General features: G+C 25.2%; 11 protein-coding genes across 20 annotated transcripts; 6 read left to right on the top strand and 5 right to left on the bottom strand.

Moving 5' to 3' along the window:
- Window positions 1-59,550: 59,550 nt before the first annotated feature.
- Window positions 59,551-63,482, bottom strand: LOC112596959 (asparagine--tRNA ligase, cytoplasmic). Its single transcript, XM_025342850.1, has 12 exons — window positions 63,208-63,482; window positions 62,517-62,665; window positions 62,146-62,407; window positions 61,846-62,003; window positions 61,636-61,779; window positions 61,422-61,570; window positions 61,225-61,353; window positions 61,020-61,155; window positions 60,286-60,399; window positions 60,078-60,209; window positions 59,887-60,018; window positions 59,551-59,762 (listed from the first exon to the last, which is right to left on the bottom strand). The coding sequence occupies exons 1-12, from the start codon at window positions 63,248-63,250 to the stop codon at window positions 59,631-59,633; spliced, it is 1,680 nt and encodes a 559-aa protein (XP_025198635.1). The 5' UTR covers window positions 63,251-63,482; the 3' UTR covers window positions 59,551-59,630.
- Window positions 63,483-63,771: 289 nt separating this feature from the next.
- LOC112596960 (zinc finger CCCH-type with G patch domain-containing protein) lies at window positions 63,772-67,148 on the top strand. The gene is made up of 11 exons (XM_025342851.1): window positions 63,772-64,018; window positions 64,102-64,269; window positions 64,325-64,420; window positions 65,117-65,221; window positions 65,276-65,416; window positions 65,484-65,626; window positions 65,698-65,900; window positions 65,957-66,093; window positions 66,265-66,385; window positions 66,447-66,599; window positions 66,665-67,148. The coding sequence occupies exons 1-11, from the start codon at window positions 63,995-63,997 to the stop codon at window positions 66,964-66,966; spliced, it is 1,593 nt and encodes a 530-aa protein (XP_025198636.1). The 5' UTR covers window positions 63,772-63,994; the 3' UTR covers window positions 66,967-67,148.
- Window positions 67,149-67,680: 532 nt separating this feature from the next.
- LOC112597016 (TELO2-interacting protein 2-like) lies at window positions 67,681-72,071 on the bottom strand. Of its 2 annotated transcripts, none has more exons than XM_025342921.1 (7): window positions 71,963-72,071; window positions 70,589-70,685; window positions 69,178-69,679; window positions 68,573-68,695; window positions 68,281-68,448; window positions 68,010-68,213; window positions 67,681-67,944 (listed from the first exon to the last, which is right to left on the bottom strand). In XM_025342921.1, the coding sequence occupies exons 3-7, from the start codon at window positions 69,664-69,666 to the stop codon at window positions 67,681-67,683; spliced, it is 1,248 nt and encodes a 415-aa protein (XP_025198706.1). In that variant the 5' UTR covers window positions 69,667-69,679; window positions 70,589-70,685; window positions 71,963-72,071. The 2 variants fall into 2 exon arrangements, with proteins under 2 accessions (XP_025198706.1, XP_025198705.1); XM_025342920.1 differs by lacking the exon at window positions 71,963-72,071 and adding an exon at window positions 71,880-71,936.
- LOC112597030 (DNA repair protein XRCC2-like) lies at window positions 69,842-71,909 on the bottom strand. Its single transcript, XM_025342938.1, has 3 exons — window positions 71,880-71,909; window positions 71,199-71,349; window positions 69,842-70,611 (listed from the first exon to the last, which is right to left on the bottom strand). The coding sequence occupies exons 1-3, from the start codon at window positions 71,907-71,909 to the stop codon at window positions 69,842-69,844; spliced, it is 951 nt and encodes a 316-aa protein (XP_025198723.1).
- A 1,055-nt stretch (window positions 72,072-73,126) lies between the features above and the next one.
- On the top strand, window positions 73,127-82,530 carry LOC112597063 (putative leucine-rich repeat-containing protein DDB_G0290503). 4 transcript variants are annotated; one of them, XM_025342977.1, is made up of 14 exons: window positions 73,127-73,926; window positions 74,346-74,519; window positions 74,967-75,168; window positions 75,234-76,650; window positions 76,883-76,923; window positions 79,861-79,979; window positions 80,063-80,347; window positions 80,569-80,634; window positions 80,694-80,759; window positions 80,936-81,220; window positions 81,301-81,424; window positions 81,488-81,608; window positions 82,162-82,319; window positions 82,419-82,530. In XM_025342977.1, the coding sequence occupies exons 1-14, from the start codon at window positions 73,567-73,569 to the stop codon at window positions 82,457-82,459; spliced, it is 3,459 nt and encodes a 1,152-aa protein (XP_025198762.1). In that variant the 5' UTR covers window positions 73,127-73,566; the 3' UTR covers window positions 82,460-82,530. The 4 variants fall into 4 exon arrangements, with proteins under 4 accessions (XP_025198762.1, XP_025198763.1, XP_025198764.1 ...); XM_025342978.1 differs by lacking the exon at window positions 74,346-74,519; XM_025342980.1 differs by lacking the exon at window positions 74,346-74,519 and having other exon boundaries at window positions 73,753-73,840.
- A 4,181-nt stretch (window positions 82,531-86,711) lies between these two features.
- LOC112597064 (peroxisomal leader peptide-processing protease-like) lies at window positions 86,712-88,325 on the top strand. 3 transcript variants are annotated; one of them, XM_025342982.1, is made up of 6 exons: window positions 86,713-87,254; window positions 87,323-87,468; window positions 87,536-87,581; window positions 87,654-87,695; window positions 87,757-88,014; window positions 88,093-88,325. In XM_025342982.1, exons 1-6 carry the CDS (start codon window positions 87,176-87,178, stop codon window positions 88,146-88,148), a joined length of 627 nt encoding a protein of 208 aa, XP_025198767.1. In that variant the 5' UTR covers window positions 86,713-87,175; the 3' UTR covers window positions 88,149-88,325. The 3 variants fall into 3 exon arrangements, with proteins under 3 accessions (XP_025198768.1, XP_025198767.1, XP_025198766.1); XM_025342983.1 differs by lacking the exon at window positions 87,654-87,695 and having other exon boundaries at window positions 86,712-87,254; window positions 87,745-88,014; XM_025342981.1 differs by having other exon boundaries at window positions 87,536-87,695.
- Window positions 88,326-90,413: 2,088 nt separating this feature from the next.
- LOC112596930 (ubiquitin-conjugating enzyme E2 J2) lies at window positions 90,414-92,195 on the bottom strand. 3 transcript variants are annotated; one of them, XM_025342809.1, is made up of 5 exons: window positions 91,717-92,195; window positions 91,492-91,628; window positions 91,194-91,428; window positions 90,880-91,008; window positions 90,414-90,671 (listed from the first exon to the last, which is right to left on the bottom strand). In XM_025342809.1, exons 2-5 carry the CDS (start codon window positions 91,605-91,607, stop codon window positions 90,483-90,485), a joined length of 669 nt encoding a protein of 222 aa, XP_025198594.1. In that variant the 5' UTR covers window positions 91,608-91,628; window positions 91,717-92,195; the 3' UTR covers window positions 90,414-90,482. The 3 variants fall into 3 exon arrangements, with proteins under 3 accessions (XP_025198594.1, XP_025198593.1, XP_025198592.1); XM_025342808.1 differs by having other exon boundaries at window positions 91,492-91,659; window positions 91,717-92,194; XM_025342807.1 differs by having other exon boundaries at window positions 91,492-92,194.
- A 1,707-nt stretch (window positions 92,196-93,902) lies between these two features.
- On the top strand, window positions 93,903-97,266 carry LOC112597004 (60S acidic ribosomal protein P0). The gene is made up of 7 exons (XM_025342904.1): window positions 93,903-94,013; window positions 94,431-94,518; window positions 94,587-94,762; window positions 95,206-95,440; window positions 95,504-95,689; window positions 96,866-97,024; window positions 97,086-97,266. The coding sequence occupies exons 2-7, from the start codon at window positions 94,465-94,467 to the stop codon at window positions 97,215-97,217; spliced, it is 942 nt and encodes a 313-aa protein (XP_025198689.1). The 5' UTR covers window positions 93,903-94,013; window positions 94,431-94,464; the 3' UTR covers window positions 97,218-97,266.
- A 2,716-nt stretch (window positions 97,267-99,982) lies between these two features.
- Window positions 99,983-132,323, bottom strand: LOC112596982 (protein inscuteable homolog). 2 transcript variants are annotated; one of them, XM_025342875.1, is made up of 11 exons: window positions 132,060-132,323; window positions 119,191-119,234; window positions 111,913-112,042; window positions 104,926-105,772; window positions 104,451-104,660; window positions 104,127-104,391; window positions 103,793-104,032; window positions 103,383-103,554; window positions 102,931-103,288; window positions 102,093-102,216; window positions 99,983-100,647 (listed from the first exon to the last, which is right to left on the bottom strand). In XM_025342875.1, the coding sequence occupies exons 4-11, from the start codon at window positions 105,750-105,752 to the stop codon at window positions 100,516-100,518; spliced, it is 2,328 nt and encodes a 775-aa protein (XP_025198660.1). In that variant the 5' UTR covers window positions 105,753-105,772; window positions 111,913-112,042; window positions 119,191-119,234; window positions 132,060-132,323; the 3' UTR covers window positions 99,983-100,515. The 2 variants fall into 2 exon arrangements, with proteins under 2 accessions (XP_025198660.1, XP_025198661.1); XM_025342876.1 differs by lacking the exon at window positions 111,913-112,042.
- A 217-nt stretch (window positions 132,324-132,540) lies between these two features.
- On the top strand, window positions 132,541-137,223 carry LOC112596920 (ubiquitin carboxyl-terminal hydrolase 46). Its single transcript, XM_025342790.1, has 10 exons — window positions 132,541-132,821; window positions 133,453-133,533; window positions 134,302-134,518; window positions 134,786-134,866; window positions 134,941-135,122; window positions 135,177-135,332; window positions 135,395-135,532; window positions 135,618-135,761; window positions 135,833-135,953; window positions 137,077-137,223. The coding sequence occupies exons 1-10, from the start codon at window positions 132,819-132,821 to the stop codon at window positions 137,154-137,156; spliced, it is 1,203 nt and encodes a 400-aa protein (XP_025198575.1). The 5' UTR covers window positions 132,541-132,818; the 3' UTR covers window positions 137,157-137,223.
- Window positions 137,224-140,122: 2,899 nt separating this feature from the next.
- LOC112596949 (40S ribosomal protein S16) lies at window positions 140,123-142,655 on the top strand. The gene is made up of 5 exons (XM_025342840.1): window positions 140,123-140,292; window positions 140,475-140,519; window positions 142,061-142,192; window positions 142,269-142,383; window positions 142,451-142,655. The coding sequence occupies exons 1-5, from the start codon at window positions 140,254-140,256 to the stop codon at window positions 142,594-142,596; spliced, it is 477 nt and encodes a 158-aa protein (XP_025198625.1). The 5' UTR covers window positions 140,123-140,253; the 3' UTR covers window positions 142,597-142,655.
- The last annotated feature ends 1,524 nt before the right edge of the window (window positions 142,656-144,179 follow it).

Raw genomic sequence — 144,179 nt, 5'->3', positions numbered from 1 at the left:
ATGCTGTAAGCATAATTGTTTGTATTTATTTTGAAAACTTTTTAGGTATTTATTTAGTTAAATTTTATTAAAAATGTAAATAAGTTATTATATTCTAAAGTCTCGAACCCCCCCCCCCCTCCTCTCAGTAAAAAAATTGTTAAAGGTAAACTTAAATTTAAGGTATTGCTTAAATCACAATAATTCTGAGGTCAATGAAAACACTATTAATACGAAAATAAATGTAATAAGTAATAACCTTTTTGAATTAATAGGTATAAGGTATCTTAAAATAAAAATAACTGATGACTGATGACTAATGACATATAAAATATATATAAATTATAAGCTAACATACACTTTAAAGTATGTAAAAATCATTAAAATTTTAAAACTTATCTATTCTCAAGAAATTGAGTGGTTACATAATTTTATATGATATTTAAATTTTATGAACAAAAATTATCTAGAATTATTAATGTAAAATACATAAACGAAATTCCGAAAAAAAATAAAACCTATTAAACAATTATTATACATCAATACATCCTATAATACCGTGTAAAATGTAGAAATTGTGAATTATACTATTCGAGTAGACATATTATACCTACCTTTATAACTATCTCTCTTTGGTATAGTGATTCTTGTGTCAGTAAATATGGCAACCAACTTAAGTCTTCAGTTTTCAGTCTTTCCAATCAGATGAAATATGAGATCGGAACTTATTGCATACAATATAGACGGATAAGGAAACACAAATACGAGTATCGTTATGATTCGTGTAAATACTTAAACACTAACACAGTAACATATTATTATTATTTAAACGAAATTTATTAAATAACACACGTGTAATATAGTTAGAATAAATTATATTAAATACATATATTTATATATATTTATATATACTCGTATATATGTATAAATATCCATAGAAAATTGACTCCATCACCATTTAAAGATCTTTCCTATGACGATTATCTTTTTTATATTAAATAGATTATTATTTTTGTATCACGTTTTTACTACAGACACGTAAAAATTACAATGTTATAAAATTACCCGCTATTCAGAAAATATAGAAAAATATAAATTTAATCATCAGAAATTCACTTTAAAAATGTACGATTTTTACTGACTAAATTTCTCAATTATTTTTTTTTTTTACTAAAATTACCGATCGGTATTGAGTATTTTTTATAAAATAAAGCAACATAATATGTATATAGCTAATTAATTCTAAATTGTTGTTTTAGCGCTTCGAAAACTCACGTTAATAATAATATCAATATAAATTTAATAACATTCATGAATAGATATTTTAAAATATGGAACATACAATATCATTTGCCTAGAATTTGTGTGATTGTTGTACTCCAAAAAAAAATATTAAATATTTTAAGTCTACAAATGGTCTAAAATGGTGGTGTAGCATTATTTTTGAAATCCGTTTTTGCATTTTATTTTATTTTATTTTTTAGTAGTTTATCCGATACATCTTGACGAATAATAAAAATATATTTTTTCACATGATTTATCTAAGCTCATTTAAATGTGCTCCGCAATTGTGTCAAATATACTTGTAAGTACTGTTATACACTCATATCTGTATACTATTTCCCTTTACTTATTGCTAAAAACTCACAAACAAGCAACAACACATATAGGGTGAGCTTAATTTTTGAATAAACACCGCGTGGAATACGCGATAAGAACGGAAGACCTCTTGATTCCAAGTTTATCTACGAAACAATGACAATAATAATAATAATAATAATATAAATACTAAAAAACCTTATGGTATTCAAATCAGAATGCTCTCGCCACAAATGAACTACAAAAACATTGTTCGCATAATTTAATATAAATACATCGGAAAACGGGTTAAAATATATTATGTACATTAATAAACTTCACAGATAAGCCCAAATAAAGAGACCCAAAAAATTGTATAATATAAAAATTCCTTGAAAGCATCTCTCATAGTATACGCACATTTTATGTTTGAGGTTAACTACATATTTACAATAATATAAGTACTTACTAAATAAAATCAGTCGAATAACGTTGTTTAATTTTCTTTTAGTTAACAATATTTCTTAATATTTTAATTTTTTTATAATAATAATTACTAAGTAAATTTTTTTTTTTTTTTTATAAACGGATAATTGAATTTTATTAGCGTAAATTACGTAACTATAATCCGATTTTATAGATATTTAATGAACATAAGTACCACCTAATCCATATTATAACTCGAGTATAAAATCTGATACGCTATATCGTTTCAATTTTTCCAGTTCTCCTTTATAATAACTACTTAAAACTGCGATTTTAAATGAGCAACCTTGTAAATAAAATTATGAAATACATAAAATCATTATAATATTAATGCGTAAAAAATATTTTCCAAACACACACTTCAAATCGGGTGTAACGCATTGTGTAAAACATAAATGTGTTTAATAAAATCGAGATTTCGGTATGATTAATTCATGGTTTTCGTTTACAAATTTAAATGTAAAAGTGGGTATTGAGCCAATTTAAATATATAATATAGTAAAAAAAATTTCGTTCAATTATATGAAATACATAAAATGAACACAATAACAATAATAATAATAATAATAATAATAATAATATACATTAATTTAAAAATGTTCCATTTTTACACGTATAAACTTGGTAATATTTATCAATCTGTTTTTTTTTTTTTTAAATAATCAGTTGAATGTGTCGCAAACAGTGTTGGGAATAGATAATTAATAATTTATCTAGATAAAGATAAAGATGACTGTACTAATTTTTTATCTAGATAAAAATAAAGATAATTACAAATTTTTTTATCTAGATAAAGATAAAAATTAATAAATTTTTATTTAGATAAATATCAGATAATTTCATTCATTTTACAAATATTCAGTGATATAGCCGATATAGGTACAGGTATTAAATAAAAAATATATCTTTCAAAACATTTTAAAATATAAACATAAAATAGAATAGTTTATTCATAAAAACACAATATGAAAAGTCGATTTCTGATTTAACAATACAAAACAATCTTAAATTTGAAAAAATAAAAAAAGTTAATTTTTGAATAAACTTCATTAAAAAATAATAAGTCAATCTCTCAGCTAATAAAACAAAATAAATTACATTTGAAAAAAATAATAGCTTAAACCATATTTGACATGATCTACAACATTAAATCATGTTAAAAGTTTTATTACCTAACCTGTAACACCTAAGTGTTAACATTTGAATTCCCTTACTAAATAGTCTTTCAACTGGTGCTAAGACAGTATTGTAGTGTTATATTTCAAAAAATCTCTTTAACAACAGGGCTTTTTTTTTGGAACTTAAAAAATATTGCTTGTAAATGTGCGTAATTTTTGAGAACAGTGAATTAAAAATAGAGGAAAACATATTATTATATTAATAATTTATAATAATATGTTATGGTATTATAAAAATAAAATTTTTAATTGTTAGCTTGTTATCATTGTGTTGGCTTATAATGTTTATATATTGTAAAAAATTAAATATACTATATTTGTAAATCCAAGAATAATGGTTTATTTTTGTCGGTTTAATGTGATAAATGATAATAAATACTAATAATTATTATTTGTTTATATTTTATAAACAATTATATAAAACGGGAATCAGTTAATTAAAACCGTTGTCAAACAGAAGTTACCGGCAGGTACTGCCGTACCGGGGATTGATGTTTTTGCTTTTTGCTATTATTAGTTGCTTTTACTAATTACTACATAACATTAAATAATATTTTAATATTTTATATTTTGGGTCTTTTCATTATTTATGATATAAACAGATAAACTCCAAATATATAATGAATATTCAATTTTGAAATACATTATACTTAGTATAGTAATACATTTTACCAAACATTTTTTTCCGTCTAATAGATATAGTAGGTATACAGTATACAGAAAAATAAAAATAAAATAATATTTTTTTTATTTTTTAGCCCATAAAAATAAATTATCTAGATAGGTACTCATAGATAACTAGAATTTTATCTATATGAAGATGAATATAAATGAGTTGAGAATTATCTAGATAACATTCTATTTATCTATGAGTACCTATAGTTATTTCCCAACACTGGTCGCAAATATAATATAATTAAAGATCATTGTTTTATAATGTAATTTTTTAACCGATGAAACCATTAAAATTGACCTGTTCGGCCACGGGTTTCCGCGAATTGACTTTAGCGCTAATTGGTTTACGTGGAAACCACCGTAATACGAAACACACTCGTTCAGCCGATCATCGCACCAAAACGATAACGCCCAATGCCCGAAATCAATAAAAAAATTTGAATAATTTATTTACTAACCTGAATTAAGTATTTAAATTTAAAAAAAAAAATAGAAGAGGGTGAGCTTTCATTATATCAATAATTTCCCAATTTTTTTTTTTTTATTAATTTAAGCTTCGACACTTTGTGTTTGATTTATCCATATTGTGCAGCCACGGAGCGTCGGAGCCATGTAAAACGTTTTTATTACAGTAAAACTATGAACACTCAACGTGTAAAACTATAAAGAATAAACGGTCTTGTGGTATCTATACAATAATTTCCCAATCGAAATGTCAATAAATGAAATATGCTTACAATTTATAAGGAATATACGAAAAATGTGAAACGACAATGCAAAACGTACCATTGGCGTTTTTGTTAAAATTGAGTTACACATTGAACAATATGTTTGAAACGGCGGTGAGCCGAAAGGCGTCATCAGAGTAAGTCAAAACGTACTATTTCTCATTCAAAAACCAATACTAAAATAGTCAGTTGATACTTGATGCAAAACATACTATTTTCATAATATCAATTTTATCAAAATTAATTATACAGAATGTTTCACGGTGAACTGACAGTTTCAATAACTTTTATTCTATTGAACATTTTCAACTTTTTTTTCAATTATCAATTGTCACCGCATTATATTTAAATTAATTTTTCCAATTTATAGATTTTATGGATAATCAATAATCGATAATTGCTGTGTCTAATACTGATAAACAAGAAATAAATTTGAGTTTAAGTAAACTTCAAAAATTGTTTAAATATTATTGACTTGACCTTAGTAAAAGTTTTTGACATTAAAATTGTTCTAAAAATCGGATTTACAAAATAACTATCTTAATCTTTTTAAATGTTTAATAAACATTTTTAATTTTTTAATTTTTAGCATACAAAATGTTAAAAAAAAATCGAAAAATATTTTAAATGTAGCAGCACAAATGACAATTGACAATTAAAAAAAAAAAGTTGAAAATATTCAATAGAACAAAAGTTATTGCAATTGTCTGTTCATCATGAACACTTTGTATACTAATTGAGTCTAAACGTAATATTTGCTACAGATTCCGAAATAAAAATTTAAAAAATATGATTAAAACTTGCTAATTACATAGTTTTTTTCAAAACGTACTATTTTCATCCCGATGTAAAATGTACTATTTCCCATTTCAATGGTATATGAAGGAAAATAATATTTAGTTGCAAAACATACTATTTACAAAAACGATAGTTTTAATTTTTTTTATTGTTACATTTGCTTAAGGCTATTTGTTTATCATATTATAGAATTTTATTTTATTTTATTAAAAGTTTTCTTATAGTTATTCATATACTTATAATTTAATTCTAAACAATACCAGATTTAATGGACCTAATATCATATATCATGTTATTTAAATATTTTTGTAATCAGTATTAATGTATTATTCAATTAAAAAATTATACTAGTGGATGGAATATTGTAAAAACTACATTTTAATTAAAATATAGATACAAAATATTTATTTTTTTAAGTTTGAAGGTGTTTCTTTTTAATATTTTATTAATTTTGTTTTTTTTTTTCAATTTGAACATTTTAAATATTTAAAACTTAATATTTTAATTTACTCTTTAAAGAACTCTGTTTCACTTTTTAAAGTCTGAAAGTATTCCTTTTTAATATTTTATTTACTTTGTTTTTTGTTTTTACTTATTAAAAGTTATTTTAAAAGTGTTGTATTAAAATCTATTATAATACGTAGCTCTTTAAACTATATAATTAATAGATACTACCTGTTTCCTAAATGTTATATATTTTCTTAATTTAATAGGTGTTAGTTAAGTATAAGAATACACTGAGATAGTTCAGTCAAAAAAAATGTTAATGTATATTTACTTTAAATTAGAATACATTTTATTCAAAATAATAATTAATAATGGAAATAGAACGAAACGTAAAAGTTTTGGTTAAAACTTACTATTTTTGTTCATCAAAGCAAAATTTACTATTTGTTGTAAATAGTACGTTTTGATCACAAACTTAAAATTTTAAAAACTATATTTAAGTACAAAAAATTAATACTTATGCCTAAAAAAATGTAATTAACAAATTTTTATATTTATTTTTAAACATTTTTGTGACATTTATTCCTCAATAATTTAATACACAATGGAAAATGATCTTTCCCAGAAAAATATGCAAAACACAAAAAGTACATTTTACATCGTCACCCCATATATTTGTATTAAATATGCTTTGGTTATTTACTATTTACGTTGATACTAAAAATATAATAATAAGTTTAATTTTAGTATGTAAAACGTAAATGATTAAAAATACTTAATTCTGAAAGTTGTCCTTAAAATAAGATATTTTATAATAATAATATAATTCGTCATTAATAAAATATAATTTATAAAAAATTCAATCCATGGTTCAGGAATAACAATAAGGTGAATTTATAACTTCTAAATTAACAGGAGAGCAAATTTGTTGTTTTTACTAACCATGAATATTAGTTATTGATTTAAGTTTTTTTATAATTATAAGGATGATGATGACTTAAATATCATAGATCCTCTCTCAGTTTGAATATAATATGTTCTCTCGAGATGAAGGTCATAATATCATATTATTTGTAAGTGTAAATATAATAAGATGGTTGAAAAAAAATGCAAAAAACAGTTATTTCTTAAAAGTATTAAATAAGTTTGAGTTTATTTGCCTGAATTTACATATAGAGAAGTTCTAATAAAGTATTAATATATTTTTTAGGTAAAATCGTTCAGACATTTTGCTATTTTCATAATGTCATATAAAAGAAAAGAACAATATAGTAATGAACAACTAAACCTGCTTTTACCCACGCAACTGATATACTCACACACAAACACGTAATAACTCTTGAAAATAGATTTTATTTTTTCAAAAAATCCAACACTTTATACTGAGTGAATTGTTTGAACTTTGTCTTCACATTTCTGTGATTCATTTTAAAGTAAATATTATTATAGACAATTTGAAACATTTGTAAATTTTATTTGTTTTTTGTTTTTGCGCCAACGGCATATAATTTTATCAGAATAGCCTATAAATAAAAAAAAAAAAAAAAATGATGTGCTGTAGTCGAACTCACAAACATCGCATTTCACTCGAGGTGTTTGACTCGGTTCAAAATAGATATGCGTACTTACTGTGTTAGGATGCTAAATTGAAAATATAGTTGTGTTGAATCATAACATTCGAAAAATGTTTCTGATTCATTGCTATCATTTTTCAAAAAAACAAATTTTAGTTTACTGTTTGTAATTTTTTTTTTCTATTTTTTTGAGGAAATATTCAACAAATTAAAAAAATCTACTTCTTTGCTATCTCAATTCTCTTTTTTATACTTTAATACATATTTTTTGGAAAAAATTAACAAAAAAAAAAAATAAAAATTTTAAAGTCTAAATACTGGGTAGTTTTATAAAATAATATATCAAAGCCATAAAAACTCTTATAAATAATCTCTAAATAATATCAATTTATCATCGTGCTACCTCTTATTTTAAAACTTTGAAGAACTTCTGCAAAAATATAATTTATAAATCAAGAAACTTACATATATAACTGTAATAAAAATTCAATAGTTTGTTACAATAATAAATAGTAACTATAATAATGTAATTAATTGTATAATATATATTTAACATGCATTGAAATATTGTGTATTTATTATACTTAAAGGTACTGTCATTTTATTAAATTATATAAACTAATGGTATAGTTATACGTATATCTTAATACAAGAATAAAATTACAATTTATAGAAATAATATTGTACATTTTTATTTATTATAGATGTTTCAAAACAGTCAACATTTTTTTTTTTTTTTTTGTTATGTAATACCAGAGATCTATTTCTTTCAACATCATGTAACTTAATTATATTTTTTGAATTATCAAAACATTCACAAATTACCTCCAGGATTTAATGTAATGAAAACAATAACAGGGAAAAAATGAGATCCTTATAATTCATACATTTTTTTTCTTTCATCTGGTTTATTGTGAAAAAACTAATTTCATTATAGATGTTCTCACCTAATGACATTACTATAGTATATAAACTTGTGTACCTTCAAAGTGACTTTAAATAAACTTGAGTCAGCCTCATCCAATATAATTAAATTTTTTATTGGAATTCAATTTACATTTTCCCCTTCAAAATAGTTTTATTTGTTTCTCAAAATAATATGATTTGTTAAGACAATTATGTATTAATTTGCTTTTGTTTTTACATATTTCAACAACAAAAAAAAAACCAAAAAATATGTTCAAATGTATTTAAAACCTTTATACGTATTTTCCTATTAATAAAAAATATGATATATATTATATATAATATATAAATTATTCTTTTAGTAAAATGTAGTTTTCTTTTTTTTCATTATTTCTAAACTTCTAATTTTAATATTTATACTTAACCAGGACTTAACTAGTGTAGTACCTGTGATTAGACTCTAGCACTTGATATCTATAACTTGGATGCACCGTGAAAATTATTTTAAATAAGGTAATAGTTTTAGTGAATTCAATTAATTTAAAACAATTGTTTGTATTTTAAAATTATTATAATGTATAAATAGTGAGTATATTGTATTCTTAGCTCCCGATGTTTAGTATAAATGTATCTTCATGTGAAACATAAGCAACTAAAACAAACCATAAGAAATTAAAATGGATGCGTAGACCATACTAATTTGATTTGGAAAAAAAAATCAATCAACTTAAAAATAAAAACTATGATATTAAGACTATTTATTAAAAATATATATTTTATAAATTACATTATTTCATATTATTAATATTATTATTTTAACTTTTTTACTTGTATTACTGTAGATATTTATCGTAATGCAACATTAACATTGATCGATTAATTTAAAAGTTATTTTTTTCGGATTTTATTTGATCGAAAACCATTAGCAACAAGTGTTTACGAAAATAAAACACACTCCGTGAAACCATTACCGTCCGTGCTCCTTTCAGATTTGCACAAAAGTTGCTGTCGTGTTATATTTATATATTATAATAAAATACGTACTAAAATAAGGAATTTGGCGTACTCACAATACGTCACATACTCGTACATCGACAACAGTATTATCATTGACGATGGGTACTTGGTGTAAAAATTAATTTTTCTACACCAGTTTTAAAATATCCAATTTTCAGAGTAATATAGATTATATCTATAATAGTTAATTTTCACTATTTCTCTTTTGGACTTTATGCAACGTCCATGCGCATGTTATAACACGCCTTTTCGTATTACCGCCGTGAGCGAATGACTGTATACACCACAACTTAACCAGAAGAATAATGACGTAATTTACAAACGTCGTGTAATAGACCAAATTAATCCTTTCCTAATCGAAAACGCCCCGACCCTTTGGTACACCACGCCACGTCACAGATAATATGGGTGACCATATACGAACACGTCCGAGAAAATACTGAAAAAGCTTGTTTTACGCAGATGGTTAGTGTTGAATGGTTTCTGGAATTCTCGAACCGCGCATTATTAGGTTCGTATATAGAGAAATTTTTCGTCCAAAAACCTTTGTCCGACAGTGGGGTGACCAATGTATTAAGTCCAATTTATATAAGTCCTCGATACGTGATTGTCCAGTTAAATTACTAAATCAATTTTTTTTTCTAAGACATGTTATTTTAAATTTTTTTTTTTCTAAAACGTAATTTTTTTTTATATGATATATTGATATGCATTTGTTTAAAAAGTGATTAACAGTGATTTTACCTTAATATCCTTATGAAATAGAGTCTATATGAAATTATATAAATGTAATAATTTTTTATGTTTTACTTTTTAAAACAACAAATAGTATTAAATATTTTGATAATATACAATACGTAAATAAAATATGTACTTAAACATAAATTTCATTCATAGATAATGTAATACTCAGATAATTTACTTACAACACACAGTGATCAGTAAAAATATTTTTCACGTAAAATAAAATAAGATAATAAATAAGTTCACAACATGTGCTATTAAAATTAAAAATCCAATAATTCTAAATAATATATTGGATATTATTTTTCTTAAATCATTCACTAAATAATTGTAATTTGTTATCGTATTTATACTTCAAAATTCAAAAATTTCATTTCTCATACTCAACAATTTGTATAATATCATTATTTATTACCCTTGAAAAAAATTATGTATCGAGAACTTCAATGAAACTATTGTTTAATTTATGGCATACGTCTAAATGACATTATACAATCGTGAACGAACAGATGATCATAGGTACTGATCATGTTGCAGGTAGAACTACTAGAATATACTCCAAACTTATGACGTTAAGCCAATTATGAAATACGATGACGAGGAATAAGATAGATTTCAACTAAATACTTGAAAATAATAATATTAAGTTACCACAGTAATATTTGGAGGATTTTAGAAAATATTCAAGAAGAAACAATTTGAATATCTTAAAAAAATAATTTTTATACAGACAAAGGATGGTAAATTAAGTCTAAAGTAGTGAATCTAATACTTAAGTCCTTTAGAAAATATAATATTGGTAGTTCAAAATTATGATTAGTATTCAGTTTAAATAATACTCATAAATAAATAGGTTAACCTATTTAAAAGAGCATTTATTAAACTGCTGCATAGAAACCTAATAAATGGCGCAGCAAATATTATAGGTAATGAACGTTTACAAAAGTTTAAAAAAAATTACAATCTTTTATATTTTTTTATATTGGTGATTCGTATGGTTTAGTACTTTTTATATGAAAAATATTATTTTTAATTGCATATTACAAATCATAACAAGTTCCTATGCATTTTGAACTGCACAGCTATCAATTACTGAACCAACAAGTGCAGTTACAGGGAACACTTATGAAACTAATGCACTATATTACAGTAAAATAAATATAATTTAGTATTGTTTTTAGTTATAAATGAGATAAAATCATAAATTAGTTTTGAAAAAAATAAAATACTTAATCAGTTTTAATGTGAGAATATTATTTTTACAATCCTTATTTCACTATTTTTATCCAGTACTATAAACTACAAAATAATATACATGGTAATAAAGAGTTGGTTTTCATTAAAACAAACTGCTTAAAATAATTACTTTATTCATATTAAGAATTTCATGAGCAGAACTATTGAACAAACACAGAGAAATTAATAAAAAAAAAAACAAGATTTAAAATAATGATATCATACTTTTTTATGAAAACAATTAATATGGGATGGTATAGATATACAATATATAGCGAGCAGATAGCTATCTGGTATGAAACATTTAGACCCAAATTTACGTCTCAGAATATAAATCTGAAAATTAAGTCCTTTAAACCTTTTTGCATTTGGTATTTCTCTCCTTTTACAGGTACCCATGGCATTTTCGTTTAGAATTTAAAGGAAACTCATTTGAATATATCCAACGATAAATATCAAGTGAAATTTCTTGTTACGTGTTATCAATAGTGTCATCAAATAGCTGAAACTGAATTGAAAATACATCAGTTAGCCTCCAACGTAGTTTATAGGTAGGTATTAATTTTTATTTCTTTATATGATTATAAAAACTTCATTAGAAAATTTATTAATAGACTTGAACACCGGAAACAGTAAGAAGTTATCTTGCTTAGTTAGCTTGAGACGATCTTTCAACTTCATTTTCAACTAATCGAATTTTCGATTGTTTTCAAAATGGCGTGCGCATTTAAGCATGTGTTTGTATTTGAAAATAAAACATTCAAATGAATCTCTTTTATTCCCCCGAGATCAAGAGAAGTAACAAGAATCTACAGGAAAAAAAAAAGACAACAATAAAAATAATAATAAAAATAGATCGATAACCAATTGTATAAAGGCCAACTTATTTTTTTTTAAATAAGCATTTCTACACTAGTTGTTCAAGACATAAATTTAAAACGATAATAACGTACGAACACTATACTGTATCATAAAACAACTTACATATTTACTAATATGTAAACAACAAACTGAAAACTATTTCAAATAAAATTTAGCATATGTTTAGATGCAGAAATAAAATCTATTTTACTGAAACGATAAAATCCACATTTACGTGTAAATGATTAACTGTAATGCGTTAGCTTATATATTCACGTTCGTTATAAATATAAAGTGATTTCCTTAAATATTAAAATTTCAAAACTTAAAGTGAATTTTTAGAATAATAGGTATGCACAATAATTATGATTGTGTTCAACTATTTGATTTTAATGACCAAACCATAGCATTAATTTACTTACATACTGCAGTAAAATCATTTGGTTTTAATTTAACATTTTTTTTATATATATATAATTATTATTATTTATTCATTGAAAAACTGGCATTAAGCATGCTTAATTATTGGTATTTTTTATTTGTTTACCAATCATTATATTATTTAATATTAAAAATTAAACTACACTCATTAACGGGATTTTAATAAAATGAGCAACGTACAACGTGTAATATAGGTTACTCTCCACGAGCGTGTAATATCATCGGCATATTATAATATGTATTGCAATATAGATAGTTATATGATATAATATGATAAATTATATCTAACCAAATAAATAATATTATATTATTTACTTAGTCAACATCACAGTTGTTGACTTAGTCGAAATAACTGTAAACAGGGTAAATACATCTAAAATGTAATCTAAAACACTGTATCTATGCTACAAACGTCGATAGGTAGGCCTATCAAACAGTTAATTAAATAATGTACTAAACATTGAATTGAATAATTTAACTGATACAATATAAATATTTAGTAACACAATCCGTTTTATGGACTAATGAATTTTATATTATATACATTGAAAATAAATACTACTTATCAGAGTATCGTAAAGTAAAATAAAATACATAAAATATTTTAATTTATAAAACAAAAAACGTGTGAAAAATAGGCATGTTTGTTACTACAATAGTTTTACTCTGTGTAATCGTATAATATATTCGAGTAATATGAAAATAAACAGCATTACATTAATTTTATTGAAATAAGTAGTATAAATTAAAACAAAACAAAAAAATACTTTTAGGATGTCATTTCAGTGCATAAAAGCACTCCAGTTTTTTCGTTCCAAATTAACTCTATGGTAATATTCTACGGTAGAAATTATTGGAAGACATTTTTAATAGATTCGTGATACCTATTACTATACATCAAATAAATGTGATTAAAAATACAAGTTTAAATAGATTAAATTTTTTGAAGAACGACTGAACGAGTTTATTGTTGAACACGAATTATTAAAATCCAGTATCCACTATGATCCATAAAAATCCGTTCAATCTATTAATATCGTTTTCTGCGGAAGAATTTTGTTCTAAGAAACACACTTGCCGATTTATTAAATGCCATAATATGCCTTGTATATCATATTCCACTCATCTGTTCTGTTATTTCATTAATAATTATATTCTGTAACTCAACTGACCTTTGAAAATATTGATCATGTTCACTTTAACGGTATCTTGACATTCGTTGAATGATCTTCTGCAATGTTAACCTAACCATTTCTTAAACAAAAATTGTAAACGATTAATAATATACTGCAATAATTATTTCGTTTGTAGAATCAATAATATTAAGCTCTTAGAAATCTGACTATTGACACGTATAATGTGCTATAAACATTTAATGGAAGTAAAGATTAATAATGACTAGATTCAAATATTTTATAATTTGGCGTACGTAATAATTAGATGTTGATATACACATAAATCAAATATTGAACAAAAAAAAATATATACATTTCAAATTGAAAAAATTGTGAAACCCGACAAATATATAATAAATTTATTTTATTTATTTTTTAAGTCAGATGAGACTTAACATAAAATAATTATAATTAATAAGAAATCAAAAAAAATTTAATTTTTTCTTAATTCTAATTTTTATTTATGCAATTAATATGCTGAAAAGTAAACACAATTAGATCATCCAGTAAAAAGACTAAAAATGGGGTGTAGTCAATTTGCACCTAAAATCACCCTAAATATTTACAACGTATGTAATTTGCACTAAAACGTTTAAACTGCTTTTGTAATTTACACCATCTCAGGTAATAAGAAATAGAAAATTTAATTTGCACCAAAATCAAAATTGATTATTTTAAAACAGGTACTATCGGAAGAATAATTATAAAATATAATAATGCTAAATTTTGTATTTTTCTTTTAATTCAATTAAAATAAACTTATAGTGAGTCTTTTATTCAATTCTCAAGACTTAGATATAAAAATTAAAAGACATGAGTTTTTTTAATACAAAATATTTCACAAAATTTGAATTTTAAACGCATGTACCTACTATAATTGTTTTAGTATCCAAAGTACCAACTATGTCTAATTTTCTACCACAAATAACCCTCAATGTACAAGATTTAAACATTTTTACTCTCTGAAAGAGTTATACCAGACACACAAAAGTAAAACACATTTATTATAAAACCGTCAACCAATACATTTATCATTCATAATCTAAAACAACAACCTAGCGCTATTTTTATGATACAATGTTTTTCCATGCAAGCTCTTTATCGCGTAAGTGCGTTACGCAAAATACCATTTATTTATTTATTTATTTATTAATACTTGGTACCATTGAAACTATAACGATCAGAATTGTTCTTTTTATCTAGCTAAACATTATACATATATAACGATAAAAAAAAAAAATTACTAATCTTACAAATTACCTAACACTTTAAATTACGTGTGAATATATAAAAAATATACCTACATTTCTCATGCAAGTTACCGAACACCGTGATTTATATTATACTTTTTAGTCAAACATGTGTATTTTATTGACGTTGTTACGGTCCGTTTTCATTTACGTTGAAATTTGAATACTTTTTAAGCCATATAATACATTCTATTAAGCATTAAACTTATTATTTTAGTATTTAGAGACAACAGAACTCTTCAACTTTATAAGCTTATATAATATCATAGAACTCTACTGAACGCGTACAGAATTTAATACATTTTTTTGGAAAAACAAACTAAATAAATAACATACATCACACGATATACGTGCCTTCTCATAAGTCTAACTTTTTGAATAATGCAACAGTATTTTTTCCCTTTGCAGTAGAGCAAAACTCTTTTTTCATAAACATAAACACACTTGTATAAAACGTTTATATGGTTTTCCTTTGAACGTGAACAAACTATTTTAATAATAATAAAAAAATAATAACAGTAATAGTATACGCCTTTGGGTATTATCAATTAAAGGAAATTTACTGTCGTGAAAACGATATTACTTTACATTAATAATTTTTTCCTGTATTTCACAATTTTTTTAATAACAATAAAACATGGTTTTTATTTAAAAAAAAATACTTATTTTTACTATTTTTAATTTTTTAATTCTATTTAGGCCCAACACCCCGTCCTAGTTTGTCATACAAACTTTATATCTAACAATTGAATTCCCAAAATAATTCGATTAGCTTAAATAATTTTAACCTCATACATAAGCTGCATATAATTATTTTATTATTTTCCACAAACAAATAACACTATGATAATGAAAACTTTTTGCTTATGTTGATGGTTATCGTGATAAATTATTATTCATTATGTTATATTAATAACAAATTATAACACTAAGAAAATCTAAATTAGTAATTTAATGAGTTTATAGATTTAACCATAAAATTACAAGGGACCTATTTTACTTTAAAACACTTTCGAAAAGATAAGTATAATTTTTAATTAATTATTGGTATTCCATACAACAAAACTGTATCTACTTAGAAACAAACTTTGTAATTCAAAATTTAATCTACTGGTTCTTTAATATTTTTTCAACTCACGATATCACATGATTTAACTATTTAAATATTTAAATTGTTTTTTTCATTGTTTATTCACCGACTCGTATGCGTTCTCAGATATAATAATTAATAAGTGTGCTTATGCTATATGATACGCGTTAATTTAATATTACAATAGTACAGCGCTGTATTGGAAAAATAAAATAAAATAATAAATAAAATAGAATTTAAAAGTAATTGAGATTTACAATTCATATCTATAATCAGAATAATGAAAAACGCAAGGCAATAATTATTGTGGATATTATCTTAGTATAACGATTAGAACAAAAACTTTTTATCAAGTTTTGTAATAAATCAAATTTATAATGTCACTTGAGTTATTACATAATATTCAAACTACGGAGATAATCTTTATAATTTTTTAGAATATTTCATACAAGAACAAAAAAACCAAAAACAAAAACTAATTATTTATTTGTGTTTTACTGCCTATAACATATTTTTATCTAAATTATATATTACTATATGAGTTTTTAAAAAATATGCGATGATCGTGTGTTTTGATTTTTTTAACATGTGAGTATGGTTATTTTAAAATACACATTTATCGAAATAATATCGAAGAAAATCGTATTTATTTGCAAACGTTTTTGATGATGCAGCACGTGTGAGTGTGTTCATAATTTATGATATATATCCCCATTTCTAAGTAGTCCCTGGTGACCAGATTTTTAGGTTCAATAATCCTAAGACTTTCGATAATTTATAAACATAGTTTCCGTTGGACGTCTATTGTGTAGGCGTAAGTATCTGCCTTTTTCTAATCAATAGCACACTGAATCCGACTTTTTCGTTTAAGTATTACTTACATTTTTTCAGAACGATGTAATGTTACTATTTTGTTATTAAAAATTGGATAATTAATTTGTTCTGACTGCAATGGATGAATATTATTGTAATTGTTTTTTTGTTTCACTACAAGTATTTGTATGTAAAAAATCCAATGTCACAAAACTTTAACATATCTAATTAGATAATCATCACCTCTATCGGAACTCAGAAATATTAAACTTCCAACTTTAACGTCTAAGTGAAACCCAATTCAATTCTGGTTCTGTTAATTTTTGTCTACAGCGCGCAAAGAAATTTATATTTTGGAGATCTCTAGAAAACTTTGATCAGCAATAGCTTCATTAGTCAAGCACTCACCATGACTTTTCCATTGGGTCTCTTAGTCTACTTAGGTTTTGAGATCAGCCTGTGTGGGATTTCTAGACTTAGTTCTGCTGGTCTATCTGACTGGACAATACGTAAACTAATGCCAAAACTGAGATATATAAAGTATTTACTGTACTGCAACTCTAATTTGTTTCCATCAGTTTGGAAATTAAATTATTATATGTTTTTAGTTTGTCTTTTAAAGTTTCTGAGTGTGTTTTAAATGTGAAAGTTCTGTTAAGCTTTATTACCTGATATCTGTGGATGAAGTTGTTTTTTTATCTAATGATTATTAATCTTCATTTTAAACCGATCAAATTTAAAAACCACACTCACTCGACCAACAATCGTAACGTATCAGTTTAAAATAGAAAGTACGGTGGTATTTTTTTATAAATGTGATTTATACATGCATGTAACTTTTTTGGTAAACTCAGTTAGCTTAACAACGCCATTAGTCACGAGTAAATTACACGATGAGGATTTTTTGATAGATATATACATCAAAATATTGATTTAATTTCTCCGTAGTCGAATAGATGTAGACATATTATAATTCTTCCTCATACCATTATGACGTAAAAAAAAAAAAATTTCCTACGGTTTCTAATAAAAAGATGTGTATAATAGTAAATAATAATTGAATAATACAGATTAAATTACCGTGGTACGAGTACAGTGTTTACTTCTATCTGTCGCGATAAATGTTTACGGGATTTACCGTCTAAACAATAAACGATGTAATTTTAAACCAACACCATAATAATATTATACTTCTATATCGATAGTGCTGAATTAACATACAGTAACTGGTGTTGTATACAAAATACAATGCGTTTTCATTCGTCTTTTGTGCAAAAGCAGGGGCCACGGTCGATTTGCTGTTATTGAAATCGTGGAATATCGTCCGTATTATAATAGGCATCTAATGGCGAACGGTAACCCTTTAGCGCATTAAACTGAAGAAAAAAATGTGTTAATTGATGTTGCTGTTTTGTATTTTGGAATTCGAATAATTTGATGGACTTAAGATTTTATTATTGCAATATAACCGTAAACATAAATAAAAGTGTAAAAGTTTTATAATGAGAAAATGTATTAAAGAACAAAAATTGAAAAATATAATACACAATTAGGTTGATGTTGTTGATGACGATGACGACGATGAAAGGAACAGGTGAAAATCTTGAGGGAATTGTGGTTTCAATAGGATATTTTCCAATTTTATAATGAAGAGCTTTTCCAGTTTAGTTGAGTCTTGAGTGAAATTTTTTGAATTGGTCTTTGATTCAAATGTATAAGAACGATATCCCGTTATCGTTGTAGAATTGCTTGTTGTGCATGAGCTCGAGGGCTTTAAGATTTAATACAAGAAATGTATTTATATTGTCTGTAGATATTTAATTTTTGTTTGAGATGTGGTAATCCACTTTGAATATATATTAAATTATAATAACTAGTAGTGGGCACTTAATTTGTAGCATCGAGCTATGGTTTATTAGATAGTTCAACAATTTTATGTATATAATAATGTCCGATTTGTTTATATTTATTTATATGTATTCTGCTATTTTGTCAAGAAGTTTTCATTCCCAACATCCTATAGATATTAAATTGACTGATCTTTTTCATTCCGATTTATGGTTTGATTATTAATTAGGTAGTATTTGAATTATGTTTATATAACTCCATAGTGTAAATATATTGGTTCATTGAAGCAACATATTGATCAATAAAAAAATCATAATACTGTCGTATACGTTTCAATACTAATATTACTAAAATGTCTAACCAGAGCACTTGGTGCTTTGGTCAACAGATCTACGAGTTTGTTTATACTCAGATAAATATTAATTATATTACACTATATATGTATATTTTAGAAAAAACCTGGAAAATAATATATTAGCTTACTTATATTTTGTATGTACTTATCTTGTGAACTGATCATTTTTTTTACTAAAAACTCGTCGTCGAAGGAATGTAATAGTATTTATTTATTTTTTTATTAAAATTTAAAATTGTTATTTTCAAAACATTTTTAGCAACTAACAAGCCAAAATCTTTGAATGCACAGTTTTGTGTATACACACATATACTGTACGTTATTAATGGCTGTTTTAGAAGAGAGTAAAGGTCTAAATCCTAAGTGGTCGGGTGTTTAAAGCCTTTAGTTTTTATTTTAAAAGTAAACTTCAAGTTAATTTCCTGTAAATTATTAAAACAAAGTGTTTCACTTATTTGCAAGTGAAATGAATAATGATTATGGGTACTGCATTTAAGTTAATGGAGTGTAGCTGAGATTTGAAACCTAGAAATTATTTAAAAATAATATACGTAACATTAATTTCATTAAAGTTTCATAGTTTTTTCAAATATAATTAAAATATGTTTCAATTTCTTTGATTTTTTTCCATCAATTAGCGCATCCAAAATCCACGTGTTTTAATCAAACATATTAAACATAATATATGATCTATTTAATAAGCAACATTAATTTCGATTTATGTGGACAATATATATTTTAAAATTATTATTCATATAAAAACTATGAAAGGTGAAATATTATCAATAACTACGATATAATCCCAAACAATATGATGTCTGGCTAACGTAATAAATTATAAGATTTTGAGGAAATCCATTTTTTTTTTCACTCTTTTGATTAACGTTAAATCTAAAATTACAAAATTACAAAAATCTTGATAAAATTTCAAAATTATTTAATTTTTTTTTTTTTAAATATTATTACTCAAGTTATAAATATAATATATTTTTTACATTTCCAACTATCTATTTTTTTGAGAATAATTATATTTATTATCGTTAGTTCTAATTTTTATATGTTTTTGTTTTAATTGTTTTTAGCAGTTGAAATTTTATTAAAAACTGATATTTTGTAAAATTAAAAAAATATATTATTTACCATAAGACTATAAAAAATTATACAAAAATTATAAATGACCGATTTTGTTATACAGTTAATAAATATTTGGATACTTGTTTAATTTTTGTTAATTGAAATTTGAATAATATGTAAAGTTTCATTTCGAGCTATTTCCTAAATGATATAACGCATTTTTATCAATTCACATCTAATACTTATAATACTAATTTACAAAACTTTAAAATATTTTCTGAATTATTAGTCTTTGAAAAGTAAACAGCTGTTTTTATAAATCTGTTTCGTAAGTTGTTTCCAAACTTTGAAACAGTACAAATATATTCAAAATTCAAAAATTTTCTTATTCCATTACACTATCGTGAAAAAAGTTTATTTGAATTACTCCAAGCGATCAATGAAAACTTTTATTATTATTATTATTATTATTTTTTTTTTTTTTTGACTATCATAAATTCCAATTAAAACACTAAAATAAATACTCAAACATTAATTTTCATATAATTTATGCATACGTAAAATTATTTATTTAATAAAATATTACGAGAAAAAGCCCAATTACAAAAAAAAAAGTTCTGATATTAATACTCGTAGTAGTAACATTTTTCTTAAATATATTTATGGTAAAATAATAAAAAACAGCAACAATAAAATAAGTAAATTTAGGTACTTTAGTACGTGGCTCTAATATAATATAAGATAAGATATGATAATATTTATTGGCCAAAAAAAAACCAAAATAGATATAATAACTTTTAATAATTAATTACATTACGTCATATTGTACAATATTAATGAATGAATACAAAATAAACACAAATTTATTTTGTTTGCCCCAATTCACCACTGAGGTAGTACCTCGTATTGGTGATATTGGAGTTTATAAATCATTTATACATAATAAATATAATTAAAAGTTGGTTTACAGATTTATAATATATTTTTTATATTATTCTATTAAATATATTTTATATTTTTATTTATAATAAATATAGATTAGTTAACTAGTAGTGAATTTTATTCAGGTCTATACCTTAATCTAAATTTTTTACCAAGGATATTATAAAATATTAAATCAATTTTTAATACTTTTAATATTTTTATTAATAATTGTATGATATTCTCATAATATTCTTAAAACGAATTTCTTATTATACTATAAATATGCAATACTATATAATTGTATTTTAAATTTAAATGAATATTACAATTATATTATTATTTTGTGTCCCTATAGTTGTATATATTTTTATTTGAGTTATCGGTTCAAACATTTTATTACTTACCAAAAATCAAATAATAAACCGAAATTATATTCTAACAACTCAAATATAGGTACTTTAACTTTGCTTTCATCTTAACAGCATTTTTCTTAATTCATTATTCATATCATACAAGTATAACTTGAACCTCTTTGGCATTTTAACTTTTAATATGTCACGAAATTATATTTAATGACAAATATTGACTAAAATCTTTATATATATATATACACATAATTTTTCAGTACGTGCTAAAGTCATGACTCCTCATAGACGGATGGACCGATTTTGAAGAAATTTTTCGTTTATTTTAATGAAGCACCTAGAGATAGTTTAAGTTCATAATTGGACAAAGTAGATAATGCTGAAATCGGATTTTAGGAAATTATGTTTTATGGCAGGAGATCATTCAAAAAATAATAAAATTAATAACACGGATGCATTTTGTCATCTACGGAGACAGTTTAATAAAAAAAACAGGAAATGCTTATATGAAATTATTTTTTTTTAATAAATAAAAATGCCTATAGGTACTTAGTGTATTTTTAATGAATATTTATTGCACCAATAGTTGTACGACTTTAAATGATAATGTCAAAATATATGAATGCCTGAATGACAAAAGTGTTTAACATATTCATATGAAATCATAATTGTAGAATTATTATGTATCAAACACAGAAATGTACGTACATATAAACATATATGTTTATATACTTTAGTTTGATAATTGTGTTATAAAACTGTAATGAATAGGTAGCTTTATTGATCGCCGATGTGCACATGTGAATTGGAACTCGTGGAGACCGAAATAACAATTTAGAAACTATGTCAACATCAGAGAAATTGTTTCCATTATAATTATTTTAAAATGTGTACTATCAAAACAGTATGCTCTATGCACAGAGAAAATTTCAATACTCTACGAGTGAATAAACGTATTTGACAAATATATTTTGAAAAGTCCGTCAATTATTAATATTATCTATGTACTTAATTAATGCTTAAAGACCTTATTACATACGAAATAACAGTATTTGTTGGTACATTATACCAATATTACTAAATTATTGAACGTCGAATCAAATATTTCGAATATACGTAATTAAATATTTAAAAAACGAATATCGTATTATTATTGCAGGAAGTTACACGGAAATTAGAACGTAGATGGCATTTTGTGACGTAGGTATCGCCGCCGTCGGGAAAAGCTAAAACTACGGCCTTTATAGTAATTTAACTGTTAAAACACTTATTTTTATACTTGTAGACAATAATATTTTAATGACCCTCATAAGCGTTTTAATTACTTCTCATAAATAGTTCAGAATGACAAATATAATGAGGCATTTTTTTACTTTTTAAATAATCGCAACTTTTTTTTTAATAAATATTTTACAAAATGCGTAAGAGGTTCGCTCAAAAATATTATCATTTATTAATTCATAAAATAGGTGTTTTCACTCTACAATGATATTAAAATACATTTTCATTGGTTTTCGGTAAACATTTTACCACCTTATATTGATATCAATGATATTTTTTCACATTTTTAATAAAATGAATATACGAAAATATCATGAAATGTTATAATTAACAGCTTTTTGAAATTTGAAAAAAATTAAAACTAGTGAAACTTTAAAAATTATTTCAAACTTAATCTTACCTCCATTACTAATACGTGTAAAAGAGATCTTAGTAAAATATTGTGTCATATTTTATGATAATAATTTAATTTCTGCGTTATCAATATTATTGTCAGTAAAAAAACAATATAATGATAAGGTACATTAGAAAAATACCTTACACTTAGACAGTTCTCACTACCTTTTACTTTTAGATTTGATTGAATTAGTAGCCTTAGCAAAGACGTTAATAAAATATGTGTTAACAGAATATTAAGCAATACAAATAGTAATTTAAGTTAAAATATGCAATTTCACTAAACGAGACGTATATATTTATTTTAAAAAGATTTAGCAATGACACTTGGAATAACCAAAAGATTTGCACCACTTTAACTTTTTTAGCCACGAAATATTTTACACTTATATAAGCTTATAAATTGCTCAAAATATATTTTCATAATTTTAAATTACCACATGAGTATCATATTATGTTATTTTATACAATCATTGTGATACAGCGTTCTAGATAAGTTAGGCAATACAACAGTGTCGGGGCCACTGGTGTATCTATTTTTCTGTCTCGGCCAAACTTTTCCCGGATCTTAAATAAAAGATATTTATTGAAAACTGTTTGACGTTTGTATCTCTTTTTTTGAATATAAAAATATTGCTTATGCAACAAATAATAATTCGGTTCAGAATCTGAAATATGGTTGGAGAAATTTCGTATAATTTATTTAGCAGATGTTCAAAAACGACTCTGTTTTGTAAAATTAATTTGACCCAATTATTTAAGTATTTAATTAATTGTACGTGTGCAAGCGTGCTATCACGATAATTTTCTTAGTTAATAGCACGTGGATATTTTTAAAGGGATTAATTTTATTTGACAGTGTATGAATAGTCTGTGAACATTAACAGCGTAGTTTATTATAGATGACGTTCAAAATTTTAATTTTATTCGTATAGAGCGATTTTTATTACATCGCATACCAAATCTATCAATTTCGATAAAGAAAACTTGCTCAAAGAAATTTCATATTTGATAGTTACTACGTATGCATGTATGTGCGTGTTGTGTAAAAACTGTAAGTGTGCGTATTGCTTACACTCTCACAAGAATTTCACTGTTTGAATGTGATATTTACACAACAATTATCGCAGAAAAACCTCCGTGTACCGTTATAAATTATGTTTCTCATTATACACGATATGCGAGTGAGCCTAGAATTTTACGGCAAAATTTTTATTTTTTTGACTGAACAATTATCAGAATTAATTATAATTTTATTTGCAAGGAAAAACAATATCCATAGAAAAAACCTACAACCATGAATTCAGAATTCCTGATAAATCTCTGGCTTTAATATTAATATCAGTATTACACTGCAGCAGTACATAGGTGTGCGCATGCATAACATATTTTAACCCTAACGACCATATACCTACCTTAATGACTTAATCTATACCACGTTTTCCCATAGTTTCTTGAATTTTTGAACTGTTTTCGGTGAATTTTTATTCACTCTGTGCACAAACACTAATGCAAAAATTATAAAGTTATTTTTCGTTTTTAAGAATTAAAGATTTTGGATTAAGCTCAAATATTATGCAATACGAACTTAATGATTTATTTTTACTATAGTTAGAAAATTAAAATTAAAAATTAAAGTAGATATGGACGAAATGTATTTTTTTAATTTATTAAAATTCAATAATGAACAAACGTAAATACTTGAAATTTTCAACAAATGTTGATATTATTATTTTCTATACAAGGTGCAATTTTAAATATATTTCGATTATTTTTGAACTGTTTTGGACATGGGAAATATTCAATTTTATTTTTATAAATTTCGATAAAAAATTATTCATTTGGTCAAAATTTTTGAAAATTTAATTCGAGATTCCTCGTGAGTTTATATTTATAGGAATAAATAAATTTTAACTAAATTTCGTTAAAATCGCCAAAATCATAAAATTATTTTATAATTAAAAACTCGTGATTAAGATTTGAAAATTTAATACATAGTTCATAATAAGCTTTTCAGCTTTTAATGAAAAAAAAACTACCAGAAAGTTAAATTAATTATTTATGAGCGTTTTAAGTTCAAATTTTTACATTGCATTCACCCATAAAATAACTATTTCTATTTAAACGGTTTATTTTATTTTATTATAATTCAAAAACAAATAACCGTAAATGTTTGAAATTTTCACCAAATATTCATACTGACATTGTGGGATTTTTAAAATGACTAAATGACTGTAATTATAATATCTGTATTAGACTGAGTTTTGTTATTCCTGGAAATACAGCTGACTCTCACACAGTCACACGTGCACGTGCAAATAATAATATAAAATTATCAAAGATGCCAAAAAGTGTCGTTGATTACTGGTAAATGAGTTGAGAGCACATATAAGCTATAGGTATTTGTTATTATTATTATTATTATTATTATTATTATTATCGTAATAAGTTAAATATTAATAATATAATAAATCCAATGTTTTCAACAAAAATTTAATCGACCTATCATAATACTATTAATATTAATAGTAAAATAAATTACAATAGTAATATTACAAAACTTATCATAAAATGTACTTGATACTTATATCATTAAATTTAATTTTACAAATCCATTATAGTGACCCACTCGACAACTATACACAACAGAGCGGTACTTACTTTTTTTTAAATATTTATAAGTAATACACTAGAATATCGATTATACGAACCTCTGTTATACGAACCCTCTATTATTGGAACTACAATTATTAACTTATCCGAACGTTAAAACTCATTAAAACATTCGATAGTCGTATTGATAATTTTTTCAAAAAAATATGATTCACATAACATTTATGTTTCTATGTATGTAATGTATTTCTAATAACGCAATGTAGGCATGTAATTTTAATAAAATATTAATAATAATAATAACAATAAATATGTAGTATAAAATATTTGACTGTGTTTTAAAAAAAATTTGTTTATCGTGTTTTTTTTTTTTTAATTTCCAGTATCTGAACTTTTGCGTATCCGAACTAGGTGCGGTCCCAATTAGTTCGGATAATCGAGGTTCTACTGTAATATTATTTATTCATTTACAGTTAAACAAGTATAAGTTAAAATTATTATTGAATCAAATTAATTTAAAGTTTATATAATTTAAAGAAATTTCAGAAAAAAATAGGTGATATATTTTTAAATATACACATTTATAGGATATTATTTAAAAATTTATTAATCAGACAAGAAAAAAGTTGATTTATTCTTATTTTAAATTTTATTATAGTACTAGAGTTTTTATTTTTATTCGAAAAAAAAAATAATATTAATATTATATTGTTGAATCCAAAAACTATTATTATAATATTATGTGAGCGTAATGTTGTATATCATAATCCATATCATCATAATTATCACTTACAATTTCCTGCGAACAGAATAAAATATGTTAAAAATAAAATATAAATTTTAAATTTCACTGTTCATGTTTGTTCTTTTTTTTATACATAGTGAAATTCCTACTAATGAAGTATTGCAATATGCACTTAAAATATGTCAAAAAAAAAAAATCCATTTAGTATGACGTGATAAGTTGTTATAAGCTTCTAACCTATTGCAGAGACAGCGAAATTTGTTCCTGGCCATGCATTTTCATTTTAACCCGTACCTACAATGAAATATTTTAACGTTTATGTTGTGTTCACGGTTGGGTAAAATGATATATATATATATCAGAATATTATGATATTATGGTTATAGATAAAAAGAAATGGACATTTTTCGTAAAAATAGTACCTATATAAATATTCATATTAACGAGAGATATGTGGGAAAAAGAACTGCATAATTTAAACTAGATAGTTTGATTATAGTTATTGTATAAATATATTATGCTATGTATAATTATATGAAGTTATTTATTATTCGAATAAATGTATAATTTAATTGTAAATTGATTGAATAAATAAATATTTTCTAGTAGTCAATGTAGTCAATATAGGCTGGTTGTTTATGTAAACGATTTTATAACTCTTTAAGTAACTAAACCAATTACCGATTTCTAAATCCATATCATAATGAATGTGAATACATTAGTTTGTAACCCCTTTTATTTTATTTTCTAGCTGTTACTATTACATGAGTTATGATGATAATGGTCCAGCGAATTATTTTTAAACATCAATAGATCAAAAGAAACTCATAATCCAAAAATATTCTATCTAAAATACACATTAAATTAACCAAATGTAGATTGAATAAGCTGTAAAAATATCGTTTATTTTATTGCATAAGATAAGATAATGCGTGTATGCATATGATGTGCTCATTGCATTATTGTAAAAAAATATACCAAAATATACATTTATACATTCATAATTTAAGATATTCTTAAATAACTAGGTGACATATAAATATTATATAATAAGGTTTTTCTTTTTGTATTATATAAGTATAATTATTATTTTCATTAATAATTCTATTGATTTACTTCGAAAAATGAAAATTTAATTCATATGTTAGACTCTGCCAATTTTTTATTGTATTTATTACTATTATTTTTGGAACATAGATTTGGAACTATTCTAGGGTTGTTTATGTGTGGTCGATATATGAACTGCCTTTTGACTTCCTGTAGAAATAACTAAATAAATCATCCATGTCAAGGTAAACATACTTCCGCAGTATTATGAGAAAGCCAAATATAATTTTTTAAACAGAACTTTATACGTGGTAAATAACGAATTCAAAAATAATATACAATGTATTTTTTTTACTACATTAATAAAAATAAATAAAATTGATATTAAATAATAACAAAATTAAATATTTATGACATTTATTCAAATCTTTTAGATTTATTAAAGTTTGATGCATATCTTAAAACTGTTTTAACTTTAAAGTAGAAATAATAATATTATTGCAAAAAATAAATAAAATTAACGAACATCTTTTAACATTGGCTTAAAAAATATTTTTAATTAAAATTCATAGTAAACATAAAACAGATAAAAATGCTACCATACCTTTCTCGCTGTTTACTTTTTAATAAAATTAATAAGAGTTTTTTTTTTATATATATATTTAATCAAAATTATAAAACAATTAGATTAACTATGTAACATAATAACATAAAGATATTGACTTAAGAAATAAAATGCATGAACTAAAATCGTAATATTACTATCACGTTTCAAAATTGTCAATTATGCGATGGTTAGAATATATCAAATAAGTTTCAAGTCTTAAACTTGATTTAAACTACAAATTAAATCTGGTTATTCTAATTATAAAATCTAAAAAATAATGATAATGGAATTTATTGGAAAATAATTGAATCGATAGATTTGTATACTAGTAAAGTAGTAAAGCGTCAAGTGAACTGTTTGGTGTGCTTGAAATTTTACGAATAGTTTACGTATAATATATTTTTGATTCGTAAAATTCATGCAAAGTGCGTATTTATTGTTTATAATTTTAGAAGTACAGCATTAAAAAAATTAAAAACAATGTACGGATATACAAGTGCATATAATAATAATAATAAAAAATTCAACCAATATTCGTGCAATTTTACGCGAAACACTATAAATCCCTAAAATCCAATGTTAAATTATTAAACATTATACGTACATGTATTTATATACATAAATTGTCTATAATTCCTCAAATAGGCAATTTCATTAACTTAAGAGCCCACTTAGTACACCAATTAGACTTTTTGGATAGTTACTACGATCAATACAGTTTGGTGAAAATAATCTAGTACCTCTGTAAAGGCCGTGTAAATTAAAATTGAACGCATCTATTTCTATGGTATACTTAATGACGACATCTGCTACACAATTATATAACTTTCCCAATTTTCGTATTCTAGACTATACCAAAAAAACAAAAAAATAAAGATTTTAAAAAAACATTTTTTTTTTTTTTTTTTTTTGAATAAGTACATTTTTTTACGCTAAATATGAAGAAATCAACAAATGATGACCACATTGTTCTTACTTATTATTACATTATAAATACAATTTATGTAACGATATTTTATAACAGCTTAAAATTGCCTTTAACTCTAAAATAGAAATTTATTATCATTCGTCATTCAATTTCATATTAAGGACTTAAAAAAAAAAAAAAAAACATTTAAGCTTTTTTACTCACAATTAAAATATTATTTTTCATAAATCGAAAAAAAATTCAAAAATTTTAAATATATAAATTTCACAAAAAGAAACAAATTATTTAAAAAAATAAACATTATTGATGGTATTATTTTGATTAATGTAAATTATATAATATAATAATATAATAATAAAATTATAAAATATCTAAGTCATAAGTCACGACAATATATGCCTAATGCCTATATACTATATGCCTATATCCTCATGTGATCTTATTAATTTTATTATTAAAATACATTTAAAAATAACTAAAAACTTGACGTTAAGTTGGTAATTAACACTCAGATGAAAATTTAATGTAATAAAAAAAAAGAAGGTATTTCTCGTAAATTTAGTGATCACATAAATATTATACTCCATTTTAATGGTAGTTTATTTGACATAACGAAGTGCTACATAATAATGCGGTATATATAGCTTATAGTCATAAGATAAAACTACATTGATATATTTACAATTAGAATTTTAAAATGGATATGATAAAATAGGAATATTATTAAAATTTATATTAAAATTAAAATCAAAACGTGCATACGTAACGATCTATTGTAATTGATTAAAAATTGGAACTCAAGTGACCGACGTGCTAATAAAACGTATGGAAATTCTTGTAGATGACAAAATGAGCAACAAGAACGTTCGGCCACTTTTTATTTATTTACCATCAATTACCTGTAAATTACAATTACATCCAAACTTAAGTGCCCCATTTCATGAACCTAGAAGAATTTAACGAAAGTACCACGAATTTTACTGATGGATATTTTAAAATTTTTTCAACTGTAATGGAAGTATTGGTATTTTCCCGTCATTCAAACAACAAGTAGGTTTATATGTATTTAATATGTATACACTATAATGTTCGAATTATGAACAATAGTCAATATCTATGTTTTAATATCTCGAATAAGCCCTTCATTCTCAACAAAAAAATATAGTAAGTCAAGCCGATACCAAATGTTTTCACTAAATACCAACACTTAATATATTTAACAGACGTCTACTAACTTTGAACGCAATTTCCACAACAAAGAACGATTCTCGAGATCATCATTGAAAACAATACTCCATAAATATAGATAATAATTCGAACAAACATAAACGCATTTATTGAACACAATATACAAGTATAAATTTATATATTATTGTATTATTATTATAATAATAATAATAATAATAATTATTATTATTATTATTATTTGAGCACGGACGCGATAAAAAAATTTCGTAAATAAAAACCTTTATAAAATATCAATGGAATATCATTTAAAAAATAAAAACCTAAGTCAAAAACAAAATTAATTATTCCCAAAACTTACTTGAAGTAGATAAAAACATTATAAAGTATAAACAAGTAGGTGTTAATATTTTATAGGAAATCAATACTAACCAATTATTATATTCATATCACCGCAATAGCTTTCGTATAATATCATTCGGTAAAAATCATAAATCTACTTTGTTGGTTTTTAAAAAAAGTTTATTTTACAATAATTTATGTATAAAAATTGTGCTCAAAGTTTTGTTTGATAACGAAACAAACCATTATCATTATTTATATGCCATGCATAAATTACAACTGCCATAGAGCAATGAACATGATTAAACAACGAATTGTAATTGTGTATAAATCCAACTAATCCAAGAAATTATATAATAATTTCAACACAAAGAAAAGCTTTGATGTGTGTTGTTCAAACATTAAGATATTTAGATACCTATAAGTGTAGGTGAACAGTAAACATAACGACCTGGTTAATTTACGTAAAATTTTATAATAATTATATTAATTAAATTTAAATAGGTTTAAAAAATTAATTATATACTCGTATTAACTATTATATTAAGTATAATTATTTTATATTATGTAATGGTATTTAATTTCAATAGTTTATTTTCATTTAATATATTTTTTTTATTAAATCTTTTCAGCAAAATAAGTGAAGTATAATTTTTAAATTTAACTCACACAAAATAATTTTAACCGATAGTTATAATATTATAATCAATAAATAAGAGCAAGCTAATAATACAGACATTATACTTATTAATCAAAGTAATCATGTCTATACTTACAAAATATATCAATAATCAATATAGTACATAGAATAATAAAATTTCAAAATATTTCTTTTACAGAATGACCAATAAAAAAAAAAAAAAAAAAAACATTTCAGACAAAAAAGTGGTTGAAAAATTTTAAATGGTAGTACATAAATCAAGTCTAATATTAGTATTTCAAGGAGGTAGTTTTTCTATTTTCTCAACTAGTGGGATTGTTTTTAAATTTTTAATTCAATTGAATAATTGTAAGAAAATAAATAAAGTAAGAATACATTTTAGTATGATCATCACTAGGTTTCAACAATAATACATTACATTTAATCCAAGTATCAGGTTACAATTAAAAAAAAACTCCATTGTTACTCAAGTACAGTCATAACTTTTTGCACGTCCGTAAACTTAGAGTGACTAAAAGTTTTACATCACGTATACATATATACATTCCATTAATAATTAAAAACATTACCACTCAACGAAGAATTTTGCATTCATGATATAACAATCGTTTGTCGTATATTGTGTCTGCTTAAAAACAAAAAAAAATATTTATGACGATACATAACCACAATTACATTAAATTAAAAAAATGTTTAAACTATTGAAATATTATTATAAGCGAAAAAAAAACGAGCACTTTAAAATATTGCTGATTAGTGTTCATAATATAATTAGACGAACATTAAAAATAACAAAATAACAATAATATATAAATATAGTTATAGACAATAATATTTATTATAATTATAAATCATTACCTTCTCATGTTTAATTTTACATATTAAATATGCAGAATTTATAATGAATGGCAAAAAAATGAATATAATCTACAAACACAAATACTTTATCAAATTAAATATTTTAACATTGGTTTATATTTATTTGTATGTAGTTGAAAAAGTGAAAAAAACTCGTATAATTATTGCAGACATGGTTGTAAATCATGTTTCGTCTGATTGTCATAATAATATGTCCCACAATGATCATTACAAAAGTATAAAACATTTTTTCAGTGCCTACCTAATGTATTCAAGTAACTAACTATACTAAATAAAATATCAAAATTAACCTAAATAATGCTATACTGTATTTATAAATTAATAATTTTAATAAATATATATTATAAAATGTATAATGCAGGAAAAACTATATCAGCTTATTAATAAATAATATTTCAAAGATACCAAAATATTTAGGTTCTGTATAAAGTTTATTAAAATATATACAATGTACAATATATGAACATCACATGATTATTAGTGTGATAAGGTGCTGATTACAGTTAATAATTAAACGTTATAATGATTGAAACGATTAAATTTTACTTTAAAACAATTTTTATAATATTTTGTAAACAATTTTATTTTATTTTTAAAATATAAATATATTCCTAAATACTTTATTTTACCCTTTCTGCGCAGCTCTATTATTTGTTGGTTTTAATTTCTATTATTTCTGCTTAGTCAGTATTATCTCCAAGAGCTCGTGTATAATAACAGATGTTGAAATCTTGAGTACACACTCAATCACTAAATGATCTCCAAATACAATTTTCCATTTAGATATTTTTTTTCTTTTTTTTATCTTCTTTTTAACATTTCAAACGTGATTTCTACATGAAGTCAATTGAAATCTGCTCATTTCTTGTAGATTTGATTCTTTTTTATTTCTAGAGTTTTCCCACGACTTTTAATTTTAACTACTAGCTGCGCCTAATAGTATACTATTCATATATAATATATAGATTGGTACACCATAATAGAAAACCTTAATTGATGACATTTAAAAGAATTTTTATATATATTAATATTTCAAATTACTTACTAATAAAAGTACAAATAGTATTATTACTGTTCAACATAATTTATAATAAATATGTAATTTTTTTAAATATCTTATAGTAATAGTCAAACAAGATATACCAACGTATCAATACGAAGGAAACCCATATCATAATACGTTAAAACCAAGTTTCTATTTAGGTACTTGAATCTTATAAAATAAAATTATATGCTCAAATGAATAAAGGAACGGTATTTTAAATTTTAAAAACTCTTTAAAGTCATTGTTTTCCAGGAAAATACCAAACATAATATATAATATTATACGATTTTTATTCTCAAACGAAACAAGAAATCAAAGTTTCAAAAATGTATATTTTGATTTAAGAAAATTAGTCAAGTCATGCGAAAACTATTAAAAATGTAAATTATACCTAAAAAATGACTTTAAATGATTCAAACAAGATTTTATATTAAAAAAAAGTTGTCAAACATTAGCTAACTATATAACAAATGGAAATAAATAAAATATTGATTCAAAAAGACAAAACTAAACTATTTTACAACATTAAGAGAATTCAAACAAATAAGTTTTCAATAAAATATAAACTAAAAAATAGTCTGATTTAAAAATTATAATACTGGAATACATTTTTTGAATGATTAGTAATCAATACAAAGTATTAAATTGCACTTATGTATCATATATTTTGAAGACCTAAAAGATACAAATAAAATAAATTAAATTATCATCTAAAATTACATATGTGATTTATAAATTAAATATTTTTTACAATACTTATTATAAATGAAAAGAATATATTGAAAACCATAAGCTTAATTTGGAAAAAAAATGGAAATTTTAACTTACTGAATTGTGGATGAAAATATAATTTCAGAGCGAATAATATCAACCAAGTTAATTAATTTCAACTTCATTGTTCATGATGAATATACACTTTATTTAATAGTACAATTTTAAAAGTAAATTGTTTTTTGTTTATCCAATAATATTGAACGTGTTTTTATAAATTATATTTCTATTTTTTATTTATGTACCAATAAAACATTTTTGAGATGTTAGTAAATAAAATAATGTTAGATTTAAAAATATTAATCTTGAAACATAAAATAGAAAGTGTATAATTAAAGCTGTAACTCGTTATAAAGCTTCTCATTTCTCATAATAATTGTAATTGATCTCCTTATAAACATAATATAATTGAACATTCTAATACAGAAACATAGAATTCTTTTATGTAAATGCTATCTTAACAACCATATGGTAACTTCAGATAACAATAAAATATCGAATGTGGTTAAATTTATATTTTTCTTATTCTAACAATAATTGTATTATGTTGATCCTTTTGATGTTTGCGCAAGCGAAGCCATTATTATTGGCTAATGGTTTCACAGTAATATGTTTTTATTTCGGAAAGTACTTTTTGGGCCAATTACAGAGTTCTATAAACCTTCTCGATCGATTGGAAAGCGTACACAGATGGTAGGTACTTAAGATTGATTAAAATTGCAAATTCTCGATAATTGTCGAGAAGATTGGAAAAAAAACAATTAAATGGTCAGTTAATTTCAAGATTAAAAATACTTTTCATGGGTAGTAAAAATACTCTCTAAAGAAAAAAATTATCATAATTAATTTTATTAATTACTTCCGATATAATTTTTGTAATAAAATAAACGAATAAATTGCATTTTTAAATAATCATACATATAGAATCTAAATTTATTCTAAAATTATAATTTAGGTTCACGATAAATTAACTTAATTCCATCAATATAAATTACAGAGAAAAGAAAATAGTATATTTTATCAACTACACAAAATCGTTGAATCAGAAAATCGAAACAGCAAACAAAATAATATATTTTTTTTACATAAGCAATTTGTAAAAAACCATTATAAAAAGGGCAAATTATAGAACAAAATATTAAATACTTAGTTATAATAGCTAATTACCACTTTAGTAAAAACTTGTAAGTTACAAAAAACAGTTCATGATAATTAAATAAAGAATCATATTATTAGCTTGTTATATTTATATTAAACAATTTAAAACTAATCTTTAAATCAATTTTGAACGCAAATGAAATAATATATAAACTAATATTTAACAGGCTATATAAGCTTATTTTTTTATTTTTTATGGAACCGAATATTCATACTGTCAATAATAATACATTTTATTTATAAATAATTCTTGATATATTCATTTGTATAACTATTAATTTATTTTACCACTGAGGTTTTATATTTTAAAAAATGTCTGTTCGTTTTTAATTCCAATAAAAATACAAGAATAATAGTACTTTTTAGTTTTTTTTTTTTTTTGTTTTTATTGTTCCATGATAAATATCTGGCCAATCACATAAAAAAAAATCCTTTTTTTTACTTGAACTTACATAAAGACCCTTTGTCTCGTTAAAAAACCTCAGTCCCTGTTCAGGTAGTTTGTTGGTAATTTGGACATTTCGCACCCGACCGACCTTGTGCAAGGTTCGACGAGAGGTGTCAAACGCTGCAACGAAATACCCGAAATCCTTTGGCCACGTCCTTATTTTATACAAAACAGTAGGACTATACTCCGAATATTTGACAGCAAAGAGGGTAATCGACTGTGAGTGTTTTTCTCTCCTTACTGGAAATAAGTTTTGAAAATATAATTATCATTTTTGTGCAATTACAGTTTGAAAGTTTTATCGAGTCCAAAATATATAATAATAATACATATTAATCGTGAAAAATTACACCGTCTACATATATACATATATATTATATAAACTTGCACGTGCTGTTAATTGTATAAACTTTACAAAATATATTAAATATGCATATAAAACGACAATTGCAGTACATACAGTAGGTACCTACAAATATATATACATTATACATATTATAATACATACATAGCATTGTACGCTTATATTTTACACTGTATATTATGATATATTATACGATATTACTGTATTATTTATACTTATACTTTATATGGCAACACAGTTTTAAATTTATGTTATTATTATTGTATTTGTTTTTATTCCCGTTCCCTTTTGCATACCTATATATTGTCTTAACTTCTAATGTCTCCGTGGACTCCATGGGTGCAATTTAAATTTTAAACTCGTAAGTGCTGGACGATTTAAGTAGAACAGACCCGTGGGGGCTGCCTGCTTAAATAATTTATACGTTGCGTACAACATTTTTTTCCTGATCCTATTCCTATTATAACACACGCACTCGAATGCTATTAAAATTACGATCGCAAAGAAAAACCAAAATACGAACATGCATAAATATAATACTATATCAGTATTAAAATATTATGTTACTATGTGAGTTTTTATTATAGTCCGAAGCCCATAAACTGCACCATAAATTCATAACACATAACCGTGTTTAAATTTTTATTAAATAGATACGTTTTTTCATACTTACATACGTATATGTACGAGTTTTTCAGGTAATTAAAGACGTAAAATAATAAATACAGGATCTGATACAGTGATATACTGTATGTAATAAATGCAGTCATAAAAACTCGATTACATCGATCAGAACAAAACGTCAACAAGTTGTATGGAAAAATAAATTATTATTATTAATTATGTATAAACATTACTTCATAAAAAAATTAATAACATAGAGAAATGTACATTACGAGTAGATCACTTGATCTGTAGTCTTACAAAACAAATAATTATTAGATAGATTGGTTCTCAGCTAATAGTAAGTAGATACATTGTACATTTGTGTCTATACTACATAATAACTGAATAGAAAAATAAATATATCAAATAAAACTATATCAATGGTGAATAAAAAACGGTAGATTTTATATTTTACTGAGTTCAATTATTACATAATAATAAACGGGACGGAGAATAAACAAAAATTAATTTATAACGATAAGAGAGAAACGCAATTTTATTTTTATTTTTTTTTTTTTTTACGAATGATTTTGTGATTGAATATCGAATAGAATACGTATTTAATAATGACATAGGTAAATATTTATAAGCACTAGAGCATTGCTTTAAATATTTTGAAAGTCATTATAGTTCAAAAACAATTCCATAAGTAATTAATATAAGTTAGTTACATACCTAATGTAAAATTAAATACAAAAAAATAAAATAAAAATGAACATGAATAAAGTAACCCAGAACAGAAAAAATAAATTATAAAATATAAACAACCCAACTTTTTAATTAAATTAAAATTTATTATATATTATTTAATATATTTATAATATTAGTAAGGAGCTCAGCTGTGTAGTAAGTGTCAAGTGTGCCTCATCATTGAATCATAGTAATAGTTGATTAAATTTGAATTTAATCATGAGAAAATAACATTATAATATACAAATAACAATTCTGACCAAAGATAATCATTAAGACTATATCTTTAAGGATATTTTATTATATAAAAATACTAACAATTTATTTGTTTTTCAAAAATTTAAAAATTTTTGTTGCTCCATAATCTGATGACTGACACACAAAAACAAAAAATGTATTTTAACACATCCTTGTAAAACAAATACAGCCATAGCTCTACTCAGTATCAACAATACAATATTTAAAGAAGTATTTAACACCTATGTAAAAACAAAGACTATTTGATACTAAATCAAACTAATATTAAAATGTTACGGAAATAACCTTAAAAAATAGGATATTATTTTATGACCCTTTTAAGGATAATTCATTAATAATTATTATTATTAATTAATAATTATTGATCTTACAATATTATATATAAGAGCCATAACTTAACTTAAAAAAAATGTCCCTGTATTTTAGTAAACTAATAAATTATATTTCTTATATTTCCAGGGTGGAAATTATATCATCGACATTTTTAATTAAATTGATTTTTTTACTGTAACGAGTTTACTTTACTGCACATACAACAGTCAAATAAAAATTATCAAAAAATTAAATCTACCATAATTTATATGAAATATTCAAAATTATTTTAAAATATCTATCTTTGTCAGTGCGTTACCTATGTGGACAAAAGTATTTAAAAAAAAAAAATGTTATCGTTTCAAAAAATTAAAACAAAAACTGTACAAGGGGAAGAAGTAAGCAATGTAAAAAAAAAAAATAATAATAAATGAAAAATGATTGATTGAAATTTTGAAAAGCTAGTGTTTTTTAAAACTCGGAAACGCGCATTGTCGAGATCGCGGGAAAAGGGTAACAAAAGCTCGGGCTGTAATAGTTTCTCCATTGTCCACGCCCAAAAGCACGGTGTAAAATATTCAAAAACAATTAATAAGGTGTCAAAATTAAATGGCTATACTCTTAAACCCTTTAATTCAATTTTAAAAATAAAAATAAATAATGAAAATAAAAACCACTCACGCAACGCAATACGAATGTTACCGACATTATGTAAATAAGTAGACATTTCACGGCTGTTATTGACGGGTCTCAAAATGACATTTCATAAATAATAATACCGATCTTAACCTTTAAAAAATATATCTAGATATTTTCTCTGTGCAAATAAACTGTGTGAAAAAATTCCATTTTACAAATCTAGACATATTAGGTAGGGCATCAAATTAACCTATTAAAAATATCCATTGTCTAAATCTAAATGTATCAACGTTTTATAAAAATCGGCTAATTTATTATGCACGCGTTATTGAAATTTAATCAATCAGAGAATAAATTACGTATTTTCTTTAAAAAAAAAATAAATAATTTTTCATGAGAAGAAATTATCTAAAGTAATCATAATATATAGATAAAATGTCAACTTTTAGAATCTGAGGAGAACAATAAATTTAATAGTCTTAACGATGTTGTGAGTGTTTCATTTTTTTGTGTTTGTATGTCTTTCGACTCCTTTTGAAGCAGTAAAAATATTTTAATCTCCAACATTGAATGATGTTTTTTTACGACTACCGGTTAACCACTAATACTACTGAACAGATAACTAATAAATAGAAAAAATTACTGTTTTATCTACATGATGACATCATCCAAAATATGAATTAATTATTTGTTTTTCAAATTACGGAAATGCCAATTCGACGATGTAAAATCTAGTAAATATAAAGTATATATATTATATAGTGTAGAGTCTACACTGTAGACATAATTTAAAACCCGCTTTAAACGATAGACCGAATTAATTACGTGCAAAATATTTTTTAGTCTCTAAGCAAACTGAAAAATTTTACCATTCCCTCTCAACCAACTTTTATAATATGGGGTAATTGCCAAGTTTTATGAAAAAAAAAAAAAAAAAAAAAAAAAAAACAGAAAACTCGAATGACATAATGATTAACAGTAAAACCTAAGTGTGACCAACCACCCATCCACATCCACTCCATTTTTAAGGAGACAACTGGCCAAAAAAAAATCTCTCTTAATGATATCTACTGACTTTTTTGAAAACCTAGTCACTTCAGTAACAATTTACAAAGTATGTGAACTATCGTTAAGGAATCCTTCAGGCAGTTGCTTAATATTCAGTTTTATTATTATTATCATCATTATTATTTTTGTAAATAATGATTCATTTTTGAAATACAAAAGTTCACAAATTATGACAATTGACCATGGTTAAAGTTGTGCAGTAAAAGAACCAAGCAGTAAGTATACCGAAATTATTCCTCGGTCTTATTCTTTATAATAATAAAAGTTTCACATAAATTAAGTTATATAAGTATGTGGCTTGAAAAACTTTCGTTAAAAACAGGATTTTTAAACATTAAAATATAGTTTTCACAATTTTCGTTATTATTATTGTTGTTGTTGTTGCTGTTATACTAATTATTTTTACATTGCTGGATTAAAGCGTTACGTTTATCTATACTACAGACAATGCATTTAATAGAATAATTCTTTAATGAAATATAAGATCAATCGATCTATAAACTGCTTTAAATTCCATTGTCTTAAGATTATTATATTTAAAATTATTGAATGTTCACAGAGAAAATTCCACTTGAGAACTATAAACTTATGTTGAATATTATATTATAAGCCACAAAACATTTTTAATATCTAAAATAAAATTATTATTCTTTGCTAGATTTCTATAAAATAAAACTATATGTCTGTCTATTATTGCGATATTCACAAACAAAAGAATTTTTTTATTTTACAGTAAAGAGTATTTTAAGATTTTTCAATAACGTATTAACTTATGTTCAGTATACAGTTATAAATGAAGCTGTCTATAATGTGGTGGTGTAAAAAAATCATCTATTTGAGACTTGAGTGAAGTATATTGATAACATTGATGTGTTTTTGTTGTTTTTTTTTGTTGTTTTTTTTTTTTTTGTTTGTTTGATTTCGTTGTTTTTGTATTTGAAAAGACAATATCTTCTTTTGCCAATACATTTCGGCTTAAGTATTATAGTTCGAATGGATAAACAATAGAAAGCACAATATAACTGATTGGAACGTAAGTATCTCTACAACACACATGCACGAGTTAACTGTGTAGGTGTATACATTTACGATGATTGTCATATTTTAAATCCTTAACATACCTCCGAGAATAATTAAAGCTGTTAAACAAATAAAACAGAAATTTAAAAGTGTATGCATATATTATTTTTAATATCTATTATCCATATAATAAATAAAATACATATTAAATATTATGATATACTTAACCGACAAAAATTTTACATTCTGACAATATTTCTCGAAGTTATAATTAATTTGACGTAACTGAGCCTAAGTATAACATATTTATAATTTGTGTATAATAAATAATAAAGATAATTTAATGATATGTTTATAAATATTATTAATTCTATGTATAATACGTTTCCGTTATAATAGGCGTGATTTGATGATTAAGCCTCTTTTTCCAAAAATTTTCTCTACAAAAGTTGTTTAAACATTATAAACAATATATTTTTTTTAAACACTCAACTTTTCCGTTTAATAAATAAATACATATTTAAACAGGTAAAATTGAAGCATTAAAAAATATTAAATTAAATAAATATGTAGGTATTACATTGTAAATGAAATAAAATACAAAAAAAATACAGATGTTGCTGTATAATATTAAATATTAGTTTTCTGTAGTACGAATTTTAAAGGATAAAAAATATTTATGATTATGCAATAAGACTTGTTTAAGAGTCTTTAGCTACTCGCTGCTGATTTAATTTTAAAATTTAATATCACATATACGTAAAATTCTTTGGAAGACTTCAGTGAATTTCTTAAAGGAAGATCGATTGAAAAAGCTTTCAAAATTACTTTTTTTTCTTTTTTATATTGGAGAAGATAAAACGTGAGTACGTCTGATGGAAAATTATGAGAAAGCAACAAAACTGTTACATAAGTTAGTAAGTATTATACACGTAAGTTTAGAAAGAACAAATTAATTTTAATGAAAATAAAAATAAAAACTAGCGTACTCTAAGTTATTACACCGTAACTCTGCGTCTTTAAAAAAGTTGTATGAACATTACCAACGGTTATATAAATTTGTATTCTGAAATGCCCTATCTTTTTAGCGTGCGTATAAACTATAGTTTCCTTCGGTAATTATTTTCAGGTAATTTAAAATGTATCAGTCACCCTTATTTACCGAGTGATGATTGAGCCACAGTTTTCCTCAACATTTCAATCACACATTATTATCCCATTAGTTTCGTTATAAATTGTTGAAAAAATACACGGTTTTGACTAAAAAAAAATGTAAAATAATAATAAATCATGAGATAAATTCACGCATCATAGGAAATAAATAATAATAAATTAAAATTATTAATATATATTGCATAAGACCTGTATTGTAGACATATATTATCTATATTCTATAGTATATAAGTATATGTTTTAAAATAACGTGTATTTATCATTTTTTTTTTTTTTTTTTTTTTGTCATCAGCTGTTGAAGTAGTAAAAATGTATCAATCTTCAAAATCAAGGAAGATTTCTAGTAGAAAAAAGAATTTTAAAAAATAAAATATTTACGTAATTCTGATTATTGACAAATTCAGTTTTGTTATGTTTTGTAATTTTATAAGAATAGCCTATATACATATATATAGATACGTTAAACTTTCATTAAACATTTATACAAACATTTTTTCAACAAAATACAATTTCAACTCTTTTTAAGAGACGTTTGAAATTTTTGATTTTTTCATTGAATACCGATAAAAAAAAATACGTATTCACCAAAACACTCGAGAACTAATTCAAAATAAACAAAATTATAAGCACAAGGTCACATTGATTTTTTATTAGTGTTAAGTTAAAATATTGACGTAATTGGATAATTTAACAATTTAATGTAAAAATAAAGGTAACGATTTCTCCTTCAGTGGTTTTTTTTTTTTTTTTTAATTTGCTTAAAAAATATTAATGAAAGAACCTTGAAAGAATCTATTATTACTTGAATTGTCATTTTCTATTATATTTTCAAAATTCAAAACATTTAGACCAATTTTTAGCTAATTATTATACTATAAGCATAAGAGTTTTAAACTAAATAAAATTTTTTTTTTTTTTTTTGGTTTAAAATTATACTGAAACAAACCGGTGTGCACTTTACTACGGTTTTATACTCGACCTAACAATACTGACCGCATGGCATTAAGAAAATTGAAATATTGTCCGTGATTTCACTGTAGCCTGTAGGTAACTATGTACGGCAATGCGCGCCTTGATATAACTTCTCGCGTAAATCTCAATGGCCGGACTCAGTGTACGTGCGCTAGCACGCGCAAGTTAGTCGAACATTACTTCAATGGGCGATATACTAAAAGGAGTTTTAGGGCTGACACGTATATAACATCATGTATATACACACTCACGGAAAGTCGAGGGCATTAAGCTTCAGACTTCTCCCTTATTATTATGCATGGTTTATGTTAACGAATAATCGTGATAAATTAACAATTAACTCAACTTGAAGTGGTCTTGTCCACGTATAAGTTTAACGTACTACTGCTGGTGTGTGTGTGTCGAGCCTGTTTTATTGTGCCTGGTGACGGGTGGCAAGCGCTTGCGTCTCTTTCCCTGCGGCGAAACTTCTACACAACGTTGATTGTTTGCCAAAGTTAAACCGTCGCAACTACTTGTTGTAATACGATACTGTTCACAAACAACGAGCACTCTATCGCCACAAATATCGTTTATCGTATACCTATACAGAATGATTATTTTTTAGTAATTAAGTGCAGCAATATCTTTAGAATTTTAAAATATTTTATTTTTAATTTTAGAAATAAATACTAGTAATAGAAAAATGTATTTAAAATAATATGTTCTTTTACGCTCGACAATAAAAGACCAGTTAAGCAATAAAATAATCACTGTTTATATACTTCTACCTACCTATTCATGTAATCCACATGAATAGGTAGAAATCATCATTCAACATCTTCTATATATTTATTTTTCTAGTAGTTAAATTCTTTAACATTGCAACACTGATTTACGTATTAATATGATAATAAGACTACAATATTCACGAATCTAAAATTGAATTTGTTATAAAATTCATCAGAAACGGACTCTTACAATTTGTATTGTTTTTCTTTCCTTAAATTAATAAAAAAAAAAAAAGATTTCCGTATATCCAAATTGAATTTCATATTGAATTAAAAAATGTTTATATAATAGATAGGTATTTATCACTTTATTGTATTAACAATCAGCAAACCACAACTAAAAACATAATAATTGTACATACATTCATTCATTGGCACAACAACTATATTTTACTTTTCACTCATCACGCATAATGCGAAATTGTCATCTTTGCATAAACGTCAAAAAAAAATAACTGCTTACATTCCCCTTAATAGTTTTAAAAATAATGTGCTTACTTTAAAAAAATATAAATATATTTATTTACAAATAAATTATATGCGCATTTTGAGTTTTAAATCGTTGGTAATGAATTTCCTAAATTAATCAAAACTAGACCTCTTAAATTAGAACGTGAATTAAAATGCATGTAATCACGTTGTTTTTTTTTTTACTTATATATATAAAAATCCGTGAATTTAATTCACACGTAATTTATTAGTAAATTATGGATATTTATTTCACGTGTATTTAAAGCATAGTGTTATCAACTAAACGTATTAAATTATAGTAATATATTTAAAGACATATATTAATAATTTCCATAAATAACTTATAAAATATCCGTACCTGTCATTATAAAAATAAATGTTCCTTAAACAGTATTATCGAAAAAACAGCAACGTGATATTTCTACGAACAATACAAACCGATCAACCCATCAGCTACGGACTACGATTTAACTAGTTTATTTTTGTCTTTTTTATTTATTAAGTTATGTTCTCATTATTCAATTTGAATATCTTCTTTTTTTTTTGTTTTTAAAAATATTTAAAACGTAAATAAATTTTATGATAGATAACTGTTGAAAAACCCGCATTATAAAATATTAATTTTCTTTTCTGGAGATTTTGGATCAAAATAAATAATTAATCACCGATCACCGCTTTGTAGAAATTTGAAAACTATTAAAACATACTAAATGCATTGAAAATCAAATTCCACGTGTAATAATTAACGAGTGAATTTTGATAACAAAATTCACGGGTTTGCGTGAATTTAACTACACGTAAAATAGAGAAGACCTCTCTAATCAAAAACGTTAAGGACACATCGCATGCAAGTGCACAGCATTAATTCGGAAACGCAGCTATGTCAAGCTAGTATATTAAATTAATTTTCTTTAGATTTCCATAGCGCTAAACAAGTTAATGAAGTGAAATCAACAGACATTGTCTTAACACTACACGGAATTTATAATAATGATAAAAACTAAATAAATAGCCAATATCTGGTAATAATTCTTTTATAACAACTATTATCGATATTAAATTCCGCATAAAAGCTTACACAAGTCACAAACGTATAATATTTTATCACCGAGTTTACACGTCTACCGCAGTGATCGTCAAATGGTAGTTTTATTTTAAACGAAATACACTCCGCGGAAGTTAATTGCGCCACGATTATTTCGCTCACATTAATTCGGTGCAACCCACGCTATTCGTTATATTTAATCGAAAATCGTGTGCATTTATAAGTAAGTAAGTTGAAGTGTTTTAATAATTGTATAAACACTTCAAAACGATCATACTCACAACACGACAAACGGAGCACTTTGCGTATGCATCATTGACCAGCATAAATGTTTGACAATTTATATTGTTTGTATTATACATTTCTACATCGATACAGCCACCGTTTATACCTTATTACGATGTTAGCACCAATTAGTGAGAAAATGCATACAGAACCTTGTTGTTTAGTTTTCTGCGAGAACAGTTAGGATTGTTTTATAAAAACAAAAAATCACGTATTTTTGTTAACAATAATAATAAATATATATCGTTGATGCTTTACTTTAATCATAATACTTGTAGGTGGGTACTATGATCACTTCACTGAAAAAAAAAAATGAAAAAGAATCTTTACATTCTTATCCAACAATTTATCTATAAATATATAAAATCACATAATATTAATTTATTTATCATAATATATTGGTCGACATAATCGGCAATTTTCGTAATTCTACAAGTTTTATTTTAGGTTACGAAAATTTTTCGATTTTGTTGATGTCTCCGACGTTTTAATTTAGTCCACATTTAGAATTCCAATGTGACTATCCCCCGGGAACACGTTCGGTCGAAATTACATTCGAAACGACAACCAATTCGTTCCGGTTCCTGAATATAGTGTACCTTGGCATACACCAGGTTTTTTCGAATTCGTCGAAATTAAATCGGTAGGATAACTCGTCTTGCTTTTTTTTCATTTTCCAGGTCGCATCTAAATATACCATGTACTGCTATAGAAACCATAAATCTATATATTATATTATTATGTCTATATTAGAGACCTACAAGAAATTATGAACAATCATGGCTATATTACGTTTGTAATAATATGAAATTATCAATTTAATGAAAAAAAAAAAAACTTATGACTTTTTTTAATTTAATATTTAAATTATTTTAAACTAAAATACTAAATGTTTGTAATTATTATTATTTTATAATTTATTCTACTATTTTATAAATTTGGTTAAATATTTTAATTAATTGATATTTATTTGATTAAATATGATTTTCCTGATATCATTTATGTATGAAATTATCGAAATTAACTACCTATATAAAGGGGACGCCAAATCCGCACGTGTTGTCTTCATATTACATACATTCGACATAACAAATTTGCATTCAATAAGACACATTATGTGTTGTTAATCTTAATATTAGAGAGAATTTACTTATCGTCAAAATTAAAGGTTTGAGTATTTTGAGCGTTGATTTTTTTTTTTTTTTTGCTATTTTAATTTTTAGCAATATATGATTAGGTATGTAAAATATTACAAACTAAAAATGCTCATATTTAACTTAAAAATTAAAAAATCAACACTAAAACACTTATAATAATGATCTAACCATTAATTGTTATAATGTACAAATTCTCTCTATTATGAAACCTAACAATACATAATGTATTCTACTGAACGCAAATTTGCTGTTGTATACAATATGTAAGACGGAAACAACACATGCGAGTGTGGTGTTCTCTTAATGTTATGCTAAGGCATGATACAAAATTGATGGAGGATATTAATTTGCGGGTTACTGAGTTTGGGAAAGTCAGCTATATGTATTGAAATTTTCGTTCAAGTATTCCAAAAGGGAAACAAATTATGTGTTCATAAGTATTTTATGTAGATGTACTGAACAATAAACAGAACTATTTATTTCGTAGATACAACTAAAATAACTTAAATAATTTTTTGTTTTTTTTTTTAAAAAGTTTGTTTTCCATCACGGTGCATTTTAAAAACCTAATTCATCAAAAACCGCTGAGTTTTTAACAAATACAAAAGCAGTTGTTAAATTATACATAGTGTCGACAAAGAACAAAAATCCGTTTAATAAGATATTTGAATTATAAAATTAAGTTTATAATATATAATAAAATGTTTTTATTTACTTACTTTCTTAATTAGTGAATTTATCTAATTTATCTCTAAAGTATCAACTTTTAATGTAGTACTTGGATTAAACCCGTTTTTTTACAGGCAAACAATAGATAATATATTTTTAAATTAATTATTATTAATTTCGATTTTTTACTGATTAGTCAATAGATCTTAAAAATAATGTAAAAGTTAAGTCATCGCGAATGGAACGATAAAACTTGTAAGCTTTTAAAATGTAAACAACTTCTAGTATACTTGATTGAAAAAGTTAATTTATTAAATAATTACCATAAATTTGTATTTATTATTAATAAATAATATAGTCCCTATCACATGACCTGTATAATTTATTAGATGCATGCACATTGCACATGTACACTCAATGATTAAATTTATTAACTAAAAACACATAATATACTAAGATCAAATCAAAATCCATTTTAAAAATAAAAACAAATACATTAGTTATAACAATAAACATTTATACTTCAGAAAAGTTTAGTATGTTGTAAAGAAATATATAATTATCATACCCACAGTATAAAATTTACTGAAAATCTAAGATTTAACTCGGCTGATAGTGATATTAAAAGTATTATGAACAATTATTATTTGAACTGAAAGAGGATTTCACATTAAAAAATTTTGCTAATGGAGGTATTAATCCATGCTATCATACAATTCGTAATTGGCATGATACATATTTGGAAGAGTTTAAGCTTAGGTCTTACGATTGGTGATGGGTAAATGAGGTAAATATCAAAATATTGTAATGAAAAATAGTATACATATATGATACAAACAAAAAATATTAATATACATATAGTATTACTGCAGTTATATTATTTTAATTTTGCTTGCTATAGAAATCAAGAAAAAAACAAAAAATAAATAATAAAAATGGTATTACGCAGCTTTATCAAAAAAAATCTATCAGCTATAATATTTTTATTATAACACCGATTTATAAGAAGATCCCATAAAATTAAAAAAGCAAAATAAATAATAATTGTTAGCAGCACAAGTACATGTGATCCATTGAATCGTTCAAAAGCATTTGTTATGTGCTCAAGTTCTACTACAAAGGCAGTGCCTTTAACAATAATTTTAACAAAAGGTCAAACCTATGAATTATATTGTGAAAGATTTAAATTAATAAATTAACTATTTTTGAAAGTTTTTGTTTTCTGTCATATCTAAATCATTTCTCAATTCTTAATAATCAAAATGCAGCTGAAATTAATGCCACAAATAGTCCTTAACCATAAAGTAATACATTACTTTATACATTCTATGAAACGTAAACCATTAACGTAAATATTAAAAAATATTTTACATGCAGAAAATATTATTGATGCAGAAAATGCATATAGAAAAGAAAATGATAATGATGAGTTTATTTCTTCAATGGACAAAACATTTGTATAATTATAGAACATAAAAATGAAAATGATTTATATAATATTTTAAACAGTTTTTCTAGATATCATCAACAGATATTGTGAAGTATCTATTAGACCTTTTAAAGATCACGTTTTAGGCAAAGTAAAAGCTTACAATATTTTAGTATTAATATATTTAACACGTACAGCTTTAAAAAATTATTGTAAAAAAGATTAAGAAAATTTCCAATAGAACTTCCTCCTAAGATTAATGCTACAAAAAAATGATTTAACAAGAAAATTTTAATGAATTTTTAATGCCAAGTGAACAAGGAAAAACTTAATTAAATTATGTTGATATTAAATGTGGACTTTGTTCATGTTCTATTGCAGTGGCTGAAAAATTTTGTAAGTATCAGTATGTTATTTTTCAATTTTTATTATTAAATCTGATAATTTTCCTCCTATAAGCCCTACAGCCCGTTTTAATATAGGTAGTTGAAATTGCTTTTGGAAAACAAATCTTGGATAAATCATCTTATTTTCCGTTTAAATTAGAAAATCCGATAACAGAGCAAATAAATGACACAACAACTAATAAAACGTGCAATAATTATGGAAATGATAAAAATTTAATTTAAAAGAATCCATTTCAAGTTTTAGTCAAAATTAAAAATCAAATGATAACAATAAATTTGAAAATGTATTAAGCATAATATTAAACTTCTGTAATACTTATTATGATTCAACGTCAACTGAAATAATTTTTTATTAAACTAGAGCGAAAGCTCAAAAAAATAAAAAGCAAAGAACAACGGGGAAACTTTTTACATTGAGCTGGGAATTGTATACCATTGAGAAATAGGTAGAGATGGTGCAACTATTAAAATTCAACCTACCGCAATAAGTAGCTCGAAGAATTGTAAGTATAACTAGAAAAGTAGCAAATGCTTATTAACGGTTAGACATCCATTAGAATAAAATGCTTCTAAAAACGAAAAATAAATTTTAACTTTAACATTAATTCTAATCAACCTAATGCATTGTAAATATTTGTAATTTTTAAATTTAAATTTTATAAGCTGGCTATATGTATACTTTTACACATTATTTGAATTTTAAGAACTTGCAATTTATTATTATTATTATTTTATTAACTATATTAAAAATACTGGCTAATTACAAAATGATTATGATTAAAACTTAAACTATGAATTACTGTTAAATTATTATACTAATTAGTAATTAGTAATTATTAATTACTATGTTATTTTCTTCCAGTACTTGTGACAATCATCAGTTTAGTCTTTTTTATATAATTTTTTTAGTAGAAAAACTTTATAATTAAAAATATCAAGTCTAAAATAATTTAACATTGAATAAAAAAAAGTAAATCAGTAAATATTGATAATTTTATGACATTATTACAAACGTAATACTCACTAATATAGCCAATGAGAGTTTGCGATTTCTTATGTGTCTCTAACGATAAATGATATACTTCTATGCTTCCAAAAACGTTCTTTGTCACCCATGTGTAATGAGGATACACGCATATCATATTTCTTCTAATTATACTGTTCGTTTATTTTTCCAACCTCCGATGAATTGGCTAGTGATTTTTGTTTGCTTAAGTACGGATGACTTTTCTCGCTAAATTCCCGCAATGATTGCCACGTGTAAGAAAATAAAATATAATCACAAGTAAAATAGCAAATGACATAATGATCTGAACTATATAAAAGTTTACGGAGTGCGGACCAAAAATTTCAAACCCATTACATAATTTACTCATAAAATACTATTTTATTCGCTTAATTCGTTAAACTGTGTACGCGCGTTTGATGTTACAATAATTATAATAATCTCTGATAAATTTAATGTCTACGTTTAAATTAATTAGCCTGAATACTATATCACTTATTCTGATATTATATTTTTTTAACATGATAATTTTTTTAAGAAAATTAACAAAAGATTTTGGTGGTTTATTTATTAAGATAGTACACAATACTATATCCTCGATTTAAAATAAGTATAATTATCTTTGTTGTTGATAACTATGAAAATTTCAGATTACAAACAATATGATATTACATACAACTTTATTTAATTTTTTCTAAATAGGAACAGGACTACAGATGTTTCCAAAATGTGTTTTTAATTATTAACCATCAATTATAAAAGTTGTATTACCTACAGTAAAAATATTATTTTTCATTAGTTACCTTTTAGTGTTAGAAAAAATAAGTAAAAAATTACAAAAAAAATAAAAATACTTGATGTTTGAAATTGAAATGTTCACAGTCTATTTAATATAAGTATTATCTTATAAAAAAATTAAATAATTTTCAGAAAAATTTACCATTTATCGGTCAGGAAATTAATTAAAGTATTTTGTATAAAAACAATTTGATGCAATTTAACGAATCGTTAAAATTACTGTCACGTGTCACGAGTTCTCAATTTGAGAAATAGTTATTTGTTGATAAATATTTAAAGATCCGTTTAACATAAAAAAAAATCTCAAAAATGAATAAGTTTACTAGGTATATTAATCACAATCTTTATTTAATCAGAATATTTGAGTAGGGTACCTATCAAACCTGTCCTATGAAAATAAATAAGTATACGTGTGATGTTTGCCATAGGTTATCTGTTTATGTCCTCATTCTTCTATAATAGGTACATTTCATCTTTTAGTAATTTAGTGATTACTTACAAATTTTCAAATACGTAACGTATCGAAATAGCTATAACTGTTATACGATTACATGAATAAATTCATGCATTTTAAAATCTAAATACATTTACATTTCAGGGTAAAATAAAAATTAATACTTGACCACGTTAGTACTTATATTACACTGCAGTAGACTCAATATTGCTAAAAAAAAAAAAATTATACTCAGACTATTGACGTTAGATAAACTGAGCATCTTTATCATAAATATAATATTCTAGTAATTGCGAAGCTGTAAATATAGGTATAATTAATTAAAAATTCTTATATTCGTGAATCGTGAAAACAATGAATTAAACTGAGTCACTGAACATGTTCATATAGGCCATTATAAATTTCAATAAACAACAACAACAACAACAAAATAATTAATTTATAATTTACAATTAAGAACAAGGCTTTTTGATTTACGGTCCAACAAATTATCCATATTATTTTAAGTATTTTATTTTTATTTTAATTCATCATCATCATGTACGTATAATATCGTCGTCATGTACATGACTTCTATACGTCGTTCCTTGTAGAACAATATTAGATATGAAAGCAGTTGATTTATGATCTGAAAGAAAACGTATTAAATTATTTACTGAAAAATTATTTTAATTGATGTTTAATAGTTTTACTAAAATTTTCTCAATAAAATCCTATATTTTAAGCTCTAATCTATTTGCAAATCGTCGTTAAAATATATGCATATAATATAATATACTTTATTATTATAACAACTATTATCTATCTAGCGAAAAACCTAAAACTAAACAATTGAAATGACATACAATGTTACCTCGCTTGAAACAATGCCCGCAAATCCTCTGTTGCTTACCTCGAGGGATGACAATGGTCTGAAGACAAGGATGACAGCTAGTATGAAAATCTCAAGAGGAATTTGTCAAAAAATGTATCCACGGGCAAGTTACAACAGAAGAGTATATAGGTACTTACAATAAACAATGATGTGTCAATAACTTAAAACGAGACTTGTCAACATTAGTATTGTCGTGATTTAATAATATCATTGTTCTAATTATATTTTGAATTTCAATGATAACAATCAACTTATGCAAAACGTTTATTACAAAAGATTGATTTACTTACAAAAGTGTCACTTGTGAACATAATAATTAAATAATTAAAACATAATAGTTTTAATTAAATTGTGTGTTATGAGTAAGCAAATGATCAGATAAAAAATGTAACCATAATATTTTTATGCTGCGTAATAATAATATATGTTATAGATCAGTGATGACCAAGTGCGGCCCGCAATCACTTATTAACCATCTTGCCAAATTAATTAAAATTAAAAAAATATATATATTCTAAAAATCTAACGTTTATTAAATTTATTATAATTAAATACTTCCTATTTCTTATCGTCAATTATGTTATTAATCAGACATGACCTTTTGTCATACCTACATTGAAATGTACCTAAAATAAAATATAATATTCAATAATTCAAAGAAAAAGTTTAAATTGTTTTAAATGTTTTTATAGCTCTTGGTAAAAAAAGGTTGGTCACTACTGTAATAAATAATCTAAAATTAAAATACTTTTAAAATTAAAATATTATGTGAAATATATGCAATTTAAAAATTTATAGATGCATTACTTTACTAGTTTTACTCGTTTACACAAATAATTAAATAATCATCTAAATAAAGTGATAAATTATAATATACATATGATAAACACTTTACCGAAACAAAATAATAGATGAATTAGATGATTGTATGTTAACATATTAAATACCTAAATAAAATTGAATTTATTTTTGATTATCCGCAATATTATTTACATATAATAAATGTATATTATACGCAGTATATTTTCGCGTTATTTTAATAACTATATATACTCAAACACTAACTTAGTAATAAATGTAAATATAAAAACTAGAACGGTTAAAATATGCTACTGTACAAACTTTGTATCTTGATGTTGGCGTTGTTGTAATATTTTCTTCTAAAAAGGGTTGAATATGCGTGGCGTAAGAATTTTAATTATAAGTTAAACTTCGTGAAATTATAATATTATTTTAGACTGATGGTTATTTCAAAGACAACAGAGCTAGTACAACGTTGTTACATCTGGTTAATGATGAACGGAGTTCAAAACAAAAACTCCATTACCGACAAAATATTTTGTATTTTATTAATTGATGTAACCGCTGCTTTTTTACAAGAAATGCCTTTTTTTATAACATATTTTTCTGTTTCAAAAAAGAAAATTATTATTTACATTTTTGCAGTGTAAAAACAATATGAACTTTGATTTTCACGTAAAAAAAAAAATCTATCTTTTTGTCTACGTCCAAAATCCTTAGTGTTCAGTTTCAATTTCCATCTCTATCAGATAACTGTCCATTTTGTTTTCACGCAGCACAAAATATTTTACTAGTTTGTTACCTACCATACATTCGTATAGCTAACCATTAACATTTTGATATAAAATATATATACCTACTATAAGTAGCATAGGGACAAAATATTATTTTATTTATGACGTCTCATCTTTATAACTGAACAACCACAGAATATAAATATCATAGAATGATCAAAAGAAATGGATGTAAAACGGTAAATCTAAGTATGTCATCGTATCAGAAGCGGATCCAAGGGAGGGTGTCGAAAGGGATGCCCCTCAAAATTAAATAAAAAATATATTATTGAGTAAAACTTTTTTTCATCTGATGACCTTTATTTTTTTGCTTTCTATGTACCCCCTGAAAAGTTCTGAATTCACCCATGCATCTTACCTCACTAGCTAACAGTGTTAACTGATTTGAATTTTAGACAGCGCTTTAGTAGAAAACAAGACCACCACTTCTCAATTTCCAAAAACATTTATGTTCCAAAGACAAAAGCAGCAGTGCCAAAATCATGATCACAGCTACAAGGGATATTCAAAGTACAAATCTATTCCTATGCGTCAAAAAATAAAATTACCATCTAATCCTACAAATTACTCATAAAAAACAAACAGTCTTGATGTAATGGTGTCCATTTACAACTATATTCCTCTCCAGTTCAAACGATCTTTTTCCTTCGTTACTTTCGACTCCATCATCATTAAAATACCTAAGACAGTAAGACCTAACAATAATAATAACAATTCTATAAAACATGATACATCGTTATTACAATTTATTTCTGAACTAACTTCATTAAAAAACCTCCATTCCCCCATTACCACTATATTTCATCATCAATATTAACCATAGTGTATTATATTTATATATTTCAGACTTCAATATTATGATTCAGTAGGTACCTACTACAATATCAATTATTATTATCATTTATGAGTTTTGTCACAAGACTGAATTTTAATTTTTTCTTTTAATATTAAAATTTATTTATTTAAATCTGTAAGACTTGAGGTTAGTGTTAAATGGAAGAAATTTGGAAATATACGTAGATACAGATTTTTCTCAAATAAACGGTTTACATATTATAATAGATTATTGCATTTAAAAAGTTCTTTCGCCGAATAATGCCATCGTTTTATTTGAATAAAAGTTTTATAATTTATTTCGATGCGATATAGGTAGGTAATCTTTTTTCAGTGTCGCCTTCCACCAATTTCATTTTTTTTTTTTTTTTTAATAAAAACAGAAAATATAATAATTTTTAAATTTTATCAGAAACGACATCAACTCTTAAAAGTAAAAGGTATCAAATGAATAGGTATGTAAATACATTATTTTTAAACATTTATAAACTCATTTTAGCAAAATTGATAAGTCTAATTATATTTTTCATGTCAAGATGACTAGAATATAATATTTTACGACACTAATACGATTTTCGATAAAACATTTTTCGTTACAATGTATTTTACTTATATTACTTAAGCGCATAATGCGTTTAATAAATTTAAAATGTCATATACTATTATATCATTATCATGTAAACATATTAAATCATCATGTAATATCATACTGTTAGGTCAAGTTTTTCAAATACAAGAGTACCTAAATTAACGAAAAAATAAATAAGTAACAATAATACATCTGAAAGAAGTGACAGAGGTCTCGAATGGTGATTGGTGAGCGGTGACAGCACTTTTGCTCCGAGTATTATGTTATTTCTTACTTTCGTAATCTTGCTTGACTAATTTTTTAGTCATTGTCTGTACTAAATAAACAAACTCAAAGAACTAGACGAGGAAGTTTTTTATAAATGCGTAAATTCCACGCTATGTCAATTATTATTGTCATTACCATTATTTGTTTGCTAAAATAAACTTTCTTTTTGCGAAAATGTAAACTTTGAACCGCAAACTCGTTTTAGTATTAGCAACGCAAATTGAACACTCTTTCTTCATTTGATTAGGGTTTCTTTTCTATTCGATCCGTCTAAATTTACTTATACAGTTGTATATAATATATTATATAATACTTTGAGTAAAAATAAACAAATGACAATGGCAAAAGGAAAAACGCTGTCTTATTTGCACAAAGGATTTAGAATCTACAACACAAGTTCTTCGTATCACATAAAACGTTATTTTCATAGATGAGTTGTTGGCATTGATAGTTTATATTGCACAATTTATTAGAAAAACATCTCTGCGACTTTGCTGATTGTTTGATTTGATAGACAGTTATTTATTTTATATTTTAATAACATACCTACGTTAGCTTATAAAATTGTTATAATAAAATACCATCAATAAATACCAAAATGCACACACCGATACTAGTTATACTTAATTAACGGATTAGTATGTAATAACTTGAAAAAGGTAAAGACAAGAAAATTTAAAAACATAAATATTTAATAATTATAATTTATGAGAAACAAGAATACATACTTTAAGATGGCTTTATTAACACACTCGAATTGAGTAACAAGACGGTTAACGTACAAGTTAAAAGTAAAAACTTAAAACATTATAATGATATTAATATCAAAAAATATATATTGTTTTATTTCGACTAGAAATGATGTAAAAAAAAAATGTTTTGAAAACGTTAATAAATTTTTAAATAATGAGTGTTGTTCGATAAAGGATCAGTATTTCCTAATCAATATAGAAAAGTCCTCGTAAAGCCCGATATTTTTATAACTATTAGGACATACAAACCATTAAAAACTAGTTTTATGATGTTTATGCAAAATATTTAATGACTCAATGTTGTGGTAATAATAAATACTTTTATGAAAAGCAATTATAATATTTTGATCCAATTTGAAAACCACTGAGAACTACTAAAAAAAGTAAGTAGTTTAATGATTCAACTAGGGACGCAATTCGAGAAACTAGTACGCAATTCGTGTGCACTGGGTCCCATACTCCAAAGTATTATATGCGATTATCAATTATATTCGTGCGAGACAATAAAAAACTATTACCCTTTTTTAAATTTTCTTTCACATTGCCTCTCTAATACATCATATTTTCTATTATCGTCATTATCAATAATCTAAATAATACAACTATAGATACACAGAATGATTTACCAGACATGCTCACCTCTATTTTTTTATTTAATTTAATGAATTTATTAAAATTCTATTCATTTTGAAATTTTTAGATATACTTCATCTATATTTTCAAATTCTTGAAATATTGTGAAGATAGTACTTAAAGAGTGTCCTGTTTTTTTTTTTTTTTTTAATATCTATGTACTTATCTAATTCAAAATTGATTTCCAAAATATTTGTATTAAATTAAGATTAATACATTTAGTATTTTTTATATTTTGACTGTTTTTATAAACCACAAATGGTAATAGAATAATATTTATTAATACAACGTTAAAATCCTTAGAAAAGGAAGGTATTCATTTGAAAAAATCGAATAAGTTTGTATCGTCACATGACGCTCTTTGAATACGTAGTATAAAACATATTAAACAACTGAAAATACGAGTATATAGTCTTTAAATGTATCTAAAATATCCAATAAATCAGAGTTTTAATAAATGTACTATAATAAATTTAAGAAATTGGATTCAGCATATTTGATAAACCATTGACACTCATATACAATAAAGTAAAAAAAAAAAACTTTAAACGTTTAACTAACTGTTGCTATAAGTGGAAATTAGACGATGTGTGAAAATGAAAAAAATATATATCCGACTTAAGTACCAGTTTTTATCGTTGGCGGACAAACAAAATGGAAGTAAATTAAGTACCTACAGTATGCCAGTATACGCATTACGACCTACAGTGTCATCGTTTTCACATTTCACACATCTCGTTTCCCCGCCGTCGCGTTTAAACTATACCACTATTCAATTTCTATACTTGAGACTTGAGAGATATCAGCGCACCATAAATTGGACAAAGTTAGCTACGCTTATGATAAGTATATATTGTACAAAGTAGGTATCAAGGTATATACAGACGTCTCTATCGTTCATATTCACTTCTTTTCAGTAATATTATAACGCCTTTTTCCGTCGGCATGGAATGATACGGTGCTCGAATAACTCAACTCGGATAAAGGTCGTCGTAGTGTGGATTATGAGGGGCAAGTCTAGTCACACGATTTTTCCCATTATCCGCGCCAAAACCCCGTCGGTAAGATGCGCATTTTTTTCCTAGATATAACACTAAGAATACAAAATCCTTTCACACCACCACCACCACCATTCCCCGTCAACAAAACCACGTATTATTAACAAATAGGGTGTGATTTCGAATAAATCCCACCGCACACGTGCGTGTACCGTGTGTGCGTTGGTTGTCAACCGATTTCTGGATAAAGAAAAAAATATGTATGTACCTACTATACACGAATAATTTTTTTTCTTATATATAAATATCAATTTTTGCCGAACCGAGTTTAAGCGTCTAAGCAAACACGTATGAGGGTCTCTGCGTGTGCGTAATATACATATATATACATTATACGCACATTTTTCTGAGCTTCACATCCGCAAGACCGCGGTCTGATAACGGATGTACAGAACACGCATTCCCCCATACCGCCACCAACGCATCCCAAGAAGTCCGACTGCGAAAAAAATTAATATTATGCAGCCGTATATGTAGTAGGTACGTACGGCGGACAGATGAGGAGGCGGTGATGGCGTTTTCGTTGCTCGATCGTTGCACGATTCGTACGCGAAATTATTACGGTACGAGTAAAAAAAAAAAGAAGAAAAACACGAAGGATAAGCCGATGATACGAGTGAAGTAACTGTACGCTGCGTGATGTTGACCGGAAAATGAGTAAAATAATATACACATATATTCCCATATTTGTCGACGGAATAAGAAACGATGATACGAGCCGTGGGTACATTATACAACTGAAAGGTATACTTACGTACGGTAGTACTTATATCGCACAAACAAAATATACTCGTATTTGTATTTACGGAATTTCAGTTCACCGAATAATAAATCGTGGTGCACGCATCAGCTAAACTACATGAAAAATTGGAAAGTAAGCACGTCGTTTTATGACAAATGACAATACGATATTTTCAATTTTGATGTGTGCGCGCGTCGTCCGCAGTTGGTCAAGATGTATTAAACGTTAAAAATGAACAACGCCACGAGCCTCACCATGTTATAAGTATACCGCAGAATATTAATTTAAATTGTCTGTGGTTAATGGTTATACCCCATCGTAACAGTTTCGATAAGCTGCAAGTAAAACAAATAATGTATAGGTAATACTGGTAAATACAGGTAATAAGTATACCTTGTATTTTCGTGTTTCTAATATTTCGTTTGAACGAAGAAAAAAATTTCTTGAAATGCAAAATTAACACGATATTGAGTATAGAACGACGACATTATTGATTAACTTTGACGTACAAGAGTACAAGACATACGTAAGTATGTACTGCAGTAAGATATAATATCTAATTATTGAAAGAACGACAGCGCACTATTTCTTTTCTCTCCACGTCCCACACGCTGCATAGGAAATTTGCTTATTAGCAGAACCAAAAAGCGACCGTGTTGTTAGCGTCATAGTAGTCAAACGGATTGACCTATTAAGAGACAATTTAAAGTTGGGAACACCATCTGTTTTTGTAGTGTTGGCTTTTTTTATACAATATTTCAATTTTAAAGGAGAATAAATAAGATATTATCATATGATATAAATTTTAAAATATTTTAATTCTTATCGTGTTATGTATAAATATTTGAAATTTTAAACTTTTGCAAAATTTGTTTCAAATTATGTAATTTAATATTTTTATCTTGAATACAAATACAAAATTACTACAATTTTTTTTTTTTTTTAAGTAACACGATATCCTGATGTTGATACTTTATTACTACTTCTATGGAGTACATCTGTCTAAAAATCTTGGATACAGACAAACTTCACGGATGTGGTATCTATTCAATAACCAACACATGAATCTTTCTAATCCTAAACCATATCCACCATGAGGGCATGATCCAAATTTCCTCTAAATTAAAAATAATGTTTTAGTTAAACTTCAATATTACAATATTCTACAATGTTAAAATCAGAAAAATATTTTTGTTATTCTAAGTTTTAATCATGTCATTATTAGTATAATATTTACAAACCTGATCAGTATACCAGTAATATGGTTTTGGGTCGATTCCGACCTTCTTATAACCTGCCAATAACTCTTCCTGATCCCAAATACGCATTGAACCACCAACAATTTCACCAACACCCGGTAATAATACATCCACCTGAAAAATATTAAATATTTTAGTTAATAATCATATTTATTATACCTAATTATACTAACAGATTCAGTAAGAGTATTATCTTCTGGACATCGAGACATATAGAACGATTTGATTTCAGCAGGAAATCTGCACAACATAATTGGCTGATTAATTAAATCCGTCATTTTTCTTTCTGCCATTTCCGGAATGTCCTAAATAAGTATTAAGACTAATAAGTTACAAATTAAAATTATAAAAATTTAAACTAAATAGTACACACAAAATTACCTCTCCAAATTCATAAAATGAATTATCTTCCTTGGTTATGTTGTTTTCTCGCAAAAATGTAATGGCCGCTTTATAATCCATTCTCTTAAACGGTCTATTCGGTACAGCAAATTCCTAAAAAATCATATTTTACAATAAATCCAATTTTAGTTTATTTTATTATTTAATTAAAATGAACCATTAATTATAATAACAATATAATATATTACAGAATCAAGAAGTTATAAATAAAGTTAATTATGAGATTAGTTTAATTTATTAAAGCAATTAGGCATTTTATTTTACATTATGGAAAAAATAATGAATGTATTGGTTTCAAATTAATGTGCTTTCCCTTTTTTATATTTATGCCTCAGTTCATTTTTGAAGCAAACAATCTGCCTCAATTTTCAACTTCGCAGGTCACAAGTAAAAATTTACCAAAATTTATAATCAGAAAAAATAAAAACTACAAAAGAAAAGAATCTATACACTTTTACTCAATATTTGTATTAGAATTTACTTAATATAATCCATACAATATTTACCCATCCAAATATTTTGTATCTATTATCATATGGATACATGAAAATTTTAAATATTTTTATTTTTTTTTATATTTCTTAGTATATCAGTTAGCTGCAATAAGGAGATCAGTTGACATGTACAAAAAAGTTTATTTTCATACAAGACAGAGCATATTGTTTAGTATGTGTTTCAATATAAATATAATAATTCAAGGTCTAAAAACTTACTGGATTTAATTGTTTTACAATATCTGCATGTGGCGACTCTAAAACACGTCTCACTACATCACAAATCATATCCTCGATTCGATCTAATAAATCATCAAAGGTAATAAATGCAAATTCAGCTTCTACATGAGTATATCTAAAATAAAAGTTATAATAATTCTGTTAAATAGCAAAATGAAGAGCTCAAATTTGATAAACATCTTACTCAGATAAATGTCTTCTTGTACGACTCTGTTCAGCACGATAACTTTGTGCCATACAAAATACATCACCGAGAGCTGGTAAACAAGTTTCTAAATAAAGCTGAGAACTTTGAGTCAAATATGCTTCTTGTCTAAACATTAAATATTTTTAAAGTTTATAATATAATATAATATTATACTATCATAAAAATATTTTTACCCAAAGTAATCCAATTTAAACAATGTAGACCCGCCTTCCACTTGAGTCTGTACTAATGTTGGAGGTACAACTTCAATGCAGCCTCTATCTAGATTATGCATGCGGAATGCTTGAGTAACAACTGATCTCATTAACAAAATTTTGGATGTCTAAAAATACGATATAATAAAATCTTAAAGCATAATATAAAATCAATCATTAATTAAAAGTTTACATTTTCTCCGCGAATGGCAATATGCCTATTGTCTAATAACACATCTGGATGGGCATCTTCATTCAAAATAGAATCAGCACCGCCAGGTGGTGCTAATGTAACTAATTCCCAATAATCAACTTGAAGTTCATGTCCTCCTGGTGCCTATTTAACATAAAAAAAGATTTAACATTTTAAACCTGAATACATTTTAGTTTAACTAATTCTTACAGATTTTCCTTCAGGAACTTCTTTCAAAACTCCAAAAAGAAGAACAGATGATTCAGTTGATAACATTAAAGCATTAAAGGTTTGACATAATGTGTCATTAAGAACAGTTTGTATAAATCCTGTGCCATCTCTTAATGTGATAAACATTAAGGATTTTCCTGAAAAAAATTACTAATTACAGCAAGGTATTTATCTAAATGTTTTGATTCAAAACTTGCGATATTATTTAACTTTAAATCTATTATAGTCAAGAAATTAAAAACAATCATTTAACCTTAAGACTATAAAAATCTAAAATACCTTGTCTTCTAAGTCTATGTACCCATCCATACATTTTAACCCTTGAATTTCGATGTTCAGAAGCATTCTTTATTTTGATCAAAGTTGCCGGTGGTAAAGTTGAATCTTCAGATAATGTTATTTTTTTTGCTTCTTCTAAATTTTTATTTCTTTTAAGAGCGTCTTCTTCTTCTTTTTTGGCTTTTTCTACATTTTTATGATGTTCCCTAACCCAAAATTTTTGATTTTTCTTAAGTTGGGTTTTAGGAGCAGGTTCAAATTTCTGAGAAATACATATAATTTAGTCGGTATATTGCTTAAAATCATAATATGCACATGGTTATTAACCAATGCATCAAAATTATTATATGAATAGTGTATTTATTACATACAATGCCTTCAGTTTTAGAATCTACATAAATCACTGGAAATGGTTCTTTTCCAGCATGTTTCATGGCCTGCAATATGGTCTTAAAAGGTTTTGACTCCGTGCCATCTCCAGATGTATCATTACCATGCTTTTCAGACGTGTAAAGTTCACCTAAAATATCCATTAATAAAATTATATGTTATATAAATATATACAGATATATTCAAAACTATAAATTGCTTTTTATAATTTTTTTGAACCTAAAATCGTCAGTATGAATTCAAAACCCCTTTGTAGTACACAATGAGTAGAATTTAATTATAAATAAAAATAAAGAATTATTTAATATTTCTATGGGTACAACAGCATGATATAAAAAACTAAGATATGGTATAGTACCATTATTATCTATTGCAGGGACAGACTGGGTATCGAGGGGTCCTGAGGGTTAATCAACTAGACCTATTACTATCACATTTTAATTAATAAATATTTTTAGTTAATAGTGCACAATTAATTTTCATTCATTTGAAAATAAATGTTGTTTTACTATTACATTTTATACTTAAATATGTACAATTTTTATTAATTGACACTATCAAGAGCCCGGGAGGTGATTGCCCTTTTACCTCCTTGGCCAGTCCGCCCCTGATATGTTGTATATAATGATAGTAATTCAATATTTATATAACCGACAATTGTCTTTTAATTACCAATAGAGAGTTTCTCCACAGCACCGACAGTATCTTCAGACATGATATTGTTATGTTAACCAAATTCTGATGTTCAGTCACGAGTTGCGGTTTCTGCAGTTCTGCTTTAAAATACTAAGTAATTACTATTTACTAAATACTAAAATAGTATAAAGGTAAGCTCCACGTCGCCTCGGATGATCAAGATTCAAAACAATCAAAACTGATGAGTGATCACTGTTCAGTGACGTTTGATCGCTCTTTTATAGACTCGTGTTGTGTGTTACTGTTTCGGTCGAGTTAATGATAATACTGATAATGTTATCTATATGCCATAGTTAGGTAAATCCACGCTACTCAATTTACTATCAGCACAGAATTTGTGTATAGTAATAAACTAATAAATACTAAATAGTAAATAGTGAATACTATAGAGTATAGACATATTAGACATTATAGGATAAGTTCCTTAAGTACATACTACACGACTGCCCAGTTGTAATTACAGCAAAGAAAAATTATTTGCGTTATTTGCAATTTTTAAAAATCTATTTTCATTTTGGTAATTTAACAATGAAATTTGTTGAAATTTATTTAAAATATTAATAGCAATCTTCGTTTAAATTTTATAATTTATTGTTTGTAATTATTTTTTTCTGGAATAATATGCTACAACAGTAATACACAATTTTGAATTATGAGTAAAAAAAACAATCTGTCAATAATTTCGATATCGGTATTTATTTACAGATAATTATTTAAAAAAATTTAATTTTTATAATCAGAGTATTATTGTATATTATCTAAAATGTCAGAAAACTACAAAATACAGGTAAATAATGTCATGCATCCTACTGTGTGAGTGTCATGTTACAATAATAATAATTACTACTTATTGCCAATTCGATTTTTCAGTTGAAGCAAGTAGAACAAGCTATTGAACACACCAAGAATATAGACCAATTAAATGAATTATTGTCATTACGAGATAGTTTGGTTGAGCTTATAGCACTGACTAGTGAAGCTTGTGAACCAGAGCAAACCACTCAAAATCCATTAGATGAAGAATATGCTCTATTTAAGGTAATATCTATTCAATTAATTTTAATATTTAAGTTAATCAGCAAAAATGATTTAGTCAGAAATTGAAACCATTGATGAAACACAAAATAAGAACTATGATGAAGATGATACGTCATCCTGTGAAATTTTAAATATATCTAAAAATAAAAAAGTATGTCATTTTGAGTTACCTATTATAATATAATTATAATGTCTTTTAACTTATAAGTTTTAAGTAAATATTTTCATTCTTAGAAATCGCAATAACAATAAATAAATAATTTAACTGGAACCAGTAAACATAACTTATCTCATTTTGACTTTTCTTTGAAGGATTTGGTACCTTACAATATAGCTAATTTGTTTTCAGCAATTTAAATTTTATATAGTAATTGTTAAAGTGAATTGACCTATTATCAAACTTAGGCTAAAACAATAATTTATTTATTTACTAGTTTATTAGTTATTAAAAATATATCCTTGTTTTGATTTTTATGGTATATTAATTTTATAAGGATTTACAATTGAATAAATTAAATTTTTATGTTTTACACACTCCTAATATCTTTAAAAATTAAAATATCACAAAAAAAAAAAAAACCATTTTATTATCATACAGATAATATTCTTACCTTTAACTTTAATAATTTAAAATCAATTCACCTTTTTACCAAAGGTTGCTACACAAAATTAAAATTGCTGGTAATAAATTTGCTATGTTGTATATTTTTAAGGCAAACACATGGAAATATGAAATTAATTGATTTTAAATAATTTTACTTACTTTTTGATACTATTTATGTAATTGCATGTATAATAACTATTAAAACAATACATTTAATTAGAAATTAATGGATTTTGTTTTCAGGTAAAAGATTGTCATTCATCCAGTACAATTGAAATAGATTCAGATAGTGATAATACAAACTCTTGTCAAATGATTGATGAAGATCACGAAACTGCTGGAATTGAAGTAAATTTATTTACATTATTTATTAATTCATTGATAACATTTTTGATTTGTTAGAATGAATTGGCTAATTTACAAGGATCTAAGTGTCAAGCTCCATTTGAAACAGATTATGATGTGTCAACATATCATAATGCACTCATTATGTCTGTTAAAGTGAATGATTCAACAGATCAACAATCATTAGATGATATATTGGTAAAATTTTTCAAATAGTAACAATGCATTTTAAAATTTTTAATCTATCAAAATTATATTTTATTAGGTAACTGTATTATATACAAATCCAATATGTAAACAAATGTTACCTTGTCAATTTTTTTTAAGTGGTGAATGCAAATATTCTGATGATAGATGTTATTTTTCACATGGAACTGAAGTTCCTTTATCACGTCTCACAGAATTTAAGTAATGTGATATACAAGTTTATAATTTAATTATGTTTGCTGATATGTATTTATTTTTTTCTTTATGTATAGAGAACCAGATTTTAAAAATTTAAAAGTAGGAAGTCTAGTATTAGCAAAATCATGTGAAGGTGGACTTTGGTCTAGAGCCATTGTATTAGATATCACTCATGGCACATCAAATAATGATGGAAGTTGTATTATTAAATATGAAACTAAAGGACTTGGGGAAATAGAAGTTCCAATGCAAAATATTTTTCCTTTGATTGGGAATGGTATTATCATATTTAAATGAAAGTGGAATAAAATATATTTACTTATGCATTTATAGATGAAGAATTTTACGAATTGTCATCCGATAGTGATGAAGAAAGTAAAATTAAAGAACGTGATTCAGCAATAGTTAATAATGTGCTATTAAGTACAGAAACTATTCAATCACTTGGAAGTTGGGAAAAACACACAAAAGTATATTTTTTAATTACATAATTATAATTATGACAAGAAAATAATTTTCTGTCCTTACTTAGAGCTAAACAAGTTTTTTTTTTACAATTTGTTTAAACAGGTACTTACCTGTTTGCACAGAATACAATTTAAGGTGTAATATACAAATAATTTGTAAACTTTTTTTTTTAGGGTATTGGTTCAAAATTAATGGCTAAAATGGGATATATAATGGGTGCTGGATTGGGTAAAAACGGAGAAGGACGAATTAACCCTGTGGAAGCAATAGTTTTACCAAAAGGAAAATCATTGGGTAAATAGACATAATAATTAATTTTAATAAGCTTTTAAATTATTTTTTTCATTTCTTACAGATCACTGCATGTCTATCAAAAATACTGAACAAATTCAAGAAGCACGTAAAAAACATAAACAACAACTGAGACTTGAAAGATGTATGAAGAAATCTTATGAGAAATCATTAGAAAAGCCTCCTGATGTTTTCACGTTTCTCAACAATAAACTCAGTAATTGGATCAAATACAAGTATGTGACCATTTCATTTTATAATTTATTTGTTTTTTTGTTATAGATATCAAAAACATTAATCAAGATAAAAATGTAATAGATGAGAAAAAATTAAAAAGTTCTACAATACATGACTTAAATGTTAGAAGTTTAAAAATAGAAGAAGATATTAAACGACAACAAATAAGTATTCAAGAGTTAAGTTATTCATTGAACCGAAGTGCATCTGGGTCAGTGCAGTATAATGTGGTCAATCAAAAATTGATCGAAGCTAATAATCAACTCTCACACTTGAAAGCTGAAGAAAAGTCTATACAAAAAGAACATACAAACAGAGAAACTCACAAAAAAATGACTGTGTTTTAGTGAATATTAACTAGGATGTTCAAAATTCTAAAATTGTTGAAAAAAAGTTAAGTTTATATTTTTAGAAGTAACTAAAAAGAAATTTAATATTATAAATTAAGTATTCAAGTTAAGTAGAATATATAAAAACACATGTACGAAATGTATATAGTTGGGAGTGTAATATATGATTATACGTTGAATTTTTTTTTTTTTTTTTTGTTTAATTATGTCCTAATTGCTTTAGATGTATGGATTGTGATGGATTTTGGGAGCCATTTTTACTGTTAGAATTATTTTGGTTTGTTTTCATATGATACTTTGTGCATTTTATAAATAACTACCACATTATCCATAACATACTTAAATTTGGGCATGGTGTGAGTAATTTTTTGACTGCAGACATAGCAACATCTGATAGTGTTGCAGTCAAGAGCCGTTTGGTGTAGCTAACTCTTGGATGGATGGCCATCCAGGTTCTTAGTGACAAAATCATGTCCCATAATCAAAAACACGTGTTTCATAAACTATATCAGTAAAAAACATAAAATCTCATAGCTAATGGCCCAAATTGTTAGAATTTAATTTAAAATATTACTGATAGTATTTAATAGCATTCATAATCAACTATTGTTGATCACAATACTAAGTATTGACTTAAAAATTAAAAAATCAATATAATTATGTGTAACTTGCAAAAAAAATATTACTATATTTAAACTAACAACTATTGAGCTATAACATATCTAAAAATTTTTTAAATTTAATTTTTGATTGAAATTCTTCACATTGTTTCAATTTATTCAAAACATTTCGAACACATTCAGGTCTTGCTGCTTCTAATGTTTTAATACATTCTACAATTACTAAAATATTTTTTTCATTGGGCTCCATAGAATTTTTATCTTCATTGTACAGAGCTTTGATCAATATTAATAGCAACACATTCCAATGTGTACATCGCCTTGGCCACGTTTGTTGTATAAATACTTCAATTGCCTAAAGATAAATTATACAATGTAAATAAATTTAGTGAGAGTAACGTTTGAGTTCAATACACCTACTTTCACTGTAGAAAAAGTAGATTGACTGTTCATAACGTATTCTGTAAATAATGGTATCAAACGCTCCGACCAACGAATGCAAGAAAATCCAGTGGACTCCAAAACAAGCGGAAAAATTGATGCATAACATACAATTGGCTCATGTTTACGTTCCAGTTCCATTCGTGGCAATAAAATGTTCATAACATCATCAAACTTTGTCCACTAAAAATTATATCATTCATACGATTAAAAATAAAACATGATTTCTATAATAACATAAATCATTTACTTCTAAAGAATTTTTGTTACTCAAATGTTTCATTTGCATTTTTGAAATTAGCGATAAAAGGCACTTCATCACATTAGGTATTAGTTGATATTCAAACGAACGCAAACCAGTTTCTAATGACTTTAATAGAACAATATCATAGCCACTCATTGTTAATTCAACAGACGGCTAAAGACAAATAAAGTAAAGTACCTGAATTACATTTTCAAAGTAGTTGCATTATTTCAAAGCACAAAGTAACGGTATAATTTATAATACTAGGCATAATAAATAAACTAAAACTTATACTAACTGTATTATCAATGATATGATGAAAAGCATCTAAAGCGGTAAGTATACTTGAATCTTGGTAATCATCAAACATATTTAATGGTAATGGCATCACCAAGTATAATATAGAATTTAAAAATGGCATCTAGAACATAAAGAGTATGTTGTAAATTTTACTAAAGAAAACCCTTTACCTACATATATTACAAAAGTTCACTATGATAAATTTTCATTCAAAGAATTTCATTTCTAATTGGTTTTGATATTATAGTGAAATTAACTACAGTAAAATTTAAAAGTAAGATTATTATCTAGGATGTCAGCAGCCTTTTAGTGAGAAATGATAATTATGTTTTAAGGAAAGTAATGATTATTTTTAAAATTACACCATTTTATACAACTAAATATATGTCATTTTAAAATTTAAAAGTCTATAGCATGTTCTAGGTAATATTATTACTTCATATTTTAAAATAAAACAATTCACCTTTAAATTAAAATAAATGAAATAAATTTTTCAAGTGCGTTGTAGGATAGAGACAACATAATATGCTGTTGTACCATCCTTTTAAATTATCAAAAATGTATTTACTGTATTAAGTATTGTTTTTTATAACGTTAACTTACTTTTAAGTATTTTAATATCCATATAAAACACTCAACAGCAGCTGGATATTTTTTCCATTTATCATTTTCTAGTTTACATTGCAAACCAAAAAAAATCTTAGAAACGTCTAAATGAGTAATTAATTCATCAATGTTTATGTAATGCATGAGACTACACAATTTTTCAATACACAATTTCATTAATGTATGGCTTTCTTCATCACTCCACAGTAAATCTGATTTGCAATGTTCGCCACATAGATATAAACATGGGTATATTATATCCTGAAGCTTAATTTGAAGGTCTACATCATTATTTAAGAATTTACTTAACAAAATGTTAAGTTTATTTAAAATCGATTTTGCTAAATTTAAATGAGCCAATAATGCTTCATCGCGATCAGCCAAATGATTTTCATCAGCTGATACTTCTGGTGCACACCCACTTTGTATACATTTAATAATCTGCTCAAGATTTAATTCATTATTTATATCAGTGTTTAATGCCATTTTGTAATTTTACCTGAAGTGCAAATTAAAAATAAATAAATAAATCATTGTTTAAAACATTATAAAATATTTAGAAATATAAATTTTATTCAATAATTTTAGGATTACTTAACATAGAAATTTAAATACTAATTTACAATAATATTCAAAATGTATTTATATTTTTTATCAATAGTTAAAGTTGTAACTCAAACTCGCCAATTCCCTGTTCATTAATACTAAATTTATAACAAAGATTTAAATTTTTTCTTGTTACAGTTGCATAAAAATCGGAATCCAATCTTTTGAATTCAATTTTACGATTTACACAATCTAATAAAGAATCACTTTTTTTAGACTGAAAATAACTTTGTCTAGTAAATATAATAGGTACTTTAAAATCTTCCAAACAAATTTTCAATGATGATATCATTTTCTCTACATATGTATCTATATACTTTTCACCACCAGATACTGAATCTTGCCAATAGTTTGCAGAAACACTATCCAAAATAACTAACCCCACTTGAGACTGTTCAGTAAGAAATAGTTTTAATCTTTGAAATGTAACATACAAAGTTGGACTATCAAAACAATTGATCAAAGTTAATTTATTTAGACAGAACTTCAATAATTTATCATCAATATTTTTAATTAAACGCTTAATGATTTTAACTAGCTTGGTGATACTGAATTGTCCATCTAGATCAATGTAGACAACACCTGTATCCAAGCCATTAAAATTTTGAGGAGTTATGCATTTAGCAACACATTCAGTCAAGAATAAAGTTTTTCCTGTTGATGCATTTCCAATTAGTTCTATGGTTTCACTAGTCAACTCATCTGGTAATAAAGGTGATAAATTTTTAATAATCGGTCGTGCTACAAGTCTTTCTAAAAGTTGTAATCCAGATTCGGCTTGAGATTTAAATTCCATAATTACCTTATTCTCAAGAAATTTTTGGACTACTTAGAGCCAAGTTGAGTTTTAAATCGGTCAATGACTTTTCACCATGTTTGAGTAAAATTTTTATAGAATACTGAAAAAAAAACAATTGTTTTATTAAATTAACAAAGTCAATAAATATAAATAATATATTTTAGTAAATAAAATAATTTTTATACCAAAATAAAATAATAATAATTATTTTTTATAAACGTTGTTCATTGATACAAATAAAATTATATACAAAAATTGATTTTAAAAAAAGAACAAATTGTGAAAAATATAAATTGCTTATAATTTTAATTAATGCCAATTATGCAATTTGTAAATGTATACAATGCTCAATTGTAGACTTAAGTATATAAATAAGCCCTTTTATATTAAAAACAACAATGGACATTACTACATCTAGTATGATAAAAATAATAAAATATTATAAATATTGTTTAATTATTGTAATGTCTTGTAAAAATGAAAAGTAATAAAAATATTATATTTACATGTTAGCTCAACTTATGGTAAACAGTTAGCTATCAATTAAATACAGATTTAAAATAATTAAACTAAAAGTTTAATATTTTGTTTTTAAATTTAATTTAAAATAAACTAGAACAAACCTCATCAGTTTCAAATTTATTTTTTTTGAAATCTTCTTTTACCCAATTATAAAATTGCTGTCTATCACTTTCTAATGGTATATTCTTAATTGTTTTTAAAAATTCTCTATATAACCTTAGAGTTTTCTGACGTTGCATAAACTAGAATATAAAAATACATAACAATATAATAGACAAACCTTTAATATACTGTTAAGGACTTAGGTCTTATATTAAGAATAAGTAATTAGATGATAAGTAAATAAGTAAATCGAATAACAAAATCATTAAAACAGTGCTAGGTAGTAATATAATAGAAGTAACATGTTACATAATTTCATTAGAATTATTTCCAAGTAACAAAAATGAAATGGAAGTAACGTTTGATAAGAAATACTTTTTTATTTGAATAGTTAGGTAATTTCAGTATAATTTAATTTGAGTAAGTAACAATTTAAGTAACTTCCTCAACACTGCATTAAAACTACATTTTAAATTATATTTTAGGAACCAAGACTTTTCTCAGTTTTAGGAAATACATAACAAAATTTTCAAATTCATGCATGCAAACAAAGGTGTTTAGTGATAGCACTGATGTGTATTCATTTTTAAATGAGATAGTTATTATTGGATAAGTCTTGTTTGGGACACACGATCACGTAAATAATTTGGTATGTTCAGTATTTACTCACCTGTTTCAAGTTTAGCGCTTTATTGATCATATTTTATAAGAATTTAATAGTATTAAGTTGACCATACATTAAAATATACTTACGTAATATTAATATGTGAATAAACTTTAGACTTAAGTTCAAAAAAGTTGTATTATTTACAAAAAATTGAAAAAAATTGAAAAAAAATGAAATCTGCAACAGTGCAATATTTAATAGGTAACTGTTAACAATAGAAATAAGAACATTATTTTAATTGCTCGTTATAATCATTTTAGTCACTGATAAACTTCCGAGACCGTGTTGATATCATAGAACGGTATAGATAAAGGTAGGTACTGATATTAGACATAGCCTTGCCAATGGCTTGAAAAAAAAATATGCTTTAAAGTACGTTGGGGTAACGTGACGAGAATTGTATAATTTTAAATTTTTTCGAAAAACTCATTACAAGTCAAATCAAAATTTATTTTACAGACGACTATCAGTCTATTAACAGCCGGGACACCAAGACATGCTGTTAAAATCGGAACGAATAGCAAGTTCAACTATATTAGTCTATAACCACAGAATAGGCGCACATAGGGGGTACTAGGGGGTGCTTAGCATCTCAATAGTACCTATAACACAACAGTATAGCATTGACAAGAGTCAATATTCAGTATAGGGATTTAAAATGGATTTATCTTGTCAAAATGTATTATAGTTAAAAATTTAAAAGATGTAATAGGTATAGAAAAAAAACGAATAATTAAATTAAGTAAAACCATATAAATTACGGGATGCCACCATTAGGTGACTTACCCCTCCTGCCAATCAAATTTCATCCAATCAACTTATAGTTTAACGTCATGTTAATACAAATTGTAAATATATTAAGTTTGTTTAAATAAAAATTAAATAAAACCATGTAAAAGTAAGGATGTATTAATTACGATAAATCGTTATCACAATATTAAAATAAAATGTAATAAAATAAATACGACATTGTAAACGGCTAATTTTTGGCGAGTGATTAGAGATTAGACATTAGATTAGACCCACAGTTTTAAAAGTCGCTAAAGCTTTAAGCTGTTAACTTTTCATAAGCTTGTGAATCGTGCGAAATTCGAGAAAAGACAATTTTAAATATTGCCAGAGAAATCCTTAATAATTAATATCCTTTAAAATTAGTAGATGGCGCCTGTTGAGAATTAACTACAGGGCACAGCGCACAGCTACTGTGCACGATGCGCTTTTATAGACATTATGCTCGGCGCGCGCGCGCTTTGCGATGATAATCGAATATTCGAATGTCGATTGATACTAGAGTCTAGAATACAAAATAAATTTAGTTTTATGTTATTGGTTTTTTGAAATTTGTAAATATTACGTCTTACGTGCCATTAAAACACGTTTTGCAAACAATATCCATTCGAAAATCAAATACGTCTGTCGTTATAATTCGTAAATCGTTCATGAAAACAGTGCAGATAACGTATCCAAGGTAGTATTTTATTGATTTTTAGTCATCTCGTTAGGTGGCCATTGAAACGACAAAATAAACAAACTGCACATACACGAAAGAATTATACATTTTGAATAATATACCAACGCCAATAATAAAATTAAATTTGAATTATTTGATTGCACCTCGTAGATACTCTAGTAGATTTTTGGATATCAATATATTATTGTAAGATTGCACACCTTAACAACCTCAGTCAAAATGAAGAAAATGTTAAAATTGGTGAAAGGGGGAAAAAAGGAAGATAAAAGTGGCTCTGGTACGCCATCGGGTGATGAACTAGAAGACGACCCAGAGAGTGCTATTTTTTGCTATAAAATTGATTCTGAAACTGAAGAAAAAATGAGCCGATTACACAGAGCTTCGTGGAATGGCAGCCTAGAGAAAGTCAAAACGTTACTGCAAAAAAAACCAATGGATGTGAACACTGTGGACAGCTTTGACAGAACACCATTACACTTGGCGATGGCCAAAGGTTACTATAACATTGCTTGGGTGCTGTTAAATCATAATGCTAGCTTAGATTATGTTGATTGTGATGGGTACACACCGTTCTTGAAGGTATCACTGTTTTGAATTTGGTGGTAGTTTGTAGTTTTTACTTAACAATGACTTTGAAGAACCAAATATTCATGTGAAAGGAATATATAGAATAAATTATTCATTCAATTTCACCTTATTCCAGTTACCCCTGTGGTTATAATTGAGTTAAAAAACTAAAATTAAAAATTGAAAAATATGTATTATAAAGATAATATCTGTTATGCTTCAAAATTGCTTAAAAATAAATAAATAAAAATTAAATTTATACAGTCTTATAAATTTATTATTGTTTCATGTTGATCATATTAATTGATTCTTTGAAGTCATATAACTTATAATAACATTTTATCATCAGTAAATAATATGTATTATCTAAACACAATTTATATCTATCTACTAATTTTATAAATATAAGTAAAATAACAATGCACATGTAGGCTGTAGAATGCGGCCAAAAAGAATGTGTTCATTTAATGTTGGAGAGAGGGGCAGATGTAACATGCACAGACAAAAATAAAAATACTGCTTTACACTTAGCTGCAAAACAGGGCTCATTCACTATAATATCTATGCTACTTAAAAAAGGAATTAATATAAATGCACAGAATGCTGTAAGTATAATCTAACACAGCTTTTTTAGCACTAACAAAATGTTTTTCAAATAATATATTATGAACTATAAAGTTTTTATTATTATTCAAGAAACATTGAACCTACGTATATTAACTCAACCTTATTAATGCATCACCTAAGAAATTTCACCTTGTAAAGATTCTATTTTATTCTGTTATTTTTAATATTAGAGTTTCATGATATAACATTAAAAAAAATTTTTTATTATTTAGGGTAAAATGTTCTTAACAATTTATTAATGTGTTAAATAACAACAGTTTCCATGATTTTATTAAATTTAATTAACTACATATTTTTATATTTATTAACATTATCTTTTGGTTGTCATTTTTTATTAACTCGTTTAAATTATATTTCCATAACATTTGAGAAGTATCATTTCATTTGTATTTATATTTTAAAAATAATTTAAAAAATATTTTTAGGCAGGTGAATCCGTTCTTCATGTTGCATGTGCTGCTGAAAATCGTGATCTAATAGAGTTTATATTAGATAATGGATCACTAATAAACATAGCGGACAATCAAGGACGTACACCATTAATGGTGGTAGCGAAACTTGGAAATATGTCTATTGTAGACTTACTATTGGACCGAGGAAGTCAACTCGATGCTTGTGATATAAATGGTAATTAAATTAAAAATATTTAAGCATTATATGCTGTAATATTTTCAATTTTTGTTTTGGCTTAGGTCTATCAGTGAAAGATTATGCGACTAAAGAAGGTCATTATAAAGTAGTGAATCAACTATCTATGCAAAAAATGAGTATAATGGCCAGAACTAGATCTCAAGAAAATGTCTTAGATGATTTAGACCAGAATAATTGTCCTCAATCACAAAAAAATCATGATAATTCAAATGATCAAAATATTGTTGACGCTCAAATTATAAAACTTAAAAAAGAAGATAAAATATCAAAATCAAATGTTGAAGATAATCAAAGTCAAAAAGAATTTGTAACTGTTAATTCTATAGCTGAAAACAACGATTTAAAAGCTGATAAAATCGATGTTGAAGAGGTAGATAATAAAAAGGAAAATCTGACTTTAAACTGTGAAGTTAATCATCCTGATGAATTAAAAATAAATAATCAAAAGGAAAAGGAAAATTTAATTTCGAACTCTACTACGAAAAATGAAAATGAAAATAATAATAGTAGTTCAATAGAAACAGATAAAGAAGTAATTGAGAAAAATAAATTAACTGTTGAAATCAAAAATACATCTACAGTAAATGTTTTACCTATCAAAGATGAAGAATCAGTATCTCAATGCACAATGCCTCCACCATTAGATCCACCTAGAAGCTGGGATTTTATACAGACAAGTATAATACACACCACGGATGTCAATGAAAAAGCTGAAAAAGAAACCCAAGAAAATATTGAGCAAATTCCTGATCCAATTGTTTGTGCAGTAAACACAGATGATTCAGAATTGGAATGGGGAAGTGATGAAAGCCTTCCGACTGATCCAAATCAATTGTGTCCTATTGTAGATGATAAAAAAGAAGAAAATAAAAAAATGAATACATTTTATAATTTTATAACTACAAAATTAATAAACAAGACAAAAAATAGAGTTTCTGCATCTGCAGAAAATATCATTGATGAGAGTTCTACTAAAAAACATGTGAGAAATAAGTCTTTTACTTCACTTAGAACCTTTAAACTCACTGTTCCATCAGATGTAAACAAAGCATTATATCAGCTTAGTCCAGAGATGAACTTTGCACATTCTTCATTCAGTAAAAGCAAATCTTTTAATGAACATATACCTACGGAAAATGTTGAGAAAAATTCTTTAGAATTTGAGCGATCTAAGTCATTATGTTTGGATTTAAAACATAACTATAAAGTAACTGAGAATCAGCAGAGAGATTCAGATAGCCAAAGTGATGATAGTTTACGTTCAAAAAGAAGTCTTTTGTTATCTATGCGAATGCCTAAAGTTCATGATGAACATCATGACGACTATCATTTAGAAGTCAAAGATAGTGAAACATCTGAAGACGAAGGCCCACATTACTGGTACAGTCCAAATAAAAAAAATGATAAAATAGTGCAACAAGACACTGTTATTAGGAACTATAGTGAATCTGATAGCGAGTAAGTTTATACTTAAAAAATCACTATTATTATAATTTATTATTTTTAATAATAATAATTAAAAGGTTATATGTCAACATTTCTTCATGATATTTATTTTATTTTTTAAGTAACAGAATGAAATGCTAATGATTAAAATGTATATATGTTTGATTTAACTATTAGAAATTATTCAATAATTTTTTGCGTAAAAAGTATATAGTTAATTAATAAATTCCCTTGTGATTTTCAGATCTGAAGAAATCGGTTTACCAAAATCTAAGTCAAATCTTGGTAAATATTATAAATTTTTATGTATGTTTTATATAATTCATTTAATATAAGACTCATTATTTCAAAGTTTTTTTTAAATATACTTATCTATTACTAAAACATTTTCTTATACAGTTGTGAATTTGAGATAAAATGTTTAAAAAAGGAATTATTATGCACTTTCCTGTTTTATATTTTTTCTAATAACAGTCTTATACTAAATAAATCAGTGGACTCCGGGTGTAGGCCCCACCCCTGTAATTTAATTCTTTGTTAATAACACAGTTGAAATTTAAAATATTTTTATTTTAGCATATTTTAATCTCTCTTTTTCTTTCTCTCTTGAGGTCAATTTGCTGATTGGTTCATAACTTTTCTTTATTAATTTCTGTTCACTTTTTTTTTTTTAATCGTAAGTATAAATTACATCTTTACAATCTATCTTATATATTCAAGTCTAGATTTTTCTTTACGGTTTTACCTTTCAACAGTTCATTTTATGATTTCAATTTGATATTTTTGAAGCATGTGATAGTAACCTTAATGACACTAAATAATTATTTACATTTCTTTATCATTTGATAATTTTAAACTTTTGGCATGTCCATTTAGCACTTCTTTTATTTTATTTGACTACTTCTAGAATTTGTTTCTTCAACTTAATTTCAATTTTTCGTATTATTATTAAGTTTCCTTCATTTTTTGATTATTCTTATTCTTTCGTTCACCTGTTACCAACTTTTTTTTTTTTATGAAATTTATAATCTGTATATCATTGTGGTACAATGAGTAAATGTCATACAGGAAATGTATACATATAAGGTTTTAAAAACAAATAATCATTCAAAAGAAAAAAAAAACTAAAAAGTTTACAATTACTTGAATGTAATGTATAAATAATTTGTGGAAAGACTTTTGTTTGAAGGAAAATATTTTTTCTTTAGATGTCAAGCAAGTTATGACACCACCTTCGTTTTAATCTTCTTGGGGGGGAGGGTTACCGGGAATTATTGAAGTGGTGTGATTTATAGCAAGTGGATTGATATGAGATATCTCATGATGGCGAAAATGTTTGTATTATGATTTTAGCTACATCAAACACTAAAAGCATTTTGAGGTCTGAGTGAATAGTATGTCTTAGAGGCATGGGAAGGGGCATTTAGTAATGTACATTAGCTATTTTTGAAGTTTGTGTTTTGCTTATATTATACTTCTTTGTATTTCTCTAAAGTTACAGCTCATATTTTCACAAGAGTTTAATTAAGAATTTACAAATTATAAGTTTAGTATTGACTTGTGAACATCTGTTATTATTAATGAGGTTTTTTAGTTCTCCTAACCATGGATTTAAGTTTACTCTTTTAAATGTATTATACTAAGTCCAAGTCAGCCTTTTACCAAGAATTAGCCCAAAATATTTAGAATTCAGAACATTTTGAATTTGAATGCCATAAATAAAGATTTCACAGCAGGGAGCTAGTCTGAAGGTGAACATCTTATAGATAAATATCTTCAGCTTTTAAACCATTCTTCCATAATAATGGGGTGAGATTTTATATTGTTAGGGAAAGGTTACAGTGAATAAATAAGATTACTCTATTGTCTATGTAGTCAGCAACCATTGTATAAGGACTGTTACTAACCTAGGTAATATATTTAGCTTAGATTTATGTATATTGTATAAATATATAAATATTTTCACTATGACTTGATAAAATTATTTCAACAGATTATAAATTCATTTAAATTAATTGTATTACATATAGTTACACATTTTTACAAATGTTATTGTAAATACATGTTTTTATATTTTATACATTCATTCAGTGTTTGCTCATGTATTTAGACAAATTTTTGTCAATTTAAACTAATATACTATTATAGTTATTAACTTTTTTCTAGATTATATTCTATCAGCTGAAATACCAAATATCTTATTGAAATAACAATTAATTTTTATTGAGGATATGAAAAAGTTGGATGTACAACAAACTGTATTGCATGTTTAGTTTTTATTTATTGTTTACGCATGAGTAATCTAATATTTTTAATTTTTAAAATACTATAATGTAGTTATCTTTTTTTTAGATTAAAATTTTTAATGCAAGTCTCTAAAAGCCTATAGATTTAAAATATGATAAATAAACCATTTTAGTATATTCAAGAATAAATTGCATATTTTAAATCTTAACTTGTTTTTAAGTATATATTATTTTAGTAGTTTAAATATTAAATGCATTAAAATCCAAGTACTAAAGTTATCCCAATATGTGATTTACCAAAAAAATATTCAGTCCACCAATGAACTGTAGTCTACTGTAATTTTAATGAAAGTATAGTAAATTTATAAGTATAACACAAATTTTATTAAATTCAATAATTTAAAAATAAATAAATAATTATAAAAATTTAAATGAAATAAAAATATATTCAATTATTTTACAAGCTTTTAAAAAATGTAATTATAACCTACTCTACTAATGAAAATAACTTGTTATGATATACCAAAATATTAATAAACAAAATAAGCTGTTGTTACAATAACAGATGTTTTATAACACGAAAGTGGAGGATATAAAAATAAGTTATAATTAATTGAAAGATGTAAATATATAATATTATATAAGGTGGCTTAAAATAATAAATAATGCAATTAAAAACAACTTATAATGATGCTAATATCTCAGCTATAATAGAATCCTTTCCACGGTAGATCCATATTGGGAGACAACCCAATAATTAATATTTGTCATCATAATTTATATTATAATTTTAAATCTTTGATGATAAAAAAAAAAATTAATAGAAACAAGTTTGGACTCTTCCATACACACCACATACAATTCCTGGATGTGCCACTGAAATGAATTATTTTGTACAATATATAAAAACATAAACTGTGAAATAAAACATTTAAATACTTAACTGTATATAATTTTTTCTAATGAAATTTGACAGAAGGAATTTCTAAAGAACATAACACATCAGATAATTCTGACACAGAGAATACAATATCATTTTCAACTAGTCATGAAGATATTTATGGGACACATAAACGCACTAGATATGCTTTAAAAGTAGATTTTAAATAATTAATAATAATATATTAAACTAATATTATCCTTATTTAAAAAAAACTTAAACTTATTTTTTTTTTTAGAGAACTGAATCTCTAAAAGCTTACTTGAAGAGAGTAACTATTGATAAAGACAGATTACAACAAGAATCATCTGGATATAAAGAAATAACAGAGCTGTTAAAATATGAATTGGGAAATCTTAAACAAGATATTTCCACTAAAAATGAAACAACTAAGAGACTTGAAGAACAATTAGATCAGTTAGATGCTAAATATACAGAAGCTTTAAACACAATTCAAACACTTGAACTGTCTTCGAAAAATTTAGATAAAGAAAACCAATATCTCAAGAAAATAAATAAAGAAGTAACTAACAATAATATATAATATTGTAAAATTATAGTTAATGATACTATGACTAATGAATGTGATATCATTAAAAAGGTTCAAAATTCATGGATACTTGTATTCTTACCTACTGATTTCATATATTTGTAAAAATACAAGTATGCAAAGGCCATGGATACAAAACCATTTTAATGCTATAATATAAATATATTTTATTTAGATTTTATTTTTGTTGATAGCTCATGGACAAAATTAACAATGAATGCACTTATAATAGTGCACACAAATCAGTAGAAATAATAACTGTAAGTCTAATTAAATATATTTAAAAATATATACTGTCATTAAAGATTTCTTTTTTTAGCAACTTGAATCTGACAATCTTATTGATTATACTGATGATGTGAGTACAAAGGATAGCAAAACTATTGTAAGTGTTAAAATAGTTCTTACTATAAATGTATCCAAATTGCTTATATTTACAATGTATAAACTTAGTAATTAAAAACAAATTAAATATAATATTTATTTTTTTAAACATCATATTATATTACCATTTTATTTTTCTACAAACAATTTGCACTTAGTAAATTATGTTTTCTATAGATAAAACAACTACAAGAACAATTAAAACTTGAACAGGATAAACGGATAGAACTTGATGAACGTGTTAAACTTTTATCTATAGAAGTTAATGAACATCAGTCATGTAGTTCAAACGTAGAATTATTGAAAGAATTACAAAGCAAAATTTCTAAAGATTACATACCAAAAAAAGAAGTATTGAAACTAAAAACAGAACAAGAAAGAAAAATCAGTAAAGTGAAAATGGAAGCTGAAAAAAAATTAGCAGATAAATTTTGTGACCTTGATAAATTATTATCTCAGCAAGTGAGTGTCAATTTTAATGAATAAAAATTTATAAATTATAACTTTTTAACATATAAATTTTCTATATCAACAATTCATAGATGAATCAACATGGGAAATTAGAAATGCAAAGAGAAAAAATTGAAAACCAACTTAAACAGGAATTTGAAAATACAAGACAAAGATTTCAACTCGAAATTGCAAAACTTCAAACAACACTAAAAAGTGAGTTAGAAAAATACTATAATACATATTTAAAAAATTTATATAGATATTATTTTTATACAGCCAAAGAAATGGAGGAACAAATATTAAGGGAACGGTGTGAGATTCTTTCACAAGAAATTGAAAAAACCCAAGATATTAAATGGAAAACATTGGTGGACAAAACTTATAAAATAAATGATATGTGCGTATACAATTTTTAATTTATTTATGATTTATGTTTTAGTTCTATTATACTAAAAATTTTAATCATGATTCATTTTTAAAAAATTTGCATTTTCTTATGAATTGAATATTAAAAAAAGATTTGTACAAAAAAAAATTATCATATCAGAAAATAATTAATTAAAATTTATCAATTTATTAATAAAATGTATTAATTAAAATGAATATATTTATTCAAAAATGTACTTTGATTAAACTTTTTTAGTGGCTTGGTGTGGCGTGTTGGCTGCTGCCAGTCGTGGAATGCGACTGGGAGTAAGTAACGGCCATAGCTACTAGTTCTCGGATGGGTGACTACCCGGGCTTGTAGTGGTTAAAAACCTTGCCACACATACACATATTTACTATCAACCATAACAACCATAACAGTCGTAAAAACAACCTACCTGTACCAACCTTACCTCTACCCACAGTTCATAACTCCTACAACAGCTAATGGCCTTTGTAGCCAGGCTTAAGTTTAATTAAAACAAAAAAAAATAAATTTTTTTATAATCAAAATTCAATTTTAGACATAAAAGTTCACTCAATAAGTTATCAATGCTTTGTAAAACTCCAGAGCCAAGTCCCACTTTTGAAAAACAAGAATCAAGAGATGTTCCTTGGTATCAATACAATGACCAAACTCTTCGAAATGAACTGGATACAGTCATTACACAAAACATAAATGGTAAATATACTAATAATTTAATTTCTTTTCAAAAATAATTATCTTGTTCTCCCTATTTATGTTACATTATATAATAATTTATTTTTAATTTTTTTAAAGCTGCTTTAAAAGACGATGCTCAGGTTGATGAATACAAATAAGCAATATAGCTATACTAAAAACAAGCTTATTATTATTGAAATCGCATTTATTAAATTTATATTACGATTAATAACTTATGTCATTTTTATATACAATCCCTCTAGCCTTTAACAATATTTTCTGTTATTATTTATCGTATGGCGCTTATATCCGGGAGTAGGCCCGAAAGCCTATATAGTTCAGACGCCTATTTGGCAGAATTTTTAGTAGGCACCCGTAGGTTTTTGCCATGCCCGGAGGGGGGGGGCTTCTCTCTCCAGACACCGTGAATGCCTGAAGAGTGACGCCGCCCGTGACCGAGATTCAAACCGGCGACGGTGCGCGACGCAACCGCCGCCTTAGTCCGCTCGGCCACTTCACCCCCTTAATATTTTTTGTAAAATTGATAAATGACAATATTCAGAAAATATGACATGTGATTGAACCACTCTCAATTGGTCATCTGGTTATCTCTATACACAATGATCAGTTAAATCTCACTTAGAAATTATTGTTTGTTTACTTTTTTTTATTAATGATAATTATAGCTTTTAATATGAATACCTAATAATGCAATATTGAACTTGGAAGTTTGAAATATCTTTACAAACTCAAATTTAAAATATATTATATTTACAATTTTATTTGTATGCAGTTTTTTTTATTAATTTTAACTTTTATGATTAATAGTAGTTTTATTGTATTAATATATTTTTGTTCCTATTAAATATAAAAGATCTTCCACAATGTTGAATATATTCCAGAGTGATAAATATATTTGGTGCAATTATCATTATAAGTATAATGCATTTGTAGTTATTTATATCATTTATTTAATTTAAAAACAATTATTATGATTATAACTTACTACTTTCAGTTTTCTGAGACTAGTTGAAATGTATTATCATTATTTAATCTAATATTATTTACTAATTTAAATCAAATTACTTTTAGAATATACTATATACTGCTATGCTCTCTGATTACTAACAGACAGTAGTATATTTTAATAATTAATAATCTTAGTAATAAATTCTTATTTCTATGAAAAAAAAAAAACATAAAGTTCATAATAAATAAAATCGAAAAATCGGATTTTAAGCGCAACAGCTATATCTATTATCATTAATTATAAATTCATATATTATTAAGGGAGGAACCTATCTAAAATATTTCAGAATTTTAAATTCACTGATTTAAAACAGAATAAAATGTTATATTTTCTACTTAAAAATTTTATAAAATCGTTACGAGTATGATGCTTTTATTTGGAAATCGTGAGATAAAAGTTCAAAAAATACCCTATAAAAAAATTATTAGGTAGTTAAAATAACCCACTGAAGAAAATTTACTTCGTAGCAAAAATACAACTATAGTTGTTTTAGTTAATTTTAGTTAAAGTTGTATATTATATTATTGATAAAACAGTTAATCAACATCCAAAAATTTGTATTTTCATTTTTTTTTAAACTTTTTATAGACTTATGAAACAAAACAAACATAATTTTTTTTAAGCTTTTTGTAATTGTAAAAATAAAAACTAAAATATTTGTCTATTCAAAAAAATTATTAGATCCCTCCTGCGTGTAACAGCGACCGTACGTATACCGTAACGTCACTGATTCGTATCGACTTAAGTCGTTGTGCTATAAAATCACCGAATTAGAATTTAACACATATATTATAGCTCTCTATAAACAATAAGTTATTTAAAATAAATCATTTCTCTTAGAATTTTGAAAAAACATCAGTATTAACTAACTTTTAAGTTTATATTTATATTAATAGATTTATAATTTTTTATACAATAGTAATTTTACTTAATTTTAAGTTTATTTAAGTATGGACAATCGAAAATAAAACAAAAGACTAATGAATTAATTTCTGTCACGATATAATATTATTATTATCATTGACATTAAAAGTTATTTTTATCATATTTGATAATTCTATTTTAATATCATGAATAACTAAGATGTTTTTTCAATATTTTTTGAATGGTAATTTTTTTAAGTAGGTGTTATTAAAGCGCCATGTAAGCATATATTGTGTTAAATCTTAAATAATACGACGGTACAAGTCCGTTTGTACCAGTAGCGTCACGCATATACGTACGATCGCTGTTGAGTGTTGACACAGAAGGAAGGATCCGATTATTTTTTTTAAAAAACCAACATTTTAGTTTTCACTTTGACTATACAAAAAAGTAAACAAAAAAAAAAATGTTATTTTTTATTTTTATTTGATAATACGTGATTAATAATTAGTTAATATTTATTTAATTTTCATAAAATAGAGATTTATATGGGTATTAATAGGTCATTGTTATTTTACTTGATCAAGTATACACAAATATTATATATTTATCATTGTTAAAATATTATTTTATAGCACAATCCTGTCATATCAGGTTTTTTTACTAGGGTATATTTATTTTATTGGATTTTTTTTCTCGTGATATTTTTTGCCAATTGCTGTTTATTATTGTTTATATTTACTTTAATTAATCACTACTTTGGTAAGTTTCTTTGTAAATGTATCTCACGAAAGTAGCATCACTCGTGTCAATGATTTTTATTTATTGAACATATTACTTATACTAGAGTTTTATATACTATAGGTACCTACTTTTTATTGAATTTTTTATTAATTTATTATATATACTTGATGTTATTGTTTTAAATAAAAGTTTCAAAAAATTTGTTCTATAACTTATGCGTATTTATTTATATCCTAAGCACCTTTATCGTTTTAATAAATAAACCTTATTATACGTGTGCTACAATAATAAATTATTGATGACAGTTGTCACGATAAATTTGTGATGTTTTATAAATCAAATACCATTTTTTTCATAGTTGTTCCAAATACCCTCCTGAATGTCACCACATCGCCCGATTTAAAATTTTTTTTGTCTAGAGAGGGTTTATTGTATTTAAATGTTCCAATTTTTTGACAACACTATTTAACATTTTTCCAATTTTTTTTTAAAGGTTATACCAAATAATATCGCTAGAAAGATTTCAATACGTTTTCATTAACCATTTTTTATATTTCCTTGCCGATCACATTATTAAACGATAAAATTTGAATAATAAATTCTACAAATGCCTATCAATATATATTATTGTCCGAGGACAAAATAAACTATCAACCACTGGCAAAATCGTAAGGGGTTGGCTAGTTAGTAGTTAGTAATAAAATAGTAATATATAAAAATTAATTTAAAAACTTTGAAAATTTCATTACGTAAAGTAAAATTCATATTTTACGTAAACGTTTTAAGTCTAAACAAATAATTTTTTTAAATTAAAATAAAATAATGAACAATGTTATTCATCGTTTAAATTTGTAATTTCATTCAAGCTAGAATTTCAAACGTGCAAATGTCTATAAAAAATAATTATGTTTATTTATATTTTTTAGATTTTTATGAACTACTTATATACATATATAAGGAATAAATGCATTTCATCAAACCTTGATTATAAAAATTGAGGATCTTATAATTTTTTTAGTGCAAACAATTTGTAGTTTGTAAGTTTTTGCGAATTTGACGAGTATTGTAAACATTTTAACATAAAATCTACATAAAAAATTATGCTTATATGCATTTTTAACAGTTATATACAGATATAAAAACAACTTACGTAGGATTTTGTACTGCATTTTTGAAAATTTAGATTTTGTAAATAATTTGTTACCATAACACTTAAGAAAAAAATTAACAATTATTCTAGCTTAAAAATTTAAAATATTTTGAAAATGATATCATTTAAAATAAAAAATGATGGACACAAAAAAAAAATAAAACACATATCAATTTAAAATCAATACATTATTAATAATTGCTCCACTTTTAATATTATTCAAATAATTATAACTAAACCCGATAAACTCTAATTAGGTAGGTAGGTACCGAAAAGTTGTACCGTCCATGCTTAAGAGTGTTTTTCATCGCACTTACATAACCGATTTACCTACAGTTAAAATTGTATACATCCATTAAAGATTTACAGCAATAATTTACTTTAAATTCGTTTGTCCAATTGATAATTGATCGCCGTTATCGTGTAAAAATACTAAAAATATCTCGCATTTTATTTTATCATGGTGCATTTTTTTTCATATCAGTTTGAGCCGTTTGAGGTAACAAATTTCTAATTTCTCCAGGAGGATTACTTTCTTGACCATTCTATGATAACAAAATTATTTTGCTTCTGATAATAAGCTCAATAAAGTGATGATAAAAATTAATAACCACGAATACTATATTACTATATTAGTATATTATTATTATATAGATATTAGATTATTAGATAGTTTAGAAAATGAGATAGAACATTCTCACGCGTAACTCGTATAAGTATTTTGATGTTCTAGGATCTATCCATTCTACTCTTCTAGTGAAAACTTTAAGCTCCAATAATATACTTTGAAAATTGGTTGAATAATTGTATTACAATCTTTAATAATATTTTAGCTTAAAATTTGTTCAATGATCATATATTATCCTGTTAATCGTAAAAGTAGAATGTATGTTAAAAAATTTACTTAACCCCACCCCTTTTGAAATAATCTGACAGCAAATAGGCTAGTTAAATGATAAACTCATAATCGAATAAATCGCTGAATAAGTAAAACTAAAATTAAATTTTTTCTGTAGACTGTGTAAAGCTCTATTCTATCATTTTCTAAAGTTCGACTAGGTATGGAGTTCCATCATTGATGTTGTAATGAACGTATTAGAAGAAAATACCATAATAACAATAAACATGAAGACGTGCAATTTGATTGACAACAGTACTGGCTCAGGTAAAAATTTAGAATGTCCCAAATTATCTGAAAACAATTCTCATGGTGTATATGAATTATTATTGCAGTAGAAAAAAATGACAAACAATATTTATACTTGCGTTCTGTGGTTAAAGTCGAGTGTGGTCAGAACGAGGGCACAGCAGTTTGTGTTCATACATCTGACGCTAACGACAGACACCTGTTCCTCACTTGTGCACATGTCGTAGACCACGTTTGTAGCAACAGATTAATCAATAGTTGAGTTTTTGATGCATTTCTGAAATCTTATATTTTGGCAGACAGTGCAATCAATAATACTACGTTATGATGGACGTGCAATTAAAGGTAAAGTTATATATGCTAATCGTAAGGTTGTTCCGTGTGATATTGCTGTAATATTATCTGAACGAATTACAGACATTTTACCTTGTCAGATATCAGACAAAACCCCGACCATTGGTAAGACCAATATTATGTTTAATAATTAATTATTGGTTACCTTTAAAAGGTGTTTTTACAGGTCAAAAAATGTTTTCGGTTGGATTCCCATGTCGAGAATATGTACCGTCTACAAGTTTTGGTCACATGCACAGAATGATTCATAGTATGTTGACAACCACTTGTAATGTGCGTGAAGGGTTCAGTGGTGGTCCAGTCTTTTCAATGGATAGAAAACTATTAGGTCTCACTGTTGGAAGGTTAAACGTGGGCACTATTCATTTTGTATTGCCTTCTACAGAATTTGTGGAAACTATTAATAAATATATCCTCACTAATAGTTAGTTCATTCATAATTTAATATTTATATAAACTAAATTATGTTTAATTTTGTTTTTGTATTGTTTCATTTCTACAGATATTGAAATACTTAATGATTTAGAATCCAAGTGTCTATTGAAAACAGTGTTGTGAAACAATGGGATTCCCACCTTTAAAAGTATGTCATATTTGATTCAAGCAGAAGAATATTCTCATACACATTTCTATAATGAGTGTAATGATTTGTGTACTTTATTAGTAATGGTTTTGATTTTTAAACTTATTGTTATTGCGGTCTTAAAAATATTTTATATTGTTAAATGTGTCTAGTGGTCTATATGAAATTTATAAAATTGTTATTTTTTATTACAATGAGCAGTGAACTAATTTAATTGTAATACAAAAACTAATAAATGTACTTATTTTTATTGAAATGTTAAATAAAATAAATAATATGTTTGTCAGGAATAATGTTTACTTGCTAAAATAATTTGCTATTAAAGGCTTAAAGAATGATGACAATCTTGTCAAAAAACACTTGTATTAACTAAAAAAGTATTCCATATCAACAGGAATGAGGGATATTTTTCATAATTACTAGTGCATATTACTTTGATTGAGATTAAAGTTCTAATAAATACTATATCACAAGAGATATATTCACATGCTACTTTCAGAATCTTATTTTCATCTATTTGATCTGAAACTATTCACTTGTACAAAACAGAATATACCTATAAATTGTAAATATAAGATATTATTTTCCAATACTAAGGTAATTATAAAGAATTAAGCAATTAAATTAAATACAAATATCGGACTAGTAGGTACATAAGAAATAATTAGTATATAATTATATACTACATAACACATGATTAGATGTGTGTGAAAACTTTTGATTAAAATAGTTGTATTTTTAGTTACGTCATTTTTTAGAGCTTAAATTAATTAATACTGTTAAGCCATAAAGGTATGGAAATGAAAATATAAATTTTTATTTATTATTTGGAAAATTAATTTGATATACCTCATCGGGTTTATTTGTTTTTCAAAGTTGCAGTCAATATTCAAAAATGTGCGTCCACAGTAATTTTTTGTAATATTGTTTACTCCTGTCCTTTTACTAACATTTAAAACATAAGTCCATTTGAGTTTTAACAACATGCAGCATTTAGTATTTTTCAATTACATACATAATTGTATAAAATAAAAATTAACTTCCAATGTTTGAAGTCCATTCTAATTTTTAAATAATGTTTAAATAATAACTCACATATTTGATAAATTCATTAAATATAGATATTTATTTATGATATAATTGATAAATATGTTGCTTATTTAAAAAACTTTATATGTTTGTAACATAATTAAATGTTTCAATAATTTATGTAATGATATATTATATAAAAAAGAAAATCATTTTCTTGAACTTATTAACTATGAATTATAATTAATTAACAATATTTGAAATATTTGTTGCAAGAAAGGAATAGAACTAATAAAAGTTAAAATATTTCTTTTGAAAAAAAATTTTACAAAGTATAAACAAAGTAGTTAAAATTAATAAAATTAAAAAAATGTATGTAAATTATTATATACATAAATAAAGAACTAAATTCCTTTACGCAACAATTATTAATTCAAATAGATTGTATACAAATACATAATTTTTCAGTAGACAAAAAGTTATCTTAAAAAATCAACAACAAAATAAATAAAATATGTATTATAAATATTTCAGGAGGCATTAAAAAACTAGTAACCAAATAATTCCAAACACTCAAACATTTGGATAAAATATAAAACAAAAAAGTAATAACAATTCATTTATAGTAAAAATAATTGCAGTATGTACAAATTGTGCTTATCTTATAATATCAGCCCAACTGCAGAATATAATGGAAAAATAAATTATAGAATACCACAGGGACGTCCTCAGGGGGGAAGGCGAATGGGGCAGTCGCCCCCTCCATGACCTCTATTTTCTTTTTTAAAATGTTCATAATTTATATTAAAATATAATACTAGGAAAAAATAATATAAGTACGCTGATATAGTGATATCACATATTAAACCATAAAAACAATCAGGTAAAACACCTAGTAATTAGTGTATTTTCATATATATTTAGATGATGTATGAAGTTCGCCCTCCCCTTATAAAAGGGTCTAGAAACGCCACTGGAATACCAAATAAAGTTTTAGAATTACTAAGTAGAACTTTGCAATGATTATAATTTTTTATACTGTCTAATATAAAAAACAATAAGTTATTTTGTCTAACTCGGTTAATTTCAGAAACTTATGTGATTAAAAAAAAAAAAAAAACTAAAATTACAACTGTCGATTATTCAGTCAATTTAAATAAATAATTGTTGTAACCAGTAGTTTTAAATGTGTGATTAATAATATTCATTCATATGACTACAACTCATATTTTATTTAAAACATAAAATTAATTATAAATAAGGGGAATGAGTAGGAAATTTCACTCAATATTCATGTTATACAGAACATATCTGACTAAGTAAATGAATAGTGCAAAGCCAACCACTACAACACTATTGTAAACAACGGAGTTAAGAATATTGTTTTCAGGTAGAATACAATCCGTGCTTGGTGATTGCTCTTCGTTAGCTCTAGCCAAATTTCGTTTTTCAATTTCTTTTTGTATTGTCTATAAGAAAAAAATAACAATTAGTAATAATAACATATTAAGGTCTGTCTTACAATCACGTGCGTTTCAGTTTACATTATTCGAGTTCATAATTTTATATTAGACATGAAACACACTTTTGTTGATGAGGAGCTTATGAACTTAAACAATGTAAACTTTAACACTCAAGTCTGAAAAACAGGTCTAATAGTATATTTGCAATTGTTACCATGGTGAGTTCGGGAAATAATTCACAGAAATTGTCGTCACGTATATTTGACTCTAAGCTCTGAACAGCCAATTGTCGCCTCTCGTAATCAGTCATCTCTATGCTACCCATTGTTGGACTATTTTCTAACTAAATTCAAATAAACTAGCATATAATAAGAGAAAGTTTATTTTTTTTATAAATAATTTAAGGTCCATATACATTGCATCAGTGGCAGTTACATTTTATTGTCTTTTACCAAGGCATAAATTGTGTCCTAAATTTTAAAATTTTACCTCTACGGCTGCAGTGTATGGGGACTTTTGAGTAATTACCATAAAGCTAAGCAATCCAGTGAGAATAGTAGATACACTCCATGCTGGGTTCCAAGTGTCTGGATGGTAATCACTTATAGACAAACACAGGCGAGTGTTAGTTTTGAACCTGCCATTAGGAGTGATCATGTAAATACTAGGTGGCTTAAATGGAAAATCTCTAGGGAAAACTAGCCTTCCCAAATAATAACCACCAGCGTATGGCGAATCGTCAGGTCCGCTTACAACATAGTACCTGAATAACACACACGTTTCATTAAGTAATTAGGTAGATAAATATTAATTTTTGCACACATACCATTCCAATATGTTAGACGGATTTGGCTCGGCGATTACATATGGCACCGGATCATTTTTTAGTCGTAAGTAGTCTTGTTTCAGACGAAGTGTAGCTGACGACGTTTTTGGTGCCATAATTCTTATTTCTTTCGTTTACTAGGGTGTATTATTATGTAAGTATTGTATACTAATCAACGGTATATTAACATTAGTATGTGGCAACAATGGTTAATAGAATACGTACGTGGTATGTATTATAAACGTTGGTCAATTAATTTGCTAATTTGTATACGATTCAAAATAATTATATTAAAATAATTAATTTAAAACAAACACGGTATTATGCCATACACACATACCAATATTGATATATAAAAATTGTTCAACTCTCAGAATTTGAACTAAATAGTAAATGATTGAGATTTGAGATTGAGAATTAGGAATTATGATATAGCTACAACATACATATTTTGTATATTAAGCAATAAAAATTAAAAGCATAAAACAAATTATTAGATAATGTTGATAAGAAAAATTCATCAATGGAATAGAAAAATATTTCACATTTCACAGTGATGGGTCATCTTCATTCCCTAATGGATAGGGCTACAAGACACATCTATTCATCTATTCATCTATTCATCAGTCTGATGTCTGAAGACTCTGAATGTTTGAACTATTTGAAGCCAACTCAAGACTAAAAAAAAATATTGTAAGCTGACTTGGCATAATTGCGCATGTGCTCTATTATTATCACAAAATCACATTGTTGTTATGAACTGCTGTGATAACGATAAGTACCAATAACAACTTGAGAAAACGTATTACTCAGCACGTTAGATAGATATTAAAATTTTAAATCACCATAAATATTCAACGAGTTTAGACGCGGTTGCGCAATAGAAGTTTGTCAGTAATAGACTTGTATCACTAATATTGTCTTCTAAATATTCGCTTACCCACTGTCAATAGTGCAGTACATAGTGCTAACTGTGGCTCTATATATTGCGTAATATACATATTATTATGATCTATGTTTCTAATGTGATAACTGATGACTGATGATCATGAATTAAGATATCTGTACTTAAATAATAAAATATTGTTATAGTACATACTGAAACCAAAAAATCTAAAAATTGTATGAACACAGACATTTTTTAAGACATTTTAGCTTTAAATTAAGATACAGTTTTTAAATGAAGAATTATAGTTGTTTTGTTGTAATTCAAATACATTTTAATTTTTGTAGGAATCTGAACCTACAACAAATACTTCATAATCAAAATTAAATTTCAAATTTTGGATTCTGATGAGCGGATTGGATCACTGTAATGATGAATGTGTTAGAATTTAATTCAATGATTTATTATTGTATAAATGAAAATCAATTTTGAAAGGGGACAGTCATTATTGTCATAAAAAGTTTTTTGATATTGCTATTAAAGTAGGTAATTTATTTTACTAGAAAATAATTATAAATAAACAATTGGTGATCATTTATTTCATTTACGGTTAGGAACTCGTTTATGGGTAAAAATTTAATTGATTTTGTCAAAAATTATTAAAAATAATTAGTAAAAAATCTCGTTTTTTTTTTTTTTTTTATTAATATTCTTGATTATTAATACCGGGGATTTAAAATTTTTACCATGCTAGAATTTTTAAGTACAAACTAGATTTAATTAGCTATCTAAAACTATTCTCAATGTTGAGAATTAAAAGATTTCTTTGATTACTTACCGTGTAGATACAAAAAATCTGATGTTCCGTGTACCTTATAACCTTTTATAATAACGATTATAGTCTTTTGGAAACTGCATATTATTATTGATAAAACTGAAAATAAATCAGATAATAATGTCATTATTCCGCATCGAAAATATTTATATTAATGAATACAATTTGTTTTTATTATTGAATACTAATTTAACTAGTATCAATGAAATAAATTATCGACAAATGTTTAATTTATTAATGTTTAAAAGTCTAGAGTCATTAAAGTATTTATTAGCCAATTAAATTTTAATTAAATTAATTAAATTAAAAAAAAAATAACTGTTTTGATTATTGATAAAACAAGTACACAATGTGTATGATGTAAAATATTTATATTTAAAAATGATGGACGCAACAAATAATATAAGACATATATTTTTATATTTTACTAGTAAACATATTTTATTACATAATTGAATACGTTATTTACGATATTTTTTTTAAGGCACTTACAGTGTAGTATGAATATTAACTATATATTACTGTAATATAATTTTTAAATGTTCTTTGATTTGTTAGTTTATGTTTAAGATTTAAAAAAAACGCGCCTTGATATTTGACAGTACTTTCCATATTGTAAAATATATTTTTATTCCATGAAATCTGTTTTGTTGTCCACCCCCTCTTACAATCACTATCTTTCTTTTCGTTACACGAGGCAGTGAGGTATTGAGGCTCGATTTCGGTCTCATTTTCAGAACATAACGTGACATACGGATCTTTTATCCGTATTACATTTTATAATTTACGCGTGTCGCTTTGGTAAGTATTAATTGGATTGTAAATATTATTCTGTGCTACTCTAAACTATTATATTGATTTAATACGATCAACAACTATCATTTCTTACTAAGCCATTCGATAGTTGATCGTTCAATTTTCAAGAATTTCTATTGACGTTCGTACACATGGTTTATATTTAAACGATTCGTTTTTGTTTCATATTGATTTCCGCTGAAATCACTATTATATACCATCTAATACTCTTTATTTTTGATTTTACTGTTTAATTTTTATTAAACGCAGTTGAAAAGGAAATTTGAATTGTCTTAAATCGTGTCGTAAGCATAACATAACCTAAAATATTTAATGCTCGCCCATACCTTGATAATTTTAAGCGTTTTTGCCGGTTTTAATGTGAATCGAAAATTAACTACATTTTATTATTTTGATTTTTAGTTCTTAAACGTATTAAACATCTCTATACCACAAGATGGGTAGAGAGGACAAAGCAACTTGGAAAGCTAACTACTTTGTGAAGTTGGTGGTATGTTTTACATTGAACTAAATAATAACTTGTATTTTCATTTTAAAATAAATTATTCATTCTTTTAGAATTTACTTGACGAGTTCCCAAAATGTTTTATTGTGGGAGCCGACAATGTGGGTTCAAAACAAATGCAACAAATCCGTATCAGTCTTCGTGGAAATGCTGTCGTATTGATGGGCAAGAATACAATGATGAGGAAAGCGATAAAAGGTCATATCGACAGAAATCAATCTCTTGAAAAGTAATTTTCTCAATTTATTAATATTTAGTAATTATAAATTAATATTGTTTATGATGATAATATTATAACTGAATAAGTAGAGTCATAACGCATCAAAGCTAGAAATAGCTGAACCCATTGATGCGGACGAAGCTTATTGAAATCTAATGCTTAAACGCAGTCTGAAACTAACACAATTTAAAATTAATGATTTTGTGTATTATTATTATAGTAATTTGATTGTTCATTTTAATTTTAGTTATAGTAATTATGATGAAATAATTTTGACTTAAAAAATCAATCGTTAACACGTCAAAGCCAGAAATGGTTGAACCCATTGATGTGGATTGATTTTTATTGATGTCAAATGCCTTTAGGCAGTCTGATTTACTATAACATTTTATTATTGTTATTTTTATAAAATATGATGTTTCATTAATTAATTATTTATATATTTATTTTAGGATTATGCCTCACATTAGAGGAAATGTTGGATTTGTTTTCACTCGTAGTGATTTGGTTGAGATCCGAGATAAGCTTTTGGAAAATAAAGTCCGTGCTCCAGCTCGTCCTGGTGCTATTGCTCCTTGTCCTGTTGTTATTCCTGCTCAAAACACTGGGCTGGGACCGGAAAAAACTTCTTTCTTCCAGGCTTTGTCTATTCCAACTAAAATCTCTAAGGGAACAATTGAAATCATCGTAAGTAAAATCATACTCATAATATTTTAAATTCATTATACTTAACCAATTTTAAATGTTTAGAATGATGTGCATATTTTAAAAGAGGGTGACAAAGTAGGAGCTTCTGAGGCGACATTATTGAACATGTTGAATATTTCTCCATTTTCATATGGTTTAGCTGTACAAATGGTATATGATTCTGGAACTATATTTGAGCCCGAAATTTTGGATATTAAGCCAGAAGATTTATTGAAAACTTTCTTAATAGTGAGTTGACATTTTTATGTTAAGTTTGTTTGGTATTCACCAACATTAAATTTATAATTGTGAAGTGGTGTTCTCTTAAAACATTATTTGTGACTAATAATGTATTTATGTTAGTAGTTTTCTTATATATTTTAAGGTGATTGAAAGCAATAGAGATTTAAAGCTTTGTCTAACACTTGACTAAATAATGTATACTAGAAAAGTTACACTAAGTTTATTTATTGTGCATGTGTTAAAAATAGAAAGTTACTACTTTTGATCATATTTTAATCTTTAATTTTTGTATTAAGATTTTCTATAAATGTATTTAGCATATTTTTTTTTTTTTTTTAATATAAATAATTTTTTATTACCTAAAATTTATAAATGAAACATTAACATTACAATAAATAGGATACCATGCTCACTTAGTATTATAAGCTTCAATTTCAGAGTAATTTAACTGCATGTAAAATATAAAAATGGTCATAACTTCCCTTAATGACCATATACTTAACAAATAAAAACTTTTCCTTCAAATGTTTAAATTAACTACACAAATTTTTTTCTGTTGAATTCAAATTTAATGATTAATGATTTATTTTTATAAGTCTGAGACGACATACGGTGCAACTACTTCATAGTTAAGATTGAAATTTAATAATGATGATTCCTAATTTAACTATTGTCTTCTTTTCCCGTCAGAAGATATTATGTTGATATTTAAATCTGAGTTAATTGTAGAAAAGCAATATTTTTAGTAACTATTAAATATTTTTTATTATTTTTAGTAACGTGACTTTATTCTTGATTTTTAAAAATGCATTTTAAATTATATAAAGTATAAGTAGTTATAGTTTAAATGCCTTGATGTAGTTTAATAATTTATAAATAAGATACAATTGTAATTTTTGTATGATATTTTAATTATTTGATTGAATATATTATTGGTACCTTTTTGGTATTAATTTTTTACTAAAAAAAATTATTTGAATATAAATTATTAATGATGATTTATATTTTTTTTGTCTTCTTTTCCCGTCAGAAGATGTGATGTTGACACTTCAAATCTGATTTAATTTGTATAAAATAATTTTTTTTTTTATTTTTATTTGATTTTATTATCTATTTAGTATCAATCAATAATTTATTAAATTATAATATATATATATATTAATCATATTATATTATTAATAGGGAGTTTCTCAAGTAACAGCTGCTTGCCTTGCAATCAGTTATCCAACTATTATTTCTGCTCCTCACATGTTGATCAATGGTTTCAAGAACTTGGTTGCAGTTGCTGCTGAAACTGAAATTGAATTCAAAGAAGCTACGACATTCAAGGAATATCTTAAAGTAATAAATTGAAACATATTAGATGAAAACATATTAAATACTGTATTTTATTTAATTTCAGGATCCATCCAAGTTTGCTGTTGCTGTTGCTGCTCCTGTAGAAAGTGCAGCTCCAGCTGAAGCTAAGAAAGAAGAAAAGGTAGAAAGTGAAGAAGAAGAAGATGATGATATGGGTTTCGGTCTATTTGACTAACTTGTTCATTTTATTACTTTCAACTGAAATAAAAACTATTTTAAAACTATGTTTTATACTTCTATTATTTTTATATCTTGAAAACCATAATCATATTTCACCAAAGAATAGTTTACTTTTAAAATTAAATTTAAGTTACTGCTTATAGTTGTTTTTTTAAAAGTTAAATTTTGTATTATTTACTCAGCTACAGTTCTGTAAATTCTGTTATCTATGTATTTGTTTGGTATTGCACGCTGGATTTTTAGGATTGGTTACCCACATCATATTACTAATTAATAGTTACTGAGTAAATGATAAAAAAAAAATATTAGTCATGAAGATTTATTAGAAATTTACAATAGTTTTGTTAAAGTTCTAATATTTTTTTTTACAATATTGTAACAGTAAAGTGAGCATAGAACACACTTAATAAACACGTTTTCTTTTAAATATATTTTTTGTAAGGGACATTTCTCTAGAAGATGTCTGTGGTTTAGTAAAAATAAGTTTTGCGCTATTGTTTAAAAAATTTATAACTCAAAAATCAAGAAAATTTAATTCTAGATCCATCTTGCGTTTGTAGAAATTTTTTAAAATATTAAAATCATTTAAACATTTTTTAATTGTTTGAAAGATCATACTATCAAAATGCGAAATATATTTTAATACCACATTAGTATATTAAATATTCAGTTAGTATAGATTATCTAAATTTTGTTCAAGGAATTCAGAAAAATTCATACTAATTATTTCAAACCCGCCTAAAATTAAATCCTTGGAATTTTTATACATATTGAATATAAATAAAGGGAAAAATCTTATTGGAAATATTTAAATTGGTTCAGTAGGTACAATCAATTTAATACAAACATCAGGTGAAGACCACATTTAAGAAATAAGGTATTTTGGTAACCCCTGTACTAAACAGTAGGTGTCAAGTGTACTTAGTTATTAAGTTACTATAATGTACCTATAATATGTTGGTTCAAGGAAGCAATTTTGCACATGTTAAACTATTACGAGTGAACATTATCAGCCTTTATCATTAATTACGTTTTGTGATTTATTTAAATGGCCATCATAGTAATTTATTTGTCAGGAATACGATATAAATAGGCGTATTTTGTATGGAAAAAAATATATTTTAAGCCCTCGCGATAATATTTTTAAATTACAACAAAATACCTTAACTCTTTTTTTTTTTCATTTAAACATCATAAAAAAAAAGAAAATAATCGTATATTAATATATTTTTCAGAATTATGTTTCAGTACCTATAAACTATTTATGAGGAACTCTGAATTAAAAATTTCAAACATTAGTTATAAAATTTGAACGCTTTATAATTATTTATATCGTGATCTTGTCAAATTTTGTCGACATTTGAACTTATGTGTTTAAAAAAAATAGATAATAGGTAAATCGTGTCTATGAGTGCTAAAGATATTTAAATACCTATCAAGCTATAAAAGCAACACACACCTGATTTATAACCATATTATTTTGTTAATAGATTTTTTTAACCAAGAACATTTTAAATGTAGTCATTTTATGGCATTTTGTATCATTTTTCCCCCGATTATTTTGAAAAATACTGGTTGGGAGTTTTCAATTTTGACCTATTAAAATAACCAAAAACTAGAATCAATTTTTTAATCAGAAACCAAACTTAATGTTGATTGAGAATTTTTTAAATTATAAATCGTGTATACACTGAAAACACATCATTGTAAAATTAATTGCAATACATTGATCACCGAGTTAAGAATCAAAAATATGCAAACTAATTAATTAAGATCAAACCTGGATTACCAAAAAAAAAAAAAAATGTTAAATCGGAAACGTCTCAGCCTTCTAGGCTGTAAGCATATAAATATTTAAAAAACTGTAGGTTATTAATTAATTTGTTATTGTTTCGTATTACCAAAATTTTTATGAATACTTACTCTATTTTCTTTCGTAATAATTCGATCATAATATATTTTAATTTAATTAATTCATTAAAGTTTTTTTTTTTTTTTAAACGTATTAACTAAATTAATTTTTTACAACTAATATGCTCAATATAAAAATTGAAAATATTAAGTGCCTACAAAAAAAAGATTTTTAGGAAATAATATCTACGTACCTATTAATCAAACATTTAAATTATATTATTTTTAATAATTGACTTAATTTTGGTCACATCTTTTGTACCCATTACTTTTGACGAGACTACTCGTATAACTTGTGGCACTGCAATTTGTTGGAATATAATTGTTAAAATTCGTCTGTTCGTGTACCTGTACTTTTCGAATGATGTGCAGTTCTTCGTGTACATTATAAAGTTCAATTACAAAACCTAATGCACTAAAATCTTTTAAATTTTTTAGCCAGCGTTGATCGTATTATTCGGTTTGTAACAGGATGTGCGGTTTCCCTAATATTTCCAACAGGCCTTTTTTAAGGGTCACGGGTAATAAAAAAATTGAATAATTAAAGGTAACATTAATATATAATAAATATGCATTCATATAACATACAGATGGGCACTATATGTTTATTTTGCAATTCGTCGTATATTATATATATTTATAATAAATCTATAATAGAACACAAAAGTAATCATTAACAATGGTATAATAAAGTGAGAATAACACTTGGGTGCATTCCGTTTGGAATAATTCCAAATTATAAAATTACAAATTATTTGTATACAAACGATAAATTCTTATACTTATATAGGTATCTCTTATAATAATATAATATAAATAAATATTTTAAATGAATATAAAAAAAAAAAAAAAAATGATGATTATGCCGTATTTGTTGTCCAAATACAATGTAATAAACTTAAAATCAAGTTCACAAGTTCACATTATATAAAAACGTAAAGATAGGTAGGTACCGTAATAAAAAAAATACATAATATTATAGTGTACTAGTTAAAGGGCTATTTAGACATAATTGAAAACAAATTATATGCTGTAGTACCTTCTAAATATTATTTATTATCATCTATGTTGGCACTTGTCATGATTTGGACTAGATAGAGTACTATAGGTACCTGCTGTATCATAATCTAATATCTACTATACTCAAATGGTTTGTATTCTATTACTAAAATTATGTTGAACAAATTTTTCTTCACACACGGTGGAGAGTATCTACCCTAAAGCGGATTAATGTACCTATAAAGGTGTAGATGCAAAGTAACACGTTATTATTATATATATACCGTATTATAGGCATAAATTAATTAAGTAGGTATAAATTTTATGCTTAGTATAATAGTATGATACGAAAAAATTTGATTTTTTTACAAGAATCAAAAACTCTAAACGTAACTCTCTTGTTTTGATGAATACAAAAGGAATGAGTCCAACAGTCTCGGTTCAATCAGTTCAGCGGCGTCATATTGGTTCATTATTTCTTTGCCACAATTTGCGGCGATTTTCCGCAGCGAGGCCTAAACAAAAAAAAAAAAAACAAAAAATCGTCATTATTATATTATTATAAAATATAATATTCATTTGTGGGAAGGTACCAAATTAAAATAACACACTTTAACACAAACGTTAGCAATAGTCATCGAAAACAGATATCATTATTTTTTGATTTTCTCAAGTAATATCAGGATATTATTCTTTTCAGTGACTATCATCTAATAAATTGTAGGTATACCTATTATATAGTGTAAAATATATTAAATATTTTGGAATAAATACAGTTCAACGAATTTTCACAATATTTTTTAAGCTGTGTGTTTTAGCAGGGCGTCTATTTAATGATTATAATATAATTCAAAGCTAATTTCATGTTAAAAGTTATGCCCGAATGGAGTAGGTAGGTAGGGGTTTTAAATTTTAAAGTTTTAAACACATCGAATATTAAATACTAAAATTTAATATTTTTAAAATTTGTTTCTTCTCAATTTTCTGATTTTTCAAGCTATAAATAATGGCCTGATCAGAAATTTAGAACGCTGAACACTAAATCAATTTAAAACTAGTGTTGACGTGTAATATATTATTATTATTTAAATTATATATAAAGGAAATTAAATAATCAACAAAGGCATCACTAAAGTATATTTATTAAACCTGACGTTATTTCTTCACTGTTATTTTGAAAGATTGTACAAATAGAATACATTGAAACCGATGATTCAAGTAAATATTTTGAAGAAAAAATTTCGTAAAAAATATTTATTTTTTTGCATTTTAAAAATTAACATTGTTGAAGACTTACTGTTTCTAATAAATTTAAAAATATATATGATTATAATATGCTTATGTGGTACACTTAGACTAGTTAGACTGTTATGTGTATAAACAGGACGGGTCTTAGAGAACGGCAGTCGTATAATCAAACACTTTCAAAAAAAAGGTCGTCATTCAAATCTACAATTTTTTATACCGCACAGTTTTCTCAAAATTAAATCGTCCAGTACCACACAAACTGATATGAATAACACACACCTTTATTTAAAACCAAATTATAGTTTAGAACCACACACCAGTTAATTATATTTAATCAAAATCACATAAGCATTAAGCAGTCACTAACAATTAAATTAATTTAATAGAATATTTAAAAATACCAAAATGTAATTTTCCAATCTAAATATTATCTACAATATATCATTTATTTTATTTTATTATATATTGAATGATTTTTAAATACAATTATTTTTAATTGTGAATCCAATTTGTGTGGTTTTAAATTATCGACCTTCCAAATTTCCTTTTTTAACAATAGAAAAAAATTGTGCAGTATTTAATAGTGTAAAATATACGATTAAGAATAGTAAGTGTACGATTTTAAACAACGCCCTTAGAGCATAGGGCCTCTAGGCAGTTACCAATTAATATAATTTATAATTAAAAATATTAAATTTATATAGGTACTTACTAAGCATGCCACAAGAACACCGTCACTGTTATTTCGTTCTCTTTCATCTTTGCACAACCGTATCAAACGATTAACGCCTTCGAGTTCCACGAATTGTTTCGACACTTCTGCATCGCTGCACAGTCTAAAATCACAAAATAAATATAATTATTATGAATAATGAACGTTGTAAAAATAATATATTAAATATGTAAATATTAATAATTAATATAATTATTGTTATATGTAAGTACAGAATTTAAATATACGTATATCAGTGGCGTTGCTAACTCACGATACTTCATAGGAAGCAATTAATCCTATATTCAACCCTAACTTTAACATGTAGGTATAAATAATTAGCATATTATATATTTATAATAATATGCACTTGGTTATTTTCCTGCAACTTTTTCAAATTAAATCTGATTGTAATTACTATAGTTATGTAATTTTATCAAGAAAAATTATCAAGAGAAAAAAAATTTTTAACATTTAACTATAAAAATTTTGGAACTATCTGACTGAGGGATTTAAAATTAAACCAATGGGTGCTATATACGGCATACGCATTACATAGTTGTGTCAATAACTTTATGAATTGGAAGTTCCAAATGCCACCTTATTTCTGGTGTTGGTAGGCTCAAATGTATCGTTTGCCCCTTGAATAATATCAGAGTACTATAGTACCCTATAGTGCCCTATAGGACACTCCAAAAGCAAAAACCACCAATGAAATTAGAGTAATAAGGTACTATTTAACCTAAACGAAATCGGAAAATTTTCGCAATATATTGAATACACCTAGTTACATAATATTATTCTGGTTCTGCAGCCGCGACATATAAAAATATAATACCTGGATAAGGCGATGGCAGTCTTGTGCTGTAGCCGTTCGGCGGCCAGTATTTCAGGAACACGCTGTAATGGCGAGTGCCGAACTTGCAAGAAACACAACAAAGCGATCACCGCATGGTTTGCCGCCATGTGTGGTCTAGCTTCAGGAACTGCTGCCATGTTAGCCAAAAGTGTGGCTGTTTGTTCTTGTAAAAACACCGACGATTTTGTGCCGTTTTTCCTGACCGCTTCTATCAGTGATCCAGCGGTGCCCATGTTCAATATGGTCCATATTGCGTTAGGTTCCATGAACGTGATGTTGGCCAGCGCAGCGGACGATAGCAACAACGTTTCCGATGACTGCGTAGTCTCCACAAGGTCTGAGGTCGGACAGTTAACAAGAAAAAAATTGGTCAAGACACATATTATATAGGCGGTATAAAGCAAAATCATAATAAGTAGTTGATGACATACACGTCAACGAGGATATAATAGTGTTCAGGTATTCGTTGAGTCCGTTGACGACGTGGTTGTCTTCAATCCAAGGAGCAGTAATTTGAGCTAACACGGACACGGTGTCGGTCAATTCTTTTTCCGAGCGGTTTTTACTGCCCAATATGTCGGATAATATCTCTACGCCTCCGGCCTAAAAATTAAGCAGAAATATACATAATCATATTCTATTATATATATATACATAAAATATAATAATAATATATTATTATTATTATTATTATATTATATATACATATATATATTAGTATATTGTTATATTTAATAAATTGTATTAATACAGATTATGTTGTGTTTTCAGTATTTTTGATTTCATTTTACGTTTATTTTTATTACATAATTTATAATAAATCAATAGTTTAGTTGGGTACCTTTTCGAATTGTCTGATGCTGTCTGAAGAGCAACACACCATTGCCAGTGTGCGCAGAGCAGCTGATCTGACTGTACTAGACACGGCTTCTATGCAAACAGTCAACAACGATCGGACACCATTGCACTTCGTTACCAAACTACCGAGATGAACACTTTCCAATCCCAGGCTGTTTATGCTGGACATGGTCTTCACGAGCTCAATATCAGTGCTTGGTTCTTCCAATATGTTCACCAATGACTAAAAATTTAATCAAATATTATAAATTATAGCTTGATGAAAATATTCCAAATTCGAAATGTATACTCGTAAACTATAAATTATCATTATTTACTTGTATTTTTTTCATTAATAAAGCATCGATTAATTCGCTAAATATTTGTCCTAGTGCGGACATGTCGTTAAGAATAATTTTTCTATTGCCAAGACGCCGGTTTGCATGAATTCTTAGTTTTTCGGAAACATCCACCAAGTCCATACATAACTCTTGGCCATGTTCAGATAGTTCACTCTCGTGATCACAAACAAAGTCCAACAACAAACTAGTAAGTGTTTGGACGGATGATCCAAAATTATCAATATGACATTTGTTCAAAACACTAAGAAAAAAAGGTAAATATATTATCATGTAATTTAGAAAAACTTATGAAACACCTACTTGTACACTTTTATAAATTCATCAGATATGACTTTTGTACGTTGATAAAGGTCCCGCACAACTTCAGAATCGGTACAAACAATTGTAGAAAAACGACATGCATCTTCTGAAGTTGCTATTGATTTCGATTGTAGAGTGGTCATACATTCAGGTTCACATCTAAACCTCAATTCGTTTAACCACTGGCCAACGGGTACTTCGTTTTCACGGCTAATTCAAAAAATAAATATTCACAATAATTTAAAAATTTCCTCAATTTAGATTCAAATAAATATCTATGTTTATTATTTGATGATATAAAAAATATTTAAAAATTTAATTTGGTTATATTTATATTAAATAATTTATATCAATTATTAAAAAAATAAAACAAATTATACCTATGTAATGTGCTTGAGCGTTTAATTTAATAATAATACGAGTACCTATATATTAAAAATTATATTCATGTTAGTAAATTATATCAAAAATGTACCTGCTGAAGTTATCTTTTAAATGTTTTGGTTTTCTTAGTTGCAGATCTTTTCTATAATGCAATCTAGGTGTACAACATCTGGTTTTAGTCGATTTCGGTGTAGACGTATGCTCAGGTGTACCCGGTCTATCGGATTCACATAGACTCACTGTCTCCGCATCGTTAAGACGGTCAATAAACGGTGTAGGTGGTTCGATAATCAATTCATTATTTTTGATACAGTCCTGTTTAATGTTTTCTACAACGGTAACGTTTTCTGATTGATCGAAATGACCGTCAAAACTTTTCACCGAGCTTGGCGTCGACAGTAATACTACGCTGGTTTTTGGTAATTCATCAACGATAAAACATGTTCGGTTGGGTGTGCGAGGTTCTTCTTCGTATCTTTTTGTCGTTGGTCTGAATGATGACGTTTCATCGGCGGTGACATAGTCAAATGATCGGAACTTTCTAGATAATTCACACGCTGGTAGAAAACAATTACAATGATCAGGTGATTGTGGTTGGGATTCGCAAGGCGAAGGGAGCCTAGGAACCGGGACTTCGGATAGCACTCCGTCTGGCAATTTTTCAGTAAACGCATTCGTATTGTTCTGTTTCTTGTCTTCTTTAGGCAAAGCTTTAGACAATCCTAAAGGACTACTTTCTGAGTCCGAAAAACCAGAATCCTGCGATTTGTGACTACCATTGCTCGGACTACCAGATGACACTCGTCTGCTCTCCGGCGATGAGGATGGTTGTCGGCGCCACGAGTGATGGATATCTTCATCGTCATCGTCTAAGTTGGGGAACCATACCTTGCTACGAGTTCGTTGGAAGTCAGTCATATTTATCTTATTTATTGAATCTGAAACAAGATATTAATCTTATTATCTGAGAAAAGAGAATACACATTAGAAGTAAAGTGTTAAAATATACTATATAATAATTATTCAAGAGTTAATAACAGAGTTAACACTGCAAACTGCAAGTATGTAGCACAATCTTCTGTGTAAATTTCCATCAAAATTTTAAGTACATTAATTTGTTTTTGATTAATTTTAAGATATTAAATAGGTATGTTGTACATATAGATTTTACCTATAAAATACACAGAGGTTAAATTTATCAATTTAAAAATAAATTATGTGTGTGTAATTATGTAACAGATGTATGGAAAGTATTCATAAATCTATAAATAATATATATATATATATATATATATATATATCATTTTATCCGAGAGTTAATTTTAAGGATATTAATATTTTTTTAAATTTTAATAATAAAAATAGTATGAGTCATATTATATGACGTATTTCGTAAATAATTACAATAACTTGCCTATATTATTATCTTTATGTTTTAAATACTTGAATTTAAATTTTAATCGAATTTACGAAATAAACATTAAATATCATTTTTTTTTTTTGGTATAAAAATAAATAGCTAGATCAAATTAAAAAGAAATTTCTTAGTACAATCTAGTTTAAATTGATTTTGTTTAGTGATTCGTTAAAAACTGAAATGATATACTTGATGGCAGGTGGATATTTTTAAACGTACTTAAAAGGTTTCTACGACCTGCAATGTATGGCATATCAGATTATCAGTTTATCACTACTTTAATTATTTTTAATACTTAATAGTATTATTTATACCTAGTATAGATAGGTGCTTTTGTGCTTATAATATTTATTATATACCTATAGTTATATTTAATATTTTATTTTTACTATTAAAAATTTAAGAATTCTAATATTAGTTTCTAATAAATATTAAACTTAATTATGATTATATTATCTTAAAATTATCCAATACTAAACGTTAATGGAATTCATAAATTGAATATCCCTATGAAAAAATATGAGTATTCAGCATCTGTTTACCTACGACCTATACCTAGCTGGCTGGCTACCTATTTAGTATATAATAGTATATAGCACGATGAGTGACTGTAGAATGAGTGTGTAGAATATAAAGATACCGGTAGCTATCAAAGTTCGTTTTTTAGGCTCTCCTGCAGACATAGTAATAATAATTGAACGGGTGTAGAGTAGGTATTAAGTTCTTTTTATTGTTCCTAAGACATTTTGTGTGAGCGTGACTGATAGCGTTATAGAACGACGAACAATAAACCATATAGATTAGTCCTATATAGCCGTGACCGAATAACAATCGTCTCCTTACTTACAACGAGGGTGATATGAAGATCGAGTTCACTTGGATATTACTTTTCGAAACAGGTCACGGTTAAAAATATATACCTAGGTATACAGGTATAGTCTTTGAAGCACATAGATAGGTACTACTCTTTAAGAATACACATACCTATCGGTTGATATGGACATTTCTGGTTGATCCAATTCTTTTATTGGAGTACATTATTCTTTTTGAAGACACATTTACAATACAAAAACAAGATAATTAGAAATATATAAAACAAATTCTAACATAAAACTAATTATTGGTTTTTAGTCTTATCGAAGGGTGTATTCTATGTACTTTATATGGATTATGAGTATCTAACAGACTAACAGTGCACCTATACATTGTTACTACATATGAGAAAAAAACCAATTTAAACCAATACATTAAACCCAGTCGAGTTAATAACAAATATAAGAATCAAATTTGTAAGGAAATGAAGATTATAGATATAGCTTCAAACAAAAGGTCATTATGATTTATGAAGCCAATGACCATTTGCCTGTTATATATATTTTAAGTCACTGGACGCTGATAATCGTCAACCTTCCAAGTGGTCGCGACCCCCATTGAGAAATACATTACGCTATCGATATCGAATCTACGGTTATAAACGAATAAACAGCAGAAGACGTAGACACACAATGGTTACATGATGTATAACTTATAATCTTATGAATATATAACTTTTTTATGAGCAACATGAAATTCAATTTAACGAATACCTATTAGTAAGTAATTGTTATAGATTGTAATAGTTTTATTTTGTACAAACTTTTAGGTATAGTGCCAAAGAGTATCTGGTAAATAACCAGATTAAGTTGCCTACTATGTAAAAGGTTTATGGATAAAAATTAGATATATGCGACACTACGACATACAGATTACAAATCTTAAACTTAAAAATGATTATATAGTTTATTAGAAAGTTTTTCTAATCACTATATTGATTGCTATACGCGCAAATATAGATTTAAATATTGAGAATTATACACTAATCGTCTCACCTTTTAAAATTAATGATTATTCTTTAAGTGTATCAAACAATTATTAAATTTACCATAATATGTTCAAGTTCATTGAACATATTTATACATTATGAGAAGTGAATATAATGTATAAAAATAAAAACAAAAACAATTTTCTGCTGCTTATAGTTTTTTGTATTTTTGCGTACCTATTATAAAAATTTAATACGTACAACGCATTATTTTATTTATAAAAAAACAAATTGCAGTTAAGCAATTTGAATAAAGATTGTTCTATTTCCAAGAAATAAAGAAATACTTCAATAGCTTTTAATTGTATATATTTTAATATAAAGTTACATGAAATATTGTGTAGTAATATGTGTTATACACTTTAAGAAGAAATTTATTTGAACGTAACAGTAGAATTTATAAAATCTTATTTGAGTGTTTGAATTACATATTTATAATTTCAAATATCAATAGTTTTTTGACTAAATGCTCAATAGATTATAAAATTATTATTAAAAGAAAAATAAAGATTTGAAATAGTTTTTCATGAAATAATTTTAAAAAAATCAGTATTATTTTAATTATGTAACGATTGATGATAAATGTGTATTGCGTACTTCTAATTTATGTAGTCATAAAACATGACACATATTATTATTGCGTTCATATATAATTTATACCACAGCGTTTTTCGATTTATGTTAAAAAACTTAGTTACATCTTAATAAACAATGCAGTGTACAGTGCATGCCTATAGATCATTTTATCGTAGTATGTTATATTATGTACGTGTGATTGTATAATATCAATATATAATATACAGACCTCGCCTTTGTATGTAGGTATATATTAGAGACGATGAGCATAGCCGACAGCCCCCAGATAAATGTTATGTCGGTACTCGTGTTCTACTGGCCCAGGATATTTTCTAATTATTTTAAAGCTATGACACACAATTTAAAGTGCAAAACAAAAGAATCCAATTTTTTTGATGTTATATTACAATCTTAACAGTTTTTAATATTGTCCAAATTCCTTGAGGCATTATTTTACACGAAGCACTAATTTTCTTCTTCTATTGTACAACTAATATAATACCTACCTACCTATATTGAACATTATAGGTATTGTATACACATTTCCGTGGAACACGTGACGATATGGTGATGGAAAGTATGTAAAAAAAAATAAAAATACATAACATTCAAGATCTTTTCTGGGTGTCGGTAAGGATATTCAACACATTTCATTAGTTTTTTAGATGTATACGTTATAGATTTTTCATGATTTCATTATAGAGTACAAGAATTTCTAATGAAAAACAGTTATGAATATTAAATATGTTATACAGATAATAGATATGTGGTATAGTGGTAACTTTTTATATAAATATTACCTTAAATTCAGTGTAATCTTAAATTTGAATTATTCTCCAAAGTTAATATAATTCTTAGATAAATTCCTGCTTTTACTTTATGTTATTTATATTAGACATTTATACACATGCAGATGTTTCAATTAAAAAAATTAAGTAACATCAGTTATACCTATATTGTTTCCGATTTATGTATTATGTATGCAATATGTTATATTGTTATAAATAACTGATTAGTCATCTACTTATGTGCTACTGGAGTGTTCAGGAGTGTAGAAAATATCTTAGAATCTATATACATACCACAATCCATATGTTCATAGACCAGAACACGAGGCAGTTATTAATGGCACATTGATATATGCTAAATATTTGAAAATTAAAATAAGTATACCATAAAAATTTAAAAAATTTAATATTTATAGTTTGATTAAAAATTATGTTTAAAATACAAAAAAAACTATATGATTAATTTATTAATTAGTTACACTACAAAAATGCATTTTCAATATAATGTTGATGATAATTTATTACCATATATAATTATTAGGATAAATCAAAAATATTTGTGATCCATAGTGTTAATTTGGTATATTTGTGTAAAATTGCAATTATTTATAAATTAGCATACATATCAATAGTCATTCGTTTCAAAAGTATATAACATTTAGGTTTTTCCGATACACACTGCTATTGATATAGGCGCATGTAATAGTAATTTAAATGGGTACTTAATATAATATAAAGGAAGAATAAAATTAATATCATTGTCATTAGTGAGTGAAGAATGCGTGTTTAAGACGGTTGATTAATTAGTACATCATCAGTCGAGAATGTGAAAGAAACGTAGCACCCATAAAGTGCATTAGTGTTAGTACTATACTTTTACAATTGACAGCAAGAGAGACGAAGAAACTAGCCATTACGATAGATGCAGGATTGATTGCAAAATAATTAAAAAATATATCGCCAAACCGATCGTTGCGTTTATAATCGCATAAAATTTTAATAAATAGTAGATGGATCATTATCATTATATATTTTTACATACGTAATTGTTTTTATAAATTTTATGATTGGGAAAGAATGTTCACATTTACTGCGGAGTGCAGATTGTTTTAATCGCGAGCATTCTGGTCCGTACAAGCCCCCGCTGGGTCTCTTATGCCAGTGTGTTATCTCACAACATGTTTGGTCACTTTCTCGGTTGTCAGAAATGTACCCATTGAAATAAGTACATATTTAGTAGGTAGTATTTATTATCTCATTGACGTGCTAAGATTTATGCATGTTTACACTACCGGTATTTATAATTTCGCATTCATCTCCATTCAGAAGGTCGTTTAACAATAACAGAGATAAAAAACATTGCATTTAAAAAAAAGTAAATTTAAAAATTAATTTAATATTTTATAATCAATTCACGTATAAACGTGTATTTGTATGTATATCTATATCGAAGTAAATATTATATTAATATCTAGATAATATTTGAACACACGAATGATATTAATTTTTGAATGAAATATTTTTTTGGATTATCTACCAATAAATTTATTAAACATTACATAATTACTTTTTATACAGCTACATCGTAAATAATATTTTATTTAAAATGTCATGTTTGATTGGGCGTGAGAAAATATTATTAACCGAATAGTCAACCGTTAAGTATGATGCTATATAGGTAATACTTTCTAAGCTTTAGGGTAAGAATATAATATTAACTAAATATGTATACCTATATGGTAATATATGATATAATAACCGACTACATAATATAATATTATTGTGTGTCGTATGTGAATCTACTTACTATTGTTTATTTTAATATAATAGTATGTATTTGATTCAAATAAAATAGGTATATATTTTTAATTTACAAAATTATATATATTCATACATAAGAAACATACACATCAATATATTTTTTCATAATTACCTATAGTTTGTTTAATTTTCACATAACACTTTTAATTGTTCAACTTTTGCAAACATATAGTTTAATACGAGTACATTGTTTAACGACTAAGTGTAATAATGTTTGTATATACTTTATCCATTACCCATTTATGGAATGCTCTTTATGTTATTTTTTATTTAAAAAAGATTTTATGAATAAAAAAAATTGTTTAAGTAGGTATACAGTAATGTTATCTAACGTGTTCTTTTTTACCACGGTCCACAACAAATTTGTTACATTAATGGTTGTGTAGATATTGAATTCTAAAGAATTTCATTTCACATACTAAAATATAGGTGGGTTTATCTACGGCAGGTGTCGTGAAAAATCGTGTAGTGCATTTATGAAAAAAAAAATAAGAATGTATAGGCTTTACTGAATACCTTTAGAGTTAAAACCCGTTACATTATGTCCATTGTTATACAATGTTATTTTTCAGTTAACTGATAATGATTTTTATCATATTATATTAAGGTACTTACTGAAAAATATGTCTGTGAAAACTAGTTATTCAATTTGAAGTTCCAAATATTTCAATATTATATATTTGGTTTAATTTGATGAACGCATTTATTGACATTATCGAGTATTGACTAGATCACCTACAGCCTACTGTAAAAAAAAAAAAAATTGTAATATTCACAAGTCACAACAAGCAGCACACATACACGTATTTTTAATCTAAATATTTTTACTATAGTCATTTACTGTGACGAAATTATCATGGCAAAATTGTGCAAATGAGACTATATTATGAATTTTTGGTAGATGGCAATAATTATAAAAATAACTGATTAAATTTATTTTAATTTATTTGTGTTTATAAAATATTATAATATATAGTAATCAATATAATATCATATCTCATAACTTTTGATAAACAAAATAATAATTATAAAAATTTTTCAAAACTCATTGGTATATAGCCATCATTCATTTAGAACAAAAATCAAATGATAAACTGATTTTTATTTAAATATATAATTGAATTCTTATCCTACCATTTAATTAGATATATAATCAATTATACTTACCTACATATTATAATATATATAATACATATAACCTTACATATATTTTTAATTATTTATGTAACAAGAAAAAAAAATGTAATTTTAATATTAGCTTAAATTTGATTGAAAATCTATACATAATAAGCGTTTTGTATGTTATTGATAATATTAAATGTGTGCGTACATAAATAATTATTATACTAAACGTATTAAAATATAATACCTACTTATAATGCTATATGTATACGATTATTATTATTTTTTTTTTAATGCTGTAGAAAATTATTTCACATTGATTTATAATAATTAAATTATACTGAGTGTCCCTTGAAGAAAAGTTAATTACGATTTTTTTTTTTTTTTTTATTAGAAGAAATATAATCTGTATTAGCACTATTAATAAATCCTTGTTGGAGGTTTTATGTATTTTTGCAATTTATTAGTATTATTAATCTCAATCTCATTAAGATTATAAAGTATATTATTTGTATATTATACATTAAAATATTATGAAAAATAAGACACAATATATAATATACCTTTAAATGCCTAATATTTTATATAATCATTTTTTATCATAAATATATATATATATGTATATGTATATGAATAAAATGTATGATTTATTGAATATAAACCATAAGAAGTATTTAGAATTTTAAAATAGTATTGTATTTATATGGGTATTATGCGTATGTACATTATACACTCACTAGTTATTTTTCATCTATCACGAAATTATTCATACAGACTACTTAAGAGTGCTAAATCAACAATTGATGCTGCGTGTCTCGTGTACACGTATTCGCGCGGCCCACCGTGACAAGACATATTATCAGGCATGATGTAAACTGTAAACATACTGCAGTAAGTCCATCGGAGGTCTTTGGCCCTCACGTGTGTAAAGACCGACTAGTTTTATTATTATTATTATTATTATTATTTATAGTCAAAGCTATTCTCTTCCTTTTTTTTAAATATATTTTATTATTTTTTTCTTATTTTATAGGTATACACAGGAATACAGGACCATACAGGTGTTTTTACCTATGTATTATAAAGCGTGATGGACGGTGATCACTTCCGTCAAATTATAATGATACTTTATTTTTCATTTGTTGTCGCTACTGTATAATATATTTATATCTATATATATATATTATACTCGTACATTTTTTATATACGTATATCTTAAGCTAAGAATTTTTTATTTTATGTAAAAAATATGTTTAAATATGATTGTTATTTATGTATTTTATTTTTTTATAACAAAAAAGGTTAAGTTATAATGAAAATATGTATATTATTTTGTTTCATAATAATTAACAATTATAGTACTGTAATGCGTCTATACGATCGATCTCTTATTAGTCGTTATATTTATTTTAAAATATGATACATTTTTAAACTTTGGAAATATTTAACTTAAATTAAAAATCAACACAGCTTGGAACAATTAATTATGAAATTAAAATATACTAAAATCAATTTAGATAAATCAGAAGATAGAATAATATTGTTCTACCTGAGATATAGTACTAAATAAATAGCAGTGCACAGTAGTCCCAGAGGTTAGTGGCAATGTGGCGACGAGAAACAGCTTACATATAGAAGTTCTATAATTTAGAATAGTAGACTAGATCTTATGGACTTGCTTATCGTATTCACGCAAATCACATGTGGCGTGATCATAGATTTAGAATATTAATTTATGTAATATAATATGTATCTCAGTTTTTATTTATATTAAAAATACACACCTCTCTCAATTTTGCGTATATATAATATAATATAACTTTATAACTGTACTACATTATGGTTAGGTTATTATGGTGTATAATATATAGGTACGTCTACGTGTGTTAAGTTACTAAATATTTTAAATACTGGCATTATCAAAAATAAAAATATTTTATCTACCTATTAAAATATGATAAAGTTCAAATAGTTATTCAAAATTTAAAATTAGATAAATAAGTCTATATTATGATTTGAATTTTCAAAAAAGTTTTATGAAATATAAAACTGTTTATATAGTAGTCTTACACGTTTTACTGAGAAAATTTGTATTGGCAGGGGAATAAACAACCATGCAGGTAGTTGCGGACATCGTTGATAGAAGACAGGAACATCCATCGTACATGTATGTATCAGATAAACATCGTGAACACTATTACTACTGTCCCAAGAACGGGCAAAAACGTCGCAACTATTATTTTCTCCTTTGCAGGGCGACTGTTTAGCGATATGTTATTTTTTTGCGTATTTGTATCGAATACTATACGCGATCAAACCGGTTTGAAATGCATACCGCAAAAATAATAATATAAATAAAAACGTACAGAGAGTATCTACTTCATTCCACATAATATATCTTGTATACATATATAATATTTTATATTCTGTTTATGTTTCGATATATTTTTCAGTTAAGACTCGATCGCTTATAGCCTGAATCAAATTATGTTTTATATTTATACATTTTTACTGCCATTGTTTTCGATGATAAAAATCAATAAATGTAAGTCAATAATATTTTTTAAAAAATGGCCATATTTGCATACCTATTTATAGAATAATTTCAAATTTTAAACTCTTGTTTAAATCTATTATTATTCTTTTAACGTATATATTCAATAAAAAATTAACATTTAGATATTATTTTATAAAGTAAAATAGCCTCTGCTTAAAAACTTAAGTGCTTATTGTTATCAATATATTTTTCAATAATTGTGAAAGTCAATCATATTGGATTACAGGTCAACTATTAGTAATATAATGCAGAATACATACAATTAAAATTATAGTTTGTTATGTAAAATTAACACTTTTTCATTATTTAATAAGTATATTGTTTAAATAATTAGTATTATTATGATAACTGGACAGTTCTTAGCGGATTTTAAAAAGTCATATTTTAGAGTTGAATTGAATGAAAACTTGTTAACATAAAAATAATATTATATAAAAAAAAATAAAAATGTTTAGTAGGTAAGATTTTAATAAAATTTTACGTGGAAAATAAATTTTACTTTTAACTATAAAACATTTTTGTATCATAGAGTAGGTACTATATAAAGAAAGATTTCATAAAAATAAAAATTTGATCTAGTTCAATCATTAGTAGTATTACGCAAAATCTTATCACGTGAGGTTTAATAAATCCCAACACACTGATGAAGGGTTAATAATTTATACTAATGGCTAATGGCACTTCGTATGAATGGCGATATCTGTCTGTTAAATGGCACATGTACTATGAAAAAGATATTACATTATTACTATATAATGTTTTGTTATTTCTAAATGAATCAGCCCTGGAAACATGCAATAGATTGTATAATAAGAGTATATATTTTATCGTTGTGCCCGAATGGTATATAGTATATACGCGTTTATATAAAGGACGACGATTGCGGCCATCGTCCGGAATCAAGTCAATTAATTAAACACTCGTTGTATAGCGTACTATGCATATAAAATACAACTTATGAGCACTCAAGACACAGCCATCTATTTAGTTATAGTTATATATATTTTTCTCCTATTTCTTTAAGCCAACCACTGAATGGTCGATTGTAATTCAAATGTTAAAATTTGAAATTTTGTCACAAATACACAACGCATGTGTATATGAGTTATTGCTTATAAGTTGTAAATTAATATGTAAATATATCGTAGGATGGAATTGAAACGAAAAACATATGTAACACTAAGTATATGTTTAATATTATGCAATAGGTATTCCAAGTATTCAAGGGAAACGTTTAACTAATTAAATGTTAGTTAAAGATGACGAAGATAATTTCATCGAACAAAAAACGAAAGTCATCCAATTGATATTGAACAAGAATAAATGACGACTTCAGAACTAGTCTCAAAAATTATTTTTCTAGTTTATTATCAAGATCTATAAAATATAATAAACTAAAATAAAAGTTAAATTTTGGAGAACAAGTTTTATCAACACTTTAAGGAAAAAATACATAAAACTAAGAATTAAAAATATGAAAGTTATTTTATCAAATATAAATTATATTTAGATCCTATAATTAAATAACTGCAAAATACCATAAATATATACAGGGTAATTCTTTTTAAATTAAAAATAATATTTTTCTAAGAATTTCCAAGTAAAAATCAAATAATTTGAGTAAATAGTTTAATTAATTATTTATATTTAAAGTTTATAAGAGACAAATAGAGTGGGATCTCACAAAATGGTGTTCCAATGGTAATTCAATTATAATAATTTTATTATAAAACTTATAAGTTATAACTTTAACTAACTACTTCTTGGAAACTTCTCTTATAGTCCAGTAAACTCCAAATTATGATGAACAATAAAAATATTTTTAGACTAAATGATTAACTCTATATTGTTTGTATTAAATTACACCTTCAGATTATGAGATTTGAAGTTTGTATATTTTTATAATATATTAATCAAGTGTCAATTCTATCAACGAATAATATTAAATTAATCATAACTGGTATGTAGAAACACATTTGGATAGGATCCAATTATTTTGTAGGAATCTGTTAAGTATTCGTTTATTATTCTTACGTTTCTCGATTAATTTAGTTTAGTTTTAAAATTTTAACAATTAAATTAAAAGTTTGTAATAATGCTGGCGGAACAACGAGTCATTTTTATTATAAAATATATTAATTTACGTATATACATATAATTCAAACACATAATGTGTTATCTACTATTGAAATCATGTTAGGTTAAGTACAGGTGCTCCTATATCTGTTATTATTTATAATGAAACAACAATTATTTTTAATTGATTGAGAAATCGGATGTAATAAATATTGTTAGGGCTAAAATTATCAAAATACCGTTACTTTATACTTAAAATAAATTATATGATGTAGGTAACTAGCTAAATATTACTAAATGCATATTTAATGCATTATATCAGATGTGAGATGAAGATCATGAACGAAATTAATTTTCAATATGGTCTTTCAACCGTATTGTCATCAAAGTGGTTTAATTTTACTCGATATAACGCAGATTACAGGTAAGAAGGAAATCATTTTTCGTAAAATTCGCAGCAGGTATTTCAAGATCGATTGTGTTGTACGTAACTGCGGTACATTTCTCAAAGGGCAACACACCCGCGCGTCGCGCTCTCATTATGAATTCTGCTCTTGCCCGTTTCTGACCAACAATGGTTCATTCCCCAGGACATGTACGATCACGGAGACCTTCCTGTTTACTATGTGTAATAAATATTTTACTATCGTTCGCATCCCAATTGACGTGCTCGGTAAATAACGAAATCACAATTGGTACGTGGAGGGAAAAAACTCAGGTTTATATAATATACGTGTGTATGCATTTAGTTTATATATTAATATCGTCACTACAATGGTAGACCAGTGTTGAATGGACAATATGGATAAAATATAGCACCAAGCAGTTAAGTCACGCCGAAAAATGTTTTATATTAACCAACTAAAAATCAATAGGTAATATATTCATTATGGTGTATTCATTTTTAATATATACCTACCATTAATATTTACCATACTTTTCCTATTTTAATCAATTTAAATTAGTTTTAAAAAATCTTTATCTAAGGTATTAGTTTTCATACATTTTTAGGGATTACTCATTATTATTAACTAACATATTTTGTTTTGATGCAGATACTTTTAATATAAGGTAAAATGTAACTATTTTTCATTCATTTTAAATAATATACTTATATATATATATATATACATAATTATTAAGTATAATATTATAGTGTAGCGTGTAGCTTGAATATAAGTAATTTATAGCTTATCACTCAAATAATATTTTATTAAAAATTATGTTTAGATGTGATAAATTCGATCACTGATATTAGATACTAGTAAAAAAAAAGGTTGATATAATATCAAATGAGAACTTTTTAATTAATAATAAGAGTTATTATAGAACCTACGTATTTTAAATTTAAAACTTAAATTTGTAAAACAATAAATACCTAATTTTAATATAATTAATTGCTTTAGTATTAAAATTTAATGAAGTATGTAAGTACACACACAATATGTTTAAAAAAATGTTTAAATATAATTGTATAATTATATATTATACACAATTCTATGTTCCAGGAACGTTTTACGTGGCATTACAATTTTATATTGTTTTACACATAAATCTAACTTGAAATTGTAGAACTTGCTGGTTTATTTTAGCTATATAGTAGCCAGTTATTAACAATATTAAAAAATATGACTATTGATATTTTATATTCAAATATTTATATGACCTAAATTAATTTAAAGAAGTCATAACCGATTACATAAAAAACTAAAAGATAATAATAAACAGCTGAAATTAATTTGCTTTAATAATCGACTATATTATTTCAATTGTATATTAAAATACCTATCTTTCATTTGACATCATTATATCATTATTAAATATCAACATCAGAGTATTATTTTATCATTATTTTTATTATTAGACTAAATATTTAAGTTTGTCACCAGGATGTGCAATAAGAATAACATTTAAGTAATAATTTATATGTTAATTGTATTTAAGTTATATATTTTAAGAATAATTTTTTAAGTCAAAATCACACGAATTATGAAAATTTTTATTTTTTTATTATATAATTATAGATTAAATTGCATCGCTAGTTAGCAATGCACTTCTAAATAACTTAAATTATTTTTAAAAATTAAAATTATATATACCGATTTTAGCATAATAAGAAAAATATTAAAAGTATTTACCCAGTGCATGATAGAGACATCCAGCATTGGATCTTCAAATCAATCTAAAAAAAAAAGATAGCAAGTATATTATTGTGATGATATAAATAATAATATATCAAACAAGTTAATTCAATTTAAATTAACAGTTATGCAACTAAAAAAAAATCTAAGAAAAAAACTTGAAAATATGTAGATCAACAGGTTACATTTATTTAGTTGTAGTTTGTAGAAATATAGAAATATATAATCAAGTATTAGACCTGGATTAACAGGCTCATTTGTAATGATATATATTTAACTGGAGTATAATATGTACTTTATCATCATACATGTTTTAACGTAAAACATTGACACCTTTAATTAATATATTTATGAAAACAGTGGTGTAGCCAATAATATACCATTTACGTATACTGTATATACCGCACATATATTATTCGTATAAAAGAAGTGTAATAAATGATAAATTACTTATAAAATTACAGTGTACTTAAGCTTGTTACCAATATGTTATATATTTCAAAGTTTGTGATTGTATAACAACTTAAGATTATCGACGATGATAATCATTTTAATGGTATGAAACATATTTTAAGATATTGTAATCGCTATCTGTTGTATATATAGTTGCAATATTTAGGTATCAATTGTATAATTTAATATCATTTAAAAGACATTTAATAATTTAATTAATCTAGATTTGTGTTATTTTAATACGTTATACAATATACCTTTTGTAATCATAATATCTCATTATTTTATTATTTTATTTTTTTTTTTTATTGCAGTTCGGTTTTGTCCGTTATCCCGCATTCACATATACATGTGTGGATGAAGTAACATAGATGTATTCATTATACTATATATTATAAAGAATATGCTGGCGGAAACAAATACCTGTTAAAACGATTTATGTATAACATGTTTATGGAGTACCTATGTAAATAATATAAGGGTTATTAAGGGAATAAAAAAAAATTAATCACATTATGCAAGAAGTTATATTTTTACAATGATAAGTAAACATATTATAAATAAATTGATATTTCACAATTTACTATATAATTTTTACATAGGTGTTTATACTTTGTATTTAACTATGAAGGCATGAAGTCTATAGTAAAGATTTGTTTTAGTACTCGTGAAATGTAAGCTTATAATCTATCTTTATACAACTATAGGTTAGGTACTTGGTAATTTTTAACAGCTATCTATATGTTTTTATATAGATAAACCTAATTTTGGTATACAACTATTGAAAGAATAATAATATTTAGAAATTTAGAAAAAAGTTCAAGCTATAATTTTAAAACCAATATTGTAAATTTTGAATAGGCACTTTTATTTAATATTATATGTTATTTTAAATTTTAACCTATTTCATTGATTTTAAAATAATTAGAATAATAACCGTTTTTCTATTAGGTAAATAAAAAAAATTATCTATAGTAAAAAGTAAAAAGTAGGTATGTTTGGGAATCATTGTGACCTATGGCAAATAATTGAAAGGGGGCCTACAAACTCATGCACCCTCAAATCACGATGGGGCGAAAAACCGTTACAAACTCATACACTATATATAATATATATGATGGTAAACCATTTACGCGGCAACGGAGTTGTGTTTCACTTCCGATTATAAAATAGAGAGGGGAGATATTATATTATATATTATAAAAATTTAACACATCAAATTCAATAATACTATTTTAATAATTAGGTGATTTTAACGCTGGATTCGAATATAATATAATATGATACATGATTTATAGTAAATAACTACATGAAAATAAAAATAAATACATTTACGACCATCCAAATAAACATAATTATTATATTTATAATATATAAAGAGTAAATAATTATAAATTTATCTATTTAATTAAATAATGATTAAATATAATTTTAAATTAACTACTAAGATTAGATAAACACATATAGTTGATTTTTTTAATCTCATTTTAAGAAATATAATGGATATAATTAATTTCCATAGCATATATCTATAAAAATAAGTAAATATTTAAATATAAATCATATATATAATATGTTACATGACGTACATTTTATTAAAAAATCTTTTATAAATACTGATTGTACACATATTAATTATGTGATCAAAAAATATGGTAATTTATGAAATGTAAAAAGTATAAACCCGTTAATGCTTAAAGATAATACACAATAAAATAAATATAATTTCTTATGAAAGCCGAAAGAATGAAATAAATAATAACATTCAGTTGACAATTATTATATTTTTATCAATTATTTTGATTGTGTAAAATTAAATAAATAATTTCAGTAAAAATAGATAACATTTAATAAAAATTACAATATTGACAGACTACAGTTATCCTCGTTCACATATATCATATTTATCTATTAAACGATAAGAAACAGACATTGACATAATGACATGTAATTGTATATGAAATATATCTATTGTGTTTACGTTTGTTAACTCGACAAAATCAGAATCGATTGTGTTTGAAATCAAAATAAACGTATGCGTGTTTACAATATTATAATTTGAACGGTCACCCACGCCGCACTAATACAAAAAAAAAAAAAAAAAAAAAAAAAAAAAAAAAAAGGGGAAAAAGAAAAGAAAAAACCTCTCTTGCGGTGTGGTGTTGGCGAATTTCGAAATCTATATACGTTTACATGCAGCATGTTGCGTTCAACTGCAGAACGTCGACTTTACTGACGGTTGTCCGCAACACAACGTACCTAATTTTATCAAGTATTTAATCCTCAAAAATGAATTAACTGCCACCGTATGCGTGGATACAGAACGTTAAGTACACGCGACCGCGCATCTGTCGGATCTCTCCGGTGGTTTCAAGAGACCACGAACCCGATCTACCGAAGCGCGTACAACGACTGCATAATAAATTATACTCGTATAACGTAGTGCGTACTACGTACGATAACAATAATAATATAATAGCACATATGCGCGTACGTTTTGATCTCCGTCTAGCGTAACCGTATGGGCCTGCAACAGACGCGACGGCAACGCGCGTGGCCCCAACGGCAGCAGCCGGCGAGTCTCCGCACGCGCCAAACTGCAGTACATAATAATAATATTTTACGCGTATATGTATAGGTATAACGTACACGCATAATAGTAATACGTACGCGTCGCGGTCGTCCTAGTCATCATCGTATTAATACAATTTTTTTTTCTCCTACGGTCCAGTGACGTTCCCGCGCGAACGGTCTGCAAGTATTATATATTTATATGAACATATTATATAGAGTGAGTCACTCCATGCGTATACGACGCGTCGAGTGTGTAAACCGTGTAATTTGCTATCCCAGTGTGTGCGTGTGTGTGTGCGTGTGAGTGTAGTGTGTACATTATAACGTTCGTGTATATCGTATTATTATTATGTGTGTGGGCGCGTGTGTGTTGTGCATGAGTGGTGTAAGCCGTTTTGACGTTAAAGGTACTTGCCCACTTGGGGACTTAGGGCGTCTCGTCCTCGCGTTCGCGGTCAAAATATACCCATGCGAGCAGGGTGTGAACCCGGAGAGTTTTTACTTTTCGTCGTTGCGTATAACAAGCACAACAGTTTTCGTTCGGCATAACGTATAATATATACATATATATATATATATATATAGGTATTCGAAAAAACGGACGTTTTCCGTTCAGTATAATGAATGCGTCATAAAACATAAAATGATTCAATAACTATATAATTGTTATTTTTTCTACAGCATATTATAATTATTACCTATAGTTAAGTACTTCAGCATACCTACAGTGCAAATATACTAAAGTGAAATATTAAAACTCATTCAAAATTCTGTAAATTATAATTTAAAAAAATATGTAATAACGTGTTATCAAAACTTTGATTAAAAAAAATTTAATTCAATACGATTAACTATTATACTATATCAAAATATAGTTATTTATTTAAATTTAAGAATCTGTTGTACCTATTTATTATTATATATAGATTAAGAATAGTGTATGAACATGTTTTTACCTTGTACACACTGAATCACATTTTGGAATGTGTTATTATTCGCGATATCTCGGACGTTGAGTCATCTGTTATTTTTCATTGCTATTTGCTATTATAATGCATACAAGGTAACTATGTATCTACTACCTATTATAACATTAGGTGCAAAATTACTATTATATATAAATAGTCTATAGACACATCACTACATATTTTTTTAACCAATAACATAGATTTAAACACTTCCTACTCACTATGATTTTTATAAAATTATATTTTTGCAGTTAACGTAATTGAGTAAATAACATATGTTAAACAAATAAACAAATCCTACATACGTGCAATGTACTTATAAAATAGTTTCATGATTTAAATCTTAAAAATCTAATAATTTACTTAAATAAACCATTAAAAATACAACGCAGATTTATAAATTCAATCTTATTTTGAAGTTAAATATTTATTAAAATCAATAAAATGTTATAAGACTTATTAAACACATAATTTATGCTAATTATTCATTTATTATGTAAATGTTATACTGTTATAGTAACTTATGTTGAACATTTATTAACCAAATATGAAAGCTTAACGATAAATGATAATAATATAAACAAAAACAAATTAAGAATATTACATATTATTTAATTGTAGTTATAAAATTAATTATTACCACTTAACCGTCAAGTAACACTATTGTGTTTTAATTGATCATCTAAATATCGTTTAGTAATGACCAATTAATGTAAAATTGATTTTACACAATATTATACTATATTATATAGTTTACCGCACTATATAGTGAGATTTTACATATCTATTCAAAGAGTTAAAAACATAAAGATCATTTATCGAACGTTCAACTTTGTTAATAATTCTTTTTCAAGAATATTTTACTAATGATCATATACATTTCCCATATAAACCATTTACGATTGATCAATTTAATGGTATGATGCCAAAAAAAAAACCAACGAACTACTTCAACAGCTTGAGTAAACTAACCATTGGTATTACACTTCTATTATTATTCAAAATTAAAAATGTGGAGTAGTTATGAGGTTTATTTAGACATGGTGATAAAAGCATTTTACGGTTAGTTTACTTTTAATTTACATAGCTAATATTTTTATTACATTGATCAATTATCTTCGATAGATTTTTTTATAATCGAATAAATTATCCATTATTTTATTTCTATGTACAATTTTAAATCATTAAAGGTACCCAATGCGGTAATAGTATATTATTTTTCACAACGAATTTAATAGCTTTTAATTTTATTTTCATTTATTAAAAATGCAACTTAAACTTCATTGGCCATTAGTTTTTTAAATAGAAGACTTATCAATAAACATATGAATGAAAATAAAAAATACTGCCAAATCTTATATTTCTTGTATTTTAAATTTTCTGAAAAGAATAACTTAAAAAGAGTGTATTTCACTAGTACATACTTTTATCATATTAAATATATATTATCGATTAAACATTACAATAGATATGAATATATGTTATATAGCATATAAATTAAACAAACATATCCTATAAATTATAGTACATAATTAACTAAATTGCGGACATTCTACCACCACTAATTTTTTTTAAGCTCTGGTAACTTTCTATTTAGAATCATATAATACGTCAACTATATATATTATATTATATTTGTTTATTATTTACAATGATTATAGCTTTTGTGTATATTTTAATATCACACATATATTAATTTAATTTAATTTAATTAACATTCAATTTTTTTGAATTCGTAAATGTTTGTGTTACACCAAATTTATAAGTATATTAAGGTAAATTATATCAATATTTTAATTTGCAATTAAATGTTATCCATCTCTTGCTATTAAATATTTTTTATAGAGTTTAATTTTACAATATCAATAATTTAACCACTGATCTGTTCAACTGTTTCATATTTTAATAGAGTCTATACTAATCAATTATTTTGAAAGACCCCACTTGAGATTCGAGGGGTCAATCGTGTCTACAATACATGTCCATTATTATAAAGGGTAAAAGTTTCACTGTATAGAATCGGTGACATTTGGTGTTTTCCCTTGACAAGTGTCCCTTGTCACTTATTCCCCTAAAGCAAGCTATTATCAATAAAGTGAAATAAAGAATTTAATGGGATCAAGTGGATTAATATAGCCCCTCTGTATGGCTGTATAGTAAAAAGACAATATAGTATTAATGATGTTATGGGAATTGCAAAAAAGCTCTGCAGATGTTACTTTTGTAATTTATTATAATACATAGATAGGTTAGTAAGTATAATTAATTAAAATTAAATAGTATTGTTTATAACCAAGAAATGTATTAAGAAAAATATAAAACTGAATATTTCATATTGCTATGCTTAAGTTATTATTTTTTTTTTTTAATTGATGACTTAGGTATATAATAAAACATTGTTATTTTTATTTTATCATAAGTTTGTAAAATATAATTTACGTAGGTTTAGTGGACGTTCGTGATGCAAACAATAGACTTGAGCATTATATTTTTGTGATAATAATTTGTAACTATTTTACTTGTGATATAATTTTAAAATTGTGTAGATTTTAATTTAGGCATACCAATTGCTGTAAGTAATCGAGCGTAAATGGTTTTCAGTTAAACGATTAGGCACGAACATTTAAACAATGTTTTACTTGAAATAATATCATATTTTTGATATTAATAGTACACATAATATACCTACTACATGTCTATTATACATACATACATTGAGATTACAGATAAATTAATTACCTAAATAATATCAGTTATTACTTTATCATATTTAAAAATAAAAATTTACCTACTTCTAGCATAGCAGTATGATTTATATGGAAATATTTATAATATGCATACAATATGCTTCTATTTTGGCTAATTATTTAAGTCATACAAATATACATATTTCATCTTTGTTAAATATTTTTTATTGTTGTGTTTTGTGAATACTTCGCACTGTCTTATGGTTTTGCAATACATTGTTATATTACCGGCGACAGATTTATTTAGTTTAATAATAGCAGTTTATAATCAATGAAGGTACAGTATACATACTACATATACTGTACAAATAGCGGAAGTATGCAAAAATAATCAACGTGGTCATTTGCAAGGTTGGATAGCACATATTATAATGTAAAAAAAACAACGAGAATGTTTTGAAACTAATTTGCTGTCTCAAATAAATTTAAGTCAGTGCATTGAAAAACATCTTCCTGTTTATATGATATGATAAGCCTAAAATTTACCTAGATATAATCATAATAATGTATAAAAAGTTCATATTACTACATAACAAATTACATTTGTTTAATTTAAACTAACAATGATAAGTGATTTTATAACCATATATTGGTACAAAGTTACCATAAATATATATATAATATATATTATTATGAAATTAAAAAGAAATGCAAATTAAAAAAAAAAATAATAGAATTATTATTTATGTAATATGCCTAAATGTCTAATTTAATAAATTGTATATGTTTTAAATATCTTTATTTTCAAATTTTATTGCTAACTATAATAGAAAGGGAACTGCATTAGCATTATTTACCTCTCTTCAGCTGAATTGTTTATTATAAATCAAGTAATTCAATAATACTATATTATATTAGACTTAACATATTGAATATTTTGTTATGATAAACCAATTAATAAATAATTAAATGAATTATTTATTATAACACATATTTTTGTTATGTATTATTTAATATTATTATTGTTATATATATATATGATAAATGGGTATTATTGAAATATTAGTTTGATGAAAAATTATACAATACACAATCAGTATTTAAGAAGAAAAAGTAATATATTATTAAATATTATAATTTGCTCTTTATGCAAATAATTTTAATATTCTTTCGATTCTGAAATGATTTAAATACCTTAACTAGGAGGGGGTAATATATTCGTATATTATAAGTAATAACTAATATAACTTTTATTGTTATGAAACAGTTTATACTTAAATAGTTTTCCTGCAGGTGTGACTGCAGTACATAGTTTATACATAACCATATTATTCCATTTACAGATGTGATTCATGTACAAGGAATATCATTATACGCAATGCTCTAAGTGTTACTATTTTGCTGACGAACATGAAAGATTACGTGATATGCACACAATGCAACATCATTCAGAATATAGTGATTATAGGAACAATGATTATTGTCAGACAACATGTTTTATAAGATTGTGAACAATTTCTTATTAGCATTTTCATAAATATAAAACATTTCTGATGTCATGTAAATAATCATTTAAATATACTTTTTATATCAAGGTCAAATGCAACAATTATTAATTATTTTAAAGTATTTATCATTCAAAATATGTCTATTATTTTAATATAAAATAAAAATAATAAAAATTTAATTTCTACGTGATTCATATAGTGTGTGAATAATTATTTACACAAGTTACTTTTTGCATTATTTTGAAGGTAAACAATTATTTTCTCAAAAGTTATAAACGTTTTTAGAATATTTTACATTTTTTAGTAATTCCAATTTATATTATTTTTAAAATTTTACTTTTTGTGATGACAGTATAGATACATAGCTTATTTTATATTATACTCTAAAGCAGAATATTTTTTTTTAGAATGAGAATTTCAACACACAAAAATTGAGCTTACAATGAGCGGATAGTTAATTATTTATAAATAAATTAAGATTATTTTAAGGAGTTGTGGCCTTATATAATTCAAATAAAATAAGCTAATACTGTTTGTAAGATAAATATGTGCTATTAATTTAAATTAGATACAAAATAGAGACAAACCGAAAACATACTAACAAGATTCAAACATAATAAAATATAAATAAAATTTGTATACTAAGTATTTACCTTTTTTTTCATAAATAAATCTCGATATTTCTTATCAAACTAACCAACACAAAAAATACCATAGACAGATAAATTTAATGAATATTGAGATTTTAGATTTTAGATTAAGTATTACTGACGACGTAATGTCGTTTGATGGCGGGTTAATCAATTTTATATACGAATAATTAGTAGTGAAACTAAAATATAAGCAATAACTCAAAATTATTTATTTAGATACTACAAATTTTTGAAAAAATTCTAAGTTTACATTCAAAAGAATCACCATTTGTATAGTTTCGAAATTGTAATACAGTGATAACATAAATCATAACTTATCTCAAATATCTAATAAATATTTTAAATTATCTTCTAACTACTTATCATAGTTATTTACTGCAAAACTTGTTATTTTATAATATAAGTTTATTTGTATATATATTATGATTTATATTATATACACAAATAATAAAATTAATAAATAATATAAGTATTATATAACATATTATATTGTATATCTACATAATTGGTTTTTAGTTATACTAACTTAATTTTGTGAATTGACACTCACTTTTTAATCATTATATTATTTTCTCTTACTTTCTATAGTAAATACTATTAAAAAGTAAAGCCATAAAATACATAAAATAATTGAATGAATTTCTGGAAAGTATAAAACTAGTAGTAGAAATCAATAAGGCTTTAATTCCATTGTGCCATTTGATTTCAAGTATATAAGTTGATTCGTTTTAGTAGATACTCGGATACTTATTATTTCATCAAAAAAGTAGTTATTTATCATTTATTTGTTTATCAATATTAATTTTTAAAGTTTTCATTTTTTCTTGGATGACATAAAAGATTTTAAATTGTACACTCTAAAGAAGAATATTTTGCTGACTATTTCGATACATCAATAAATTGAACTAATAAATAATTAATTATAACTAACTTAAGTATTTAGAGTTTTTTTAATAAGTGGTATTGTGGTTTTAGATTAACTCGTAAAATGTTGTTTCACTACTAAGCTCATCTAACTACCACTATAATAAATAATAATTAATAACCTATATATAGGTATTATTACAATTTAAATTCAAAAATATGCCATTGCTAACGAAAAGCAATTCTTAGCAAAAACGGTGTATCAGCCTATATTTCTAAGAATATTTTATGATTATGATATATAATATATAAATAATAAATATGTATATATATTTTTTATATATTCATGTTACTATTCGTAAATCATTTTTAAATTTTATTACACGTTTTATGAAATTATAATAAAATACCCGGTGACGCAAAATGTTTGAATTTGGCCTTGTCCAGTATAACACACAGACACAGTCAAATAAAATTAACATTTATCATCTAAAGATTGAAACAGTTATTACTGTGGTATACCTAAATATAATATTCTTGTATCATAAGCGACTTTTCTGTTTTCACTCCAGTCTAATTATAATAATCGTTATAAACTAGTATTTTTGTCATCAAAACAATACATCAATTTTCAATGAACAAATTTCATGTAGATGTTTAAAATGTATAACTGGAAGTATCATGCCTTTATAATTATTAATGAATATTGACGTGTAAGGGATAATTTAGGATAATCTCACCAAGATAGGTAAGTACAAAATGTATGGTTTAAAAATAAGATCGTAAATAATGTAACTTGTGTAACCTAAGACGTACTAAATTAAAATTTCTGACAATATTCATTTTGTTATTCTATTACAAAAAAAAAATATTTAATCTCATATAAAATATACATAAAATACATAAGTATACATAAAAAAGCTTTGAAAGTTTGAAGTATAATAATAATTTTAATGGTAAAAACAATAACCCATTTAGTGATTAAAAACATGATTATGAACTCCAGATTAAATTTATCTTTATCTTGAAATTAAAGTTGGTCCATTAATTATTAATTACAGTCTAGAAAAATATAATACCTAGTAAAAAATGTACAATAAAGTCTATAACCTAATTATCATGTAGACTACTAATTTTTTTCTTTATAAATATCAAATATTACAATATGTACCTCAGTGCAACACGATTGCGCTCCAATTTATATAATATGTGTCCCTTATGCATATTATAAATACGAGTATATATATATATATTGGAGCACAATCGTGCTGCGTTTTGTGCAGGTAAAAAGGGCTCGATCGTGCTAATTGGTTGGGCGCAATCATGTTGCGTTTTTTGAACGGAAAAAAGTAAGCAGGACGTAATCGTGTAACCGCCATATCATTAATTATTATTTATTATATAATATGCATATGAATACCTATTACCTATAATCTTACACCTACTGATTGATTTTATAGACTAGGTAGATATTATAAGCATACATATTAAAATAAATTATTTGGTTTAGTAAGAATTAATAAATATATCTATATTTAAAATTTGTTCGACTAATAAAATAAATAAATAATAAACAAATCATAAAAACACTAATAGGAATAGTCACCAATAGGTTGCTTTTTCTAACAAGCTATAGTGTACCTATAAAGTATGATATTTTACTTAGCACATATAGGTAACCTACAGACTACAACCTGCAGTATACAGAATATACCGACGTATCTACTGTGAATGTCAGAATTTACACATCGAATGATGTAACATTTTAACTGTGGATAGGTATACGTAAAAAAATATTTTAAAAATCTAAATATTTTGAAAATTTTATTGTATAGTTATCTATATAGTAAATATACCTATTAATTTAATACAGAGTGTTTCACGATGAACTAACAATTGCAATAACTTTTGTTCTATTGAATATTTTCAAATTTTTTTTTAACAATTTTTATGTAAAATTAAAAAATTTTCTATTTGATATTAAAAAAAAACTATTGTCAAAAATAATTTTTAAAGTTTGCTTAAATTCAAATGTATTTCTTGTTTATCAGTGTTACAGCGATTATCGATAATCCAGAAAATCTATTTGAAATAATATAAAATTGTGCAAACTTCAAAAAATCGTAGAAACTAAACGACTGAACATTTTTCATTTTATTTTTTTTTCGAATGTGTTTTAAAAATAATATCAACAAAATGTCGATTTTGATTTTTTTTAAATATCAAATAGAAATTTTTTTAAATTTTAATACCCAAGTACAAAATTAGAAAAATTAATTTAAATGTAGCAAATAATATGACTATTGATAATTTATAAAAAATAAATTGAAAATGTTTAACAGAACAAAAGTTATTGCAATTATCAGTTCACCAAGAAACACCTTTAAATATAGGTATATAGTGTGAAAATTGTCTAGTATCGATGGCCGATGCATTTTATTTTATAGTGAACCTATGTGAATATGTTGTAGCTTCTTATTCGCGATTTATAGTATTTTTACTTATAATTTTTCAAAAATAGTGAATATAAATTGAGAATTGGTAAAAAAAAAAAAATGTTAGTTTGTTTAAAGTTTCATTTTAGTTTCTAGAATTCAGATAGAAAAAAATAATAGTTAAAACGTAAAGTCCATAATAAACTAATAATAAAATAGCAACAAATTAAAATGTTGCATTTAAATGTTTAACATGTTTTCACTATTTTTTTATTTTTATAATCTATGTAGGTGAGTTACTCTTAATAAATTATAAACATTAATAGATGATGATGATTAATAATTATAGCTTGTGTGACTATATTATTTATCATAATTATGCTATGTATGAATATGAATTTATAGGTATAATATACCTTATATACCCTGTAATATACGCCGTTTACGTTGGCTAAGTTCTAAATATGTTTTAATGATTTTTGATGGGTACCTATTACTTATTTCTAAAACTAATTTTATCACACAATAATATGTTTATATCTACATTTGCAATCACTTAACTAATTATCAAAAAAAAAAAAAAAAAAATGAATAATAAATCTACCGACCTATTAATTCCTTTTAATTGTCTAAATATTTAATAATTCATTAGTCCGTCAATATTTTTTTCATAACTCGTAATTATTATGATAAATAAAACATAAACTTATATTCCATAACTTACCTATTTGCAGTCGGCTGTATATGAACATATGATACATAGACCATGAATATATCAGTATTTCTGATTAGCTTCACGAACGCACAGACATTTAAGTTTACGAGGTTTCATCAAACAAATAACAAAATTAATGAAGTATCAATAGCTTTGAACAGTTTTATCGGTATTTGCGAAATACGCACAAATCATGCCAACGAAAAAACCATACAAGCGACGACAAAGCATACGACGCGAACGGGGAAATTCAACTAAACGCGGCAAAAACGAAACTTACGAAACGCATTGATGAATTGCCCCTCGTGCATCAGCGCCGATGACGGCACCTTAGAGTATCACATGATGCAAATACATTACCACGATATAGTGTGTGGTACGACTGTAAACTGATGACAATATCCTATGCAATCGTCTTTCAAAGTCTCGTTTACCACACTGCATTATACTTTCAATCGTCGGCGTGTTTATCTTGTTACGTGATAGTTGATTAACAGCGATAAGTCGATAGTCAATATTCGATAAGGCGGACGGACACGACTGTGAAGAGCGAATGCACTTAAATTATTAATTTAATTCCGTCAAGTCCTTTTAATTCTAACGTTTCGTCATGCAATCGAATTTTTACTGAAATACAACTGATTTGTATTCCATGTATTTTTTAATTTTCATGCAATGTAAAATCTACAAACATATGTATTCGGTTTTCGGAAAAAGCGCTAAAATTTATTTTTTAGTGATGTCTTGACTGAAAAGTTGTTTTGTAATATGGTAATGTTTGTGTTTAATATTTTATCTTAATGTTTAATTCAAGTACTTTGAATAGTACCATTGACATTGTATGGGTATTCTTATAAATGATTTCAGTTTATTTCTTTAAACAAAATATCTATTTTAATTTATGTATAATAATAATAATTTCAGATTTTGTTTAAATTTAAGTGAATCTATTAAAACTAAACATGTTTTCAAAAAATCAAATTTTTAATTAACTCCTACTTTGAAAATAAATAAACATCAACATATATTGTAAAATATTGAAGAAATAGATATTTTCAATCATAATAATATAGTTTTACAAATTGTAACTTTTTTACACATGATCTTTATTTTATTTAACCAATTTTGTGATAAAATTAATTAATATACCAATCAAAGATATTATTTCAATGTATATTAATTTGTCATCATTAAGATTTTATTATCATAGATCAACTTATTAGGTAAATTTTTAAAAAAATTTAATTTAATCTTATAATTAGTTTAATGATTAATTATACAGCTGGTTATACACAATAAGTAAATAATTTGTTAGTAAAAATTATACAATTGAAGTGATTTTTGTAATATAATCAGCTTATTGTATTTTTTTAATTTATAAATATTTTTTGTTGTGCTTTAGGGTGGTAATGTGTCACAACTAGAGAGAGATATTGGATCAGATCAGTTTCCTCCAAATGAGCATTATTTTGGTTTAGTTAATGTAAGAATATCTTTGTTAAATAATTGATAATATATATTTTTTTCCACTTGATTGCTTTTTACGCAATAGCTAGCAACTTAGATAACATTATGCTAAAAGTGACCAAGTGGAAAACAAATATAAAATAAATAAGCAGTTGAATAAATTAAAAATCAAATAAGAAAACATTTTGTTTAATTACTTTAGCATGACAATGACAATATATAATTTAATAATAAAATAAATAACATTAGATATTGATATCCATGTTCTGATTTATTCTTAAAATTATGTCTCATTATGTTTTTGAAATCTTGATATAATTGTTACAGTTTCTAGTTACTTAATTTCCTCATTTATTTCGATCCTATTTTTAAAGTCAATTTAGTAGAATAAAAATAGTTTACTTTTAATTATATTGGTAGTATTAAATATTGATAAAAATGTTTTGTATTTAGATTGCTTTTATGGGTATCTAGTCATTATAGCATTCTTTCTAGTGCAAGCCATAGAGTATATAGTATAAAAAAATACAAAAAAAAATAAATAAAAATATATACTAAACTATTTTCATTTAAATAATTTATATAAATATCATATTATTTTAATTAGCTAATGAATACATTTCATTGGTCTGTTAAAATTATTAATCACATTAAAAACTTAATTTTAACCACATAATATTTCTTATGATATAAATTATTTAAACCCGTAATAATATACCTATGTATTTAAAATTATTAAAAAACATTTACACATTATTGATATACAAATTTATCTATTTTTCAGTTTGGAAATACATGTTACAGTAATTCAGTTCTTCAAGCTCTTTATTTTTGTAAACCTTTTCGAGACAAAGTATTAGAATACAAAGCTCGTAATAAAAGAAATAAAGAAACATTGCTCACTTGTTTAGCTGATCTATTTCATAGTATTGCAACTCAAAAAAAAAAAGTTGGGTCTATAGCCCCAAAAAAGTTCATTAATAGACTTAGAAAAGAGAAAGGTAATACAGGAACAAATATTCTTTTCTACATAATCTAAACTTAATTAATATTAAAATATATTATTATCAATAAGAAATAATTTTTAATTTTAAGTAAATTAATCAATATAAACAAATATTTAATATTTATTTATTTTATTGCATTTAATATTTTAACTTCTTTAAAATGCAAATAATACTCACATTTTTTATTTTTCAAATTATTAATTATAGTAATTTAATTTTTTTACAATAATTGGTATGTCTAAATTTTTGTTTAATTTACAGAAGAATTCAATAACTATATGCAGCAAGATGCTCATGAATTTTTAAACTTCCTTATAAATCATATTAATGAGATCATTCTTTGTAAGTAAAATAAATTATTTTTGCATCAAGAATGTATAAGAATTATAATAATAAATTTTAAATTATGTATTAAGCTGAACGTAATCAAGCTAATTGTAATGGTAAATCTAAATCAATTACACCTAATATTATTGATGGAGAATCAACTACTAGTAGTATTACTAGCTCAAGTAGTCATAATCAAGATCCAACTTGGGTGCATGAAATATTTCAAGGAATACTAACAAGTGAAACTAGATGTTTAAACTGTGAAGAGGTAGGTGTATTACAATTTTGTTAAATTCAACTAAACCTTATATATTTATTCTAGGTCAGCAGTAAAGATGAAGACTTTTTTGACCTCCAAGTAGATATAGATCAAAATACTAGCATTACACATTGTTTACGTTGTTTTAGCAATACAGAAATGCTTTGTAGTGATAATAAATTTAAATGTGACAATTGCTGTAGCTATCAAGAAGCCCAGGTATTAATTCATTTTTTTTTTTTTTTTTATCTAAGACATATAATTTACTGTGGATATTTTAGAAATGTATGCGGGTCAAAAAATTACCTATGATATTGGCATTGCATTTGAAGAGATTCAAATACATGGAACAATTTAATAGGCACATAAAAGTATCTCATAGAGTTGTTTTTCCTTTAGAACTTAGGTTATTTAATACGGTAATTATTTTTTTTATTGGCATATTATATTTTATAATTATCATAATATTATTGACATCAGATTACAATAACAATAATTTTATAGTCTGACGATGCTGTTAATCCAGACAGAATGTACAATCTTGTAGCTGTAGTTATACACTGTGGCAGTGGGCCAAATAGAGGCCATTACATTAGTATAGTTAAAAGTCATGATTTTTGGCTACTATTTGATGATGATATGGTTGATGTAAGATTTAATGATTTTGTTTTATAACTACAATTTTAATTTGCATTTTTTTTTTTTTTTTTGACTAACAGAAAATTGATCAATCTGCAATTGAAGATTTTTATGGTCTCACGTCAGACTTACAGAAATCATCAGAAACCGGTTATATACTTTTTTATCAATCTAGAGATTCTACTGAAATATCAAAATCTGGTATGGCCGATTCAAAATCAAGTAATTGTAAATGAATTTCCAAATTCTATGTTGGATATTTATTTATAATTGCAAAACTCAAAGTGATTTTTCACTTGTGTTTCAAAAAAGTGATATTAACTTAATTGCATTATAAATTAGTCTAATAATAATTTTTAATTGTTGTCAGTGATATAAAATGTTAATTTGCAAAGCCTTGTTAGTCTACTAAATAATATTTGAGGTGATATATTTTAATTTATTTATATATTACTAGTTGATTCCTTTAAACCTAATATAATTTATACTCTTTTCTTATTTTACTAAAAAAAATTTGCTAGAGAAAATCAGATTAGGTATTTATTTTTTTAATGTTTACTTCTATATAAACCTTTTTAAGAATGTATTTGAATATCACATCTAGAACATTTATCTATTCATTCATTAGCAGTTTCCTTCTATTAATATTTATTTTACAAGTTAATATATTTTTAATTTATATAACCTAATTTAAATCTGTTTCATAATTAACAAAATTGAGATTCTAGTTTTCATTTAATCATATATGTGATATATTTTATTACTTGAATAAAATAATGAACAATTAAACTATTTACTAAAATACATACCTATTATAGTATAGTATTTATGAACTTAATACATGGTTATAAACATAGGCGTACGCAGACTTCTGAGTCAGGTATGGCTAAACTTAATCTGACTACCCTCCCCTCACCGGTCACACGAGAAAGAAATATACTTATGAGTAATCAGTATATCTTTAGTTGTATAAATATCTATGAATGATTTATTTTGCTATCAATTTTCTACGTCTATAACGCCTTGTTACTTTCTTAGGTACCAAGTACCCATCAATGTATTAAAAATAAAGGTTCAGGTAGGGTTAAAACCCTATCAGCTTTACCCTTGCGCATGCCTATGGATATAAATCATTTAAATAGTTTTGATTAAACTCTTAAAAATATTTTTATGTGTAAAGTAATTAGTAATAACCAACCACATAATTATCTATGTTGTTATTATCAGAGGCATATTTAGGGGGGAAAGGGGGGTTAGGTCTCTTAAAAGAGATATTGAGCTAAAAATTTAAGAAGCTTTTTTTGTTTGTTGTCCTTTTTTTTAGGTACACCACTGATATGTAAAAATAAGTCAGTAACAAAGATTACAATCTTACTCCTTTCCACTGGTTGGCTATGTGTATAATATTATACAAATAGTAATTTTAAGAGTTTAAACAAAAACTATAATTATGTATAGTATTTAAATTCAAAAACAGTATAACTTGTTTAATTGTAACTAATTTTTAAAATGTAATTTGGACATGCCCTAATATATCAAAATGTGATATAACCAATGAAATGAAATTAATCAGTTTAAATTTTAACTAGTATTATATATTGATTAACTTATGTATTAAAAATATGAATATTAAAATATTCATACTCCAGTTGGTATTTGTTATAACATAATCTATTGTACACTTAAATGAGTAATTTAAATATTACACATTTTTAATTTTAATATTTAACACTTTATTTGTAATATTTCACCAAAAGTTACCATTTTTCATTGATTTAAAACATCTTTTATTATTATTGATATTTTGATTTATTATAGGTATTTATTTATGGCTATTATAAATTATAATTATTTAGAAATGTGTGTAAAAAAAGCAATAAATTGTTGTTAATGTTGTTTTGGAATTTGTTAAATATTATTTTCATAATTTATTCTGAATGTTGAATAATATGATTTAATTTTAAATTGTTACTGGGTTTCTATTTAATAATACATACATGGTTAAATATTTTATTATTCAATACTTACATTTATAACAAAATAATTTTATATATTCAGTGATTTAAACTTAAAAGTATAAAGTATAATAGTAAATCATATTAAGCAAACATTGTACAATATAATAACCATTCTTATTCATAAAAACTATATTTTTACAATCATCAGATTAAAACATTTTTGATACATTAATTAAACATAACGTGGGTACTTAAATATTTTATTTTGATTAATAAAAGCTTACCTTAAAGATGAACAATATTAAAATATGTAAATGACAAAATGAAAACAAGGCAAGCAAGTGTAGACCGTTTTGCTGTGTATTAGGTGTCATGTGGATCATTAGTGTGTTAAATTTAAATTTAATACCATATAGATCTACCACTATGCCATGGGTTACTTAATTTAATCATGTTTTATACCATCTTATAACTGATGGTTGATGCTGATTTAAAAAAATATATTAAGTAGTTAATGTTTACCCAAATTAGGTAGCTAAGAAACTCTCAAAAATAGTTTTTCGATTAGAATAATATAAGAAAACTATTTGTTTTCAATTTTCATTATCCATACTTTTTTACACAAGGTTGAAAATTATTATAAATTGTCATGTTTCAAAAAGCTCGTAGACATAGGTAGTTAACTAATTGTTATCTTTAACTATCTTGTGAGAAACATGCTGAGTGAGATGAGAGTTAAAACGCAAATTCATGTTTAGGGAAGATTTTAAATGGTATATATTGACTCACAATTTGGTTTTTCGAACCGACATTCTATAGTTCATCGAATCCACTTAATCTAATCGCATAATGGATAATATATCCTTCTCTCGAGAAAAAAAAAACAGTATTACATCGACGCTTTTTCTTGGACGTCTTCCACGCCTTTCGATTAAATTTGGCGCGCTGGTCTTGTTTTTAAATTAAAAATCTTCTTACGACCTAACTACCTCAAACTTAAATCATATCTAGAAAATCGGGTTTACTCGGTGCGATACGGCTCTTCCATTACTTTACCAAAACTAATCAATGTAGAGGTTCGGGTTCCTCAAGGTGTAGTTACCACTCCTTTTATGAGCGTCACAAAGAAGGCAAGACTGGGCATTTTCCTCCTAGAATTTTAAATTTTTTATCTAATTGTAATAATTAAATGTAATAATGACGAAAAATAATAATATTTTATAAAGAAAATGTAAGTATAAAATGTACAAAAAATTAAAAGCATAATAATACGTCTTAAATTTAGAAAAAATAGAAAAACTTTGTTTCATCAAATTCATGTAATGAAAATAATTTTATATTTTACAGAATAATATTAATCGAATTTACTAGATAGGACACAATATATACATATTATACTAGGTATATATATATTACATAAATAATAAAATTAATCGTGCTATGAGAATTGAAATTAATAAATATTGGGGATCATAAACTCACAACAAAAAGATTGCCGATCCATGTAATAGATAAAATATTGTTTTATTTTTACCTGAAAATCGAATATTATCACTATAATAACGTAGGTACCTACCTATAATATAGTTTATATTTTATGGGTCTTGATATATTAATGAATTTTCCAAAGAGCTGTAGATTACATGTTTAGGAGCCGCAAGTTCCCGAACCCTGTCTTAGAGCAACTAAGAATTAACTTCATACTGAAAATAATCATTGAAATTTTTTTTTAAACCATGGATTTTTAGTTTTTCTACTATTACCAATGGTCATAAAATAGACTAGTAGGTACCTATTTAATATCTATATTCCACTGAACTAGAATAGTCTATTCTATAAACAATGTTATTATCTACCCACGACGTAATGACTTATAGATATTTTCTCCATCATAACATTATCTTTAATCATGTGTAATGAGTAATGACTATTATGTAGTGAGTAAAACGTGTTCTTAAACTTCTTTCACTTCAATGTAAATTGCATACCTATATATGCAATACACGTAGGTACCTAAAGATTTTGCTTGTTTTATAATAAAATATAATACAAAAATTTCAAAATTAAATTAGTTTTTTATTATAGTAATTTATATTATGTATTATTCATTTATGTAGAGCATCAGAACACAGATTGAATTAATTTATTATTCTGACATAGTGACATGGACTTTAAGCAAAAAAAATTAATTTTTCAGGTCATGAATAAAAATTATGAATTGTGATTTTCATTTTTCATGACATAAAACATAAATTTAAAGAATAATATTGCATAATAGTATAATACCAAAGCCAGTTAAAAATTATTGCAACGATGTTAATATTAGCATAATAATCCGTATCCTTTAATAGGCCTAATATGTGAGTTGGCAACACTGTAATTTTATCCATTAACTTCATAACCTCAATCTTAGTACTGTTGACGGCCCTCTCTTTCGTGTTTCATTTTCTTCACTTAGTGTTTCGGAAGAATTTAAACTACGTTTGTTTAATTAATCTAATTTACTTTTAAGTTTTCCATCAGGTACCCGAACACCATTAAAAATGACTGCTGACAAGAAAGTTAAAGTAAAGAAACCCAAGGTGATATAATATGTAGATTTTGATAGTCGTCGTAAATCTTAAAGTTAAATTATGAAATTTACACACGTGTATTAGTAAAGCTTTTTAATATTGCTGTTGGGCTTACTATTGTACGATTAATTTAATATTTAAAAATCTCTATAAAATTGGTTTTAATCAAATACCTTTTTTTATTTTTGCAGGTGAAGAAAACACCAGTACAAAGCGTACAAGTATTCGGCCGTAAGATACGTGTTATTCATAATTTGTGTTGTATTAAATGTTGCATTTAATTTGATCTAAGTAATATCCTTAAATGACTATTATTAATTTTTATTTTTTATCATATTTAAATGAAGGTAAAATTTCATTTTAACCCATAAATACAGCTTTCAACAAACTTATTATTGATAAGAATTTGTTTAAATCTTCATGCCTTTAAATTAGACACATTGTTTATCATCTATTTCACTAAGTGCCAGGTTTATATGCAGAGTTTATTTTCCCTATTTTACTTTTTTTTTTCTTTAGAACGTCCTGAGTTTTCTTAAATGTAAATACTGTGTATAAACTTATTGATTTCTAAAAAAATGGTTTTATGTTGGTAATTTAGTTTTACATACTATGTTGGTATCTAAAAACTATACGTTTGTTTAAAAAATAATATTTTCTAAATCGCTTAGCTTTATAGAAAATTAATTTCTTTACATTACTGAAATGTAGGCTTGTTCAGTATTAGTCATAAGAATGTGTGACATATAACTTAATAAATTTTCAGTCTTTTGACTTTCATGCATTCGTATATTTTTTCTGGTTAAGTTTTTCGTATGCAGAGCAATACATTTCACAACGTTTGTGACCAAAATCTCAAAGTTTTTATTGCATATGTTGACATTTTTGGGTGTAAAGGACATATTTTTTAATTATAAGAGCATATTTTTAGTTTGTAGTGCATATTTTAAAGGTTTTTCAAAAATTATGTTTTTAGTGAATATTTTTCATGATTAAGGACATAAATTATTATATTTAACTGTTTCCATATTCTCATTAAAATGAAAGATACTCATTTTTATCATAGTTGTAGATTAGATTACAATAAAGTGATATAAAATTAATTTATAAAACTTATAGAGAGATAATATAAAATTATCGAAATAAAATATTTAAAGAAAAAATATAAGTTTTAGTGTATTAATTTTTTTGAAGGCATATTTAACTGCTTATTTGATGATTTTTTATTGCATGAAAGTCCTTGCTCTATTTATGTCTAATTTTTTTGGTAGGAAAAGAGGAAACCATTAAAATGTCTTGGGTATTAGTTTTGAATAAATGCAACCCTGTTTATCTGAACATTATTTATTAAAATATTCATAGAAATAGTTTTATTTAGATGTAATTGTCAAAATATTAGTTTTTCATTTTTGAATATTGTATAATAAACTTGTTTTTAATATCTATTTTGAGCTTATAAACTCAAAATTAAATTAATGTACTTGATATTTGGTCATACTTTTATTCTTTTCTATTTTCATGCTTTAAATCGTAATTTAAAATTAAAATTCATACTAATATTGGTCTTTTTGATTTTCATAAGTTTATAGTTAGCAGTAAAAATTGTAATCTATTGCCACAATTTGATTAGTTGACTTAATTGTACTTTTAAATTCATCTTGCTTACTTAACAAAATATTCCACTATTTCACTCAAAAGTATTTATTATTTTTTTTTAATTTCAAGTATTCAGTTTCTAAATGTTTTAATCAAATACATTTTTAATTTTTATTTATAGAAAACTGCTACAGCTGTAGCTTACTGTAAAAGTGGTAGCGGTAACATTAGAGTGAATGGCCGTCCATTAGATATGGTCGAACCCAGAGTTCTTCAATACAAAATTCAAGAACCCATCTTGTTATTGGGAAAAGTAAGTATATCAAATAAGATTCAGTTCTAATGTATTTTTCCTGTCGAATTGAATAAATTTAAAATTATATTTTTAGGATCGTTTTAATGAAGTTGATATGAGAGTTCGTGTTAACGGTGGTGGACATGTCGCTCAAATTTATGCTATCAGACAAGCTATTTCCAAGGCTTTAGTTTCATATTATCAAAAATGTAAGTAAACAATTATAAATATTAAATATTTAACATTTTTAAAATATATTCTGATTTTTTTTAATAGATGTTGATGAAGCCAGCAAGAAAGAGATTAAAGATATTTTAATTCAGTATGATAGAACTTTATTGGTTGCTGATCCAAGACGTTGTGAACCTAAGAAGTTTGGAGGTCCAGGAGCTCGTGCCAGATACCAAAAATCATACCGTTAATCTTTTTTTTTATATTTATGTATATTGACTTTAACAATATATATAAACTGAAAAAAATATTGTTTTATTTTTATCATCATTCAACTAGTATTTTAGTCCTTTTATTAAATACCTCCAATTACTATTCATTAAACAATTTTCAAGTATGCATTTAAACCCCAATAAAATATATAATTTGTAACATTTATCTCATGGTAAAGAATAAATACAGGAGCTATTGATTAAATTATAGCTCTTGTATTTGTATGTTAACATTTTGTTAGTATATTTTAATGTTAATTTAATGCAATGACTATTTAACCTAATAAGGAAAGATTATTTCTATTTGAGAGATAAATGTATGGACCCATATTCAACAATACAGAGAACAAATGGAAAAAATAAAAAATGGTTCTATCTTTACCAGTTGAACAAAAGAGATATGGCCTAATTCGTTAAAAGTACAAGGATAGATGTAAATCTGACTAATGGTAGTATATTGAGCGAAGTAATGCCATCTTTGGAGATGAAAAAGATCAGACAAATTGGTCAAGAAATTATTAGAAGAAATTGGAGTGCTCAGAAAATAGACTGATGAAAAATGTTGAAAAAAAGTAAACAAATGGCTTGTAAAGCATATAAGAACAAAAATATTATCTATCATTTTGATAATGATAAAATAAAACTCAGTGATTGTGAGTTATTGTTCCCCAGAAAAATGAGTTCTTTTTTCATTCCTTAATAGTAACTAAGAATAATACACTCATAAACTTTTATCTTATCCCTCCCTTTCAAAATCATTTATTATTTCTTAAAATGAATAGCAATAACTTGGGGCTAGTGTTAGATTATAAATTTATAACCATATGAGTATATGACCCATCTACCTGATAAGTATATACTTAACTAAGATAGCAGTCAGATTATCTGATTTCTGACAAATTTGTTTTAAATATATTCACAATTTGTAAATTTTAATATATTCGTAGTCATATACGTTGGATGGAATCAAGTTATTTTGTATTATTCAATTGAACTCTGATTTACTCAGGCTGCTACCTAACCACAAAGACTCCCTTTTTTCTCATCAAATCTACAAGAAAAAGAACAGTTACCTTCATACAGTATGTGAAGAACGCCTTAATAGACAATTTCTATCAATCCATTGATATGACACATTAGGTCTTAGTGTTTGATAACTAGAGCTAGTAGGTATAGGGGTTAGGAAGCGACTAATTTTTATACACTGAATTACTGATTTTCTAGATCATAAGACTAAACTAGATTACAAGTACACAGTGTGATGATTTGACAATTGATTGTGTCAAAATAAATAGGTCTATTTTGTTAAAAATTGTAATAATTGAATCATTGTAATTAACATAAAATACGCTGCATTAAATTTAACAATTAATACACTAATCAGGTTAGAAAATAAAATAGATTTTTTTGAACATTGATATAACTGTATTGGTTTTTTAGGTCCAATATCTTTTGGTAAGAAAGTCATTCCAGTTCATTCAGGTGGTTAAAATTAAAATTCACACACTTTAAAATATAATAAGAAAAACAAAACAAAAAAAAAAGCTTATATTATGGGAAAA

This window comes from Melanaphis sacchari, unplaced genomic scaffold (assembly GCF_002803265.2).
Source record: "Melanaphis sacchari strain LSU unplaced genomic scaffold, SCAv2.0 Contig36_pilon_pilon, whole genome shotgun sequence".
NCBI lineage: Eukaryota > Metazoa > Arthropoda > Insecta > Hemiptera > Aphididae > Melanaphis > Melanaphis sacchari.
Note: the sequence above shows the minus strand (reverse complement) of the source record. Positions and strands in the feature narration are given on the sequence as shown.

Bases quoted from the DNA above. Each gene is read 5' to 3' on its own strand.
- LOC112596959 (XM_025342850.1), bottom strand. From the start codon at position 63,250: ATGTCTGAAGATACTGTCGGTGCTGTGGAGAAACTCTCTATTG. The intron at 62,408-62,516 runs GTATGTAATAAA...TGTATTTCTCAG, and splicing joins ATTCTAAAACTGAAGGCATT to AAATTTGAACCTGCTCCTAA. The intron at 61,354-61,421 runs GTAAAAATATTT...TTTAATGTTTAG, and splicing joins TTTAAATTGGATTACTTTGG to ACAAGAAGCATATTTGACTC.
- LOC112596960 (XM_025342851.1), top strand. From the start codon at position 63,995: ATGTCAGAAAACTACAAAATACAG. The intron at 64,019-64,101 runs GTAAATAATGTC...TCGATTTTTCAG, and splicing joins CAGAAAACTACAAAATACAG to TTGAAGCAAGTAGAACAAGC. The intron at 66,094-66,264 runs GTATATTTTTTA...TTTTTTTTTTAG, and splicing joins GTTGGGAAAAACACACAAAA to GGTATTGGTTCAAAATTAAT.
- LOC112597016 (XM_025342921.1), bottom strand. From the start codon at position 69,666: ATGGCATTAAACACTGATATAAATAATGAATTAAATCTTGAGCAGATT. The intron at 68,449-68,572 runs GTTAGTATAAGT...ATTTGTCTTTAG, and splicing joins ATCATATCATTGATAATACA to CCGTCTGTTGAATTAACAAT. The intron at 68,214-68,280 runs GTAAATGATTTA...TATAATTTTTAG, and splicing joins GTAACAAAAATTCTTTAGAA to TGGACAAAGTTTGATGATGT.
- LOC112597030 (XM_025342938.1), bottom strand. From the start codon at position 71,909: ATGATCAATAAAGCGCTAAACTTGAAACAG. The intron at 71,350-71,879 runs GTGAGTAAATAC...TTTATATTCTAG, and splicing joins AAGCGCTAAACTTGAAACAG to TTTATGCAACGTCAGAAAAC. The intron at 70,612-71,198 runs GTTTATTTTAAA...GGCTCTAAGTAG, and splicing joins AACTGATGAGGTTTGTTCTA to TCCAAAAATTTCTTGAGAAT.
- LOC112597063 (XM_025342977.1), top strand. From the start codon at position 73,567: ATGAAGAAAATGTTAAAATTGGTGAAAGGGGGAAAAAAGGAAGATAAA. The intron at 73,927-74,345 runs GTATCACTGTTT...ATGCACATGTAG, and splicing joins GGTACACACCGTTCTTGAAG to GCTGTAGAATGCGGCCAAAA. The intron at 82,320-82,418 runs GTAAATATACTA...ATTTTTTTAAAG, and splicing joins CATTACACAAAACATAAATG to CTGCTTTAAAAGACGATGCT.
- LOC112597064 (XM_025342981.1), top strand. From the start codon at position 87,176: ATGAACGTATTAGAAGAAAATACCATAATAACAATAAACATGAAGACG. The intron at 87,255-87,322 runs GTAAAAATTTAG...TTATTATTGCAG, and splicing joins TGACAACAGTACTGGCTCAG to TAGAAAAAAATGACAAACAA. The intron at 87,469-87,535 runs GTTTGTAGCAAC...ATATTTTGGCAG, and splicing joins GTGCACATGTCGTAGACCAC to ACAGTGCAATCAATAATACT.
- LOC112596930 (XM_025342809.1), bottom strand. From the start codon at position 91,607: ATGGCACCAAAAACGTCGTCAGCTACACTTCGTCTGAAACAAGACTAC. The intron at 91,429-91,491 runs GTATGTGTGCAA...TGTGTTATTCAG, and splicing joins CCGTCTAACATATTGGAATG to GTACTATGTTGTAAGCGGAC. The intron at 91,009-91,193 runs GTAATTACTCAA...ATTTGAATTTAG, and splicing joins CTGGATTGCTTAGCTTTATG to TTAGAAAATAGTCCAACAAT.
- LOC112597004 (XM_025342904.1), top strand. From the start codon at position 94,465: ATGGGTAGAGAGGACAAAGCAACTTGGAAAGCTAACTACTTTGTGAAG. The intron at 94,763-95,205 runs GTAATTTTCTCA...TATTTATTTTAG, and splicing joins AGAAATCAATCTCTTGAAAA to GATTATGCCTCACATTAGAG. The intron at 97,025-97,085 runs GTAATAAATTGA...ATTTAATTTCAG, and splicing joins CATTCAAGGAATATCTTAAA to GATCCATCCAAGTTTGCTGT.
- LOC112596982 (XM_025342875.1), bottom strand. From the start codon at position 105,752: ATGACTGACTTCCAACGAACTCGTAGCAAGGTATGGTTCCCCAACTTA. The intron at 103,555-103,792 runs GTACCCAACTAA...CTTAATTTTTAG, and splicing joins GCATCAGACAATTCGAAAAG to GCCGGAGGCGTAGAGATATT. The intron at 103,289-103,382 runs GTATGTCATCAA...GTCCGACCTCAG, and splicing joins TATTATATCCTCGTTGACGT to ACCTTGTGGAGACTACGCAG.
- LOC112596920 (XM_025342790.1), top strand. The intron at 133,534-134,301 runs GTAAGAATATCT...TCTATTTTTCAG, and splicing joins ATTATTTTGGTTTAGTTAAT to TTTGGAAATACATGTTACAG. The intron at 135,954-137,076 runs GTATGGCCGATT...CCTTTTTTTTAG, and splicing joins TACTGAAATATCAAAATCTG to GTACACCACTGATATGTAAA.
- LOC112596949 (XM_025342840.1), top strand. From the start codon at position 140,254: ATGACTGCTGACAAGAAAGTTAAAGTAAAGAAACCCAAG. The intron at 140,520-142,060 runs ATACGTGTTATT...TTTTATTTATAG, and splicing joins TACAAGTATTCGGCCGTAAG to AAAACTGCTACAGCTGTAGC. The intron at 142,193-142,268 runs GTAAGTATATCA...TTATATTTTTAG, and splicing joins CCATCTTGTTATTGGGAAAA to GATCGTTTTAATGAAGTTGA.